The following is a 139287-nucleotide window of genomic DNA, read 5'->3' on the forward strand; positions in this document are numbered from 1 at the left end:
CCCAGGCCGGAGCCTTTGGGGGCCCTGGGACACCTCTTTCCACCTCCCCCATCTCCTTTGCCTCCCTTCCTTCTCCATTCAATCACATAATGGCCAGCGCTCTTCCCAGCCTGACAGCTCACCAAGTGCTAAGTGCCTCCCCATCCCCAAGTATTCTCCACCGAGGAAACGGTTGTGATCACCATTTAACAGGGAGGGAAACTGAGGTAGGGAGGCCAAGTTAAAGATGGGTTAAAGATGCAGCAAGAATAAAGCAAGGCTTGAACTCCTTTCTCTCTGACTCCATCCAGCACAGGCACTTTGATTTGCTAAGATATGTGACCAGAGAGGATGAATAATGATAACAAGGACCATGTATCAAGGGCTTGCATGTACTAGATACAATATTTCCTGCACTATTAACTCATTTCATCTACAAATCCCTAGAATGGGCACTATTATTACCATTTTACAGATGAACAAACTGAGGCCCAGAAAGAGGAAGTGACTGGCCAAGGTCACACAGGTGGTAAGTAGCCATGTGCCTACTTATAGCTTTCTGTAGAAGGAGAGAAGAATAACAGTGGATTTTGGAGTGTCCACTCGAAGGGACAATCTCCGCTACACTGACCAACACCCAGACCCTGCTTTCTTACAGTCTGGTGTGTTGTCAGGTGTTGGGTCTTTGAGAAGGACATTGATCTCCTCACAGTTCCTTCCTTTTGTAGTCTCAGAATCAGGAGGGGGGCCCAGAGGGAGGAGGAGAGGTATCCGAATGCCTCCCACCCTCTTTAATTTCATATTTGCAATCTGGCAAGTGTTCTAGAGCATAGCTCTGGATCAGACAATATGTCAGCTAGCTGTTGCCACAATAATGCTGCATAAGAAACCACCCCAAACTCAGTGTTTGAATACATGGCGCCTTTATTACCCATCAAGTCTGAGGTCAGGGACTTAGGCTGGGCTCAGCTGGACAGTTTTTCTGGTCTCAGTGGGGCTGATTCACGTGTTGGGATGTGGGGGGGAGCGGTGCTGACTATTGGCTGCTTTAGCCGGCCTTGGCTTTAGTGACAGGGGCCTTAGGCCCAGCCTACCCTGAGAGTGTTTTTCTCACAGTCACAAGCACAAACAAAAACATGCAAAGTCCTTTGAGTTTTAGGTTTAGAATTCAACAGCCCTTCCACTTAATTCTGTTGGTCAAAGCTAGTCATGTGCCCAAACCGGAAGTCAAGGTTGTGAGGGGACGCTCTTCCACTTTTCCCTCCCTACATGGAACTCTCCAGAGTTCTATGGCAAAGGATGTGGTTATAAGGATGAAGAATTGGGGCCATTTAATGCAAATGTAGTACCTGTGTTTGAACTCTGGCTACCCACTAGCTTTGCGACCTTGGACCTTAGTTTCCTCCTCTATAATGTCTTTTTTTTTTAATCCTTTAAAGTTTGGGGCACCTGGGTGGCTCAATCTGTTAAGCATCCGACTTTGGCTCAGGTCATGATCTCCTAGTTGGTGAGTTCAAGCCCCGCATCAGGGTCTGTGCTGACAGCTCACAGCCTGGAGCCTGCTTTAGATTCTGTGTCTCCTTCTCTCTCTGCCCCTCCCCTGCTTACACTCTGTCTGTCTCTCTCTCTCTCAAAAATAAATAAACATTATATTTTTTTAAAGTTTATTTATATTTTGAGGGACAGAGAGAGAATCCCAAGCAGGCTCTGCACTGACAGTTCGATGTGGGGCTCGGACTCATGAACTGTGAGATCATGACCTGAGCCAAAGTCAAGAGTTGGACACTTAACCGAATGAGCCACCCAGGTGCCCCAATGTCTTTTTTTTTTTAATGTTTACTTATTTATTTTGGAGAGAGAGTGTGCATACAAGCAGGGGAGGGGCAGAGAGAGAGGAAGAGAAAGAGAATCCCAAGCAGGCTCTGTGCTGACAGCACAGAGCCCGATGTGGGTCTTCTACAAACTGTGAGATCATGACCTGAGCCGAAGTCCAACACTTAACCGACTGAACCCCTCAAGAGCCCCTTCACTGCATTTTAGAGTTCTACTGATAAGTGTCATCCTTCTAACAATAATATAGGGACAATTTGCCCAGCCCGCGCCCTGCTCCAGGTGCTGAGCTGGGTGCTTTATCACACCCCTATGAAGTGGTCACAGTGAATATTATTGTCAGTAGTTATTAGGTCCACTTTAAAGACAGGGAAACTGAGGGCGAGGGAGTGGACAGGACTCACAGACAGAGGCTGTTAGAAGGGGGACCTCTGAGCTCCGGACCTGTGTCTAGCCTAACCTGCCTCTGCTCCTCCCCAGGCCTCACCTTCCCCGATGGCACAGGTACCAGGGGAAGTGGACAACATGGAGGGCCTGCCGGCCCCTAACAACAACAATCCTGCAGCCCGCTGGGAGAGTCCGGATCGGGGCTGGGAACGCGAGCAGCCGGCAGCCGCCACGGCAGCCGCCTCCCTCTTTGAGTGCTCCAGGATCAAGGCCTTGGCAGGTACCTGGAAGAGGGCTGGGGTGGGAGGAGGGAAGGAGGAACGGGAGGAGGTTGTTGGGGTGGTATCTGTGTACCTCAGAGCTTGAGAACCTTGATGGCCTGGAGGATGGGAAGAGAGTTACAGACCCTTTTCACTTGAATCTGTAGACCAACACTGTCCAATGGAACTTTCCACAGTGATGGGAAAATGTTCTTTATCTGTGATGTCCAACGTACTAACCACTAACCAGTAGTACTTTTGGCTGTAAGCACTTGAAATGTGGCCAGTGCTTCGTGAGGGACCAAATTTTTCATTGTATTCAGTTTTAATTAATTTACATTTAAGTAGCCATATGTGGCTTGTGGATACTGTATGGGGCAGTGCTGCCTTACAACCTTGAAAATGTATAGTCTCAGAAATGTGGGATTTTGGGGGCGCTGGGTGGCTCAGTTTGGTTGAGCTTCGGACTTCAGCTCAGGTCAAGATCTCACAGTTTGTGAGTTCAAGCCCCGCGTCGGGCTCTGTGCTGACAGCTCGGAGCCTGGAGTCTGCTTCGGATTCTGTGTCTCCGTCTCTCTCTGCCCCCCTTCTCATGCTCTCCCTCTCTCTATAAAAATAAACTTAAAAATTTTTTTAAATAAAAAAAGAAATGTGGGATTTTATAAGCGTACTTCTTTAGAATCTCAAGATGCTGAAATATTGGATTTTTGGACCTTGGAATGTCATACTCCAAGATTCTTTGAAGTTGCGGCCTCTAGAAATGAGACTCTTAGAACACAGAACTTTATAATCATAGACCTTAGAAATTTTTATCATTGACCTCCTTGGATCTTAGACCCTTAGAAACTTAAACTCTAATACACATAGATCCTTAGAGCTTTATAATCCTAAACCTTTAGAATTTCAGAATAGAAATGTGGATCCCGAGAATTTTGAGATAGAATGACTACATTTCCAGTTTTTAGCACTGAAACCCTCTGAAACCCTGGGGCCAACCAGGATGGTCGGTCACCCTACGTTGATGTTTTTGTTTTTGTTTTTTGTAAATTTTTAATGTCTATTTATTTTTGAGAGAGAGGGAGAGACAGAACATGAGTGGAGGAAGGGAAGAGAGAGAGGGAGACAGAATCCGAAGTAGGGCCCAAGCTCTGAGCTGTCAGCACAGAGGCCGACGTGGGGCTTGAACTCACAAACCTTGAGATCATGACCTGAACCATATAGTGATAGAATCTTAGAACCTAAGACCTTTGGAATTGTAGACCCTTGAGCCTTAGGACTTCATATTCAGAGAGGGCTTTAGAACCTCAGAAGTTATTTAATCATCAGCACTAAAACTAGGAGCAAGGGCTCCTGGGTAGCTCAGTCGGTTGAGTGTCTCACTCTTGATCCTCAGCTTAGGTCTCTATCTCAGGGTTGTGAGTTCGGGGGAGGCAGGGGAGCTGCATTGGGCCCCACACTGGGCATGGCACCTACTTCAAAAAACAAACAAACAAACAAACAAACAAACAGTGGTGCCTGGGTGGTTCAGTCTGTTGAGCATTTGACTCTCGATTTCAGCTCAGGTCATGATCTTGCCCTTCAGAGCACAGAGCCTGCTTGGGATTCTCTCTCCCTCTCTCTCTGCCCCTCCCCCGCTCATTCGCACATGACTGTGTGTACTCTCTCTAGCTCTCTCTCTCAAAATAAACCTAAACAAATAAACAAAGAAAAAAAGCTATGAGCAAAGACCCTGAGAACCTTCAGAGACATGTAACTTCATAACCATGAGCCCTAAGTCTTTAAAACATTAGACCCTTAGTACCTTTGACCCTTGGGACCTTCTTATCTCAGAAACGCGGAATGTTGTAAACATAAACTAAGACTGTAGTAATCATGAAATCTTAAAACCCTAAGGTCAGAATCCGTTCCCTCAGAATCTCAGAATTTTAGTAACTCAACATATCCATCATGGGATCTTTGATACTAAGATTGTTGAAACTTTATAATTATAAGATGTTGAAGAGTGGTGTCAAACCTAAGGGCCTCCCAGAAGGAGGTGACATAAATGAGAGAGTAGGCTGGGGGCCATGGTCAACTGGGGAACAATACCCTGGTCACCAGCTCCAGCCATGGGAACTGTGGGCCCAAATTTGCTAGCTCTGATTTTTTTTTAAATGTTATTTGTTTATTTATTTATTTATTTATTTTAAAAATTTTTAATGTTTATTTATTTTTGAGAGAGAGAGAGAGAGTGACAGAGCGTGAGCGGGGGAGGGGCAGAGAGAGAGGGAGACACAGAATCCAAAGCAGGTTCCAGGCTCTGACCTGTCAGCGCAGAGCCTGACGCAGGGCTTGAACCCATGAACTGTGAGATCATTCCCTGAGCCGAAGTCGGACGCTCAACCGACTGAACCACCCAGGCGCCCCTAAATGTTATTTATTTTTGATTGAGAGAGAGACACACACAGCGTGAGCAGGGCAGGGGCAGAGAGAGAGGGAGACACAGAATCTGAAGCAGGCTTAAGGTTCTGAGCTGTCAGAACAGAGCCCGACGCGGGGCTTGAACTCATGGATTGCAAGATCATGACCTAAGCCGAAGTCGGACATTCAACTGACTGAGACACCCAGGTGCCCCTAGCTCTGATGTTTTTGTACAGTTTCCCAATTAAAAAAAAATCTATAGTGCCACAAAAGTGTGAATGAGAATTAACTAATGGATGGCCAGCTTCCTCTGATTTAGAAACTAGAATGGGGTCGCCTGGGTGGCTCAGTCCGTTGAGCATCTGACTTTGGCTCAGGTCATGATCTCACAGTTCATGAGTTTGAGCCCCGAATCAGGCTCTGCACTGGCACTGACAGTGAGGAGACTGCTTGGGATTCTCTCTCTCTCTCTCTCTCTCTCTCTCTCTCTCTCGCTCTCCTCTCTTTCTGCCCCTCCCCCACTCATGCTTTTTTCTCTCTCTCTCAAAATAAATAAATAAACTTAAAAGAAAAAAAAAGAAACTAGAGGGGCGCCTGGGTGGCTCAGTCGGTTAAGCATTCCACTTCAGTTCAGGTCATGATCTCGCAGTTTGTGAGTTCGAGCCTTGTGTCGGGCTCTGTGCTGACAGCTCAGAGCCTGGAGCCTGCTTTGGATTCTGTTTTCCTCTCTCTCTGCCTCTCCCCCGCTTGTGCTCTGTCTTTCTCTGTCTCTCAAAAATGAATACATGTAAAAAAATAAAAAGAAAAAGAAACTAGAATGGTATAAAATATACTCGTGGAAACTTAAAATCATACTTTTAGACTCTTAGAACCTTAAAAACTTGGGATCACATCAACTTAGAATTCTAGATTATTTCATCCACAAAATATCCAGTGCCTCCCCTGTGCCTGACCTATGCTGGACAATCTGAGGGACATGTTGGTAACTGAGCCAGCCCAAAGAGCTCCCAGTCCCCTGGGAGAGTAGTGATGACCCTGAGTGGTCAGGGCCAGGATGGTGAGGCACAGGTAGGGGGCTGGGATGGGAAAGCCCAGGGACTATTGGAGCTCAGATGAGGTGCCTGATTCAGTCCAGAGAGGCAGAGTGCTTCTTGGAGGAGGAGATGCCTAAGCTGAGCCCGGAACGATGAATAAGAGTGAACCCTGGGGTGGAGAGCAGAAGAATATTCCAGGCAGAGGAAACAGCATATGCAACCCTTCCAAAAGTTGGGAGTGGGTAGAATGCGGTGGTGACTAATGCAATGCTAAAGGAAGCAGCTGGAGTCAGATCCTGAGGGGACTTCTAGGCCGCCGTGTAGGTTGTGAGGGCACTGGGGAGCTATGGTAAGATTTTAAGCAGGGGGGATGTGGTAACATGGGGATCAAGGACTCTTCACTGATTCACAGAACGTCAGTGCCGATACCACAAACAGACAAACACCTAGTCCAGAGAAGTGTAGGGATCCCCTGTAAGAAAAAAAAAAACCAATTCTCATACGTGCCCCATGTCTTCTTAAGTTATTACATCTATAATTTTCCTAAATGCAACAAACCCACAACTGTTTTCATCTCTCTTGTTCTATGTATTTATTTATTTTGAGAAGGAGAGAAAAAAGAGCGTGAGTGGGGGAGGGCAGAGAGAGAGCCAGAAAGGGAAGAGCGAGAATCCTAAGCAGGCTCCAAGCTGTCAGCATGGAGCCTGACGTGGGGCTTGAACCCACAAACTGTGAGATCATGACCTGAGCTGAAATCGAGAGTCAGACACTTAATGGACTGAGCCACCCAGGTGCCCTGTTCTGGTAGTTTTTTGTTTGTTGTTTGTTGATTTATTTATTTATTTATTTATTTATTTATTTATTTATTTATTTTGAGAGGGAGACAGAGAACACAAGTGGGGGGGGGGCAGAGAGAGAGAGAATCCCAAGCAGGCTCCACGCTCAGTGCGAGTCCAATGCAAGGCTCGACCCCACGACCCTGGGATCATGACCTGAACCGAAATCAAGAGTTGGTTGCTCAACTGACTGAGCCACCCAGGTACCCCTCCCATTCTGATATATACTTAAAAATTTTTTTAAGTTTATTTATTTATTTTGAGAGAGAGAGCATGCAGAAGGGGCAGAGAGAAAGGGAGAGAGAGGATCCCAAGCAGCCAATGCATTGTGAGTGTGGATCTGGATGTGGGACTTGAACTCATGAACAGTGAAATCATGACCTGGGCCAAAATCAAGAATTGGACTCTTAACCAACTGAGCCACCAGGCACCCTAGTTTTTTGTTTTGTTTTGTTTTGTTTTGTTTTGTTTTGTTTTGTTTTGTTTGGGAGAGAGAGACAGAGTGTGAGCAGGGGAGGGGCAGAGAGAGAGGGAGACACAGAATCCAAAGCAGGCTCCAGGCTCTGAGCTGTCAGCACAGAGCCTGACGCAGGGCTCGAACTCACAAACCGTGAGATCATGACCTGAGCTGAAGTTGGATGCTTAACTGACTAAGCCACCCAGACGCTCCCCATTCTGATAGTTTTAACGCAAATTCTTATCTTTGTGGGTCAATGATTTTAAAATGTGCATTGCTAATTAGTGGGCATGTATATCATACTTTAACTGTTTATTAAAGTATTATATGCACATAAAAATGCAGATAAATCGTGAGTCCCCAGCATTTCCACCAATGAGCAGCGCGTGGTAACCAGTCCCCAGATAAGGAAACGGAATGTAACGGCCCCAGAGAAGCCTGCCCCCCTAAGGCTACCTCTCTCACTACTTCCCTAGAGTAAACACTGGCCTAACTTCTAACAGCGTACATTTGTTTTCCTGCTATTTGAACTTCGTAAAAATAGAGTCCTGAAGGATGTACCCCTTTGTGTCTGGCTTCCTTCAGTCAACACTGTGCTTGTGAGACTCATCCCTGTCTACACGTACTTGTAGGGTGCTCCTTCTTGTTGCTGTATCGTATTCCACAGTGTGAATACGGCGAATTTTTCCCATTCACCTGTTGGTGAGCATTTGGGTTGCTTCTGGTTTAGGGCCAGCACAAGCTAGACTATTACAAACCAGTAATTACTAGTATTTCAAACTATTACAAACTATCACTGCTTTAAGCTTCCTCGTACCTGTTTTTGGTGGGCGTAAGCACTCATTTTTGGTGACTTACACCCACATCGAGCGAAAGAAAGTGTTGGGTCATAGGGTAGGTGTATATCTAACTTTAGTGGAAACTGCCGATTTGTAACATTTTACATTCCCACCAGCAGTGTACGAGGGATTCAGTTACTGTACATCCAGCCCCTAGTGTGGTCAATCTTTTTAATTTTAGCCATTCTGATGGGTGTGCATTCTATTGTGGTTTTAATTCACATTTTCCTGATGACTAATAACAACTAGTGAGGTAGAGCACCTTTTCATCTGCTTATTCACTATTTGGATAGCCTCCTGTGCCATGCCCATTCAAGTCCCTTGCCCGTTTGCATATCAATTTTCCTGCCCTTTTCTGATTGTTTTGTAGGAGTTCTTGCATATTCTGGGTCCAAGTCCTTTGTCAGATGTATGTGTTGTGAATATTTTCTCCCACTGTGTGGCTTGTCTTTTTACTCTTTTAATGTTGCCTCTTGATGAACGGTATTTCTTAATTTAAATGTAGCCTAATTTGATAATTGGTACATATTTCCTATGTGGCTCACATTTGTTGTCTTGTTGAAGAAATCTTGGCCGGGAGGTGACGAGGTGGCTCAGTCGGTTAGGTGTCCGACTTCGGTTCAGGTCATGATCTCCTGGTTGGTGAGTTCAAGCCCAGCATGGGGCTGTGCACTGACCATGCAGAGCCTGCTTGGGATTCTCTCTCTCTCCCTCCCTTGTGCCTTCTGTCTCTGTCAAAATAAATTAATAGACTTAAAAAAAAAAACAACAAACAAAAGAGGAAATGCTCTCTAGGAAAAAAGAATCTTCGCCTACTTCAAGGTCAGGGAGATGTTTTTTGGTATTTTCTTCTAAGAGTCTTATTTATTCCTTTCACATTTAGATTTAGAAGCCAAATGATATTTCTATTTCTGTGTATAGTGGGGGGTCAGGGGTTTTTTTTGTTTGTTTTTTGCCACTTTTGGGTAGCAGGTTGACTCAGCTCCATTTATGGAAAAGACTTTCTTTTCCCTACCGATCTGCAATTTCATTGTCATAAATCTGACAGCCCTATACAACCTCCAACCTGCCTCTGCCCCTTGCCCCCCAAATTGCATTGCATTGAACATCCTCATACATGCTCCTTATAAGCCAGTGTGGAAAAGTTTATGGGACATAAGCACTGCTGTGTTATGGGGGTGTGCTCGAATTTATTTAGACTCAGATTGCTGCCCAGAGGACTGCCCTAGTCTGTAACTCCTACCAGGAGACACGGAAGGTTAGGATGTCCCCACCTTTCCACCACTACTGGTATTTTCCGGCTTCTTAACTTTTCCCAGACCAGTAGCCAAACTGGTGACATACTAAGTCTCTCTATATCCTTTCTCCTTAACCAATAATGGACAAGAGAATAGTGGTTCCTCAGCTCCGTGAAAGTTTCAATGTATTAAAGAGATGAGTAAATTGAAGTCTTATTCTTTTTTAATTTTTTGTATATATTTATTGATGTTAAACATTTATCTTTGAGAGAGAAAGAGCACACGGAGTGCGGGGGGCGGGGGGCAGGAAGAAGGGGCAGAGCGAGGGAGACAGAGGCGCAAGATGACGAACCCTGAGGTGAAGTCGGACGCTTAGCCAACTGAGCCACCCAGGCGCCCCTGAAGTCTTATTCTGAGGAAATGTGTTTTGCTTGCGCTAGTGATTAGCACAGAGGAGAAGAATACCTAAATGGTAACTCCATATGAGCACAATGGCAGAGGTAGGACAGTTGTCACTTGGCTTGGGGTCTTGACAGCCCAGAGGTATGGGTGCCAGCTAGAGTCTCGGCAGGAAGCAGATGGCCCTCAAGGGGGTAAAATTGAGGGGAGCTTAACGAAGGGACTAATTGCAGAGGTGTGGCCAGGGCTACAGGCACTTACAAGGTCAGTGGACACTCAGGGATGGGGGCAGGGAGCAGTGAGGGGGACAGAGGCCTCACACGCCGGGGATTGTAGAAAGAGGAACCAGGCAATGCTGAAAGCTGGTCAGGCAGGGAGGGAATAAATTCCTCAGCCCTTCCTTTCTCCTCTTAGCCCAACCCAACTGGAAGTCTGAGGCCTTTGAGGGCCGGGGGAACCCTTTTGAGACAGTCAGCAGTGACAGTCTCCCTGGGCTCAGAGCACAGGCAGGACAGTAGAGGTGGCCTCAGGGTACACGGAAGACACTACGAGGTAACCGAAACACTCACCAACACAGTAAACATTCAGTGTCATCTTAGGTCGGAAGTGGCACTCTGGGACATATCTGGTTTCACCCCCATTGTAGTTTTTTTCTAAATGTTTATTTATTTACTTCTTGGCGGGGGGAGGGCAGAGAGAGAGAGAGAGAGAGAGAGAGAATCCTAAGCAGGCACCGAGATGTCAGTGTAGAGCCCAGTGCAGAACTTGAACTCACAAACCTCGAGATCATGACCTGAGCCAAAATCAAGAGTCAGAGGCTTAACTGACTGAGCCACCCAGACTTGCCCCTCCAGTGTGTTTTATACAGACATAAATCAGTTGCCAGCATTTAAAAGTAGGGAGATTTGGGGCGCCTGAGTGGCTCAATCGGTTAAGCATCTGACTCTTGATTTCAGCTCAGGGCATGATCTCACGGTTCATGAGTTCAAGCCCCGCATCAGGCTCTGCACTGACAGTACAGGGCTTGCTTTTGATTCTCTCTCTCCCCCTCTCTCTGCTCCTCCCCTCCTCATATTCGTTCTCTCTCAAAATAAATAAATAAACTTAAAAAATTTTTTAAAAATGAAAATAAGGAGATTTTATCTTTAAAAATGCAGGTTCGGGGCTCCTTGTGGAACATCAAATGACATGGCAACAGTGGGCTTTCATTGCTAGGAGGCTCCATGCACAGGTGCTGTGTGGCCACTGCCCCTTTTAAGAGGGCCTAGGTTTCTCCTTTTCAGAGCCTGCCAGACCTCTGCGGGCATTTCAGTTCTGGACCCCCAATCAGGCTAACAGGATTTGTTTTATTTCTATTTTTTAATGTTTATTTATTTTTGAGAGAGACAGAGAATGCAAGCAGGGGAGGGCAGAGAGAGAGAGAGAGAGAGAGAGAGAGAGAGAATTCAAAGCAGGTTCCAGGCTCTGAGATGTTGGCACAGAGCCCAACAGGAGACTTGAACTCACAAACCGCAAGATCATGACCTGAGCCGAGGTCGGACACTTAACCGACTGAGCCACCCAGGCGTCCCCATGCTAACAGGATTTGCAATCACAAAACCCAATATCTCACGGTATTGTGCTTTATGAGGTCACCATCCGGATGGGCCAGGATGTGTTTCTATTAATTTTCTTTTGGTACCAGCAAAATGAGATTACAAAATAAGACAATATTCTCGTGGATCCCTGTCTTCCAAGCACGAGTTCCCAAACACTCAGAGTCCCTCAGAGTCCATTGATCTAGTCCAAACCCTCATTTTGCAAATGGGGGAAATGGAGGCCCAAAGGAGAGAAATGGCCACTCGAAGTCAAACAGCATGTTATCAATGGAGGCAGGACTGAATGCAATTGTCCCCATTCTGGCACCATGCTGGGGATGCACAGAAGTTCCACTTTGGCTTCAGCATTCGCCCAAATCTGCCATTTGGCTCAGGCACCGGCCACTAGAAGGCAAAATAACCAAATATTCGAGTCAGCGTCTATTCCGTGATCCCTTCTTCGTGTGTGATCGATGGTCAGGTGCTCACACGGGTCCCCATCCTATCCACACAGCACAAAACCCACATTTAAACAAACAAGATCTTTCATGTGAATTTACTATTAGTTTCTGCATACTCACTTTCAAATTAGAGGTAAACTTTCAACATCTAGTTTAATGTAAAAAAAAAATATACAGGTCAGTCAGTGGATATTTTCCAGCATTGCATATTTTCTTTAAAAAAATTTTTTTTAATGTTTATTTTTTGAGAGGGAGAGACAGAGTGTGAGCAGGGGAAGGGCAGAGAGAGAGGGAGACACAGAATCCAAAACAGGCTCCGGGTTCCGAGCCGTCAGCACAGAGCCCGACGTGGGGCTCGAACCCACAAACCGTGAGATCATGACATGAGCCGAAGTCAGAAGCTTAACTAACTGAGCCACCCAGGTGCCCCTATTTATTTATTTATTTATTTATTTATTATTTATTTATTTATGTTTTATTCATTTATTTTGAGAGAGAGACAAGGTATGAGTGGGGGAAGGGCTGAGATAGAGGGAGAGAGAGGATCCCAAGCAGGCTTCTCACTGTCAGCGCAGAGCCCGACACGGGGCTCGAACTCACAAACCGTGAGACCATGACCTGAGCTGAAGTCGGAAGCTTAACCGACTGAGCCACCCAGGCGCTCTACAGTGCATATTTTCTACTGCCAGAGTCAAATGCGATATTTAATAATATTACGAAAGGGGCGCCCGGCTGGCTAAGTGGGTGGAGCATGCGACTCTTGATCTTGGGGTCGTGAGTTTGAGCCCCACATTGGGGGCAGAGTTTACTTAATTTAAAAAAATAGTATTACAAAAGGTAAATGTTATGGTAAAAGAAATTGAGAGCTGTCAATGGTTAAAAGGGGAAATAGACCGGCTATACAAATCTTGATTACTGCATGACTAGGGAACTTAGAAGTGCGACAATGAAGTTCTTTAATAATGAAATGCTAACCATACTGTGAAGGCTGAGCTGTTGCAAGAGACAGACCCCACAATGCAGTGACTTAAAGGAGATAGAAGCTCATTTCTCCCTCCTGGATAATCCTGAGATGGGCAGCCTGGTGGGCAGGGAGGCTCTGCTCCAAGCTATCAGCGTGGGTTCCAGGTCCTTCTATCCTGTGCCCTGTGGACCTTGTGCTCAAGCCTGTGGAAGCTGGGAGAAGAGAAGAAAGGCCAGGCAGTAGTTTCCTGTTTTGGTAACACTTTATTTTATTTTTTAATTTATTTTTTAGAGAGCCAGAGAGCGGGGAGGTGGGGAGAGGGGCAGGGGGAGGAGAGAGAGAGAGAGAGAGAGAGAGAGAGAGAGAGAGAGAATCTTAAGCAGGTTGCACGCTCAGTGAGGAGCCCAACACGGGGATCGATCCCATGACCCTAGGGTCACGACCTGGGCTGAAATCAAGAGTTGGTCGCCCAACAGACTGAGCTACCCGGGCACCGCCTGTTTTGATAACACTTTAAATTATGAAATAATAGATTTACACGTTGCAAAGAAACTACAGATGATAAAAAAGACTAACCCAACTGAGACGGGGAAGGGATTTGCATAGATGTTTCTCCAAAGAAGATACACACGTGGGCAATGAACACATGAAAAGATGCTCAACATCATTAGTCATCAGGGAAATGCAAATCAAAAGCACAGTGAGAGACCATTTTATACCACTAGAATGGCCGTGATCAAATGGAAAATAACAAGTGGTGGTGAGGATGTGGGGACACCGGAACCCTCGTACATTGGGGGAATGTAAAATGGCACAGCCACTTGAGAAAACAGTCTGGCAGTTCCTCAAAAGGTTAAATGTAAGGACACCTGGGTGGCTCAGTCGGCTGAACATCTGACTCTTGATTTCGGCTCAGGTCATGCATGATCTCACGGTCTGTGGGTTGAGGCTCACGTTGGGCTCTGCTCTGACAGCTTGGAGCCTGCTTAGGATTCTCTCTCTCCCTCTCTCTCTGCCCTTCTCCTGCTCAGGCTTGCTCACTGTCTCTCTCTCTCTCTCAAAAATAAATAAACTTAAAAAAAGTTTAAATGTAGAGTTACCATAGGACCCAACCATTTCACTCCTGCGTATATACTCAAGATAACTGAAAACATGTGTCCACACAAGGACTTGTATGTACTTGAATGTTCATAGTCGCGTTATTCATAATAGCCACAAAGTGGAAACAACCCCAATGTCCATCCGTTGATGAGTAGAGGAGTAAAATGCAGGAGAGCCACAGAATGGAATATTATTTAGCCATAAAGAAGAAATAAAGTACTGATATATGTGATGGCATGGATGTACCTTGAAAACATGACGCTAAGTGAAAGAAGCCAGACACCCGAAAGGTCATATTGTATGATTCTATTTATATGAGATGTCCAGCATAGGTAAATCCGGAGAGACAGAAAAGAGATTCCTAGTGTCCCAGGGCTGGGAGAAGGGGAAATGGGGAGTGACTGCTAAAGGGCGCAAGGTTTTTCCTTGGAGGGATGAAAATGTTCTGATATCAGATGGTGGTGTGGGTTGCACAACCCTGTGACTATACTAAAAGTCACCGAAGTTACGCTTTGAAAGGGTGAATTTGATAGTAGGTGAATTATAGCTCATTCTAAGCTGTTACTCAAAAAATAAAATGAAATAAAAACGTTGTAGGAGAGAGTTAGCAATGCCTTTGTAAGTAAGTGCAGCAGTAGTTGCCCACATTGTTCTGACACCTCGCCCCCACCCTGCACCCCTCCCCCCTCCCCCCTGCACCCTCCCTTGGATGGCAGGCACGTGGGCACTCTGCTCCCTAGGGATGTGGGAAATGCAGGTTGTAGCTGGCCGTTCGGCTACTGCTTGAGGGTGTCTGTGACTCAGTTCTTTTCCTCAGGGGCATTCATTCTAGCATATTCCTTCCCCTTCACCCCCCACAACCCGTCACACCCAAGTCTTATTATTATGATTATTTTTCATCTGTAACTATCCCTGGTGTGTCCCCTTCTCCCATTCCCAGCTTCTGCCCTGGTGCGGCTGGTCCGCTCTTTCCAGAGTCGCTTCCCAGTCTCCCTGCCCTGGGCTGTCATTCTTGCCCTCTCTGACCCACCCTCTCCACAGCAGCCAAGAGGTCTTCCTGAAACACAGCTCTCATTCCCTCCCGCCCTCCTTAACCTTCTCTAGCTCCCTAGTGTATTATCTGTGCCCCACTAAACTGAGCTCTGGGAGGGAAGGCCTCTGTCTGTACTCAGAGCCAAGAAGAGTGCGGAGGCACATAGTAGATGCCCCAGTATGTACGGAGCGAATGAATAGGGCCGGCTGGGGTGGGAATGAGGGAAGGCTTCTTGTGGAAGCAATGTCTCAGGAAAGCTTTAAAGGACACGTCTCCAGGCGGGCAGCGAAGGGTGGGCCTGGCGTCCCAGGTAGGAGGGGCCGCTTGTGCGAAGCCCTGATTGTTGCAGAGCTGGGCCGAAACAGGGTTTGGCCCAGAGTGAGGGGCTGCGGAGAAGCTGCAAGGGGAGAGGTGCTGGGGGCGCGGGGGCTCATCAGAGCCTGTCCTTCAGATGAGCGCGAGGCCGTGCAGAAGAAGACCTTCACCAAGTGGGTGAACTCGCATCTCGCCCGCGTCGGCTGCCACATCGGGGACCTGTATGCCGACCTCCGGGACGGCTTTGTGCTCACGCGGCTCCTGGAAGTGCTGTCCGGGGAGCAGCTGGTGAGGGGGCCTGCGGGCCTGGGGGAAGGGGGCGGCCCCGGGATTCCGGGCTGGGCTACAACAGGGCCTGGCTAACCGACGTGTGGTGTGTCCTGGAAGAGCCCGATGGGTGAGCGGCCTCTTTGCTCAGGTGGGTGGGGCTATGGCCGGAAGTGGGGGTTGGGCGTGAGCAGCGTGGGGGCGTGGCTGGGAACCGAACCTGGGTTCTGCGGTGAAGGCCGGGGATCCAGCGGACTCTGGGCTTGTGGTGGGGAGAAGCTCCGTGGGAAGGGTGGGGCAATTGGAGAAGGGAGGGGCTTTATTAGAAGCGACTGGCCTGGGGGTAGTGCGGTAGCAAGAGGCTTGGCCGTAAAATTGGGGCAGGACCCTGTTGCAGGGTCTGTGGATGAAGGTGCAGTTGTCATCGGAAGGGAGGCTTAGGTCGTGGAAATCTGGGTAACCAGACAGAACTCTGGAATGGGTCTGGCTTGTTTTTATATGAGTTGCTGTTGTATTTTTTTTTTAAGTTTATTTATTTTTGAGACACAGAGAGAGAGCATGAGCAGGGGAGAGGCAGAGAGAGAAAGGGAGAGAGGAGAATCCCAAGCAGGCTCTGCATTGTCAGAGCAGAGCCCGATGCGGGGCTTGAACCCACGAAGAACGAGATCATGACCTGAGCGGAAACCAGGAGTCCCACGCTTAACCCACTGAGCCACCCTGGCGCCCCGTGTTGCAATTGTGTATCTGGGCTTGGATGAGGCTTCACCACAAAGGGTGGGATTCTGAGGAGCTAGAGGTTCATTAAAGGACCAGAGCCTGGAGCTCTGAAGTCCTGCGGGCATGGCTATAGAACAGAAACATTGGAAGTAATAGTGCAGCAAACCCGCGGAGACCTAGGGGAATGGGCATGGCTCTAGGCCGAAGCCTGAAAGGGAGGCAGTGAGGGGCGTGGCCAGGGGCCAAACCTGGGGGGGCCTGGAACAGAGGTCAAAGGCAGGGGACAGGAGTGTGGTTACCGGTAGGTTGCTGAGGCTTCTGGATAAAAGGTGGCCATCAGGTTGGATGTGGAACTTCAGTAGAAAGAAAGGGTGGGGACAGGAACTAGAATAATCCAGGAAGGGAACAGGCTCTTGAAAGGGTCTGGCTGGAAGGGGCAAAGACGTCCTTGGTCTTTGAGAAGACTGAAGGGGCGTGGCCTGGGTTTGGACATCCAGGGGGCGTGGCTATGGGGGGCCGACCTCGTTGGTAGCAGGCCGAGGGCACAGGGCCCTTGGCCAGGCCCTCCACCTCCCAACGCCCCTGCCACTCTAGCCAAGACCCACGCGAGGTCGCATGAGGATCCACTCGCTGGAAAACGTGGACAAGGCGCTGCAGTTCCTGAAGGAGCAGCGCGTGCACCTGGAAAACGTGGGCTCGCATGACATTGTGGACGGGAACCACCGGCTGACCCTGGGGCTAGTCTGGACCATCATCCTGCGCTTCCAGGTGATCCCCAAGTGACCCCTGCCCAGCCCACCCTCCCAAGGTGTGGCCTTAGGAGGGCTTCCGCCACCCCACACCCTGCCCTTATTCATCTGCTTATCTTCATTCATTCATTCCAAAAATTTTCCTACTATGATCCAGGAACCCTATTCCAAGTGGTGGGGATGAAAATAATGATAAAAGTAATAATCATTATCACCACCACCACTGTGATCATTTATATATTTTTCACCCTGTTCCAGGCACTGTTCTAAGCACTTGGCATTTAATACACACAACCCCATAAGGTAGATACTGTTTATTATATTTACCAGGAAGGCAACTGAAGCCCAGAGAGGGGAAATATGCTCAAGGTCACACAGCTGGATAGTAGAGCTGGAATTCAAATCCAGTCAATTTTGTTTCAGTTCAGAACAAAATCGACACATTTTCTGCCTTATGGAGCTTACATTGTCGTGAGGGAGACAGACATAAACAAACCCGTAAATACATAGACAAGAGATGTATGAGAAGTGGATAACTCTAGGTAAGAGCTATGCAGAAAGAATAGGTTATTTTTAATATATTTTTTTAAGTTTATTTTTGAGAGAGCGAGGGGAGGGGCAGAGAGAGGGAGAGAGAGAATCCCAAGCAGGCTCTGCAATGTCAGTGAGGAACCTGATTTGGGGCTGGAGCTCACAAACCTGAGATAATGACCCGAGCCGAAATCAAGAGTCAGAACCTCAATGGATTGAGCCAGCCAGGCGCCCAAGAATAGATTATGATAAGGCAGTAAAAGAATGCAAAATACCAGGTTGACAGTGTTGAGATTTTAGACTTGGTGGTCAGAGAAGGACTCTCTGAGAAGCTGATGGCTGCATGACATAAGATGAAGGGAGAAAGCATTCCAAACAGGAGGCACAGCCAGGATGCAAAGGCCCTGAGGGAGGTGGGAAGGAGCTGAAATGTTGGAGGTCCAGAAAAACCAGTATGTCTAGAGAATAGGAGACAAGGGGGAGCCAGGGAGGAGATGAGGTCAGAGGAGTTGACAGGGCCTAGGTGATCTGTGATTAGCAGTTTTGATTTATTCTGTTTGAGATGGGAGAAATTAGAGATTTTTATCAAAAGGATAGACATCATCAGATTTATTTATTTATTTATTTTAAGTGTTTATTTAGTTTTGAGAGAGAGAGAGAGAGAGAGAGCATGAACAGGGGAGGGGTAGAGAGGAGGGAGACACAGAATCCAAAGCAGCTCCAGGCTCTGAGCTGTCAGCACAGAGCCCGGGGCTGGAACCCACAAACTATGAGATCACGACCTGAGCCAGAGTTGGTCTCTTAACTGACTGAACCACCCAGGCACCCCAACATCATCAGATTTAGACAGATCCCTCTGCTTTGGGGGTGATTGCCAAAATTGGGGGCTGGGAGCCCAGGGAAGAGACTGGAGCTGGACCAGGGTGGGGCCAGAGGGAAGTGCAGAGGGAGGCAGATAGGAAAGATGCCCTGTAATGGGAATGGGCAGGGGAAGGGAGAGAGGGAGGCGTCCAGGCCAACATTCAAGGCTCAGGACCGGGGGATAAAGTGGGGTCACCCAGGGACAGATTTGAAGGAGGAGCAGATTTGAGGGACAGTGTGGGATGTGATGGTGATGAGGAATCTGATATCTAAAACATCAGGGGGAGCATTTAGGAGTCCACCGGATCATGGGATAGAGCTCAAGGAAGGGGTGGGGGCTGGAGACAGATATGGGCGTTGCCAGTACAAAATCAAGGAATGAGACTGGGGGGGGGGGCGGGATCCCTGCTGGCAGCTGGAGCCGTGCACTAGGGGCTGGCACCTCTTTGGAACCTAGTTTTCTCCCTCGGAACCCAAATGCCAAACTCAGCTCTTGAGTCCAGGACCTAAGTCTCCAACACCCATCCGGGGCTCTTGAACCTGCTTTAGATTCTGGGTCACTGAGGACATCATTGAACACCTACTAAGTGTGATACCGCAGAATACAAAACAAACATGCTGTGGTCCCAGAGCTTTAAGTTAGTGAGTGCATTAGTCTGTTAGGGCTGCTGTAACAAAATACCACACTCGGAGTGGCTTAAACAACAGAAATTTATTTTCTCAAGTTCTACAAGCTGGAAGTTCAAGATCAAGCTCCTCCTGATCAGTTCCTCCTGAGGCCTCTCTCAGCTTGCAAGTAGCCATCTTCTCTCTGTGTCTGCACATGGCTTTTTCCCTGTGTGGCACGTCCCTAGGATCTCTTCCTTTTTTTTTTTTTTTTTTTTTTTATAAGGACACCAATCATTTGGGGACCTACCCTATGACCTCATTTAAACTTAATTACCTCCTGGGGCGCCTGGGTGGCGCAGTCGGTTAAGCGTCCGACTTCAGCCAGGTCACGATCTCGCGGTCCGTGAGTTCGAGCCCTGCGTCGGGCTCTGTGCTGACGGCTCGGAGCCTGGAGCCTGTTTCCCATTCTGTGTCTCCCTCTCTCTCTGCCCCTCCCCCATTCATGCTCTGTCTCTCTGTCCCAAAAAATAAACGTTGACAAAAAAAAAAAATTTTAAACTTAATTACTCCTAAAGGCCCTATCTCCAAATACAATCACAGTTGGGGATTAGAGCTTCAACTTATGAATTTTGGGGGAGACACAGTTCAGTCCACAATGGGGAGACAGTACACCAGATGAATAAATAACAGGTATGGTAGAAAAGGAGGATGTGAAATTTGAGTACACATACTGTGATTTAAAATCAAGTGGTTGGTGAAGGCCTCACAGAGGTGATATGTGAGAAAAGACCTGAAATTGGGGTGGAACCATGTGGGCCCCTGAGGGAAGGAACAAGCAGTGCAAAGGCCCTGAGGTGGGAAGGCGCTGGGATTTAGTGAAGAGGATAGCAGGTCTCTGGAGCAGAGTGGGCTGCTGAAGGGAGGTCAGAGGCATGACGAGGGGAAATTTACTTTTACCGTGAATGAGACGGACCCACGGAAAGTCCAGAGGATGGGAAACATGTGATCTGATCTGGGTGCTCACAGGGTCCCTCTCTGCCATGAGGAGAACAGACTGTGGGTCAGGAGCAGGGAGGCCAGCCTGGAGGTGATTGCACTAGCCCAGGGGGAAATGATGGTGGCTTGGATCAGAGAAGTGGCCCAGACGCCAAAGTATGGAGGCTTCCCTGGAAAATGAGACCCTAGTCTGCAGCCTCCTCCTCCCCCAGTTGTGGATGTCCCGGTCCACTCCAGATCCCACCCTCACGCTCCTGAACCCCCAACCCCAGCCCGAGCCGCCCTCCCATCCCCTTTGTCCCTGGTAGCGGAGTGCAGGCAGGTCCCAGGCACAAGCCCTCTGGGTCCCAGCATCCATGTTTTATATCCTCACAGATTCAAGTAATCAAAATTGAGACTGAGGACAACAGAGAGACACGCTCCGCCAAGGATGCATGCTCCTATGGTGTCAGATGAAGACAGTGGGTAAGTGCACCCCCAACCCTGCCCCCACTGGGCGGGTGGGGCCCTAGCCTGATCTTGAGGGTCCCTTCTGGGACAAGAGTTCAAGGGACCGCCCAAGTCCTCCGTGTCAGAATGTTACATTTGAAGTTAATGAACTGGTAAATAAAATACGTCCACTCTTCTGACCTTGACAAATAAACCCGTGTAAGAATCTGGAAGGCCTGGTTCAAATTTAGAACTTGGGCCTCAGAAAACAGTGCTGGTTAGTGGTGGACCGTCCCCAGCCTGCTCGGTCTCCTGTATCTCATCCTGTACCTCGAGAGGCCTTGGGGGCACCTGTGGAACACCCAGCCCTAGTCCTGAGTCCTGGCCACCTCCACCCCGAAAGCAGCCTAGGACGATCTATACGGGGCTCTGGCAGCTCCCATGAGAAGTTCAGGCTCCTGGGTACCTTTGGTGGGGCTGAGAAGGGGGCCACTCAGGCTCTGCTGGGAAGTCTCCTGGTCCCCCAACTCTCTGCCCTGCGGGAGGGGCATGGCCTGAAACTCAGGTGCCCTCTGCCCCTGGGAGGAAGCGGAGAGCAGGTATGGATGGAGACTGGGCTTTCTCTGATGCTCAGCCTTCTGGGGCTGGCCAGCTGTCTTGCAACACTCTCTCTTTCCATGTGTCTGTCTTTACCTCTATGCCTGCTTTTCCTTGTTCTGTCTCTCCTCCCCCTTCTCTCTCCCTTCTGTCTCCTCCCCTTCCTCCTTTCTTTCTCCATCTCTGTCTGTATCTTGCTTTCTCTCCGTCTCTCTTTTTCCGTCTCCTTGCCCCTATATTTCTTTCTTTCTTTCTCTTCTTTTCTTCTTTCTTTTTTTTCTTTCTTTCTTCTTTCTTTCTTTCTTTCTATCATATCATCTATCTACCCCCCCACCATCCATCAATGTCTCTCTCTCTCTCCCTTCTTCTCTCCTTCCCACCCTCTTCTCCCTGACTGTCTCCATTTCTGCCTCTGTCTCTCCCTTCCACGCTGCCAGTTACCCTGAGGTAAACATCCAGAATTTCACCACCAGCTGGCGGGACGGCTTGGCCTTCAACGCGCTCATTCACCGGCACAGGTACCGTGGCCTGGGGCAGCCTGGCCCTGCCCTTCCCCCTCCCCCATGTCCCTTGGGTACACACCTGTACACATATGCATGTAGATGGCACACAGAAACGCAAGGACCCATCCCTTCACATTACACGAGGCACACACCTGCACAGAACCCTGTCCGGGCCCCATAGTCTGTGTACACGTGGAAACACACGTCCCTCGTGCAGCTGCGTAGACACACGCATACTCATGCACATACACAGCCTGTGCCTGATTCTTCGATGCCTCCAGGGTGGAGAGCTCACCCCCCATGGATGGTCTTCTCTGGTGTGTGCATGGTGGTCCTTCCTCAAGGCAAGCCGCAGAGCCCCCCTTCCGGCTCCCTGTGCACCCACATTTCACACCCAGGGCCTGGCGCTGAATTGGCTGAAAGGTGGGCATCCAGACAAGTTGAAACCCACATCGTGACTGTCCATATGACAGATGAGGGAAACTGAGGCCCGGAGCCTGGGAGGGACTTGCTCTGGTGCGGTCAGAGTGGAACCCAGCCTTTTCTTGCTGTGGACACATGTTCGTTCACAAGCCCTGCCTGTCACATACACACCCGTACACTTAGGGACACCCGGTCCCCCCAACACAGTGAGAAACCCACCAGCTGTACCCATGTCATACTAACAACGGTAACATTTACTAAGTGCTTCTGTATACCCGGCATTGTTCTAAGAGCTTTCCAATAAGTCATTTAATAGTCAGTGAGCCTGTGAGGCAGATGCTATTATCATCCCCATTTTACAGATGAAAAAAATCGAGGCACAGAGAGACAAAATAGCTTACCCAGAGTGACAGCCAGCCAGGAAATGGCCGAGCTGCGGTTTGAGCTGCGTGGGCTCGCTGTAGACCTCACACTTCTAACTGCTACGTGATACTGTTTAGCAAAGCACCCAAGTAGATGTGTGCATTGCCAAGTCGGTCCACTCATTCGCACGCAGTACTCACAGCCACAGATAAGTGCACAGACGTGCACCAGCATACACAGCTTTCCCCTCGGGAGGCGGTGCCCCTCCTGCCCCTGGCTTTGGGTGGGGCTCAGGCCGGGAGGTCTTTCTGCCTGCTCACCCCTGGCTCTGGAGCCTGCCTGCTGCCTGCCCGCCTCTGTGCCCCTGCCTAGGCCCGATCTCGTGGACTTCAGCAAACTCACCAAGTCCAATGCCAACTACAACCTGCAGAGAGCCTTCCGCACGGCAGAGCAGCACCTGGGGCTGACACGTCTGCTGGACCCTGAGGGTGAGCCCCCCACAACCCCAGTGGACTTCCTCCTGGGGGGACCCCTGACCCCCAATGCCAGCCCAAACTCCTCTCCATCTTGCTGCAACACCGTCCCAAACCCGAGTCCTTCTAAGTCCTGGCTCCCACCCAGCCCCTCCCCTTCTTCACCTCTAATCCCCTTTGCCCCCATCTTCCAGTCCCCTTCCTTTCGCATCTCTGTCTCCAGCCCCAGACTCATCTCCATTCCTGCCTCCAAATTGACCCCATCCCCTTCCCAACCCAAGCCCAGTCAGCTCCCCCAAGCCCAACCCCCTCTCCCTCCCTAACTCTGGTCCCAGCTCCAGAGCCACCCCACCCCCAACATTATCCCCTGACTTCAGCCTCATTCCTAATCCCAGACCCATGCCAACACCGACCCACCAATCTCTAGAATAACAGCATGTTCCCTCTCTCTGAGAGTCTGCTCTGTGCCAAGCACCTGGCTGGGAATTTTAGCAAAACTTCCCCGCTTTTATCCTCACACTGACCTGGATGGATAGAACTTATCCATCCTGTTTTAATTTTTTAATATGTATTTATTTTTGAGAGAGACCCGAGCACGAATGTGGGTGGGGCCGAGAGAGAGGGAGACACAGAGCCTGACGAGGGGCTCAAACCCACAAAACCGCAAGATCATGACCTGAGCTGAAGTCGGACGCTTAACCGACTGAGCCACCCAGATGCCCCCTTATCCGTCCTGTTTTAAGTGATAGGAATGAAGTCTCAGAGATGTGAAGTCACTTGCCCAGTGTCAACACTGAAAACCAGTACGTGGGACTTCTTGGGGAGGGGGGGAGGGGCAGAGAGAGAGAATCCTAAGCAGGCTCCATGCTGTCAGCGCAGAACCCGACGCAGGGCTTGAACCCACGAACTGTGAGATCGTGACCTGAGCTGAAACCAAGGGTCTGACGCTTAACCAACTGGAGGCTACCCAGGCGCCCTACATGGGACTTCTGGTACCTATATTCTGTGTCTGGCACATGGTAGGTGTTTAGTGGATATCTGTTCCACCAACCATGAGTGGTGGAGTAAGAGCTAAGTGTAATATTGTGCATTCAGTGGGCACATCAAAACGATAATTGGAATTTACTGAGTTTCTCCTCTGTGCCAGACTATTCTTTCTAAAACTTACAGTGCTCCTTTTGGCAGGCACTGTGCTAATCCTCAGTCTTGCAATAGGGGAAACTGAGGCGAAGAGAAGTTAGGGTCTGTTTCCTAAGGACATGCAGTGAGTAAGTGGTTGAACAGGGATTTAAGCACACATTTCCTCCAAAGCCCACCACCCTTGACCTCTGCCCTCATAAATAAATACATACATAAAATAAATTTACTTACAAAATAAATAATAAATACACTTCGTAAATATTTATTGAGCTCCTACTGTGCGGCTGGGCATGACCAGAACAATGGGAAAAAAAGGCATAGCCTTTGTCATCATGGAACTCAAACTCAAGATAAGGACATGATTGCATAAATGAATATTTATTTTTATTTTTTTTTTCAACGTTTATTTATTTTTGGGACAGAGAGAGACAGAGCATGAACGGGGGAGGGGCAGAGAGAGAGGGGAGACACAGAATCGGAAACAGGCTCCAGGCTCTGAGCCATCAGCCCAGAGCCTGACGCGGGCTCGAACTCCCGGACGCGAGATCGTGACCTGGCTGAAGTCGGACGCTCAACCGACTGCGCCACCCAGGCGCCCCACATAAATGAATATTTAATTGCAGATGATAAGTTCCAGGAGGCAATGATAAGATGCCATGAGGAGTAACAGGGTGACCGACTCTACACAGGGCGAACAGGGAGGCTTATCTGAGGAAGTATAAGCTGAGTGGAGCCTGAAGGATGAGTGGGAGGTAGGCATACAGAAGAGGGAACATTGTTCTACCTAGCGAAAACAGCATGTGCAAAGGCCCTGAGGTGGAAGGTAGAATGGTGTGTTCAAGAAGTAATTATGGATAATTTCTCTGGGGTTTGTAGGTGTCAGGTACTGTTTAATCTCATGAGGTAGATCCCCATTTGGCAGATGCCAGAATTGAGGCGCAGAGGCTACTTGTCTTGCCCAAGGCCACACAGCTAGTAAGAGTGGGCTCTCCCTCCCTCCACCCTCACTGTCCTGCTCTCCCCTACTCTCCTTTACCCCAGATGTGAACATGGAGGCTCCAGATGAGAAGTCCATCATCACCTACGTGGTCTCTTTCTACCACTATTTCTCCAAGATGAAGGCTCTGGCCGTGGAGGGGAAGCGGATCGGGAAGGTTTGGGGATCCAAGGGATGGAGTGGGTGGGAGCTTGGGAACCACCTGGGGGCACATCCGGGACGAGTCTGACCCCACCTTCCTTTGCTGGGTCAGGTCCTGGACCAGGTGTTGGAGGTGGGGAAGATCATCGAGCGCTATGAGGAGCTGGCGGCCGAGCTCCTGGCCTGGATCCATCGCACCGTGGGCCTCATCAGCAATCAGAAGTTTGCCAACTCTTTGAGTGGGGTGCAACAGCAGCTTCAGGCTTTCACGGCCTATTGCACACTGGAGAAGCCAGTCAAGTGAGGCCCAGCTCAGGAGGGAGGGCGGCAAGTGGAGGTCTGGAGGTGGGGGTCCTGAGCCCGAGCCCCTTCAGGTTTCAGGAGAAGGGGAACCTGGAGGTGCTGCTCTTCAGCATCCAGAGCAAACTGCGTGCCTGTAATCGTCGCCTCTTTGTGCCTCGGGAGGCTGTGGCATCTGGGATATCGACAAGGTGAGGTCGAGCATGTGGAGGAGCGGCAGGGTTACTCCGTGGCGTCGTATAGGTTGTGCACTGCTCAAGGGAGCCATTTACACTGTAGACATCCTGGACTGGATATTCATTCTGACAGTTTTCCAGCAGGAAAGTGTCACGAAGGAGCAATATCTTTTACAGTTTACATAAAGGTGTATAAATGCTAGGAGCCACCTCAGACAGAGAAGCCAGGGCCATTGAATTGTGGGGCGTTGTTGGGGTCTGACTGGCCTCCTCCCATCTCCCCAGGCATGGGGCCAGCTGGAGAAGGCAGAGCACGAACGGGAGGCCGCCCTGCGAGCTGAGCTGATCCGGCAGGAGAAGCTGGAACTTTTGGCCCAGAGGTTCGACCACAAGGTGGCCATGAGGGAGAGCTGGCTGAATGAGAACCAGCGCCTGGTCTCCCAGGTACAGGGTGCAGGACTTGGCTCTGGGTGAAAGGTGGGGGTGGGGGCAGGGAGGCATGCTGGGCTGGTGGCCCTGGGACCAGAGAGGGAGACTCAGTCTCCTGAGTGACAGAGAAGTGTTGGATTAATCTCCTAGGTGGCAAATGAGGGTGGGAAGGGAGAACTGGTCTCCTAAGTGAGCGGTGGGGAGGGGGGGGGCCTGATCTCCAAGGTAACAGGAGAGTGAGGTTGGTCTCCCTGGGGAACTAGAGGACAAAATTAGGCTCATCAGAAATAGGGAGAGTATTTAATTAGACTCTTAAATGACAAAGGAGGTTGTAGCTGGTGTCCGGGGTAACTCAGGAGGATAGAATTGGTCTCCTAAGTAAGAGGGTAGGGTAGGCCTGGTCCCCCGTCTCTAGGGCAATGGGAGGATGGTGACTGTTTCCTGGGTGACAAGTTTAAGGCTAGATATGTAATGGAGCCGTGTGGAGCCGGTCTCCAGGGTAACAGAAGAAAGCGGGGCTGGTCTCCGGGCAACAGGAAAGGGGGGCTGGTCCCAGGGTTAGTGGGGATGGCGGAGCAGGGTCAAGGTAACAGGTGGGTAGCAAAGGAAACAGGTGAGCATCTGTGGCCTGCCCTGCCCCAGGACAACTTCGGGTATGAGCTGCCGGCGGTGGAGGCAGCCATGAAGAAACACGAGGCCATCGAGGCGGACATTGCAGCCTATGAAGAGCGGGTGCAGGGCGTGGCCGAGCTGGCCCAGGCCCTGGCGGCAGAAGGTTACTACGACGCCCGGCGCGTGGCGGCCCAGCGTGACAGCGTCCTGCGCCAGTGGGCCCTGCTGACCGGGCTGGTAGGTGCCCGGCGGACGGGCTCGAGCAGAACCTGGCCCTGCAGAAGATCTTCCAGGAGATGGTGTACATGGTGGACTGGATGGAGGAGTGCAGGTGGGGCCGGCCCTGGGGGTCAAGGGTGGGCATGGTGTGCGGGGAGGGCAGGGAGGGCTACAGACACCGAACGGGTTGTCAGGGAGCCGGAGAGGGACGGAGAGAGAGACAGGAGAGGAGAGAGAGAGAGACGAGAGAGAGAGAGACAGGAAGAGGTGAGAGAGAGAGAGAGACGGAGAGAGAGACAGGAAGAGGTGAGAGAGACAAAGAGAAAGAGACAGAGAGACAGAGAGACAGGAAGAGGAAGAGAACGAGAGACAAAGAGAAAGAGACAGAGAGACGCCGAGAGAGGCGAAAAAGGAAGATCAAGGAAGAGACAGAGGAGGGGCGCCTGAGTGGCTTGGTCGGTTGGGCGTCTGGCCGCGGCTCAGGTCGTGATCTCGCGCTCCGTGGGTTCGAGCCCTGCGTCGGGCCCTGCACTGAGCCTGGAGCCCGCTTCAGATTCTGTGTCCTCTCTCTCTGCCCTCCGCTGCTTGCACTCTGTCTCTCTCAAAAATAAAATTTAAAAAACATGTAAAAAAAAAAAAAAAAGAGAAGAAAGAAAAAAAGAAGCCACAGAGATAACAGAGCCAGAGGGAGCTAGGGACAGATAGAGACAGAGAGACTAAGCCAGAGGAAGATGGTGACAGTTTGAGAGAGAGAAGGGAAATCAGAGAGAGATCAAACTTGAGAAGCAGGCACGAGGGTGGCAATAGAAATCTAAGCGGCCACAGAGAGACACATAAGAGAAGGAATCCTTTTGGGAAAGAGAGAGACAGGCTGGAGATACAGGTGCAGGGAGAGATGGAGATAAGAAGGAAGGAAGGAGAGAGAGATGGAAACAGGAAAGACAGAGGCAGAGAGAGAGATGGAGGCAGAGAGCAGAGGGAGGGTGGCGCCCGTGACAGAGACAGAGCGCAGGAATGTGGGGACAGACACAGGGAGTCAGGGAGAGCCAGCACGAGATTGATGGAGACAAGGAGATTGAGATAGAGATCCGAGTTCAAGGGATGGGGTGGAGGAGCACAAGAGTGGGCCTGACAATGTGGGGTGGGGCCTGCCTGAGGCCAATGCCTAAAAGGTGCTCAGGGCTGCCCCGTCTAGGCTCAGCTGCTGTCCCGGGAATGTGGGCAGCACCTGGTGGAGGCAGAGGACCTGTTGCAGAAGCATGGACTGCTGGAGGGGGACATCGCGGCCCAGAGTGAGCGAGTGGAGGCGCTCAACGCTGCTGCCCTGCGTTTCTCTCAGCTGCAGGGTGAGTCTGGGGTCGGGGATTGGGGTGAAGACTTCCAGGGCTGATGCTAACGGAAGCAGAATGACCCCTAAGAGACAGAAGGAAGGAGTGAGCTCCTTGTCTTTGGAGGCATCCAAGCACAAAATAGGATCACCCTCCATCAGGGATTATCATGGGGGAATTATTGCCTTGGGTGGAGGTTAGACCACATGATTTCTTCCTGCTTTGAGATTCTGCAGTAATAGTTCACATTTATTGAGCACTTCTGGTTTTTTTTTTTTTTAATGTTATTTTATTTTTGAGAGAGAGAGAGACACAGAGACAGAGCACTAGCAGGGGAGGGATAGAGAGAGAGGGAGACACAGAATCTGAAGCAGGCTCCAGGTTCTGAGCTATCAGCACATAGCCCGACGTGGGGCTCAAACTCACGAACTGTGAGATCATGACCTGAGATGAAGAAAGACGTTAACAACTGAGCCACCAGGTGGCCCTATTGAGTACTTGTTTTATGCTAAGCCCCTCACAGCCAAATCTCAGTGAATACCATGAAAAACCGTTGAGGTAATGTAAGTCAGGGCCTGTTCGGCAGCAAATGATAGAACTCAACTCAGCTTAAGGATAAAAGGGGAGTATCTTGGCCAGTGTAACTAAAGTGTCCAGGAAAAGGCAAGGTTGGCTTCAGGTATGGCTGGATCCAGGGATTGTCTGATGATGCTTTTAAGACTCTATCTCTCTGACTGTGGTCTCTATGTTGTGTCACTACCGGGCAGTTCCTTCCCTTGTGGTGTAAATCTGGGGTCATTCAGCCCCATGTTTTCATCCTAGCAACTTAGCGGACTCAACAGAGACAAGCCCCTTTCTCCCAATATTTCTGACAAAAGATTCCAGGAAAGCTTTCTTTAGCCCACTGTGGGTTCCATGCCCTCTGCTTAGCCAAGCATTGTGACCCCAGGCTCTGCACTGAGCTAACTGGCCACATCTATGTGACATGCCCAACCCTGGCCAAGAGTAGGGTTGGCTCTTTCCAAAAACAGGAATGGAGGAAGAAGAGGGGTGGAAAGCCATTACCAGCATCGGGGGCATGGATGCTGATAGGAAAAACCAAGACTGGCTCTAATAAAGGTTCTCATTTTACTGATGTCAATACCTTCCAGCCACAGACCGCCAGGAATCCCCCTGTTGTCAAACCAAGCTGGGTCTGTTGGCTTTTTGCACACACGCTGGAGAACCATGGAGCTTCTCAGTAGGAGGTGTTAGGAAGGGGCTTGTGATAGGATGTAGGCTTGTGTTAGGTGATCTGGGGATGATTTATGCAGTGTCTTTTGCTGCAGATTGGATACTCTCTGGAGGTGGAGTAATTAGGTGATTGCCCATCTTAATCATTTTTATCCAGGTAGTGGGAGGAACAGGAGCTGGTAGCGGTCATTCAGCTCAGCTGGATGAAGGGCTGGATGATGGGTTCTGTGGCTTGCCCAGTGATCTCTTTTTTGTGTGTGCTCAGACATGATTATGGAATGGTCTTGTTTCCATCCCATTCCACCATGGTCGCAGAGTGACCTTGTCTGAAGTTGGCGTCCTGAGAAACTGTGTCTCTAGCTGTGAGTGCTGACAAGGCTGCTTTTTTGCTTTCTGCTGATGAGGAAACTAAGGCCCAGAACCGCAGAGCTCAGAGGGTTTAGGGCTGGCCTGTCTCACTCCTGTGTCTGGAGCCACAGCCCTTTGGAATCCGGAAGCATCAGTAGAAAAGGCAAGGCCTATCTGGCTTGCAAGATGGTGTGTGTGTTGGGGCAGGGGGAGGGGGGCGGTTCTCACCCTCATGGGCTGGGTCAAATGTTGAAGTCTCCTTCCAAGCCCCAGTGGGACATGCCCACCCTGGCTCAGCCCCTTGCCCACATCCAAACCCCAGGACAGGCTCATTGAGACCCTCTCCTTCTTGTGAAGGTTTGTCCCAGGAGGCTCCTTCTGTCTTCTCCTTGTGAGATCTTGGTGCCTGGTGGCGGCCAACGCACCACAAAAACAGCAAAGAGGCTAATGTGTGTTGTCATGGTGACAGGAGGGAGCAATGCCTGATAAGTGGTCCAGAGTGTGGCCTCCTGATCTGCCACTTCTTAGCTGATCCTGGGCAAGTGGCTTCCTTCCCTGAGCCTCAGTTTCTTCATCTGTAATGGGGCTCGTAAGGATACTGCCCCACGGTGGCGTTGTGCCAGAGTCAGGTCTGGATACACGGATGCCTATTGTTGTTGATTATTCAGGTGGATGCCTTGGTATTTGGGTCAATTTCAGTGAATGTCCAGAATTCCAGAAATGGTGTATCCCATCTAGGGCAGTGTCTCTTGCAGTGTTTTGACCCAGTAAGAATATGTTTACCTCCTGACCCACAGTACACACACACACACACACCACACACACACACACACACAATTGTATGAAACAATACTTCCCCTTACCCCGCAAGTTGCATCCTGATATTTTCTAGTCATTCTGTTCTATTCCATTAAAGCAACATTGGCAGCCAGCCATTAAGTTAATTTCACAGTTCTCTTGTCACAAACCAGAAGTCTAGGAGGAAGGTGAAGTATTTGAAGAAACATGGGAGTTCAGGTCATCATTGAAGTTAAGAGATAAGGCAACAGAGGATGAGAGAGGGAACCCAGAAAATGGCTTAAGGATAGAGACACATCTGGGTGCCTAGCTGGCTCAGTGGATAGGGCATGCGATTCTTGATCTCAGGGGTGTAAGTTTGAGCCCCAGGTTGGGTGTAGAGATTACTTAAAATAAAATTAAAAAAAATAGTGGGGCGCCTGGGTGGCTCAGTCGGTTAAGCGCCCGACTTTGTTCAGGTCATGATCTCGCAGTTCGTGAGTTTGAGCCCCAAGTCAGGCTCTGTGCTGACAGCTCGGACCCTGGAGTCTGCTTTGGATCTGTGACTCCCTCTCTCTCTCTGCCCTCCCCTGCTCACTCTCTCTCTCTCTCTCAAAAATAAATGAACATTAAAAAAAATTTTAATTAAAAAAAAATAGAGACGTTTCATTTGGTCCAGTTCTGAAGGAAACACAGTTTACAGATACTAGGATTCTCTGAATGTTAGTTTCTATACATCATTCAGTCAATAAGTCGCCGTTTTCATTAGGTTACTGCTCTGGGCTCCACCCCGTGCTAGGCAATGGTGACACAGTGTGACGGAGACAGCCCTAGACCCTGCCTTCATGGGCCTCTCAGCCCAGTGGGGGAGACAGAACAGGCAGTGACCTGCCAGAGGGGTCAGGGCAGGCAGGGATGGTGCCCATGGGGCACAGGCAGAGGTGCAGGGCTGGGATAAGAGAAGCCTGGGGGAGCCAGAGAAGGTTCCTGCTCCAGACAGCATGTCAGGGAAGGCTGCCTGGAGGAGGGGACGCACAACCTGGCACCTGATGATGCCTACCTAGCAAAGGACAGACAGGGCAGGTAGCCTGGACCTCCCTTCCTTGGGCGCCCCTGGCCCGTGCCCAACCCGGGATCCTCCCCTTCTCCTGGCCCAGGCTACCAGCCCTGCGATCCGCAGGTCATCTGCAACCGCGTGAACCACGTGCACGGCTGTCTGGCGGAGCTGCAGGAGCAGGCGGCGCGGCGGCGCGCGGAGCTGGAGGCCTCGCGGAGCCTGTGGGCGCTGCTGCAGGAGCTGGAGGAGGCGGAGAGCTGGGCCCGAGACAAGGAGCGCCTCCTAGAGGCGGCGGGCGGCGGCGGCGGCGGCGGCGGCGGCGCGGCGGGCGCGGCGGGCGCGGGGCGCGGCTGGCGGCGCGCACGACCTGTCCCACTGCGCGCCTCCTGGCGCAGCACAAGATCCTGCAGGGCGAGCTGGGGCGGCGGCGCTGCTGCAGCAGGCCCTGCGGCGCGGCGAGGAGCTGGCTGCGGCCGGCGGCGCCGTGGGCGCGGGCGCCGAGACGGTGCACCTGGCGGGCCTGGCGGAGCGCGCGGCGAGCGCGCGGCGGCGCTGGCAGCGGCTGGAAGAGGCGGCGGCGCGGCGCGAGCGGCGGCTGCAGGAGGCGCGGGCGCTGCACCAGTTCGGCGCCGACCTCGACGGCCTCCTCGACTGGCTTCGCGACGCGTACCGCCTAGCAGCCGCGGGCGACTTCGGCCACGACGAGGCGTCCAGCCGCCGCCTGGCCCGCCAGCACCGCGCGCTCACCGGGGAGGTGGACGCATCGCGGGCCCGTGGGCGGCCTGCGGCGTCAGTTGGCGACACTGGGGGGCGCCAGCGGCGCCGGGCCACTGGTGGTGGCCCTGCAGGTGCGCGTGGTGGAGGCGGAGCAGTTGTTCGCCGAGGTGACCGAGGTGGCTGCGCTGCGGCGCCAGTGGCTGCGAGACGCCCTGGCGGTCTACCGCATGTTTGGCGAAGTGCACGCGTGCGAGCTGTGGATCGGTGAGAAGGAGCAATGGCTGCTGGCCATGCGTGTGCCCGATTCGCTCGACGACGTCGAGGTGGTGCAGCACCGGTGAGCGCGCCCTCCTGGGACTTCCAGGTCCCCTTTCTCACGCACACAGCCTCGCCTTCGTGCATCAACAGTTCCCATTTTCTCTCAGCTGCGACCAGGGGTTCCAGTGAAATGGGAATGATAATAGTCCCCACCTCACAGGTGACGAGTAATGAGTAAATACTTAATAGAACACTGAGCAACTCAACAAATACAGGGAGCATTTCAGGGGCGTTTGCTATCATTATGGGACTTATACTTACTTGGCGGGAAATTAAAACTTCTCAAGACACCGCAACCTGGCCCCTCCCCTGGGACTGCCGCGGTTCCTGCACAAATGTCACCTCCCTAGTTAATGAAATGGCTCTGACCCTGTCACTTTCTCTTCCGTCACCCTGTTTTACATTTCTTCATAGCATTTACCCTCTGTGACACGTTACATACATCGGTCTGTTGGCTGACTTAGTAATGAATTGTGAAATTAGTGGATGAGCCCTTTTGTTCACCTACTCATTCATTCAGCTGGAACTTATTGAGCTCTTGCTCTGTTCTCGGTCTTGTGCTGGGCATAGCTGAGACCCAGGCCTGGTCCCTGCCCTTACTGTGCCCACAATTACCCAAGCCACAGCTTTGGGCATTTGTTTTAAAAAAGGGAGGACTGTGCCCAGCTTTAAAAAGATCTCCCTGGGGGCGCCTGGGTGGCGCAGTCGGTTAAGCGTCCGACTTCAGCCAGGTCATGATCTCGCGGTCCGGGAGTTCGAGCCCCGCGTCGGGCTCTGGGCTGATGGCTCAGAGCCTGGAGCCTGTTTCCGATTCTGTGTCTCCCTCTCTCTCTGCCCCCCCCCCGTTCATGCTCTGTCTCTCTCTGCCCAAAAAAAAAAAAAACTTTAAAAAAAAAAAAAAAAAAAAAGATCTCCCTGGCTGCCACGTAGAGGGTATGTTGGAGGGGTTGAGAATGGTGGCTGGGAACCCAGAGAGGCACAAAAACCATGCGAGCCGAAACCGAGAGTCAGACGCCCATCTGACTGAGCCACTCAGGTGCCCCTGAGAAATGTAACACTTAAGGGACCGGTAGAAGGAGGAGGAGCTGGCACAGGGTCCTAAGAGGATAAGAATTAGAAGGAAATCCAGGAGAAGGCCAAGACGTGGGCAGGTCCCCAGGGTCCAGGCCTGCTTGAGCACGACCCTCTTCCTTCTACAGATTTGAGAGCCTGGACCAGGAGATGAACAGTCTGATGGGCCGTGTCCTGGATGTGAACCACACGGTTCAGGAGCTGGTGGAAGGAGGCCATCCCAGTTCAGATGAGGTGCGCTCCTGCCAGGACCACACAACAGCAGGTAGGCGGGGCCTGGCGCCTCAGGCCAGTTCTTTTCCTTCATTCTTTTCCTCATTCACTCAACTGTTGCGAGTCGAGGATGTGCAATTTCGACACCCTGAGGTGATCGTGGCCACCTAGGAAGTCAGCAAAATCTTGGAGGAAAATGGTAATACCCAGTGCTAGTGAGGATATGGTAAAATGAGGATACGATATATTTTAGTGGATTATTAATTGGCTTGTACAGATATGATTTACCGAGGATCTACTATCTGCCAGGAATTTTTCTAAGCACTTTATATGCCTTGTTTTATCTTTTAATATCCCAGTTTCCATAGTAAAGTTTCCAGAATTCAGAACTCTTTAAAAATGGATACTCTGGTTTCTCTTCAGATCGTATAAATCTTCGCCTTTTACTAAAAATGGTAACAAATTAATATCTTTCCCCCTTGAACACTACCAGCTGTTTTTCCAATGTGGGTAGGGTTCATAGATGAAGACAGATTCGGGGAGGCGGAATCCTTAATATGATTGATTACCCGGTACAGTAAGTAGGAGGTCAAACCTAATGCTGTCTGAATCTGGATCTGGGGCTCTTGAGCATCTTTTATTAGTCTTTTCAGCAACCCTTTGGGGCATAAATTGCTCCATGTTAGAGAAGAGGAAACTGGGGCTCCATAGATGCGAAGACACCGGCCCAAAGTCACACAGCAAAGTAGGGAGGGTCAAGCCATGATTTCCACGTTGAGTTTGTCTGACTCAAGCTATACTCTTTTTTTTTCTTTTTATTTATTTTGAGAGAGAGAGAGAAGCGCACACACGGTAGGGGCAGGAGAGGAGAGAGGGAGAGAGAGAAAGAATCCCAAGCAGACCCCACACTGTCCTAGCACGGAGCCCGATGCAGGGCTGAGAAATGTACCATGAGATCATGACCTGAGCGGAAAACAAGAGTCGGTCGCTCACCCAACTGAGCCCCCTCAGGAGCCCCTCAAAGACGGTATTCTTAACTGCTGTGCTGTAAGATTCCAATAACCAGTGATTTTAAAGCCTCTGTAGCCTTGACACTCTCAAAGCATCAAGGTCTCAAATGACAACAACAAAGATTGACAGTGCTTAATAAGGTTATATGCCAAGTGCTTTAGCCACAAGATATCATTAGACGCTCAGTGAAATGGACATTATTATTCCCATTTTCCAGATGAGGAAGCTGGGGAGCAGCGGGAAATGATTTGCCCAAGGTCACATGATGAATCTGGCCAAAGCAGATCTTGAACTTGGGTCCTTCTGATTTCAGAGTCCTAATCTCTGCTCTGTGGCATGTCCATTCTAGAGGGGACAGAGAGACAGTGAACAAATAACAAATAAATGAACAAGATATTTAGAGAGTTCAAGTGACCTGGTAGAACACAACTGGGGGCTGGAGGTGATTTTAATTTTTTTTAATGTTTATTTATTTTTGAGAGAGAGAGGAGAAAGACAGAGTGTGAGTGGGGGAGGGGCAGAGAGAAGGGAGACACAGAATCTGAAGCAGGCTCCAGGCTCTGAGCTGTCAGCACAGGCCCAGTGAAGTGTCATCACTTGCTTGAGGGCCCAAAAAATCCGTATTTTTTCCCATTAATTTTTTGATATAGGACAGATTTGCCTGTACATCATTTGATCCTCAGCACTTGGCTTGTGGAATGTACCCGGTTTCTATTTGCTGGATGCAACATAGTATTCTTACACTTCTTACACTGTGGGATCAGAAACCCTTTGCTCTCCTAAAAACTGTTCGGGGCCCCAAAGAGCTTGTTTTCGTGAGTTATATCTATCAATGTTTACTGTGTTGGGAATTAATACTGGGAAATGTAAAGATATTAAGTTGTCTTAAAATAACAATAATAGGGCGCCTGGGGGCTCAGTCAGTTAAGCGTCCAACTCTTGATTTCACATCAGGTTATAATCTCGAAACTTGTGAGTTCAAGCCCCGCATTGGGCTCTGTGCTGACAGTGCGGAGCCTGCTGGAGATTCTCTCTCTCTCCCTCTCTCTCTGCCCCTCCTCCACTCACTCTCTCTCAAACTAAATAAACAAACTTAAAAAAATAAAATAATAATAAACCCATTATGTTAATGTAACCAGCATACTCATATATTTTATGAAAATAACTGCGTTTCATAACAAAAAATGTAGTGAGTGGCATTGTTTTGTGTTTTTGCAAGTCTTTTATGAAAAAAAAATTTTAAGTTTATTATTTTGAGAGAAAGAGAGCACAAAACTGGGGGAGGGGCAGAGGGAGAGGAGAGAGGAGGGAATCCCAAGCAGGCTCCGCACTGTCAGCATGGAGCCCCATGCTGGGCTTGAACTCACCAACCGGGAGATCGTGACCTGAGCCAAAATCAAGAGTTAGAGGCTTAACCAACTGAGCCACTCAGGCGCCCCACATCTCTTTGATGTCTGGCTGAAGAGAAGGCAGTCGAATTCTCGGATCTGCTTCTGCGTTCTGCCTTTTCTCACGCAGCCTCTGGAAAGTACCCTGGACACCAGGGAGAGAATAGGGAGAGGGCAAATAGCGTCTTAGTCTTAGCGTTATTACAAAGATACTTTTGACCTCGCTCAGCTTACATTTTGAGAACCGCTGCTCTAAGCAAGTGTGCCTTGTAGGGTTTTATTTTACACCAGCAGAAACTGGGGCCCAGCGAGATAAAGTGACTTTCCGAAGTCACACAGTGGCTGGGTTCTATCCCAGGTCGTTGGGCCCTCCAGGCCCAGGAGGAGTCCCTGTACACCTCAAGCCGCCCTCCTTCCCCCCACCAACCCCCCGCAGGTGGAACCGCATCGTGGAGCTGGTGGAACAGCGCAAAGAGGAGGTGAGCGCAGTGCTGCTGGTGGAGAACCACGTGCTGGAGGTGGCCGAAGTGCGCGCTCAGGTGCGCGAGAAGCGGAGGGCCGTGGAGAGCGCGCCCCGAGCGGGCGGCGCCCTGCAGTGGCGTCTCAGCGGCCTGGAGGCGGCTCTCCAAGCTCTGGAGCCCCGCCAGGCGGCCCTCCAGGAGGAGGCGGCCCTGCTGGCCGTGCGCTTCCCGGCTCAGGCTGCGCGGCTGCACCAGGGTGCGGAAGAACTGGGCGCCGAGTGGGGCGCGCTGGCCAGCGCAGCTCAGGCCTGTGGCGAGGCCGTGGCCGCGGCCGGGCGCCTGCAGCGCTTCCTGCACGACCTGGACGCTTTCTTGGACTGGCTGGTGCGCGCCCAGGAGGCGGCGGGCGGTGTCGAGGGCCCCCTGCCCGGCAGCCTGGAAGAGGCCGATGCGCTGCTGGCTCGCCACGCGGCGCTCAAGGAGGAGGTGGACCAGCGCGAGGAAGACTATGCCCGCATCGTGGCGGCCAGCGAGGCGCTGCTGGCGGCCGACGGCGCCGAGCTGGGCCCGGGCTTGGCACTGGACGAGTGGCTGCCGCACCTGGAACTCGGCTGGCACAAGCTGCTCGGCTTGTGGGAGGCGCGCAGGGAGGCCCTGGTGCAGGCACACGTCTACCAGCTCTTTCTGCGCGACCTACGCCAGGCTCGGGCGGTGCTGCGCAACCAGGTGGCCGCTTCGGGGTTCACGCGGTGGGGGATTGTGGCGATGGGGGAAAATGTATGGAGGGAGTTTTTGCAGGGACCGCTGCGTTCGTGGCTTGTCCGAGGTCAGTGGGAGCGGGGAGGGTGTCTGGGATCGCGGGTTTGTGGCTCATCCAGTGTGAACACGTGTGGGCAGGTGTGTAACAGGATTTGAGGATTAGTGTTTTATCTAAGGTGGCTAACAGTGTGTGCACTATCCCAGTCAGTAATGCACTTGGGTATACATTGCACTGGCTTCCTGCGTTTGTGGATTGTCTGGAAGGAAATAAGAAGGTGAGGTTAATTGATGATGGTTAATGGGGTTCAAAGATCTTGGGGTGGATGAGGGAGGATAAAGATTATGGAAACAGGTAATTCAGGCTGAGAGGTTATCCGGATCAGCAATTGATTGTGGATTATGTGGTTGTGGGTGCCCAAATTAGCAGATAATCTTCTTATTGGGATTGGCAACGTGCATTCCTTACGGAGAGGGTAACTGTTTATGGTTTGAGAGATGAAGTGCCATGGTTATCTGGGAAGAGCGCATCCATTGGGAGATCATTCTGGGATGGGAACCAAGTTTGAGCATTTGGACAAGACAGAACATCCTGTTTTCAGATTGCCCAAGAGTAGGTACCAAGCTTTGGAGATTTAGAAAGGGTGACCACCAGTGCTGGTCATCTAGTGAAAGCTGACCCAGTTTGAGGGTTAACTGGGGGGACAGACAGGGAGCCCCCGGAATTCTGAGGATACTGAATATGGGAGGTGAGGTGGCCTTAAGAGAACCTTTCTAACCCACCCATCTTACCAGTTAGAAAAATAATCCCAGAGAGGGAAAGAACTTCCTTGAAGTCACACAGCACCCAGTTCAGGCTTCATCAGTTAACCAAGTATTTACTGAGTGCCTCCTTTGTGCCAGGTACTATTCTGGGACTGAGCACACATTAGGAAACAAAACACAAAATCCCACCCTCGTGCAGCTGGTCTTCTAGTGTGTGTGGGGAGGGAGAAGATGATAAACAAGTAAATGCAAATATATATTTATGTGTATATATATATATATATATATATATATACACACACACACACACACATATATATATACACACACGATATATATAATATCATGTCAGGTAATGCTGTGAAAGATAATAAAGCAGGGTAAAGGGATATAACTGGGGTGCAGGGTGGTGTTTTTGGCAGATGGCCAGAGACCTAAAGAAAGTTAAGGAGCCCACTATGGGCATATCTGAAAGGAGGGACCAGCCAGGCAGAGGGACTAGCATGGGCAAAGGCCCTGAGGTGGGATCATGCCTGGCCTGTTGGATGCTAGAGCACAGTGAGCAAGGGGGAGGAGCGAGGTGGCAAGCCTCTCCCAGGTCCAGGACGGAATGGAGCAGGGCGGACCTGAGCACCACCCCTCCTCCTCATTCCCAGGAGGTGGCACTGTCGGGTCTGGAGCTCCCGGGCACGGTGGAGTCAGTGGAGGAGGCACTGAAAAGGCACCGGGATTTTCTCACCACGATGGAGCTGAACCAGCAAAAGATGCAGGTGGCGGTGCAGGCTGCCGAGGGCCTGTTGAGGCAGGGCAACGCCTACGGAGAGCAGGCCCAGGAGGCTGTGACCCGGCTGCTGGAGAAGTAGGTCCCTCGGACCCCAGAGGCACAGGGGGTGTGGTCTGGGCATAGGGGGTGTGGTTTGGGCATAGTGGGCGTGGTCCAGGCAGGGCGGGTGTTGTCTCAGTACAGGGGGTGTGGCCTCAGCACAGGGGGTGTGGTTTGGGCATAGCGGGTGTGGTCTCGGCACAGGGGAGGGATCAAGAGGTCAGGGCTCCTCTGCTTTACCTCATGATTTCTGCTTCTCTTCCCCTCTCGGATTTTTATTTAATTCCATACCGTTTTAAATTTGCTTTAAATTGATACTTTGCGGAAAGGTAACTCATGCTCAGAAACCCAAAAGATACACAAGGATATATAATGAAGTTGCTCTGCCAAGCCTGTCCTCAGCCTGAGGTAGCTGAACTGTTGTTAACGTGTTAACTTCTTTTCCTGGATGTCCTGCATCTGCCCTGCCCTTCTGGTGCCCCGATCTAGCAGCTAAAGACTAGAGCCGGGTTCTGTTCTAGCTCTCTAGATGGGACAGTGTCCCCTGCCATGCTGGTTGTCGGATATTGTGAGTGAGCACTTCCCTCTAGCCCCAACTGCCCAGTTTCCTAGGAAGCACACATGGTGTGTGTGTGTGTGTGTGTGTGTGTGTGTGTGTGTGTGTGTCTTTCCTGCTGCTGTTGCACATTATCAGTCTCTTCTATCACCATCTGTCTGTCACCACCGCCCGGTCTCTTGTCTGTCCTTGTACTAATTAAGCAAAGACATTTACTGATATCTACTGTGTGCCAGGCACTATTCTAGTCCCGGAACAAAACAGTACCCGCCCCCCAAATTGCAGCCCTCAAGTAGAGTCCTTTATAGGGGCTCCTCTAGGCTGACTTTATCATCATCACTGTTTCTGCCCCTTGTGGTGAGCCACAAGGGCCCCGCGCTGCTCCTTCTGTCTTTCCATCCTCTGATGGAAAGCATGCCTGGTCCCTCCACCACCATCCACAGCCCAGAGACCCCAGCCCTTCCTCTGTCTGGGGCTCAGGTGTCCTTTTCCTCTAAATTCATCTGGGACAATGCTGGAATTTTCTTTTTCTTTTTTTTTTTAAATTAAAAAATTTTTATTTTTGAGAGAGAGAGAAAGACAGAAACAGAGCGTGAGTGGGGGAGGGGCAGAGAGAGAGGGAGACACAGAATCAGAAGCAGACTGCAGGCTCCAGGCTCTGAGCTGTCAGCACAGAGCCCAACGTGGGGCTTGAACTCACCAACCGAGAGATGCTGACCTGAGCCAAAGTCAGATGCTTAACCGACTGAACCACCAAGGTGCCCCAAGGCTGGAATTTTGTCAAGGAAACTTTCATGGGGGTTCTGATCCTGAAGGTATAAACTCATGGTCTAGTGCTCCCAGCACCAGGCCTGGACCCACCCTTCCTTTACCCCACACTTCTTGAGTACCTGCTGTATGCCAGGCTCTGCAGAATGAAGAGGAGGACCTGGTGGACTGCTCATTCTCTGATTCCCTCTTCCTTCCTTTTCTGTCATTAATTGCTCCATTCATTCTATCATGTATTCAGCGGACTCAGGTACCGAGTCCATACTCTGTTTCAGGCCCTGTGTGGGGCAATGCTGGGCGTGCAGCCGTGACCAGGATAGCACATGACTCCTGCCCTCACAGAGCTCACATGCTTTCTTACAAGGATGGCCCAGAATGGTCAAGACTGGGATGGGAGAAATGCAGGGGGTTGTGGGAGCCCCAGGGTGATGTCTGCCCTAGGCTTGTGCTGGGTAAGGCTGGGAAACACAGCAGGAACTGAGACAGTTCTAATCCCTGCCTCCCTCACCCCTAGGTCACTGACAGTTGCCTAGGGACAGGTTTCCCACCCTGTGGAAGTTATTCTAAAACATCCATTTGCTAGGGTTTGGGGGGAGGGCTTTCCACACCCATACGGGGGACAGAACCAGTGCAGAGCTGTGAGCTGGGGCCCTGACGTCAGACGGGGTCAGATGCTAGCCCCTGCTTTACCCCTCAACCTGTGAGATTCAGGGTGAGTCGTTTAGTCCCTCCATGTGCCTCACATCACCTGGAACCTGGCCCAGTCCTGTGTGTGAAGTGTTCTCATGATCTGCACGTTGCACTTGAGAGGCTTGGTTAGGGGAATGGACTTGCCTAAGGTCACAGCCAGGATGTGACCCAGCCGGGATATGAAGGATGTGAACGCTGCTGTTTTCTCTCCCTCCCTCCCAGAAAGGAGGGATTTTCCTTGTTCCTAGAACTGATGCTAGGCAAGTTGGCTGGTGAAGGCCTGGAGGGATTATTTCAGTTCAATTTCAGAGGCATTTCCCATTTTCTGGCTTTTGAGCTGAGCCCCGGGCAGGAGGGAATCAGTACTTGGCTTGTTTGTCTCTGCCTTGTCTGGTTCCTCTGTCCAGCTCTACGCCGGGTTCCCTGTCGTTTTCTCTCACAAGCTTTGCCTCTTTGCCTCCATCTATCTGTATATCTCTGTGTCTGTTTCCTTCTGTGTCTCTCCCTGTTTTTCTCTACCTGCATCTGCATCTCTCTGACTCTTTATTCTCTTCTGCCTCCCTCTCTTTTTCATACACTTTACCTTTGTTTTTGTCATCTCTCTTTCTCTCTGCCTTCATTCATTCATTTATTCATTCATTCATTCAAGAAATATATATCAAGCACCTAAGGTGTGCCAGGCTCTTTTTCTAGGCATTGAGGATACATCTGTGACCAAAACAGACAAAAATTCCTGCTCTTGCGGAATGACATTCTAGTGGGGGAGATGTCATATGTATATGTAACATATACAGTGTATTAGATAGTGCTAAGTTGGAGAGAGAACATTAAAGAAGAAAGCCAGAAAGTGTTGGAGGGTGATCAGGAAGGGCCTTGCTAAGAAGGTGGTATTTAAGTAGATGTTGAGGGGAAGAGCGTTCTGGGCAGAGGGAACAGCCAATGCCAAGGCCCTGAGGTAGGAGCGGCTTGTTTAAGGCAAAGGAAAACGGGATGTCCCCAGTGCCCCTCCACCGGGACTCTTGGGCACTTTGTACTGTGGGCAGGAGGCCAGGCTGCCTGGGGCTTCGGTCCTGGCTGGCTCCGGGGTGGTGGGGCTTGGGTCCAGCCCTGCCAGTTCACTCAGGCCAAAAGTCTGGCCCTGCTTGCCAGTGTACCTGCCCACCCTCTCTTCCCATGCCCCACTCTCTTTCCTGTCTCCAACTCTGTTGCACCCTCCTTTCTGGCCAGCTGTGTCTTTTACTGCTATCGTCTTGCCACTTCTCTGCCTTTCCCGGTTGTCCCTGCCCCGACTCTCTCTGTCACTTTCACTCCCTTTGCCTCCTTCTCTCCCTCTCCTTGTCTACTGCTGTTGGTCTCTCTGCCTCTCTGGCACTTCCTTGCTGCATTTCTTTACTTGTCTTTCCTTATTTTTTTCTCTTCCTGGGTTACTTTGTCTTTATCTGTGGGTCTCTGTCAATCACTTCCTCTTAAGGTCTGTTTCTAGTCTTGTGTCTGTGTTTATCTCTCTCTGTAGGCCTCTGCACCTCTCTCTCTCTCTCCCTGAATCTGTGTTCCCCTCCTAATCTCTTGCTCTCTAGGTGTCTCTTGATCTCTAAGTTGCTATCTCTCTCTATCTCTTACTCTGCAGGTTTCTTCTCTCTCTCTCTCTCTCTCTCTCTCTCTCTGGGCTTGTGTCTGTCTCTCTGTCCCTCTTTCTTTATAAGTATCTGTATTTCTTTCCAGATGCCTGTCTGTCTCTGTCTCTCTCTCTCTCTCTCTCTCTCTCTCTCTTGCTCTCTCACTCTCCCTCTGCCCCTCTCCAGTTCGTCCCTGGTTCTGCCCTCATTGACGTTTCTTTGCCTCTCCCCCATCCCCGCCTTACTCTCTCCTCTTCCTCGATCTTACATATGCTCCGGGTTCCTAGCCCTGCCAAGCCTGATGCCCTCACAGCCCTACAGCCAGTGCCCCCCCCGCCTCCCCCCCCCAACCTAGGCATGCCCCAGCCCCTCTCTCCCCATCCCCAGGAGCCAAGAAAACCAACTACGGGCGCAGCAATGGATGCAGAAGCTACACGACCAACTTGGGCTGCAGCACTTCCTCCGAGACTGCCATGAGGTAGGAACTCCAGCTGTGCTGGGCACAGCGACTTCTTTCCTAGGGAGGGAAGTGCTCCTGGGCTTGAGGCGCCATGGGGGCGGGGACGCCCCGTCTAAGTGGGTCGCGGAGCGACGTTCACTTGGAGCCGCCAGGAGGCGCACGGATTCCAGCCTCAGTGCGCAAGCTCCGCGGCTCCCGCCTCCTTTCCCGTGGAGAAGGAGGGAGGGGCCCTGGGCGCCCCTGGCAACGGCGCGCGTTCGCGCCTACGGGTCCCGCGGGGACGCGCGGTGATCTCACCTTTCTCTCGGGAGATTTGTGAGAAGCGCCTTGCTGGGGAGAGTGGTGGAAGACGCAGGGTCAGGAGCAGGCTTGGGTAGACCAGAGGCCCAGAGCGCAACTTCAGTCAAAAACAAGCCTTAACCCCTTTAAGAGTGTCCAGCAATCAAGCTCTTTTCCTTTAGAGATGATCTACACATCTGTAAGGATCTCCCCAAATCAGAGATGGTTCAGGTCTCCTTCCCCATTAGAGACGGTTCAGGAGACATGCTATCTCCCCTTCCTTCCCCTGCGTTCCATAGAAACTGTTCTAGACCACATTAGAGATGGCCGGGTAAACATTTTCCTAACCCCAGAGATGATCCTGGTCTCAGCCATCTACTCAAGATCATTGCCCCCTGCTCCTTAATGATCCAGTACCCAAGTTCCTCCCAAACAAGGATGGTTCAGGAACTATTTCCCAAATCCTCCTATTAAAGATGGTTTGACACCCTCCGTGGTGAACCCCATGGGAGATTGTTGTCCCCTCATATGAAATGGACAAGGGCCTCCATACCTCCCACCCCCACATAACTCAAGCTCATTAGAGATGGGTCTGGGACACAAGCCCACTAGAGATGGGTCTAGGAACCCCTGTCCTCCTCCTTCCCAATGGAGATTATTCTGGCAATCTATCTTATAAGTCCTTCTGGCAGAACATCTTATAAGAGATGTTCCAGGACTCCTCCCATATCCTCTATCTGTATTTCTGAGATAGCCAGGAATCTGAGTGCTTTCTCATTCGAGATGGTTCAAGAGCCCACCCCACCCCCACCCCATACTTCACATGGCAGAGGTAGCCCAGGCCCCAGGTCCCCCCTCCAGCCATTCGATTAGGTCCAGGAACTCCTCCTCCCTCTTGTGAGATTGTTCTGGACCAAGTAGCTAGCAATAATCTGAGATGGCGCAGAACCCTCCCCTCACCCCCCAAGCTTTAGAGAGGTGGTGAATCCTCCTCCACCCCCCAACTGAGGCCCGGCAAGGAGGCGGGCACGGAGGCAGGCAGGGGGCGCGCGCGGGCGGGCGCGCTGCCGCGGCGCGGGGGCGGGAGCGGGGGCGCGCATCCGCTAGAGTCTCAGCCGTCACCACCGCTGCCACCGCCGTCGCAGTGGAGGGGCGAGAGCCCGCCCGCCGCAGGAACGCTCCTCCGCCAACGCCGCCGCCACTTCAGGTCCCCAGGGCGCCCAGGGGAGGGGGCTGACGCGCGTCCCCGCCGAGGCGTTCGGGGGAGGGGGCTTGGGCGCGTGCTCGCCCGCCGAGGCCTCGGGAGGGAGGGGCGCGGGCGGCGCGGGGGCGGGTCGGACCCGCGCAGGGACCCCAGCCCTGGGGAGGGGCAGGGATGCTGGGAGCTGTCCGCGGTGCTGGTGCGGGCGGGACTGAGGGGCCGGGTCCCCAGGGAGGGAAGCGAAAGAGGGGGGACTTCTAAGGCTACTCCGGAGGTAGTCTGGATTTGCTCTGGGGCTTAAGGAGGTCTCATCCTCTCTAGGGAGCTCTCCTCTGGGTAATGGGGGATTTGACGTTTGCCCTGAGGCTGGGGGTTCTCAGCCTTTTGAGAGGTTTCTTCCTTGGTTCTTGCGCGATCTGTATTAGCCTTAGATGATTGATGGGAGCAAATCACTTTTGCGAGGGTCGGCTTTGGACGATGAGGGTCTTGGATTTGTTCTGGGTTTGGGGGCTCTGATTTTGAGGGCCAATTCCTTGGTTGTTTGGGACTCTAGCTTTGCCCTAGGTGATGGGGGTCAATCACTTTCGGGGGACTTTACCTTGATGACGAAGTACCATCTCCTTTAGAGGCTTTGCCTTCCCTGGGAGCTGTGCCTGCCATTGGCAAACTCTTCCCTGTGTGTTGGAAACCTGTGAATTGAGTTGGGGGGTTCAGCATTTGACTTGGCTCTAGTGTGTGTGTATGACGGAGTCTGAAGCTGACCAGGACCCCTAGGGAGCACATGCTCAGGGGACACAGGGTGGGGTTTGGCCGGCTCAGGATTTGTCCTTGGCTATGACTGCAATTGTGCATTTGCCTCTCAGACCAGCTAGAGTCTGTTTTTTTTTTTTTTTTTTTTTTTTTTTTTTTTTCCAGGAGGGAAGAGGAGGATCTTGTGACTGGGGGAGGGGGGAGAAAAAGGGGGAGGAGCAAAATGTTCCAGGTGCCAGGTTTGGCCATGAGTGGGTAGGGAGATTCCGGCTTGGGGGATAAGTCTTATTTGGGGGGGGGGGTGTCGCTCAGAAAGCAGCCTTGTGATTGGTCCACCTGCTGAGGGGGTTCTATTCTGTGCTTGCATTTTAGATGACTGGTCTTGGTGGGGGGTGGGGAGTAGAACCGGCTTTAGTTTGGGAAGGGGGTTGGCTTAGGAAGCTTCTATCCGATCCTGTTGAGGAGTCTGGGACTATATTTTGGGGTAGGCTCATTCGTGGAGCCAGAGAAGGCAGCCCTGTTGCTTACTTTTGAGAGTTTGGCTTTGGCTAGGGGCTGCAACTAGTCATCCCAGGGCTGAATGTGGAAAGTCCTGTGGGCTTATTAGGGAAGCTGGAGCTGGGTTGTGGGGGATGGGTTTACCCCAGATTGGAGGGCTCTGGGGCGTTTGGGGAGAAGTAGACTTGGATCTAGCTGGGAAGATGTTTAAGGGTTCATCTGGCCATATTGGGAGGTTAGGGCTAGATACAGGCTTCATTTGATACCCTTGGGAATGGGTTGGGAATCTTCGAACTGGTCCTTATTGGAGGTGGCTAAGACTGAATCGAAGGGTCAAAGTGTGACTATTGGGAAGACGGTGGGGGAAGATGGGCTAAACGGGAAGTTAGCTAAATTAGGTGGAGGTCTAGTTTTGGAGGGTTGATTGGTCCTGGATGGGAGAAGGCTGACTGGCCCAGGAGCCATGCCTTTGGGGGCTTATGAGGAGTTGAGAAGGGCTGCTCTGAGGACAGGGCAGCTAAGACGTTGGGAATTCTGTGGGTGTCCGTCCATCCTCCACCCCTTAAGAAAGAGCTTGAGCTGTGCCCACCCTTCAACAAAGACCTCACCTGCAAAGGTTCTTCCATCCCTTCCTCCCTCCCTCCCCCTAAATCTAGCAGCCTGGGCTTTGAATCTGGAACCTTCTGGAGGGGATAGGGTGCCGTGCCAGGTTGGGGGAATCGGCTGAGCTCCTCCCCCTGTCCTGCACAGCTGGATGGCTGGATCCATGAGAAGATGCTAATGGCGCGCGATGGCACACGGGAAGATGGCCACAAGCTGCATAAGAGATGGCTCCGGCACCAGGCGTTCATGGCCGAGTTGGCTCAGAATAAGGAGTGGCTGGAGAAGATCGAGAGGGTGAGGACGTAGAAGGTGCCTCTGCACGTGCCAGGTGCTGGAGGCCTCCAGGGAACCCACATCTCGGTTCCTGCGCCCTCCACTGCTGCCCTGCCCACCCGCACATCTCTGAACCACTTCAGATCATTTCCACATCTGCTCCTAGCAATGTGGCCTTGCGGAATTCATGTAACCTCTTTGAGCTTCAGTTTTCCCATCTGTAAAATGGCTAGCATCTCTTCTGCGTGGTGCCCTTACTTTCCTGGTTGTTAAGTATTTTAACTCCCCCACCAGGTTTTCTCTCACTCCATTTGGAGCTCCTAAGATGGATGTTCAGGTACAAAGGCTACAGCAGTCCTGGGAAGCCCAAACATGAACTTTGGATTCCTACAACCCTGGGCTCTAATTGTGTCTACGCCTCTTACCAGCTATGCACCTTGGGGAATTGTGCTAACCTCTTTGAGCCTGTTTGCTCTGCTTGAAAATTAAGGAAATAATAAATTTTGCTACTTCCCTGGACTCTTGTGCATGTAAAGTCCTTAATACAAGGCCAGGCACCTAGGAGCTTAATTGCTACGGTATTGTTATTTTTCATATGTGATATAACATATGTAGCTCTAGGCCACCAAGGAGCTTGACTTCGGTCTTGGAGGAACCCAGCCTCAACCCTCAAACTGATCCCTACTCTTGCTGGTCCCCTAGACCTACAGCCCTCAATACCCCCTCTCCTGTGACTCAAAAGGAACACCCAAGTCAGCCTTGAATACTTAAATGGCCATTGATGCCCCACAACTGGTGGCACGGGGCAAAGCTACTCTTTGAGTTTAATGGAAGTCCATTCTCTCTGCTTCTTTTGCTCTTCCTCTATTTCTCTTCTGTCTCTATCTCTCTCACGTATCTGTCTTTCTTATGGCCCTCTTCCCGTGTTTCTGACTTTATGTGCATGTCTCTGTGTCCACCACTCTATGTCTGTCTGTCTCTCCCTGTCTTCCTCCCATGTCTTTGTTTGTGTCTCTCTGTCTGTCTCTTGCCTCATCTTCCTTCCCACATCTTGGTTCCTTCCATCTCTGGGCCTGTCTCTGTATCCACCCCTCATGTCTCTGTCTCTTTGTGTGTCCCCAACTCCTTGCCCCTGTCTCTCTCTCTCCACATCTCTCCCTGTGTCCCACTGCCCCCATATTTCTCTGTCCCTCCTCACCATCCTCTCCCTCCCTCTCACTTCTTGTCGCCTGCCTGTCTGGGACAGGAGGGCCAACAACTGATGCAGGAGAAGCCAGAGCTGGCGGCCTCAGTGCGGAAGAAGCTGGGTGAGATCCGGCAGTGCTGGGCCGAGCTGGAGAGCACCACCCAGGCCAAGGCAAGACAGCTCTTTGAGGCCAGCAAGGCCGACCAGTTGGTGCAGAGCTTCGTGGAGCTGGACAAGAAGCTCCTCCACATGGAAAGCCAGCTGCAAGACGTGGATCCTGGTGGGGACCTAGCCACCGTCAACAGCCAGCTCAAGAAGCTACAGGTATGGCCTGGCTGACCCAGACAGGGACTCCCTGTGCCACGGGGTGATGGGAATCAGGGTCAGACTCCACTCAAGGTGTTTTACACAGAGGGATTCAATACAGAGATTTATTTCAAATGTGTTAAGAGGGTTGGAAGAACAGAAGGAGAATACTGAGGAAATCCAGTCAATAGTAACTGTGGGAGGTAGCCACCACCTGGAGGGCCTGGGGTACAAAGGGGAGAAGAAGAATTCAGAACCAAGAAGCAGTAGTTAGATAGCCAGCGCACTGACGGTTTCACAGGACCCTGATGCCTGTTTCCTGGATAGAGAAACCAAGGCCCAGAGGTAGGGGAATGGCTTTGCACAGAGAAAGAATGACATTCATGGAGAGCCTCCTCTATCAGTCTCTGTGCCAAGCTCTCCCTCTTTCCAGCAACCCGTTACGATCCCCCATTTTACCAATGGGGAAAGTGAGGCACAGAAGGCAAGCACCTGGCCCGGGGACACACAGCTAGCCAGTGACTCCCTAGGACACAGAGAGGGCTCAGGGAACAGACACAGTGTCTGCCTTATCTCCGCTTCTAGCTGGCAGCTGGCCAGCGGTCAGTATCTGACCATTTGACATGAATGGCTGGTGGTGCGAATGTGGGCGTCGCTTTGCACCCTCTCAAGATGTGACAGCTCCTGCCTTTATGTGCCAGGAACTATGTCTGACCATGACCCATGGGAAACTGAGCCTCCAGGAGGTGAACTTACTGGCCCAGGGTAGCAAGTGAAGAGCCTGGATTCAAATCCAGGACACCCTTGATTTTTCACTGCTCCTTTAATATATCTTCTGCATAGTTATGCTCCTAAAGGGCTTGGCATAGGGTCTGGCAAAAAAACAAAAACCCAAAAAACAAAAAAACAAAAACAAAAAACCAAGCTGACTAATAATAAAAGCATGACACTAATTACCATCTATTCATTCATCTATGCAGCGAATCTTTATTGAGCACCAACCGTATGCCAGGTGCTCTTCTAGGTGCCAGAATACAGCAGTGGGCAAAACTGACCAAAAACCATGGCCTTCCTGGGGCTCTCGTTCTAGTGGGGAGACAGGCAAAGGAGCAGAGAGACAAACAGATCTGAATCTGATACCAGTGATGTCATTGCTGTATACACAGCAGCGGCTCTCAAATGGCTCGGTCTCCAGGACACCTTTACACTCTTAGAAATCATGGAGATCCCCCAAGAGCTTTTGTTCAGGTGCATTATGCCTATTGATATTTACTGTACTAAAAATTAAACCTGAGAAATACTTCCATTTTTGATTCACATACAAACAGCAATAAGAAATCAATCACATGTCAAGCCCAAAGGGTTCTTTTGTGAAGAATATATTTTCCAAGACAAAAAAACAAAAATGAAAAAAACACCGGAAGATTGGCACTGTTTTCAGTGCTGCAACTCTTTCCCATCTGGCTTGATAGAAGATTCTCACCTTTGCTTCTGCCAGCATTTGGTTACAATGGCACGGGTCATATGGTCCCTGCAGAACCACACTATATTCTTGGAAGGGAATGGGTGTGATAAAGGCAAAAAACACCTTAGCACTCTTATAAAATAGTTGTAACCTTGCACACCCCTTGAAAAGGTGTTGGGGATGTCGTGAGCTCTTAAGAAATGAGGATCTGTGACTGTCAGGGTCCCAGACAGAAGCAGAAAGCATGCCCCACGGAGGATAACTTGAGGAAATTCAATGCTCTGCTGTCGCTGTCTTGAAATTCTTCATAATAGTTGAACAAGGGGCCCTGTGTTTTCATTTTGCACTGGGCCCCACAAATTTTGTAGCTAGTCCTGAGCCCAGCCCATCTGGAAGCCTGAAGGCAGGGGGGCCCATTGAGGCCATCTGCACGGGTCAGGCCCTGGGGCACAGAGCAGGGTGGAGAAGCTTAGACTGGGGGTCAGGAGGGGCGAAAGAAGACAGCCAGTGCAGGGGAAACTATTACTAGTGTTGTTAACGGTCTTACTGCTATTGCTAATTCCTCCCTGGCAGCACATTGCGGTGGGTAAAGGCACAGACCCAGGAATCAGGCGGGTCTGGGTTTGAATGATAACACTGCGTCTTACCAGCCATACGATGTTAGGCAAGTGGCTTTGCCTCCAGCTCCACACCTCAGGTCCTGCTCTGTATGATGGGAAACACCATCATGCTAAGTCACTCGTTGGCAGCAGGACCGCGGGAGGCAGTGGGGCACCATGGGCGAGGTCATGGTTGTGGGAGCCTAGCTGCCTGGGGTCAAGCCCTGGCTCTCTCATTTGCGAACCGATTGACCTGGAAATTACTTCACTTTTTGTGTCTCAGTCTCTTCGTCAGTAAAATGGACACAATGATCATACTGACCTCACGTGGACGTAGCGAAGATTCAAAGACATAATTTATGGAGTTGTTTCAGTATTTGTTTACAGGTTTTTAAGTTTTTGTTTTATTGTCTTCAACCGGATGGAGCGTATTATCATGTGTTCAAAGTTAGTTGGTAGTTGTTTCCTGGCCTTTGGTGTCGTTGCTATTTATGCAAAACAGTTATTTCCTTTGTTTTCCGTTTGGGGTATCCCTCCCACTCATTTTGCATTTTATTTTATTTATTTGAAATGTTTATTTTTGAGAGAGAGGGAGACAGATCTAAAGCAGGCTCTGCACCCATAGCAGCGAGCTCAATGGGGGGCTAGAACTCACAAACTTCAAGATCATGACCTGAGCCGAAGTCAGACACTTAACCAACTGAGCCACCCAGGCGCCCCTCATTTTGCTTTATAAAAATGTGTTTTGGGTGGGGGGGTGCCTGGGTGGCTCAGTCAGTTAAGCGTCCGATTCTTGATTTCAGCTCAGGTCATGATCTCATGGTTCATGAGTTCAAGCCCTAATCGGGCTCTGCGCTGAAAGTGTGGAGCCTGCTTGGGATTCTCTCTCTCTCCCTCTCTCTCTCTCTGCCCCTCCCCTGCTCACATGCATGTGCTCACTCTCTCTCTTTCTCAAAATAAATAAACTTCTCTTACAAATGTGTTTTGGGGGACGCCTGGGTGGCTCAGTAGGTTGGGCGTCCGACTCGATCTCAGCTCAGGTCTTGATCTCAGGGTCATGGGGTCAAGCCCCGTGTTGGACTCTGTGCTGTGTGTGAAGCCTACTTTAAAAAAAGTGTATTTTGGGGGGTGACATATGAAACGTTAACATAGTGCCAAAGGTTAGAGCTATCTTCAGGTCACGTGATCTTGCCAAATAGCTTGCCTGAGGCGTGCTGCCAATTAATGCTCTCTCCCCAACAGTGAACGGGAGTTCCTGTTTCCTCCCATACTCGCCCACACCCGGTGTTGTCACTTTTTAGATTTTTCCCAGTCTGATGGTTGGGTGTTTGCATTTGTATTTTCTCCCGTGACTGGTGAGCTTGAACATCCGTGTCTTTCTTTTGGCCATTTAGGTTTTGGAGGGAGGATTTGGGGCCTCCTACTCTTCCCTCCCCAAGGAAGGAAACATTTGTTCAAGCATTTGTTCCAGGGAGAGGCTGAGGCCCGGCAGAGACAAGGGTCTGGCCAGGATCACACAGAGATGGGAGTCGGGGCAGGCCCCAGAACGGGACTTTCCCCAGCAGAGGGAGCCCGAGGCGGCGGGGAGTGACTCAGTAGGCCACGGCCCCCAGATGGAGCCCAGCTGGGCCTCTGGAGCTGCCGCTGGGGAGGGGAGGGGCTGCCCAAGGCTCCGCTGTCCCCTGGGGCCGCCTGAGAGCTCAGACACTGGGCACACGCAGGAGGGCGGGCGGCCGCCATCCAGCCGGCACATTTCCTGGCTGCCGCACCCCTCAGGCCCCGGGGCCAGGCAGGGCTGGAGCGGGCTGGCTCAGGCAGAGGGGGTGTGGATGTGTGAGTGGTCTGCCCTCTCGGCCTCTCTCTGGGCCTGTCTCTCGGCCCTGCTCTCCCAGTTCCTCTGTGTGGAAACTCTGGGAGTTTCTGTCTCCCATCGTCGTCGTGTCTCTCTTTATTTCCCTTACTCTCTCACCCTCTTCTCTTTTTCTTTCAGTTCTCCATCTCTCCCTTGATCTCTCCTGATCCCTGTGTCCTCCTGTGTCCTCCCCCCTCCCCCCTCCCCAGCTGCTGCCGCCGGCTTCCTGGGAGCCCACCTGAGGCCTAGGCCACGTGACCCAGAGTCCTCTCTCAGAGCCTCCTGCCCAACTGTGCTTCCAGGCCCAGGGACCAGATGGTGGAGTCCCAAGCCCCCACTTGCCAGGTCCTCAAGGGCCTGACCAGCTGGTCTGGCTCAGCCACGGGCTCCTGCCTGGGGAGGGGGGTGGCTGGTCTCCTGCCATCTGAGGGGGACGGGCCAGGGGAAAATGCACTGGAGGATTTGCAGCTGCTAGGCTGAGTCTCTGGGGACTCCTTACCACCCACCCCACCCCTGCACACACACACACACACACACACACACACACACACACACACACACACCCGCACCAAGTAAGGCTCTTTCTCTGGCCAAGGAAACACCCCTCCCCCCCAAGCATTCTTTATCACATTTCTTCATGAACTCAGCATGGCCTAGGGGGAGAGTCTGATACAGGAGCTGCACATCCAGGGTTTGAGGCCCCATTCCACTACTGTGTGACCCAGGGCAAGTGACCCCACCTTTCTGAGCCTCAATTATTTTTTTTTAATGTTTATTTATTTTTGAGAGAGAGAGAGAGAGACAGACAGACAGAATGTGAGAGGGGTAGGGGCAGAGAGAGAAGGAGGCACAGAATCCAAAGCAGGCCTGAGCCAGAGTCAGACGCTTAACCACTGAGCCACCCAGACACCCCTAATTTTTAAAATTCTTAATTTTTATTAAATTTTTTTAATGTTTAGTTTTTGAGAGAGAGAGAGCTCAAGCGGGGAAGGGCAGAGAGAGAGGGAGAGAGAATCCCAAGCAGGCCCCACACTGTCAGCACAGAGCCCGATGAGGAGCTTAAACCCATAAACTGTGAGATCGTGACCTGAGCTGAAATCAAGAGTCGGATGCTTAACCAACTGAGTCACCCAGGAGCCCCTAATTCTTAATTTTTCATACTGCCCAGCTAAGAGAAGCAGAACAGCTTAGTGACTAGTCCAACAAACAAAGTTAGCACACGTTTACAGAGACCTTACTCTGTGCCAGGCACAGGGCCAGGCACTGGGATCCAGCTGTGAATGAAGCAAACATCCCCGTCTTCCTGACCTCCTGTGCTGTGAAGATTACATAAATTAATCCTGGCCAAGCGCTTAGAGCAGCTGCTGTCAGGGGGCAGGCATCAGGATGTGTTACCTATGATTGCTGTGATGGTAAGAAGTATAATGTGAAAAGTAAAAAGGCTTCCTTCCCCGCCGCCTCCCCCCGTGCAGTCTCGCTCTCCAGGGACGAGACCCTTGACACAGAGATGGACCATACTGAAGCTTGCCCTTTTCACCTGACAAAACACCCTGGGTGTCCTCTCTTGTCAAAGAATATATGGATCTAGTGTTGGGTGGCTCCACCATCCATCTTTAACCAGCCCTCTGCTGAGAGACCTCTGGGCTGTTTCTAATCTTCTGCTAGTATGAATACCACTGCGAGAGACATCCCCGTCCATACGTATTGAGCCCACGTGCAAACATTTCTGTAGAAAAGAGTCCTCAAGGTCCAATTTCTGGGCCAAAAGGTGTAGGTGTTAAACTTTTTGAGAGAGATTTTGAAAAGGCAGTGGACACACCTCCATGAGACAGTATTCTTCTTCCCAAGTGGTCATCAAGCTTTCTCATCTCTGCTAATCTGAGAAGTAAAAGATACTCTTTTTTTTTAAGTTTATTTATTTATTTTGAGAGAGAGAGAGAGAGACAGAGAGAGAGCGAGTGAGCAGGTGCACATGCATGAGTGGGGGAGGGACAGAGAGAGAGGGAGAGAGAGAATCCCCAATGCAGGATCTCAGGAACTGTGAGATCGTGACCTGAGCCGAAATCGAGTCAGACCCTTAATCAACTGAGCCTCCCAGACGCCCCTGAAAGACGCTTATGGTTATTTTTTTTTAATGTTTATTTTTGCACACACACGAGAGAGACAGAGCATGAGTAGGGGAGGGGCAGAGAGAGAGGGAGAGCCAGAATCCTAAGCAGGCTCCAGGCTCTGAGCTGTCAGCAAAGAGCCTGACATGGGGCTCGAACCCATGAACCGTGAGATCATGACCCGAGCCGAAGTCGGACGTTTAACTGACTGAGCCACCCAGGCGCCTGTGCCTTAGGGTTATTTTAATTTGCATTTCCCTTAACATTGAAGGAGGCTAAACATCTTTCTGTGTGTTTAATGACCAACTGTCCTTCTGTAACCTTTGCTCACATTTACAGGGAAGGATTCACATTAAATGAGTGTTCAAAATATGTGGCATTCTTGCAGAAGTAGAAAAGTGTCCGTCCTGTAATTATCCCATCTCAGTTCACACAGCCGCTTGGTGGGCAGGTTATGGAGGGGTTTTGATCTAGTGGAGAACTAGAATTTGTAACCTTAACATTTCAGATTATATGTGTTTCCAGAATTCGAATGCATTTTGATTTTCTACACATTGCTGCAGTGATTTTCTTAGTGAAAAGGGTTTTAGAGTGACTATTTTACTTTGCTTTGATTTCTGCAGCATGTAATTATGCCTTTTGAAATTCCTTTTGGATGGTTTTGACTTGTTATAACGTTTGATTTTTATCCATTTTTATGGCTCCTACAGATTGTTAACTGTATCAGCTGGGACTCAAGGGTGCAGTTCATAGAACTTCAAACCACATTGACTTGGGCTAAAGGGGAGGTTCTTGGCTCACCTAGCTGAAAAATCCAGCGGGTATGCAGCTGTAGGCATGGCTGGATCAGTTACTCAAATTATGACCTGGGCAATCTGTCTCTTTTTCTGGGACCTGCTTTCTTCTGTGTTGGCCTCCTTGTCCGGGAGTCTGTTCCTTCCTGGTGGCAACTTGGCCCCCAGCACCCCGGGCATATGTTCTAACAGCTAAGGGACCCCATGGGAAAGAGAGCACCTGCCTGAGCTCACTCGCTTTTCCCGCAAAAGTGGGAAGAGTTTTCATTGGCTGATCTTAGGTCACATGCCATCTGTTACCCAATCCCTGTGGCCAGGATGGTTGGTTTCAGTGTTCTGATTGGCTAGGTTGGGTCATGTGGCCACCCTTGGAGCTCAAGGTTCTTTTAGTCCCTCAGGAAGCTCAGGTCTGAGAGCAGGATTTGAGGTGCTGCAGAGGAAAGGGTGAATGGTGGGCTGGCAAAATCAACAGCTCTGCATTACCGAACTTTGGAACAAAAAGTCTTCACTTGATTCTTGGGTCTTGAGTATTGAGTTGCAGTCATTTGCTCTAATCTGTTACCACTTAATTTCATTATTGTTTTGCTTTCTTTTATGGCTTTCCCCCATCTGTTTAGAGTCACACAAGTAATAAATTAATATATTCTTTTGGTAAAAGATCTTACTAACCTAGAAGTCTTCAGTAAGATGTAAAGTCTCCCTTAACCATGCCTCTCATTCCCGCACCCAAAGGAAACCTCAGTTATGATTTGGTGGGCATCCTCCTGGACCTCTTTCTGTGCACTCATTCACTACCTGCATGGATTTTTACTGTTTTTAATTTTTTAATGCTTAAATTTTTTAATAATTATATTTTATGGCTCAGACATCAAAAGCTGTACAAAAAATCCTATGCAACAAGTCTCTCCTTCACCCCTGCCCCATTCATGGAGTTCTTGTCTCCCCAATAGGTACCATCTGTGATTAATTTCTTGTTTATTCCAGGGAATCGTTATGCATGTGCAACCCGTGACAAATGTAATATATTCAAATGTGTGTTCTAAGTTGCTTTTTTCTGTTAACAGTAAATCTTGACCATTATTCCATACTGATGTGGATTTGTTTAACCATTTCATTCTTGATGGGCATCGTGTTTGTTTCTAATTTTTTCCCATTATAAACTCTGCTACGATGTGATCCTTGGACAAACAGTTACAATGAACATCCTGGGACAAACATCTTTCTGCACATGTGCCAGTATTTCTTTAGTTACATTCCTAGAAGGGCAAGTGCAAATGCTGGGTCAAAACGTATGCACATTTTTGTTTTTTTTGTTTTTTTTTTTTTTTTTTTTTACATTTTGATAGGACTTGCCAAATTGCCTTCCAAAAAGGCTCTACTAATTTGCACCACCACCGACCGACAGTGGCTGAGTGTGCCTGACCGTCCCTCTGCATCTTCGCCAATACTAGATATTATCCTCCCCTTACATGTTTGCCAATCTGGTGAATAGGGAAAGATACTTTGTTTTAAATTGTATTTTCCTGCTGATTAGTGAGACTGGGCATCTTTTCGGGTGCTTAGTCTGTCTTCTGTGTTTGCCTTTTCACTGGGAGAAGTGCCTGTTCACGTTGGGCCAGCCTTTGTCTTTGGCATTGAACAAATCACAACTGAAGACCTTCTACATGGCAGACACTGTTCTAGGTGCTCAGGAATACACAGGCCAATTGACACAAACCCTGCCCTCATGAAGCTCCCATTCTAGAAGCCGGAGACCGATAAAAAAAAAAAAAAAAAAAAAAAACCTCAAATAAAGACAGAATTATCTGATGGTGGTAAGTGGAGACAAAGGAAGCAGGGAGAAGGGGAATTCTCTGACTGTCAAAGAAACTAGCTCCTTGTTCTAATATGTGTTAAATATTTTTTTCAGGTGGTCACTTGCCTTCCAACTACATTTAGAAATTTTGGTTGATGCAAAAGTATTTTATGTGACCAAATTTATAAATCTTTCCCTTTATGATTTTTTTTTTTTTTTTTTGCTTGGAAAGATTTTCTCCATCCTAAGATTATAAAAGCATTTGCCCAGGTTTTCTTCTCTGCCTTATGGATTTACTTATTCCATTTAAGTCTTTAATCCATCTGGAATTGTTTTCAGCACAAAGAGCAAGGAAGGGATCCAGCTAAACTGGTTAGCCAGTTGGCCCATGACCACTCATTGAATAATCCATCTTTTCTTTGGAGATTTGAAATGGCATCTATAAAATGTATGAATTCTCCAGTGTATTTGGGTCTGCTTTTGCACTTTCTGTCTACCCCTATGGCATACCAGCCATTTAAATCACTATAATGTTGTATTTATGACGTTTGGAAAGGTTGGCTCTTTTGGACAAGTTACCTAACTTCTCTGGGCCTCAGTTTCCACCTCTGTAAAGTAGGGTGGAAATTTGAAGGGTTGTTCTGACAATTAACGGATTAGTGGGCCGCTTTAGTCCAGGGGGGCAGGTAAGCCTCTTTGAGAAAATAATGTTTGAACTGAAATCTGATTGACAAGGCAGAGCGTGCCTGGTAGGGGGAATAGCAAAGGCAAAGGCCCTGAGGCAGGAACTTGTTTAATGTGTGGCAGCATCGGCGAGGAGGGTAGCGCTTCTGGAGGGCAAGGGCCCAGTGAAATGGTGCCTCGTGGTGACGGGTTTGGCCGTCACCATGAAGGTCCTGGAGAGCCGCAGCAGGATGGGGAGGGAGGGTGGAGCCCGTTGTCTCTGCCCCTGTCCCCACAGTCGATGGAGTCGCAGGTGGAGGAGTGGTACCGCGAGGTGGGAGAGTTGCAGGCGCAGACCGCGGCGCTGCCCCTGGAGCCGGCCAGCAAGGAGCTGGTGGGCGAGCGGCAGAACGCGGTGGGCGAGCGCCTGGTGCGCCTGCTCGAGCCCTTGCAGGAGCGCCGCCGCCTGCTGCTCGCCTCCAAGGAGCTGCACCAGGTGGCGCACGACCTCGACGACGAGCTGGTGAGGACCGGCACGGGGACGGGGCGGGACCGGGGTAACCGGGAGGTGAGGGTTGCGCGGATGGGGCGGGTTAGGAGGCCACAGGCGAGCCGGCGAGCCAGCGGGGGAGTGGAGGTTGGGAGTGGGGGCGAGGCCGTGGGACCTTGGCGAGTTCAAGGGCGGAGCTGACTGGGAGACCTACCGACTGACACCGCGCTAGACCCAGTCACTCAATCCTTCCCTTACTCATTCACTCGTTCACTTATCCACGCATTTATTCATTCACCTTTTCCACCCTCACTTACTCTCATTCCTTGATTTATTCATGAAGCCATTTAGTTGTTCACTGACTCATCCTTTATTCCTTCCCTCGCTGATTTATTACTATCCATTTATTCGCTCGCCCCTCATTCATTCATTTTCGCACTTAGTCACTCACTTCCTCATTTGCTCATTCGTTCATTTACTCACGCATTTGCTCATTCACTTGATCGTTATGGGCCCAGCTCTGGGCTTGGATGATAATGCAGTCACGGGGGTGACCAAGACGGACCCCATTCCTGCCCATGGAGGGCTCAAGAGTCCAAGGGGGGTGGGGCGGGGAGACAGAGCTCTCTCCAGACAGTGACAATCCAGGGTGATTAGGGCTGTTATGAGGAAGTTAGGAGGCAGCTGGCCAAGGTCCAGAGTCAGGGAGGGTTTCCTAGAGGAGGGGATGTCTGAGTGGAGACAGGAAGGAAGAGTCCCAGTGAGCCCACTGAGGGAGCAGGAAGGGAATTCCAGGAAGCAAGACGTGCCTGTGCAGAGGACAGAGGTAAGCACGAACCTGGCTTGAGTGCATGCAGAGAGCAAAGCAGAGCATGTCAAGAGAAGGGGCCAAAGATGTGACCAAGACTCTTTGGTGAGGAAGGGCCTTAGATACTGTGCCGGTGGCTTCCAGTTGAATTGGGATGCAGGGGTCTTTGGGTGCATTCTCCCCTTGACCTTCTCCCTGTATCCTCCCCAGGCATGGGTCCAGGAGCGACTGCCACTGGCCATGCAGACCGAGCGAGGCAGTGGTTTGCAGGCTGTCCAACAGTACATCAAAAAGAACCAGGTGAGTAGAGCCAGGGTGAGGGTGTGGGTTAGGACACATCTGGATATGAGAGAAAACAGGTCCAAGTGGTTAAGGCCCCAAAAAGGAAATTCGCTGGCTCTTGTGATGGGGAAGACTGTGATGGACAGCAGGTATAGATGCATCCAGGTACTTCCGTGATGTCATGAATCTCTCAACGCGCTGTGAGTGTGGGTGTGTGGGTGTATGTTTCTGTGGTAGCTTTGTTCTCAGGGCCAGCTCTTCTCCCCTGGTAGCGAAAGACCTCCAACAGATTCAAGTGTACATCCCACCAGTAAAACTGAAGAGGACTTCTCTCTCTCAATATTTTCAGCAATAGTCCCAGGGATAAACTCTCCCTGGCCGAGCTTGAGTCCCATACCCATCCCCGAACTAATCATGGTGGCCAGGGATTTGTCTGCTCTGTTGGCCTGGTCTGGACTCAGGGCCCACTCTTGGAACCTGCAGGTGGAGTCAGCCTTAATCACCTGGGCTGAGATTGAGGCAAGGGGGTTCCTCAAAGGAAAGCCAGGGTCCCACGAGTAACAGTGAGAAGCATGGCTGTTGGGCAAGGACAAAGAAAAACAACAGTAGATGAGAACCCAAACCACCCACAGGGAGAAAGGACGAGCTAATCAGTGGGAGAGCGCCGACTCCCCAGCTGATCAAGGTGGGGGTGCTTTTGAGCCCCAAAGAGCTCTCTGGATCTCTGTTCACTTCTCCGGGCCTTAGTTCCACATCTAAATTTTCAAATCACTTAGCCGAAGGACTCTTCAGTCAAAGCAACTCAGTCAAAGCCTAGTGTAAGACACATAAAAGAGGAATACTACGACTACCGATAATAATTACACATGGATTAAAAGACTTACTGTGTGCCAAGTGCCGTCCTAGGGGGGTATGTTGGTTGTTTAATTTAATCCCCACAGTAACCCTACCAGCTATTCTCATTACCCCCTTTACCAAAGAATATGAGTTGGGAGAATGGGCACTGAGAGATGGAGGGGAGGTGGGTTTACAAATTATTCTCAAAAGTTTGTGACCACGCTGCACAGATGGAGGGTTTTTTTAGATTTTGTTCTTCTTCTTCTTTTTAAGTTTATTTATTTTGAGAGAGAGAGAGAGAGAGAGAGAGAGAGAGCAAGCTCATGAGCAGGGGAGGGGCAGGGAGAAGGGAGGGGAGAGACAATCCCAAGCAGGTTGCACTTAGCATGGAGCCTGACTCTGGGCTCAATCCCACAACCACGAGATCATGGCCCGAGCTGACATCAAGAGTTGGACACTTGGGGCGCCTGGGTGGCTCAGTCAGTTAAGCAGCCGACTTCGGTTCAGGTCATGATCTCACGGTGCGTGAGTTCAAGTCCCGTGTCGGGCTCTGTGCTGACAGCTCAGAGCCTGGAGCCTGTTTCAGATTCTGTGTCTCCCTCTCTCTGACCCTCCTCCATTCATGCTCTGTCTCTCTCTGTCTCAAAAAAAAATAAACGTTAAAAAAAAAAAAAAATATATATATATATATATATATATATATATATAAACTCTCTAAAAAAAAAAAAAAAGAGTTGGACGCTTAGCCAACTGAGCCACCCAGGCGCCCCAGCTTTCGTGTCTCTGTTTCGATGAACACACTCTTGGCCGTTGACAGTGTTGAGGACAAGCAGAACTGGCCTGTCCTTTTCACGGTTGAGGCAAGCAGTCAAGTGCACTTCGTGCTTAACGCTGGGGGAGCTCAGCTGTGCGTGCACAAGAGTGCTGGACACTCAGGAGCTGTTGGACGAGTGATAGCAGTTGGTACTGATTGAGCACCTACTGCATACCAGGCACAGTTCTGAGTGCGCCATAGTAACAACCCCACAAGGTGGATGTTAGGGCCACCACCAGCCATGTGCAGTTGGCAAGTTCCTCAACACCACCCGCCCCCCCCCCCCGCTGCCGTGCCTTGGCTTCCCCATCTGTAAAGTGAGATAGAATGAAGTCAGACTCCTGGGGCTGCCATGAGGACCAGATGAGCTGCTACATCGTGCAGAGCGCTTGCTTGGCAAAGTAGCAGGTAGCAGGTGCTCAGTGTCCACAAGTATTATCTCCGTTTGCAACTTGAGGAAACTGAGGCACAGAAGCCAAGGAGGGCACACGGCAAGTGCAGAGCTGCTTGAGGGGGAACCTTGGAGGGTGATGGAAGTGTTCCACATCCTGCCCTGGGTACACGGTGTACCCACGTGTAAAAAGATTTGCACACTTCACTGCCCGCGAGTTAGACAGCCACTGCCCCTAAGCAACCTGATTCGCAGCCTGTTTCAACCATTAGAGGGTATCTGACACCACCAGGCGGCTTGGTTGAGAGCACAGTCTCTGGGGCCAGCGTCCTGTGCTCAAGTCCTGTCACCCCCTTACTAATTGCTTGTTTTCCCACCTGCAACATGGGGGTGTGAGTGAGCGAGTTACAGCAAACTGCTTCCGTGGTACCTGGCGCAAGGTGGAGGGCTATCTGCGGGGCGGGGGTTCTGATGCCCTCCATGGGCTGTGCGCACGCGGTCCTGCCGGGCCTCGGAAAGCCCCTCTCCACCCACACCCCCACCTCCCGCCCCCAGGGCCTGCGACGGGAGATCCAGGCGCACGGGCCGCGGCTGGAGGAGGTGCTGGAGCGCGCGGGCACGCTGGCCTCGCTGCGTAGCCCGGAGGCGGAGGCCGTGCGCCGAGGTCAGGAGCAGCTGCAGGGCGCCTGGGCCGGCCTGCGGGAGGCGGCGGAGCGGCGGCAGCAGGTGCTGGACGCCGCCTTCCAGGTGGAGCAGTACTACTTCGACGTGGCGGAGGTGGAGGCGTGGCTGGGCGAGCAGGAGCTGCTCATGATGAGTGAGGACAAGGGCAAGGTGCGCCCGGGCTGGGGGGTGCGGGGGACCTGGGGGCTCTGGAGCCCGGGGCCGGCCGCTGCCGCCTCATCGCGGGCGCCGTGTGCCCCCAGGACGAACAGAGCACCCTGCAGCTGCTCAAGAAGCACCTGCAGCTGGAGCAGGGCGTGGAGAACTACGAGGAAAGCATCGCGCAGCTGTCGCGCCAGTGCCGGGCGCTATTGGAGATGGGGCACCCGGACAGGTGGGCGGACGGGGGCGGGGGGGGGGTGGGATTGGGGTCAGGCGGGGGCGGAGCCAGTTCTTAAGGAATGGCCCAGCAGAGTCTGAAGCTTCGCTGGTGGAAATTGGGACACGGTCCCAAATTGGACATTGGGGTGGGAGGGGCCCTCACTGCCCCGAGCTGGAGCCCTCGGATTTCAGCACGTGGTTGGGGCCCCGGATGGAGGGGCAGTGCCCAGGGATGGTTGAGAGGGTGGGGCCAGGGGTACTGGAATTTGAGTGTAGGGATGCGAGGTGATGCCTCAGACTGAGGAGAGAAGGAAGAGCTCAAGACAGGGAAGGGCCTTCTTTCCACCCAGTGTCTGGGAAGTGTCCAGAAGGACAGAAAACCCTGGAGTGCTGTGATTGGGTGTAGCCTGAGACCTCCTGGGTGGCCAGGTGTATGGCCTCCCTAAGGTCAGGAGTAGGGGCCATCTCTGGGAGGCCTGGACGAGGGTTGGGACCTGAGAGGGGGCCCAGGGTTAGACCTCTGCCCTCCTGAGCCAGGAGATGGACTGGAGGTGAGGTGCCTTGGCTGGGGACCCAAGTAGGGAGTCGGGAGCCCCGCCCAGGTCGCTGGAGGGGCAGGGGGTGGGACCACAGAGAAGATGGGGGGGGGGGAGGGGCAGTGAGCTTGTCAAGCTCAGGGAAGCGGTTTCCCCTGAGCGCTGAGATGCAAGTATTGGGTTCGCTGAATCCGAGTCTTGCAGAAAACAGAAGCCCCTGCGAAGGAGTCCGAGCAGGTGCTACTGTGGCCGAAGGTTCAGAGGAAACACAGCCCTGCCCTGAGAGGGGGGTGGCAGGGGGTCACAGCTCTGTCCTGAAGTCTCGGGGGGCTCCATCCCTGCCCCTCCGTGTCCCCCATCAGCGAGCAGATCAGCCGTCGGCAGTCTCAGGTGGACCGCCTGTATGTGGCACTCAAGGAGCTGGGCGAAGAGCGCAGGGTGAGCCTGGAGCAGCAGTACTGGCTGTACCAGCTCAGCCGCCAGGTGGACGAGCTCGAGCACTGGATCGCGGAGAAGGAAGTGGTGGCCGGTTCCCCTGAGCTTGGCCAGGACTTTGAGCACGTCACGGTGAGCACCACCAGTCATAACATTAATACCCGCGGCGACCGCGTATGCTCCTAAGGTTCTCTGGGCCTCAGCTTCCCCAGCTCGAATCCGAGGATGATCATAGCACCCACCTTTTGGCTCTTTGGTGAGCCCCAAGAATTTACCAGAATGTAAGGCACTTAGGACAATACCCAGCACACACGGTGCCCAAGATGGCGTCAGCTACTGTCATCGGATTATTTTTCTTGCTGCTGTTATTGCTACAGAGCAAGTGCTCGATGAGCATTTGATCTTGCTTTTTCTCGTGACCGTCATCATCATCGTTACTATTATTACTCTTACACGGTGCAAGGGGTGGAGGGGGCTTGTGTGTAAAGGGCCTTGGCCCATGCTGTGTTCCTGGTGGCAGGTGCTGCAGGAGAAATTCTCCGAGTTCGCCAGTGAGACGGGCACGGCAGGGCGGGAGCGGCTGGCGGCCGTGAACCAGATGGTGGATGAGCTGATTGAGTGCGGCCACACGGCGGCGGCCACCATGGCTGAGTGGAAGGACGGGCTGAACGAGGCCTGGGCCGAGCTGCTGGAGCTTATGGGCACAAGGGCTCAGCTGCTGGCCGCCTCTCGGGAGCTGCATAAGTTCTTCAGCGATGCCCGAGAGCTTCAGGGTCAGATCGAGGAGAAGCGGAGGCGACTGCCCCGTCTGACCGCCCCACCTGAGCCGAGACCCAGCGCCAGCTCCATGCAGCGGACCCTGCGGGCCTTTGAGCATGACCTGCAGCTCCTTGTGTCCCAGGTGGGGTGCCGGTGGCCAAGAGGGGAGGTGGGAGGGCCTGGACAGCGTGGCCAAGGCATGTTGGGCTGCAGAGCAGGCGGAAGTCAGGCTGTAGAACAGATCGACATTAGACAGTAGAACAGATGAAAACAGACCACAGAACAGGGAGAAGCCAGATGATGGGGCAGGCAGAAAACCGCCTGATTGCTTGGTGCGTAGAACTTAGGCAGTGTGGGAGGAAAGGTGGTACAGAATGTCTGATAGAAATCAGACAGTTTCTCCAATGGCAGGGGTTCTCCTAGAAACGGTGAAGGGAATCTTTTCCAAATCCACATGGAGAGCCTAAAGGAAATTTCAGAGGGTTAAGAGAAATTTGGCTCTGGGGCAGATAGAAATTTGATAGGTCTCGGATGGTATCCTATGATTTTCCTGCAAGAACTTTGATGGGAGTGGGTTTCATGGAAATGACAATGGAGCTGTTAGACTGTCAGACTGTTAGAAATCAAGCAGAGAGACTGATAGTGATTAGGCAGTGGATCTGATAGAAATATGGTGGTCACTCCAAAAGAAGTCAGGCGGCTGAACCAATAGGGAGTGAGTGGCTGGTCTGGTAGAACTCACATGGCAGAGCCGATAGAAATTGAGTAGGAGACCCAATAGTAACTGAATAACCATTCTGAAGGAACTTGGGCAGTAGGTAGTGAGTCTGAAAAAAAAAAAAAAAAAAAACTGAGTGAAGAAAAAAATGGACAGTATGTCTACTCAACATCAGGGTGGAAAGAGGTTTCCTGAAGGAAATCAGATCGGTCTGTACTGAGGTAGAGGCAGACCCAGTGGAAGTAGGGCTCTCAGACCAAAAGAAATCAGGCAGCGGACTGAAAGAAACCTGGTCATAGGTCCAAAAGCAGTCAGAACGCAGGTGAGTCAATGACAAACAGGCAGCAGACGTGAGTGAAACATGGTATGGGTCTAAAAAGCAATCAGAAAGTGGGCAACCCAAACAGAAATCAGGCAGCGGATAAGGGGGGGAGACCCAGTTGTGGGATCACAAGGGTGGCGGCTCATTACACCTGGCCAGCCGAGGCGGGGCGGGGCCCGGATCCGGGGGGCGGGGCCTGGCTCCCGAGGAGGGCCAGCGCTGGACCTGGCATGCCCCGCAGGTACGGCAGCTGCAGGAGGGGGCAGCCCAGCTGCGGACGGTGTACGCGGGTGAGCACGCAGAGGCCATCGCCAGCCGGGAGCAGGAGGTGCTGCAGGGCTGGAAGGAGCTGCTGGCAGCCTGTGAAGACGCCCGCCTGCACGTCAGCTCCACGGCCGACGCGCTGCGATTCCACAGCCAGGCCCGTGACCTGCTCTCCTGGATGGACGGCATCGCCGGCCAGATTGGGGCAGCTGACAAGCCCAGGTGCCCCTCATCCCACCTCGGGCTTCCTACCTGCCTCTGGGCACCACCCCCCTCCCCGCCGCAGCCCATCGGCAGTCCCCTTCCCTGAAGAAATCTCAATACCCAACTGCCAGGCACTGGACGAAATGCTTCATGTGTGCTATGATCCCTTGTCAGGCCCGGCCTTGGCAGCTCAGGGCATCCTCTTGCCTTCTGGCCTTCCCAGTTGCCCACTGCTGCCCTCTCTGTGTCACATCATGGAGTGGGCTGCAGCCAGGATAGGGAAAGCAAGGTGTGGGACTGCATTTGTGGCTTAACCTAGTGGGTGGAGGGCACTGATTTATTGCTGACCTGACGCTTCAAAGAGAGCGGCCAACAGAAACCCATCCCACGGTGATGGGGACCCAAGGGCTTTCCATCACTTGGCCCCAGAAGTTACAGTCGCTGAAGAGGAGAGAAAGATCACATGGGAGGTTTCAGGGACTAAACCTGCACTCCCATCTGTCAGCCCAGGAGCCCTAACCTGTCTGCGGGGGAGGCTGGGAAATGTAGTTCGGCAGCGTGTCCAGGAAGACAGGGATTTGGAGAGTGGTGACTCTGACTGTGAGGCCTTGCCTACTTTCATTTACTCAGCAAATATTTCTTGAATGCCTACTGTGCGTGGATGGTTAGCAAGACCAAGCTGCTTCCCTGATGCTGCTTACATTCTGAGCATAGAAGCAGGCAACAAATAAATGAAAAAGCACCTAATATTATTTCAGGTAGTAATAAGCGCTCGGAAGACAAAGCAAGGTAAGGGGATGAGGTGCTAGCTGGCAAAGCCTCTCTGAGGATGTGATGTTTGAATGGAGGCCTAAAGGAAGTGATGGTGAGTCAGGTAAAGTTTGGGGGAAGTGATGGTGAGTTGGGTAAAGTTTTTTTTTTGGGGGGGGGGGGAAGAGTTTTCCAGGTGGAAGGATCAGCAAGTGCAAAGACCCCGAGGTAGGTTGTATTTTGAGGAGGAGCTAGACAATCATTACGGTTGGATGGAGTGAGTGGGGGTGGGGGAGAGTAGAGAGTGGTAGCAAGTGAGCTGGGAGGGGCAATAGGGCATGGTGAGGAGTTTGCCTTTTTCCCTGAGTTGGGAGCCGTGGGAGACTTCACCGCAGGGGAGTGATGTGCTATGAGGTGCATTTGAGAAAGATTACTCCAGATGCCTTGTGGGAAAAGGAGTACAGAGAACAGGGGTAGAAACAGGTGCACCAGCCAGGAGGCTGCTGCTATAATCCAGGTGAGAGATGATGGGGGCTTGGTTCAGTGTGATGGTTGTAGAGATGGGGAGAAGTTATTCATTTTAGGAATTAAAAAAAAATGTTTATTAGGAAAAATTTCAAATGTACACAGAAGTCGTGATAACAGTACAGTAAACCCCCACGCAGAGAATGAACACCCATCAACATTTGGCCCACCTTGTTTCATCTGTGTGCTCCCCAACTCCCCCTCCACCCCTTGCTGAGTTCTTTTAATACAAAATCTCAGAGGTGTCACAGCATTTCACAGTGTGTGTTTTAAAGTTATAGATGTCCGGTCTGACTGATGAATTAGCTTCAGGGGCTGAGAGAAAAAGAGGAGTCAATGGATGAATGGGTGAATTTACTGAGATGGAGAACTTCAGAGGAGGGCACTTTTGGGAAATAGATCATTCCAGACGTACTAAGTCTTAGGCGGGAATCATTATAATTCAGGATCTTCAGAAGTAAGTTTGGCTGTATTAAGTCTTACAAAGCTATGCTTGCTGACTGGGGGAACCTTCAGAGATTTGGGGTTTGTTTCGGCATAGGATAGCTGAGAACAGCACTGTCCAGTAGATACATAATGCAAGCCACAGATGTGAGCCACATATATAATTTAAGCTTTTCTTGTAAACACATCAGAAAAGTACAGGGGTGTCTGGCTGTCTCAGGCAGTAGAGCACACAACCCTTGATCTCAAGGTTGTAAGTCTGAGCCCCAGGTTGGGTGTGGAGATTACTTTAAAAAAATTTTTTTAACTCAATAAAAAAGTACAAAGAGGCAAGTGAAAGTTAATTTTAGTGATTCATTTTACTAACCCAAATATATATCATTTCAACATGTAGTCAGTATTAAAATTATTGAGGAGCACCTGGCTGGCTCAGTCGGTAGAGCATGTGACTCTTGATCTCAGGATCATGAGTTCGAGCCCCATGTTGGGGGGTAGAGCTTATTTTTAAAAAATTAAGAATATATTTTAATGTTTATTTATATTAGAGAGAGAGAGAGAGAGAGTGAGCGGGGGAGGGGCAGAGAGAGGGAGACACAGAATCCGAAGCAGGCTCCAGGCTCTGAGCTGTCAGCACAGAGCCCAATGTAGGACTTGAACTCACAAATTGTGAGATCATGATCTGAGCCAAAGTCAGGCGCTTAACCGAAATTGAGTTGCCCAGGCGCCCCCAAAATATATTTTTTTTAATAAATAAAATCAGGGGCGCCTGGGTGGCGCAGTCGGTTAAGCGTCCGACTTCAGCCAGGTCACGATCTCGCGGTCCGGGAGTTCGAGCCCCGCGTCAGGCTCTGGGCTGATGGCTCAGAGCCTGGAGCCTGTTTCCGATTCTGTGTCTCCCTCTCTCTCTGACCCTCCCCCGTTCATGCTCTGTCTCTCTCTGTCCCAAAAATAAATAAACGTCGAAAAAAAAAATTAAAAAAAAAAATAAAATAAATAAAATCATTGGGCTATTTTACAGTCTTCAGAATAGGATGTGTACTTTACACTTCAACACATCTCAATTCAGACCAGCCACATTTCAAGGGCTCACTTGCTACCCAGGTCTAGCGGCTGCCTACCGTTTGGATAGCCCAGACTTGGAAAGTTCAGATCATTGGCCAGTGGAGTCTTCAGAAGCTTAGCTTTAAAAAGTTAGAAAAATTAGATCTTGACGCCTGAGGTTAGAATCACCAGAATGTGCCGTTTGAGCACCTTGGAAAAAGTTGGAGTCACTGAGTCAGTGAAGAGCTTGGCCCCTCAGCACCTGGCCTGACAAGGTGGGTGTCCTGAGATGCTACCAAACAGCTGGCTCAGGGATCTGGGTTCATCCGGGACTTGCATCTGCCATGGGGGCCTGGAGAGGCTATCTGAGGCTCAGATTCCCACCCCCGGCCACTGTAGGGACGTGTCGTCAGTGGAGGTGCTCATGAACTACCACCAGGGCCTGAAGACTGAGCTGGAGGCACGGGTGCCTGAGCTGACAGCCTGCCAGGAGCTGGGGCGCTCTCTGCTGCTCAACAAGAGTGCCATGGCTGACGAGGTGGGAAGGGGCGCGGGGGTGCCCCTCTGCCATCTGTGCCCGTTGGGGCAGGAACCTCCCTTGACGCCTCTCCTACCCACCCACCACTCCCAGATCCAGGCACAGCTGGACAAGCTGGGAACCAGGAAGGAGGAGGTGTCAGAGAAGTGGGACCGCCATTGGGAATGGCTGCAGCAGAGTGAGTGGGGGCCCACATGCATGGGGTTCAAGGGCACAGAGATTGGCATGTTTGGAAAGGCCCAGAGGGTGACCCAGCATGCTTTGTACACCACTCATGGGTGCCCAGCAGCAAACACGATGGCCTGGGGGGCGGCGGTGGACAAGAGGACTGTCTTGCCATTGAATCTCTGGTGGTGGACACCTAGGGGAGAAGCTGGTGCCCTCAGAAATACCCCCAGCCCCTCTCATTCCTGCAGAGCCCAGAGTGGTCAGGGCTGGGATACAGGAAGCGGGAGGGTGTGGAGGGGGCGGGGTGGAGGGCCAGAGAAAACAGCCAGTGCCCTGTGAAGGGCCCACAGGTGCACCCTTCACCCTCACCCCCAATGTCTCCCCTCAGTGCTGGAAGTGCACCAATTTGCCCAGGAGGCAGTGGTGGCCGATGCCTGGCTGACAGCCCAAGAGCCGCTCCTGCAGAGCCGGGAGCTGGGCAGCAGCGTGGATGAGGTGGAACAGCTTATCCGGCGACACGAGGCCTTCCGCAAAGCGGCTGCAGCCTGGGAAGAAAGGTTCAGCTCTCTGCGGCGCCTGACCACGGTCAGCACCCAAGATCCTGCCCACCCCCCATCCCCATCCATCTATATGAGACAGACATACCGGGACTGAAACTTGGTACTCAGTGCTGGGTTGAGTGAGGGCTGAGACAGACCCTCACTGGGCTCCCAGTCTGGTGGGGGAGAGGAAGGGGACAGACCTGTCACCAGACAGTGACAGCCCAGGGCTGGGATGGGGGAAACACAAGGTGCTGTGGGAGCCCAGAGCACTTGTCCTGGCATAGGGGGAGGACTATCTGAGTGAGACTTGAAGAATGAGGAGAGACCCTTGTTTCAATGCCCTGGGTTAGGGGACATTCAGGAAGGAGGCAGTGAGGGTCAGAAAGTCACCTAGAGAAAGTGATTATTTAGCCGACTCTTAACACTAGATGTTTGCCAAGGAAGAAAGGAATTAAGTTCCTGGCAGGGAGAAAACATGGACGCAGGCCTGCACAGCCTTGCCTTGTCAGTAATAGAAAATATTAAACTGCATGGTGTGGGAGACAACCCAGAGGCGTCTTCCCAGACCGCCCACCCCCACCCCCCTTTACCTGACCTTGGCCCCTCCGTTCCCAGATAGAGAAACTCAAGGCGGAACAGAGCAAGCAGCCCCCGACGCCCCTGCTGGGGCGCAAGTTCTTTGGAGACCCCACGGAACTGGCGGCCAAGGCAGCGCCCCTACTGCGGCCAGGGGGCTACGAGAGGGGCTTGGAGCCCCTGGCTCGTCGGGCCTCGGACACACTGTCCGCAGAGGTGCGGACCCGGGTGGGGTACGTGCGCCAGGAGCTCAAGCCCGAGCGCCTCCAGCCGCGCATCGACCGGCTGCCGGAGATCCCGGGGAGGGTGGAGACTCCAGCCCCGCCGGCCGCACCCGAGGATGCGGCGGAGACCCCCGGGGCCCTCGCGGCGGCGGAGCAGGTCCGGCCGCGCCCAGAGCGCCAGGAGTCAGCTGATCGCGCCGAGGAGCTGCCCAGGAGGCGGCGACCGGAGCGTCAAGAATCAGCCGATCAACCCGAGGAGGCTGCGCGGAGGCGACGGCCAGAGCGGCAGGAGTCCGCGGACCACGAGGCGGCACACAGCCTCACCCTGGGCCGCTATGAGCAGATGGAGCGGCGGCGCGAGCGGCGCGAGCGTCGGTTGGAGAGACAGGAGTCCAGCGAACAGGAGATGCCTACCAGAGGAGAGCTGGCCAAGGGGTGAGGCCCTCAGGTGCCCAGGGAATGAGGGATCGGGGACACGGAGAGCTCCTGGAGCCACGCGGGCCCGTGGGGAGGGCTGCTGGGGCTCAGAACTGCTTACTGCCCTGGTACCCATTTTGCAGAGGTGCAAACAGGCTGAAGGAGAGGAGGAGAGGTGCCCATGGTCCCACAGTGGCAGTTCTGTTGGAGGAAAGGACTTAGCTACTGAGTTCTGGCCCCTGCCTAGGTGGCCCAGGCAGGGATTTTGTCCTCCCTGCACCTCAGTTTCTCTACTGGGCTAATGGTGAAACCATCTTCTAATGCTTCATCACATCACAGTCTTTCTCCGCCATTTAAACTGGGGGCTACTGTCATGTCCATTTTATGGATGGGGCAACTGAGGCTCAGAGAGGGCAAGTCGATCAGTTTGGATGAAGCAGGACTGGAACCCAGGCCTTTCAGAGTCCAGTGTTAACCAGAGCATGATGGGCAGATTGATTTTATCAGCTGTATCCCCACTAAGAGACCATTGGTCAAATATGTTTTGGAGACAATGACTTCTTGACTCCTTTTTAATTTTGCATATCATGAACGTTTGCTGAGTTCCCATTCTGTATGTGGTATGTGCTAGAGAGAGCAGTGGCCATACCAGCCTCAGCCCTGTTTGGGTGGAGATCCCAGTCCAGCGGGGGAAACAGTGGATAGTGATGACCCAAAATGACCAAAGAAGTCTGAGGGGCTTGGGATCTCAGGGGGTGGGTGGGGAAAAAAGGCAGCATAATGTCCAAAGGCTTGAAGGCACCAGTTTGGATTTTTCTCTGGCTAAAACTCAAAGGAGAGGTTCTGTCCTCCAGCAGACATGTTCCAAGTACCTATGGTGTACAAGGCAAGCATCTGAGAAAGGTAGCTGAAGAAGTGAACAGGGGCCTGGCATCTCAGGCTAAGAGGTGGAGGCTCCTCCAGCCAAAACCAAGATGGTCCCTGGGAGAGGGCGTCCCCAGTTCCATTGGGTCTTTCGGCCTCCCCCTCCCAGGAAGGCCACCCTGGCTGACATTGTGGAGCAGCTGCAGGAGAAAGAAGCAGGCCCAGGGCTCCCTGTTGGGGTAAGTTGAGCCTCAGGATGGGTGGGGGTATGGGGAACCCTCTCCTCCCAGCAGGAGTCAGAAACACCAATGCCTAGCCCTGCTTCCCGCCTCCCCCTCCCCATCTGAACCCTGCAGAGATTCTCAGGGGGTGATGGAAAGGGCCCCCAGATGCCTCCCACAAACTGAAAATCTCTCCTTAAGAAAGATAAGGCCACCAACCTAAGGAGACTCCTACTCCCCTCTACACACAGACAGACTCCACACTCTTCCCACATTTGTCCTAGACTTTCTCTAGCCCGGTGGGGGGTTCACATATCCTCACAGACAGCTACACACACACAGAGGTCCCAGATTCCTCCTACAGACAGCCGGGACATCAACGTGCCTGCACACCCACCTCCAAAGGGCTAGCGCTTTCCTCCCTAAGATCGAGAGCGATTACAAACCCAGGAGTCCTGACAGTCTCACTCCCGACACCGATGGGGCCCCTAAAAGTTGGGTCTCCAGCCCTGAGGCCCTCCCATACTCGCGTCCAAGACAGATGGGGACCCCCCCCAGACTCGTGAGTCCCCCAGGCAGATGGCTCCAACACCCCCCCTATGGACAGCACCCCTCTTCCCCCTCCCTCCACACAGCCGTCGCTGCCTCAGCCTCGTGAGCTTCCCCCAGGCCGCCTGCCCAACGGGCTTGAGCCGCCCGAGCGGACACCTCGGCCGGACCGGCCGCGGGCACGGGACCGGCCCAAGCCGCGACGGCGGCCGCGGCCCAGAGAGGGTGGTGAGGGCGGGGGAAGCCGGCGCTCGCGCTCCGCCCCGGCCCAGGGCGGCTCCGCCCCCGCGCCTCCGCCACCGCCCACTCACACAGTGCAGCACGAGGGCTTCCTGCTGCGCAAGCGCGAGCTCGACGCTAACCGCAAGTCGTCCAACCGGTGAGCGTGTGGGCGGGGTTTTGGAAGGCGGGTCCCAAGCTCAGAGTGTCCAATAAATGAATAGATGGGCCTGGGGGTGGTACTAAACTTCCTGGAGTCCTACGGGTGGCGGGGGTAGGCGGGGCCTGAAGAGGGGCGGGGCTCCAAGGACTCGAATCTTTGAATTGGAGGAACGGGACTTAGTGTTTAGTTCGGTGGCCAAGGGGGTGGAGCTTAGGTGGGGAGCTGGACCGTAAAGGAAGAAAATATTCCAAATGTAAATAAATTGCCACCCAAACTCATAGCAACCAACTCAGGAGCTAACTATAGAGCTAATGGCAAATTGGATTTGGGGTCTAGTCTACAGGGTTCCAATGGTTTGTAAGGTGAAGCTTGGAGAGGTCATCCAACCTCTCAATGAATGGGGTGGATCCATCCTCGAAGTTTCAAATTGTTGCTGGGGTGGATGGAGAGGTCTGAAAAGGGACAGAGCCCAAGCTCTGAGGTCTGAGGTAGGGGGCACATGCAGATGTCTAAATAGCGACTTACTCTTGGAGTTCAGCTCATGTTTGTCCAACCCTTTTTTTGTCCAACCGTGAGGCAGAATCTGGGGAGAGGTGGCCAGCGAGCAGAGTGAGGCCTAGACCCAAGATGTGAAAAGGGCAAAACAGGTTGAGGTTTTGCCTTGAGGCAGTCTTTTTTCCTCGTAGTGAGGCCAAGGTGGGAATAAAGGGGCACCTTCTGTGTATTTCACTCAAGAGACTTCCTTCTCCTTTGAGGCTTTGGCCGAATAGGAGATAGGCATTTCTCATACCAGACACAAGACGCAGAGATCTCCTTTCAGGGGATTCCATGGTGGGTGAAGGAGTCGGCAAGGAACACGCCCAAGCAAAGGCTTATGAAGAAGACAGCTTAAGTCTTGCCTTCAGGAAATTCAGTATGGGAGGGGATATGGAAGGGCAGGCCCAGCAGGGGTCAGCATAAGGCTTGGAACTGAGAGTCTTAGAGTCTCCCCTCAGCTCAGGAACATCCATAAGGAAGAGCACCCCAGACACATGGCCCAGCTAAGGCAAAGGCCCAAGAAGAAGGAAGGCTCAGGTGTTTTCAGCCATGAAAGGTATTAATGAAGAGTTCCCAGGCAGAGTGCTGTGACTCTGCCTTGAGCCCCATATCGTCACCCCAGGTCTTGGGTGAGCCTGTACTGCGTTCTCAGCAAGGGGGAGCTGGGCTTCTACAAGGACGCCAAGGGTCCGGCGTCTGGGGGCACACACGGCGGGGAGCCACTGCTCAGCCTGCACAAGGCCACCAGCGAGGTGGCTAGTGACTACAAGAAAAAGAAGCACGTCTTCAAGCTCCAGTGAGCCCCCCAATGGGCAAGGGGGAGGGATCCAAGGCCCGACTCCCCTCCTCCCCCCAGCAATACCCTGCTTCCCTGGAGGATAGTTGGTGGATGGGTGGGCCGGGCCCCTGCCCCAGATTCCCCAAGTTCTGTGTCCCCTTCCTACAGGACCCAGGATGGCAGCGAGTTTTTGCTCCAGGCTAAAGATGAGGTGAGATCTGGTCCTTTCTCTCCCCTCTCTGGACCTCAGGAGCAACCTGGCTGGCTGGTTTCTGGCCCAGAGTGATGCAACTGTGAGCCAGAAACACAAGCCAGAGTCACCAGGCTATGATGGGAAAGCCTATTGACAGGGAGAGCCCAGAGGAAGTTCCTAACCTAAGGAGGGGGGGAGGGGAGGCAGGGACCTGGAGGGCTGCCTGGAAGCCCCAGGACAAAGTCCAACCTCCTTGCCTTGGCCCCTGAAGCACCACTGGAAAGATAAAAGATGGGAGTTAGTGAAAAAATGGGATGATACAGGCAGAGAAGAACCAGAGGTGCAGAAATACAAAGCATTAACTGAGCTGGTGGAGGGTTCAAGGAGGAAGGATCCCAGAAAGGTTCCCAGGGGTTGGATCTCACAGAGCATTGTGGGCCATTTGGAGGGGGTTGGAGTTTGTCCTAAGGGCGTTGGGAAGCCATGGCAGAGTTTGAGCAAGATTGGGGGGGTAGAGGTTACAGTGATGTCTAAGAAAGATCCTTTGGCAACAATGTGCAGGGTAGACTGGGGAGAGGGAGAGAGGAGGTGTGGAGCCCAGGAGGCAACCAGGACAGGCACCCACATGTGAGGGCACAAGGCTGGCCCCCAGCCGGCCTGTGGGGAGGGGAGGAGGGAGTGGAAGAGAGTGAACAATGGGACTGAGGCTAAGGGGAGAGGTCAGGGGAGGAGCAGGCATGGAGGTGGTTTAAAGAGATGTTGAAAATAATGCTCATCATCTCATTCATTCTTACCAGAGGCTCTGGGGTAGGCCTGTATTCTCTCCCTGCCAATTTACTTTTAACATGGAGATGAAAACAGTTTTCCATTCTAGGGTTCTTATGAGAACTAAGTTGATACATACAGAGTACTTACATGGCCTGGTAAAGGTCAGTGCTCTCTAAATGTCGCTGATGTTATCATTGTTTGTGTTGTTGTTTATCTCTATAGTGGGTGTTAGATATAATCCTATTGCATAGGATTAAGTGAATTAATCCACAGAAGCACTTACAACAGAGCCTGGCACATCTTGAAGTGCTATGCGACGGTTTGCATTATCGTTATCACCCCCATTTAAAAGACTGGAAAACGGAAGTTCAGAGGGCAGTCCGATTCCAGGCTCATCTATTACTCAGTCTGCCTTCTTCCAAATCCGGACTCTGTGCCCTGTCTCTCTCCCCCAGGAGGAGATGAACGGCTGGCTGGAGGCTGTGGCCGCTTCAGTGGGAGAACACGCCGAGATCGCCCGCTGGGGGCAGACGCTACCTACCACGTCCTCCACGGATGAGGGCAACCCCAAGCGGGAGGCAGGGGAGCGCAGGGCCAGCGGGCGCCGGAAGTGACTTCCCACCCCCTGGGCCTGACCCATCCCCGCCCCTTCTCTCCGCACTGTGGGCACAAAGACACTTTCTCTTCCGCAGGGGCGGGAGCCCCTAGTTCCACCAACACTGCGGACGCGCCAAGATGGGCACTGGAAAGGAGGGGACTTCTGCACTCCAGGAAGTGGTGGGGGGATTGCTGCCCCTATAGCCATATCTCGGCCCCTTCCTGCTCGCCACCCCACCCCAGGTGCTGGGGCTCCATTATTTTTATGCAATAACTGAGTTGGGAGGGGCGGGTAAGGGGCCAGTTGAGCCAAGCCCCCTGCCCCGATCCCCAGATCCTGCCCCAAGAAGCTGGGGTGGTAGGGGCGATAATTCCTGCCCCCCTCTCCGCCCTAGGGATGGGCATGGGGCCGCTGGTGAGGTCCCCTGGACCATCCAGGGTGCTAGGGGGTGGGGAGGGGACGTCTCCTCCCCGCCTTTACCTCACTTCCAATGCTGCCTTGATCTCTGTCTGGGAAGGAGGAGTGAAGGGGCCTTAGCCCCTGCACTCCGCCGTCTCAGAGCCATGCGGTTAATTCCTGACTTAGTTTATTTTTGCAAAACGTCGACCTCCTCCTCCCCCGCCCCGCATCCGCGAAGGCTTTCAATGGGAGGGGCGTCAAAGCTCAAAACTGTCTTCCTCTCTCCTCCCCCCTCCAGCTGTAAATGCCGCTACGTGAGGGGAGGGGCGAGGGGAAGCCCTCCCCCCTGCATGCTTCTGGCAGAAGCACCTCCCTAGGGAGTGGGGGGAACCGGGTTGTGGGCAGCCCCCATAGCCACCTGGAGGAGCCGCTGGGGCCCAGGGGTGTGGGGCGGTGTGGCAGGCGCACACTGTATGTACCTATAATAAATACTTTGGCTTTGACGGTCTATGCTGGTTTGTTCGCGTTTCATGGGCTGCGCCTGAGAGGGGGTGCGGTGGGAGGGGAATGGAGGGTGGCGCGGGGAGAGACTGTGGCTGCAGAGAACATTTAGATGTCCCCTTGATGTGAACTAACTTTGGGGTCTAAACACACGCCCCCGACGAAGCACCTAGATTCCATTCTTAAAATGAGAACCATTCCTAGAGGAATGTTTTGCTAGCCCTTGTAACTAAACTTCCCCAAAACAGCCTTGCGGTGCGCCCCGTCCAGCACAGGAAAGGCGGGTCCCTTTAAGGAGGCGGAGAATTTAACTGCGACGGGTGAGCACTGTGTCCAATCGCCCGTAGCTCTGGGAGTCTCCAGGCCAATGAGCAGGCAGTGGGGGGCGGGACCCGAGTGTAGACCCGGAAGCGGGTGCTGGCCGGCCGGCTCGCCCGGGGGCCATGGCAGCCGCGGCACCTGCAGCAGAAGGGGTCCCGAGTCGGGGGCCTCCGGGGGAGGTGATTCATCTGAACGTGGGAGGCAAGAGGTGAGTGTAGGAGATTCCTCAGGCCCCCACCTCGGGGACCGGGAACGGGGTGGGAGTACCGCCTCTCTCTGGGGGAATCCCTGTCCATCAAGGATTGCTCCGCCCCCTGCTGAAAGCGCGAGTGCTCGGACTGGCGCCCGGGATGGCGGTGGGGTAAGGAGCTACATTCCTTCCCTCCTTCCATCCTTCCATCCCTTACTGTGCGCTCACTTTCCCCGCTTAGGTTCAGTACCTCTCGCCAGACTCTCACCTGGATCCCAGACTCCTTCTTCTCCAGGTGATCGGGAGAGAGGGTTTGGGTCGGGTGGTGGGGGGCAGGACGAGAGAGTATGGGAAAACCTAATGCCCCACTCACCCTCCCCACCCTCCACCCCCTTCACACACACACCCTTGCCCTTTACACCTACTCTGCATCCCCTCCCTACAGTCTTCTCAGCGGACGCATCTCTACACTGAAAGATGAGACTGGAGCTGTGAGTAGGGCAAGAGCTGAAACGGGGCAGCGGGTAGGAGGAGGGACAGGAGCCCCACTCAGCCCGGTGTTTTGTCCCATCCATCCTCTGCCCCCCTTCCCGCAGATCTTCATCGACAGGGACCCCACCGTCTTCGCCCCCATCCTCAACTTCCTGCGCACCAAAGAGTTGGACCCCAGGTTTGCATGGGGATAAAGGGACCCCACTGTCTTCAACTTCTTCCCTTCAGAATGTTCACCTAAGCTCCTTGATCATATTTAAATCGTGTCCTTAGAATTTACCCCAAACACCACACACGGACATTTTCACTGCCCATATATAACATCACTCCTTAGAGTCTTGATCCAGTCAAAATTTGCTACTTCTTGGGATTCTTTGTACAGTTTTGAAAACTTCCTCCTTAGAATTCTCCACTCACTCCCATTTCCCAGACTCTGACCCCTAGTCAATTCTACTACCCAGGGGTGTCCACGGTTCCAGCCTCCTCCACGAAGCCCAGTTCTATGGGCTCACTCCTCTGGGTAAGTGGGGCCCCATGAGCATCCTCATTGCATAGAAAACAAGCCCCAGCTCTCAAGATGCTCCCTCTTCCCCTCTCTTGAAAGAAGTTTGGGTTAGAGCCAAGAGCACTGGATTTGGTCCTGGATCTGGGGGATGGGGGTGAAGAATGAGATTGGTGAGGGGGTTAGAATCTGCCTCAGTACCCCCCAAGTCCCAGCATGGAGTTATTCTGCTTCAGTTCGACGCCTGCAGCTGCGGGAGGAGTTGGACCGATCTTCCTGTGGAAACGTTCTCTTCAACGGTTACCTGCCTCCACCAGGTGGGCACAGCTAAGGGATGGAGGGGAGGGAGGGTGGACTAAAGACTACATTTTCCATAAGGTCACAGCCCTTGCTGTGAGCCCTGTGCTTACCTGTGCTGTGAGCCCTGAGACATGATGGGAGTGTTAGCCTTATATCAGAGGCTAGACTGATGCTTGGAAAGGAAGTAGGAACTCACTTCCAATGAGGCAGTGGGCCAGCTAGTCCCCTGAGGCTAGGATGTATGTTCTGGAGCCTGATGGGGGTTGCAGTCCACGTTTGATTTCCCTGTGAGGAAGCTTAGAAGAAATAAAATAAAACATTTTGCATGGAGGTAGAAATATTAAGGGGAATTATTGACCATAATCTCCATGGGACCTTAGATCAGCAACCCCACTGGCCATGGAAGATATGCCTCAGTGGTTACTGGAAACCCAGCATGGGGCTCAAACTCACAACCCCGAGATCAAGAGTCACATACTCAGGGCACTTGGGTGGCTCAGTCGGTGAAGCATCCGACTCTTGATTTTGACTCAAGTCATGATCTCATGGTTTGTGAGTTCAAGCCCCACATCAGGCTGGCTGCTGTCAGCATGGAGCCTGCTTTGGATCCTCTGTACCCCTCTCTGTCTGCCCCTCCTCTCCTTGCTCTCTCTCTCTCTCTCAAAAATAATTAAAATAAACATATATAAAATAAGAGTTGCATACCCTTCCGACTGAACTAGCCAGGCACCCCATAAAGAAGTCATTTTAAGTAGAAGCTTTAGGGGCACCTGGGTGGCTCAGTCAGTTGAGTGTCCGACTTTGGCTTATGTCATGATCTTGCGGTTTGTGAGTTCGAACCCCGCGTTGGGCTCTGTGCTGACAGTGTAGAGCCTGCTTGGGATTCTTTCTCTCTCCCTCTCTCTGTTCCTCCCCCACTTGTGCTCTCTCTCTCTCTCAAAAAATAAATAAGTAAACTTAAAAAAATAAATGGAAGCTTTCTATCACTGCCTTCATACCATAAATAAGTAAATGTGAAAACGAAACCCTGAAATAACAGTTATGATGCTACTGCCTGCCAAAGAAATTGGCTTCCATTTCTTTCTTTTCTTTTTTTAATGTTTTATTTATTTTAGAGAGAGAGAGCGAGAGAGCGCAAGTGGGAGCCAGGGAGGGACAGAGGGGGTGAGCACCGAAGATCCCAAGCGGGCTCTGCTCTGACAGACTGTGAGATCATGACCTGAGTCACCCAGGCGCCCCTAGGCTTCCATTTCTTTTCTTTCCTTTTTTTTTTTTTTTTTTTAACATTTATTTATTTTTGAGACAGAGAGAGACAGAGCATGAACGGGGGAGGGTCAGAGAGAGGGAGACACAGAATCCGAAACAGGCTCCAGGCTCTGAGCTGTCAGCACAGAGCCCGACGCGGGGCTCGAACTCACGGACCGCGAGATCATGACCTGAGGTGAAGTCGGTCGCTTAACCGACTGAGCCACCCAGGCGCCCCTAGGCTTCCATTTCTTAAAACAGAAGATTAGCAAATACTGAAAAGAGAGCACTGTTATGGTAGCGCCAAACTGATTCGGCCCTTGTGATGTGCTCAAAGGAACAGAAAAGGCAGTAACTTGCTGGGTGATTCCGCGTCCTTTCGTGCCACGTCCCCACACCACTGAGAATCTTTTCGCCGGGACACTATGCCCCCACGTGTGGGGAAGTTGGCTTCTGGCGCATTTGAAGCGCTTGCTACGTGGCAATTATTACAGCTATTGTCACTCTGCTCCTTCTCCCCGCCACAGTGTTCCCAGTGAAGCGGCGGAACCGGCATAGCCTGGTGGGGCCCCAGCAGTCAGGGGGACGCCCAGCCCCCGTTCGACGGAGCAACACGATGCCCCCCAACCTGGGCAATGCAGGGCTGCTGGGCCGAGTGCTGGATGAGAGGGCCCCTCCCTCCCCATCGGGTATGTTTCTGTCTCCTGGGAGACCGGGGCAGCCAGTGGGGTCCCTGCCACCCTGCCCTGATCCCTGCTCTTCCCCCCCAAGGGCCACCAGAGGAGCCGGGGATCGTGCGCCTGGTGTGTGGACACCACAACTGGATCGCTGTGGCCTATACCCAGTTTCTTGTCTGCTATAGGTGCTCCGGGAGGGTGGTGGCCGGAGGCTCAAGCCCTGTTGATGGGGAGGGCTTGCGGTGAGGGTTGATGATATCCCCTAATCCTCCAGGCTAAAAGAAGCCTCTGGCTGGCAGCTGGTGTTTTCCAGTCCCCGCCTGGACTGGCCCATCGAGCGACTGGCACTCACAGCCCGGGTGCTCGGTGGGGCTTTGGGTGAACATGATAAGATGGTGGCAGCGGCTACAGGCAGCGAGATCCTGCTGTGGGCTCTGCAGGCAGAAGGCGGGGGCTCCGAGATAGGTATGGCACCGGGACTTTTCCAGAACCTTCTGCCCTTTAGAATTACGCTTCACCCTGTGGTCTGTTAGGATTCTCTTCCACCCCGTTGGAATTCTCTGGCCTGTTAACCCACTCTGTAAGTTCTTAACACCCATAGGGATTCTTTGCATTATTAAGATGCTCCAGCCCTTTAGAATTCTGTATCCTGTTCGAATTTCTTGGCTTGTAGAAAAATCCACCCACGTCCAGAATTCCCTGCCCTGTTAGACCTTCATGCCAGGGGAATCCCAGAGCCGGCTAGAGTCTATGTTCCCATTAGACATCTCTGTTTGCTTTATTATTTTTGTTAATGTTTTATTTATTTTTGAGAGAGAGAGAGAGAGTGTGTGTGTGTGAGTGGGGGAGGGGCAGAGAGAGAGGGAGACAGAATCCGAAGCAGGCTCCAGGATCTGAGCGGTCAGCATAGAGCCCAATGCAGGCCTCGAACTCACAATGTGAGATCATGACCTGAGCCCGTCGGTTTGCCTTATTGAAAACTGCAACCAGGGGCGCCTGGGTGGCGCAGTCGGTTAAGCGTCCGACTTCAGCCAGGTCACGATCTCGCGGTCTGTGAGTTCGAGCCCCGCGTCGGGCTCTGTGCTGACAGCTCGGAGCCTGGAGCCTGTTTCCCATTCTGTGTCTCCCTCTCTCTCTGCCCCTCCCCCGTTCATGCTCTGTCTCTCTCTGTCCCAAAAATAAATAAACGTTAAAAAAAAAAAAAAAAAAAAAAAAGAAAACTGCAACCATGTTAGAATCCCACACCCTGTCAGGAATCTGGCCTGTGTAATCCTCTGTAATTCCTGCTGGAATCCTCTAGCCTATAAAGATTCTGTGGCCCCACCGAATCCGCTGGCCCTTGGAGTTCTTCCTGGCCCACTGAGCGACTGGCTTCTCCCCCAGTCCTCCTCCTTCTCCCCCAGGAAGCGGGGTCCTGGCTGAGTGCTCCTTGCCTTCTGCAGGAGTCTTCCATCTGGGGGTGCCCGTGGAGGCCTTATTCTTCGTTGGGAACCAGCTCATCGCCACGAGCCACACGGGGCGCATCGGGGTTTGGAACGCCGTCACCAAGCACTGGCAGGTCAGAGGGGTGGCCGGCCTGGATGCCTCTTTCCCAGGTGTCCAGTCTGCACGGACCCGGGGAGGGGTTCCTTCCTGCCCCAGCCCAACTGGAGACAGCCGGAGAACCCAGCAGCGGGCCAGATCCTGGTGGGGTGCCGGGGTGATAAAGGCCTAAGGAGGAGGAGTCAGGGAGGCCTTTCTGGAAGAGGGGCCGCTGAGCTGACAGGGAAGATGATGGGTTTGCAAAGGAGGAGAGCGGGTTCTACAGGCACTGGATGGGGGAGCAGGTGAGTGAAGATGCCGTAGGAGACAGACGTGCACACGTCTGTCGTTCCCTCCCAAGCCATGTGCAAAACATAAAGAAAAATATACCTACGGTATTGCTTTCTCCTGTAAAGTATGTTTGGGAGAGAGAGACAGAAAAGCAGAGAAAGGAGAGAGAGAAAGAGGGTGGGAGACAGACAAAAAGCAATAGAGGAAGTCAGAAAGAGGTGATGGAGAGAGGAAAGGGTGGGCAGAGTGAAGCCGGGACTGGAACGCAGTGGTGCTGAAGGGATGTAGAGAGACAGACGGAAATAAATAGTAAAAACCAGCAATATGGGGTCAAAGAGAGGCCAAGAGGCAGAAGCGCTGACCCAGAGACTTCCAGAGACAGAGAGACGCAGATGGAGATAGAACTAGAGCCGGTGAGGCTGGAGAGAAGTGGGCCTAGAAACCCCGGATAGGTTCTGGAAGCGGGGGGGGGGGGGGGGGGGGGGGGGGGCGCCCTGAGGTGTGCCGTGGAGGCGGAGGCAGGGAGGACCTCCCAGCCACAGCCGGTCCTGCCTGCCCCCAGGTCCAGGAGGTGCAGCCCATCACCAGCTACGACGCGGCGGGCTCCTTCCTCCTCCTGGGCTGTGACAACGGCTCTATCTACTACGTGGGTGAGCAGCAGCTGGTACCCCGCGTGCCCGAGAACCTCCCCGGGAAGGCAGGGGGCGGGGCTGAGCACCTTGAACGAGCCCACGCTGCTCTCCCCGCCCGCCCTAGATGTGCAGAAGTTTCCCCTGCGCATGAAGGACAACGACCTCCTTGTCAGTGAGCTCTACCGGGACCCGGCAGAGGACGGAGTCACGGCCCTCAGCGTCTACCTCACCCCCAAGACCAGTAAGCTATGACCGGCCCCCCCCATCTCCCCCCCCCCCCCACCCCGCTGCCAGCAACCCCAGCCCACAGCCGCCTCCCCACCACTGTGTAGCATGACCCCGTGAGATTTACTGGGAGGAGAAAAGATTCAATTCTCACTTAGTCATTCAACAAACACCGGGCACCGCTTGTATGTAAGCTGTGGCAGGTCTCTCCAACCAGGAGCAGACTTGGCCACGAGCAGTTCTTTGTGTTTCTTTTCCACCTCTGCAATGAGGACATGATGCTTCCACGCTCATAAAACAAAGAGGGTGTGTGTTTTACGGCGGACGAAACCGAGTTCTCTCACTTGGGAACAGTTTTTTTGATTTGGTTTCTTGGCTTTAAATGCAGAAAATTAGGCTAGTTGTTTTTTTTTTTTTTTTAATTATCGTTTACTTAGAAAATTATTTATTAGAGAAAGAGCGCACGCAGTCAAGCAGGAGAGGGGCACAGGGAGAGAGAGAAAAAAAATTTTTTTTAATATTTATTTATTTCTGGGGAGGAGCAGAGAGAGGGAGGCACAGAATCTGAAGCAGGCTGCAGGCTCCAGGCTCTGAGCTGTCAGTGCAGAGCCAGACGCGGGGCTCGATCGCAGGACGGTGAGATCATGACCTGAGCCAAAGTCAGATGCTTAACCAGCTGAGCCAGCCAGGCGCCCCTCTATTTTTCTGTCTGTCCCCTCTCTTATTAGCTCCGTCTCTCTCTGCCTTACTTTCTGTCCCTGCTCCTCTCTTTCTCTGATCTCTCCCTCTGTCTCTCCCTTTCTGACATCTCACTGCCTTATTATCTCTGTCTGCCCCTCTCTCCTTGCTTTCTGACTCTATCTCTGTCCTTCTCTTTCTCTCTGCCGTGATTTCTGTCTCCCTGTGACCCAGTCGCTGTCTTCATCCTCGGCCCCTCACCAGGTGACAGCGGGAACTGGATCGAGATTGCCTATGGCACCAGCTCAGGGGGTGTGCGGGTCATTGTGCAGCACCCCGAGACTGTGGGCTCCGGGCCTCAGCTCTTCCAGACCTTCACCGTGCACCGCAGCCCCGTCACCAAGATCATGCTCTCGGAGAAGCACCTCATCTCAGGTGGGCCTCACCGGGCTGCCCCAACTGCCCATCTCCTCGCAAGAGGATGGCCCGGAGGGGAGCATGAAACCAGGGGGTGAGACCTCCAGGGGGGAGGGAATTTTAACCTGGAACAGTAATTGCAGAAGTGAGAGAATAGTGTAAGGGGACCCATCTAAGCAAGAGTGAGAAATTCATCAATTCAGCAAACATTGGTTGAGCACCTACTGTGTGCCAGGCCCAGGGGATACAGTGATGGACAAGACGGGCCAAGTGCCCGCCCTTAGGGAGCTGATGTTCTGCGGGAAGGCAGATGACAAATAAATAAATCAGAATATAAGTCACCAACAGGCAACGATGAAGACCATGAGTAAAAACAAAAGTTGTGTGAGTGGCTTGAGAGTGTTGGGGTCACTGAGGAAGGAGCTTTGAGCGAAACCAAGGAAATAAGCAGTGCAGCTCGGTGGGGACAAACATTCTAGCAGAGGGAACAGGCATTGCAAGGGCTCTGAGCCAGGAGGATGATAGATGTGTCTGAGGAAGCAGAGTGGGCAAGGGAGACAGTAGGACCTTGTAAGCCATGAAGATGACTTTGTCCTTGCCCTTGACTGGGTAGGTATCATGGGAAAGAGGGTTGTGAGCAGAGGAGGGCCATGATCTGACACAGTTATTCACAGGGACTCTCTGGCTATGCGTTGGGGCAGGACAGGAGCAGGAGTCCCGGGAGGAGGCTGCTGCCATGGACAGGACCAGGGTGGGGACAGTGACAGGGTTAGATGAGATCAGGCTCTGGAACAATTTTAGAGGAAGAACCAAGAGGATTTTTGACCATTTGGGAGTTCTGGGGAAGAGCGAATTCTCTGAAAGGAAAGAATCCAGAGGGGCCCAAATCCTGACACCTTTGAAAAGGGTCATCCTGGGGCTCGGGAAGGTTGGGCCGTGGTGATGACAGCTGGCCTGACCGGCCGTTGCCCCTGTGCTCCTCAGTCTGTGCCGACAACAACCACGTGCGCACGTGGTCCGTGACTCGCTTCCGGGGCATGATTTCCACCCAGCCCGGCTCCACCCCACTCGCTTCCTTCAAGATCCTGGCACTGGAGTCGGCCGACGGGCATGGTGGCTGCAGCGCTGGCAATGACATTGGTGCCTACCAGCCCCTGGTCCCCCATCCCATGCACCCTGCCTGACCTCCATTGGCCTCCACTGGCTTCTTCCCTGACCCCCTGTAGACCTCTCCTGACCCACCCAGCTGACCTGGCTGCCACCTGACCCCTGTCAATCTCCATTTACTCCCAGCTACCCCCGTTGAATTCTGTTACCCCGTTGATTCCTGCTGACCGCCACCTGACCTGGGACCCCCACCCCACAGCCCTGAGCTCCACTGACTGACCCTCAGCCCTCTCTGACCCCGCCCAATTCCAGAAAGCTGGGGATGGGGACAAGGGGGCAGAGCCTTAGGGTCTGGAGTCCCAGGGAGCCCTGACTGGCCCTGACTCCCCCCACCATCCTGGCCCAGGCCCCTACGGCGAGCGGGACGACCAGCAAGTGTTCATTCAGAAGGTGGTGCCAACCGCCAGCCAGCTCTTTGTGCGTCTTTCATCCACTGGCCAGCGGTGAGGACCATCCCATCGAACGGGGAGGGTGGTCAGGGGAGAGGGCAGGACACCAGCTGGGTCACGGAGGCCAAAAGGGGGTCCTAGCCAAGGAACGCCTGAAGGAGCAAAGGCTGGGAGGGGGCACGAGGCCTGGTCCTGGGTTTGGGGGCTGGAGGAATTCAAGGTGTGACATGTGTGGGTAGCGGTGAGGCTGGGGAAGCCCCAGGTGCCTGTGCCGGACCTCATGCAGGTCACTCGGTGTGGTCAGAGCCCGGGATCGGGGCAGGAGGCACAGGTGGGGGGTGCTGGGGACAGGGGGAGGGGCACAGGCAGCTGTAGGAGCCCAGAGGAGGTGCTTGCTCCAGTCTGGGGAGGGGGCCTGTGAGGGTTTTCGTGAGGACCTTGGAGATAAACAGCAATGAGCAGAAGAAAGGAGGGGCAGGGGTGCGCCAGGTGAAGGAACAGCGTGGGTGAAGGCTGGGAATGGACAGCCAGTGAGGTGCACGTGGTCTGGGGGCCGGACCTCCGTACAGGCTGCTGAGGGGCACGGAGGAGCTGAGATTGGCCTGGGCTGCTGGGGAGCCGTGACCACCATGGGGGTTGGACTGGAGGTGGGACAGGAGTCCGAGAGTCCAGGGAAGAGTCTGGGACAGGTGGGGACAGGAGCCGGCAGGGCTTGACCAGGGCCAGACAGGAGGGGAGGAGGGGGCCCTGGAGGCTGAAGGGATGGGGCAGGGGGTTGGAAGCTGGTGATAGGAGGGGAGGGAGGCCCCCAGGATGACAAGCCTTCTCTGAGTCAGGAACCACCAGGGAGAGCAGCAGATTTGGGGGAGAATCCCCATGGGGACGTGGGGTGATGCTGGACAGGAGCCATCCCAGAGGCCTCTGCACCCCGAGAGTACATGGGGGAAGGGGAAAGAAGCCTGGGGTGGTGGTTGGAGAGGCAGCGACTAAAGCCATAATGGTGGGGACTGTGGCCTGGGAAGGGGTGTACAGGTGAGAAGAGGGACCGGGGCCAGGGTGACCCCCTCTCCCTTCCATCTCAGGGTGTGCTCGGTGCGCTCGGTGGACGGCTCCCCCACCACCGCCTTCACGGTGCTCGAGTGTGAGGGCTCGCGGCGGCTCGGCTCTCGGCCCCGGCGCTACCTGCTCACCGGCCAGGCCAATGGCAGCCTGGCCATGTGGGACCTGACCACCGCCATGGACGGCCTCGGCCAGGCCCCTGGTACTCCCTATACCTGGCCTCCATGCCGGCCCCTGTCCACAACCTCCTTTGCCAGTCTCCCTCCCAGGCTCTTGCCCTCTGACCCCTTTCCTCTGCCTTTGAACCCCAGCTTGCCCTCACTTTTCCACCCTCTCGTAGCTTCTGACCCCTAGCCTTTGACCTCTGCGTTTTTCCTCCTATCCTGACCTCAAGCCTTGCGTGTGACCTTTGTCCCTTGCCCAGTGGCCCCTGCCTTGCCCCCCCAGCAGGTGGGCTGACCGAGGAAGAGCTGATGGAGCAGCTGGAGCAATGTGAGCTGGCGCCACTGGCTTCCTCTCGGAGCTCTCTCCCCAGCCCCTCCCCTCGCACGTCTCTCACCAGGTAGACTGAACTCCACTTTCCCTTCTGTGCAATGGGGGGGGGGGGGGGCGGGGGAGGTGGGGGGAGCTGCCTCCCTGCCCATGATGACCCTCACTGACCCTCATCACCGCCCCCCAGTCTCCACTCAGCCTCCCTGTCTGGCCGTCTTGGGAGCCTGAGCCCCCCCCAGGCTGAGGCCCGGCGCCGCGGGGGAGGCAGCTTCGTGGAACGCTGCCAGGAGCTGGTGCGGAGTGGGCCAGAGTCCCGACGGCCCCCGACACCAGCGCCTCGGCCCTCCACGGGTCTCGGGGCTCCCCTTGCACCCCCCAAGGTGAAGCTCAATGAAACTTCCTTCTGAACACAGCTGCCATGGTGCCTTTGGATACCCAGGTCCTGGGCGGGGGACGGGGTGGGGTGGGGTGGCAGGGCTCAGGTGCTTCCCTGCTTCCTGTCAGAGCCCTGGGTTCAGGGCCAGAGCTTCCTTGGAATGGTCGTTGTTACTAGGCCCCCACTGCCCCCCCTTTTCTGGAGCCAAAGTCGCCCTCCCCTAATAAAGTTGTCACTGCCAACACCTTGCTGAAATTCTTAGAGGGTTTGGGGACCCCCAGGGAAAGGGTGGGAGAGATGTGAGGACCAGCCAGATGTCTGGCTGTAGATTTAGGAACATCTGTCTCTCTTGGTTTAAGCAAAGAAGGGGAATGTAATGGTTTACATCTGGCTTCAGGCATAGTTGGATCCAGGGATTCAGATACTCGTCCAGAACGTCTTTCCATCTATTTGGTTTTGCTCTCCTCTGGGATGCATGATACTCAGGTTTTCCCCTCTCGGTGCCAAGATGACTCCAGGTACCTCCTTAGCAACTTGTTTTTTTTCTAGCAACAGCAACAAATCACACGACTGATTCTTATTGACTTGAATTTAGTCAGACGGCCATCCCTGAACCAGCCACTATGGCCAGTGTGATGGAGGCCTTCCACGGTTCCAGGGGTCATGTGCCCTCACAGGCCAGGAGGTTGACAGATTGGAGGAGGAGTTCCTGAAAGGTGAATCAGGGTACTGTTACCACAAGCAAGGACGACTGGCCACAGGTCAACAGAAACACAGATGTCAGCTATGTGATTGCCACATCCTAAACATTTGTACCCTAAGCATCGCCATCACAAACACCTTTCCCACATCCCTTTCCTGCCCATGCCAGAGAGGTTATGAGGGACAGGTTCAGCTCACTCTAGCTTAATATCCTTGAGATTTTCCCCCCAAATAATACCTGTTTCCCATGGCAACTTCTCAGGAAAGATTTGTGCATCTTTTCCTTGAGCCAACGAAGAGGAAAGAAAGTGGGGCAGACTGGGAACAAGGATTTTAGAATATGCTGATTTCCCTTGAAAAGGGAAATTAGTTCTGGAATGCCAGAGTTTCTGTAACATAGTGGAGAAGGGTCCAGAGTGTTAGGGAATCTAGAACACAGGGATATTCTAGAGTGCTAGCAGATGAACAGTATTGGGATCCCCCCGCCCTGCATTTCAGAGAATCCACACAACAGAAGTTTGTTTGACCAAAGGACCTGGAAGTCAATGGTTCTAGAACAGGGGAGTGTTGTAGAATGCCTATGATTCTACACTTGCATGCCAGAGATTTGGAGATGCTGAGAATTACAGGAAACAGCAATGTGGAGTACTAGAAAATCTAGACCATAGGGTATTCTGGAATGTCAGCTCTTCTGGATCGCTAGAGGGTTTGTTTGCATTCCAAGAAACCCATAATGGTAAGGGCCTCTGGATTGTCAGGGGATCTAGAACATGAACAGAGATGAATGATTCAAAAACATGAGTGTTTTGGAATACCTGTGAACCTCAAACTTTAGAAATATTTTTACATGCCAAGGCATTCAGAACCCTAGGGAATGTTTGAATGTTAGAAAGTCTAGAACATAGGAGGAGGGGTTGTGAATTCAGGGAATCTAGAATGTGGGATGTTTTATAATGCTCACAGATCTAGAATACTGAGATAGTTTTTCCTTGCCAGGGAATCTGGAACACGTTGTGTTTCTGGATTGCTGGTGATTCTAGAACTGAGAGAGAAAATGTAAGAAAATCTGGAACACTAAAGAGATTTGTCTGTCTGTTAATACCAGGGATAAAACCCAGCGTGTGAGCACACGATGGGAGGAAGCTTCTGGAATGCCACAGTACCAGAACTCAGGGATTCAGAAGGGTTGAGATCAGATCAGGATCCAAGGGATGACATAGAAACGACCCCGGGAGATAGTGGCACTGATGGGGAAGGATTGGGAGCTGGGGACTCCAAATTCAGGGGGGATGGGAAGCCAACGCCATCCCCGGAAGTTGTAGTGGTGAGCCAGAGGCTGTTGCCTAGCAACGAGCATTGAAGATGCCCCGGATCCCAGGCAGAAGGGAGAAATTTCAGCAGCGCCCCCAGCAAATGCTCCAGCCACAGGGTAGGAGGTGAGGAGGAGGGCAACGGAGGGGGGCATGGGGGGCCAGGACATGCTGTCCTGCAGGGCCATGTTAACAGGGATTGTGGGGGCTTCCCCAAAACAAGGCCACGGAACACATTCAGTGGGCAGTCAGGCACTCCCTCATCATGCTAAGACAGCCCACGAATGTCCCTGAGTGTCATCGTTACTGCTCTAAGGGGCTGCGTGCCCCTGGATGGTGGGTGGGCCTGGATTTCTGGGTGTCCGTGTGGGATGGAGGTGTGGATTGCTGTAGGTGGCAGTAACAGTGTGAGCGGGGCTATGTGAGTTACCCGGTGCTCACTGTACAGGGGAGGGTTGAAAGGGTCGCCCCTCCACGGAAGGAGCAGGAATGGGGGATGAGGACAAAGCTGGATCGGTTATGTTCTCAGCCTAGGGTGGGCCCTCTGATCAGGGAAGGTGGCCTAGTATCCTGTGTGGGTGGAGCCTGTGATCCACTGGGGGCGGAGCTAGCGATCCAGAACTGGAAACTAAAAGGCTCAAAAACCGCCTGGAGGGATGGGGCCTGGAACCTCGGAGGCGGGGCAAATATGAAAGGGGTGGGGCTTGGGATCCTAAGCATGGGGCTGCACCAGAATTCGCTATGGGAAGGGCAGTGGCCTTAAATTCAGACGGGAAGGGGGCAAGTAGGGAGCTGGGGTCGGAAACTCAGGGGGCGGTGCCTTTGGAAGAAGAGAGGCGGGGCAAATTTCGAGGGGGGAAAAGGGTGGGGCCTTGAGTTTAAAATGAAGTAAAGGGGCTGGGCTTGTGACCTACGGAGATGGGAAACCATAAGCAAAGCTTGGAGCCTGGACCTCCCTAAAGAGAGAGCAGATAGGGCCTAAGGCCCTCTGAGGCTTGGGGTCCCCAGAAAGGGAGGGGACTAGAATTCTCTAAAGAGAGAGTCTGTAATTCTGGCAGTGGGAGGGGTGCTGTTGGGAATCTTTAAAGGTTCAGGATAGGGAAGGGGAGTCTGGTACCCCCTAGGGGCAGCTGCGGAGAGGGGTGTAAGGAGGAGAACAGTTCTCTAGGAGCCCCTTGGAAGCCAAGTCTGTGGGTCAGGGGCAGAGACTCGGTCCTGTGATGGACAGAGGCTACAACCTTCCGAGGAACAAGATTCTGCTTGTTGGACCCGGAACCCCAGCAGCACAGGGCCTTGAGAAGGGGAAACCCTTTGGGAAGGTGCAGGGTGGGCCTGGGGCCACAGAGCGGTCGGACCTGGGGCCTACTGCAGGATTAGCACTACCCCCCACCCAGAATCCTGAGCCTCTAGTGTGAGTAGTGGACACCTATGGGGGTTTCCAGCGTTTACACCAGTCAGGGAGCAAATTCTGATCAAATTCTCCTACTACTGTGAGCGAAGGATGAGGCCTGAGTCTAATTTAAGGGACTGCCCACTGCCTATGCGTCCCTCCCAACCGTGGTGGGGGGGGGGGGGTCCCAGCACCTCCGCTCTTGGGCTCTCCTTCACAAGTTGGTACCCGCCTCCCGATTTCGCCTCCAGCACTGAGAACTCCAGGCCCCAGCGCCCCCCGCCCGGCACCTGTCCCGCTAGCCCCTCCCCTGCCGCCTTCCGATTGGCCGCGCGGACAGCGCCCCCTTGCGGCACCGGGCTCTGATTGGCGGGAAAGTTCGCAGCCGCGGCTAAGACTGTGGAGAAAATGAGTCGGCCTCGGGCGGGGGCGGGGGGCGGGGCCGCGCCAAGCCGGACCCGCTGGACAGACGGCCCGCCTGGAGCGGGACTCCACGCCGGACACGATGCGGCGGCCTGGCCCCAGCGGCCGCCGCCCCCTCCTGCTGGTGCTGCTGCTGCCACTCTTCGCAGCCGCCGCCTCCGCCACCAGCCCCAGCCCCAGCGAGGCCGTCGAGGTTGCGGGGATCCCGGGCCGCCAGGCCGGGTAAGCCCCGCTGCGGCCCCTTCTTCCTTGTGCCCCCTCCATCCAATAAGTCTGGTGGTCCGTGAGGACCAGGACTTGCGGATTTAGGGGAATACGAACCCAGTGCTTCAGGGTAGGGATGAAAGAGCCAGAGCTCTTGGATTTGTTAGGGCCCTCTACTTTGCAGGGGTTAGAATCCGGGGAGTACTGAGATTTTGAGGCGAGGGAGTCCCCGCCGGTGTGATAGATGATTGTAGCCCCAGGGAATTCCAGGGTTGTTTTTTTGTGGGTTTTGTTTTTTTTTTTTTTTTTTTTTTTTTTTTTTTCCGGAGAAGGGTCCCAGTTTATATGGGAATAGGGCTTTGAGTTTCCTAAGATGATAGATGGGTGGGGCCCCCCAGCTAGGATGGGGTTCCCCAAGCTTCTTGGGCGCTTAAGGAGGAGTATGGGAGGTTGTGAAGGGATTCTATGGTGGAGTTGAGATGTCCTGATTTTCTGGGGTTTGGGAACGACTGGATTAATTAAAGGGACCCTTGGGTTTTCCTAGTGACTTAGGAAGACGTGGACTTCGAGCCTGATGGCGGAGGGGCTTGCAAGGGGTTGTGCGGAGGGGGGTTCCTCAGATCTCCTGAGGGTTGGGGATGCTCTTGTTTCCTAGAAAGAGGATCCCGGGCTTGAATGAGGGTACCAGTGATTCGCGGCAAAAGATCCAAAACTTCCTATAGATGCGGGGGTTATAGCCACCCTTCCTGTCTACGGGTGACGAGATCGAAGGAAGCAGTCTGCCCAGTACCCCCACCCCCCGCCCTGCGGCCCAGCGCTCCGTTACAAAGGCCCCGGGCTCTGCTCCCGCCTCGGTCTCTGCGAATGCGTTTAGTAACCCGAGCCGCGCCGGGGGCGGGGCCGGGAAGGGGTTAACGCAGAGAAAAGGCGGGAGGGATAACAGCAAGATCTGGGGTCCCGGAGGCTCCCATTCGGGCGGCCTCCTTCCCCACTGAGCCCCACCCGTCTGGAAAGAGTCATTGAGCCCGACGTCCCCTTCACAGCATCTCCCCACTGCCCTTCTCTCGGGGCCAGAGCGCGCGTCCTCGTCCCTCGTCCCCCTTAGCCTGGGGATAATGGATTTGTCTGGGGGGCCCCTTGGTTGCGACGCACTTGCGCTGGAGCTGAGGACTCCGCTACTCAGAATCTGAGACCCACTGAGCGGGGGATTTCTCAAAGAACTCCTTCCTCCTGGTCAGGCGGGAAACTGAGGCCCAAAGACAAGGAGATGCTGGCTCCAGGACACAGCGCGTGGAAGCGCAGGAACGGTCTAGAACTCGGACCTTGGGATTCCCAGTTCTGGGCTGTGGCTCCTTCTGTATCCCCCTCCTCCTCCTCCTCAGCACCCCGCTGGACCCACAGTCAAAAAGAGGACCTCCCTCCCCAGCCGCTGAGGCCTGTGGAAGTGGCGCCACCTGCTGGCCATGCTCGGGATGATGGCTGAGTCAAGGACAGAGATGTGCGGGAGGGCGGGGTTCTAGATTCCCAGGCAGTACGGGCTTGGCAGTGAACTTAAAGATCCGCTTTGCGTCATTTAAAAAAAAATTAAAAAAATAAGGCTTTAAAATGTCCTTACCAATAAGACTTTACCACTAAACACTTGAGAAAACAAATTAAAGTAGGGTTGCTGCGACTTTCATGCGCGGAGAATCTAAGCCATTTTGCCTCCCACTGTGCAGATGGGAAGCAGGCATCCGCGCAGTGCCACAAATTAATTAAACATCGATTTCGAGTTGCTCTCAAGCCTTCTCTTGACTTTCCCTCCCCTACCCACCGTTGCCCTCTTTGGGCAGTTTGAGAGGGTTAGGGGTCTGAGTGACTTCCACCCCTGTTTACAGCGTGGCTGCCTTGTCGGTGCTGCCCAGGCCAGTCGCCCAAGAGAAGTCGCTGCGTCAGAGGTGGGTTCTTCTAGGTGGGGTATAGGCAGGGAGTGAAAGGGGGTAAGAGCAGAGGTGTCAGCCGCTCCCTTCCCCACCTCTCATCCCAGCCGAATGCTGGATGCACTTGGTGGAAAGACTTGGTCCCTTCCTTCTCCACTAAGTCCCTGGCTGTCTCCAAAGCCTCCTGCAGGGTCCAGAGCTGCCCGCCTGAAAAGTGTGCAGGCCCTCAGCAGTGCCTGACCCCAGTGCCCCAGGTGCTGCCGAGCCCAGCCCCAGCGGCGAGGAAGAGAACAGGTGTCCCTCAACTGGCAGCCACTGACGTGAGTGTGCAATCCCTCCCCTACCAGATTGCTCAGGAGCTCCCGGCTTCCCCGCCACCAGCCACCATTCCCGGCACACGTTTCTTTCTGCTCCCTGCATCTCTTTTCCTTTGGTCTCTCTCTGCCTCTCCCTGGCGACTTGGATCTCTGCTTCTATTTCTCCTTTTCGTGCCTATCGAAGTCTCTGGTTTTCAGTCTCCATCTCTCTGCCCCTGTCCCCACGTCCCTCTCTCTGTATTTGCTCTTTCCATCTCTGTCTCTTTCTGTTTCTCTCATTACCTGTTCCTTGCCCTCTCTGTCTCTCTGCGACTCTCTCTTTCTGCCTCTGTCTCTGTCTTCTTTGCTCTCTTTCTCTCCCTTCCTCATCTCTGTTTCTCCCCAAGCCTGTGAAGAACGTACAAGGTCTGGTCCCCGGAAAGGGATAGGGGTGGGGGGGGGGCAGAGCTGTTACTGGGAGATCTCGCGGCTCGAAAGGCCCGTTCCAGCTAGGGTTGGGTCGTGGGGAAAGGGGGTGTCAGTCTAACCGTGTTGACAGCGCCTCTGCCCTTCTTCTATCCAGGCTTCAGGAGGCCCGAGCTCTGTTGAGACGAAGGCGGCCCCGTGGGCCAGGGGGCCGGGCACTGCTGAGAAGGAGGCCCCCACAGCGCGCCCCTGCCGGCCAGACCCGGGGTAAGAACATCCGCCCTTCCTCTGCCGGGGGGCAGGGGGGTGGGTTCCGGGCCAGATAAAGCCGTCTGGTTCCCACGGTCCAGCCGCCGCCTAGCTGCCCCCCCGTTGTAGTCTCAGCCCCCCAGGACACGGACCTCTAGGGACCCTGGCGTCCGCCGTGCGAGGTGAGCCCGGGACAGGACCAGACGCCGGCCAGAGGCGCTGACCCGCGGGGGTGGGGCCGGGAAGCCAGGCGTCCGGCTCCTGCGGCCGAAGAGGGGGGCGCTGTCCCAGCAGAGAGCGCAGCCCAACTAGCCCAGACAACAAAAGCGATTGTGCGGGTTGGCGCCTGCCCGGTCACCGAATGCCCAAAATTGCGGGGCGGCTGGGAGCCAAAGGCCTCCCCCTACTTCCACGACCCTCCCCCTGCCCTCCTCCCACTCCAGCTCTCGGCCCCTGGGCTAGCACAACCACCCTCTAAAGTCCCCCTCCTGTTGTGGCCTTCAGCCCAGATGTGTCCCCTTCTCCCTAAAGTCTTCCAGATGTGGGCATCCAGCCAGATGTGAGGACCCCCGCCCACAGCCTCAATCCACCGTTTGCTCTTTCTTATCCATTCTGACTTCTCCTACCAGGTGTGGGGTGCTGGCCAGATGTGGCTGCATCCCCAAACGTGCCCCCCAGCGTCCTGCCCACCATCCAGACCCTCAATTCTTTCATGTGCCCAGGTGCACCGACCCTTCTCCTCTCCCCCAGATGTGCCACCTGGCTGCCCAGATGTGCCATGACAGCCCCCTATCCAGATGAAGCCTCTCTCTCTGGGTCTAGGGCGGAGAATCAGCCTGTACCGGCCTCCCCAAATGTGGCCCCCACTCCTCTTTCCTCTTTATGGATTCGGCCCTGTCTAGGGGGAAACCGGGCCCGCCTCCACCTGTTCCCTTCCCCGCCGCTCCCCCGCGGGCCCATCACTTGTTGGTGCGAGGCGGGGGCAGACGGGGCGCCCCCTCCCCCCTGCGAGTCTAGCGCCCAGCCTGCGCGCCTCTGGCTACGCGCCCAGCCCCACGCGCCCCGCGCGGCCGCCGGGGAGGGAGTGGTGGGGAGGGGGGGGCCTGAGCGGGGGCGCGGCCGCCCTCCCCCGCAGGCGGGCGGGCGCGGCCGGGCCCCTCGGGCGGGCTGGGGCGGCGGCGCGGCGGAGCGCGGCGCTGCAGCCATGGCGGGCGGCGCGCGGGTGTCGCTATTGGTGCTGCTGGCGCTGCTCTGGCCGCAGCCCGTGCCGGGCCGGCCCCGAGAGCGCCTCCGCGTGCGCTTCACCCCCGCCGTGTGCGGCCTGCGCTGCGTCCATGGGCCCACCGGCTCCCGCTGTACCCCCGACCTGCGCGCCCCCGCAACACCACCAGCGTGGACAGCGGCGCGCCCGGCGGGGCGGCCCCGGGGGGACCCGGCTTCCGCGCCTGTGAGTGCGGGGTGGTGGTCCCGAGGGAGGGGTTCCCAGGGGGAGGAGGATCCCCGGGGACGGGAGAGACAGTTCCCCCAGGAGAGGGAGCCCAGATTCTGTGTACGGTAGTGTTGGGGAATCCCTGGGGTATTAAGGAAGGGAGACTTAAATTCCTGGCTTTTGGGGTTGAGTCCTGAGGGTCCCGATTTTGCAAAGCAATGAGGGTTCGCAGGGACCTGTGGCGTCCCACGTGAGGGGACTGGGGCAGGCTTTCATGCCTTTGAGTCAAAGTGGGGGATACCAGAATTGAGGAGCCTGGGAGCTTTGGGGAAGGGGGCCCCAATGCTGAGATTGTAAGGAGTCCTTGGAGACTAAGGGAGAGTTTCAGGGCCCCGAGGGGTGTCCCAGTTTCTTTATCTTTGGTTGGGAGGGGTTAGGAAAGGATGCGAATGCCTGTGAGGAGGGGGGTTGGGGTGAGGAAAGTTGATCGGCAGAGCTGAGGGGGACAGGGTCCCTAGAAGGAGGGTCTCTGCGGGACTCTGAGTTGCAAGGGTCGCACGTGGGAGAGAAACCCAGATAGGAGGCCTAGGGGAAGGGGCGCCCCCTGGGGGCAGAGGGGACAGGAGGGCGCGCACCAGGCACCCCTACAGATAGGGAGCCCCCCGCCGGGTTCAGGTGAGGTGGGGAGGGCGGGTCACCTGTTGGCCCCAGGGTGCAGGGATGGGCTGGCTCTCTGGGTCGAGGCCTACCTGCCCCCAACCCCAGAGGCCCTCTGGAGTGGGGAGTGGGGGCCCCTGGCTCTGAGAACTCGCCCAGCCTGGCCCCTAGCCAATCCAGCCCTGGCCGGCGTGAGCTCATCTCCCGCCTGAGCCCCCGCCCGCTGCCACTCCCTCCCTCCTCCCCTTCCTCCCTCCTGCCTACACTCCCTCCCGGCCCAGCCCCAACGCGCCCGTGCCAGGCGCCGTGCCCAGGCGGGTGCCAAGCCCCTGGAGGCACAAGAGGGGCATGTGAAGGGGGGCTGACCTCGGCAGGACCCCAGTGTCCTCAGCTCCTTATTCCTCCAGAGGCGTGGGGCATGGAGTTGGCCGTGCCCATGTAGCAACACGTCCTGGGTGTGGGAGCGCCCCAAGGGAGCTGGGTGGGGGGCCAGCATTCAGACCAAGAGAAGGCGGAGAAATGCCCGAGGAGGCTGGGAAATGCCCTGAGACCTAGCTGGATTACCATGCCTGCCAGCAGAGACCCTTGCTATTTTGGAATCTTGATTCCTAGTGAAGCCTCTCCGGCTACTCAATTAAGGACCCTTATTAGGACACTCTGGAGTCCTGCCTGGCCTGACTCTCCTAACTAGGGGAGCCCAGAGTCTCAGCCTTCAGACCCTAAGCCTCCTCCCCACCCCTATCAACAGACTCCAGAGACCAGCCCCTCCAGTAAGTTCCCTCCCATTCTTCTGATGTAATCCCCCAAACTGTGCCCCTCACCAGACAACTCTGTAGTATTGTCCCTCAGCTATTCCTCCCTGCTTCCCACAGAAACCCTAGACTACAGACCCTATGTAGTGATAACTCCACTCCCCGGTTGAATTCTCTTTCCACAAAAGACTTCCATTCTCTTATATTTCCAACTAAGTGCCATCGGATTCCCGATTCCTGTCTTTCCAAGCCTCGCTTTTCCAGCTGACCGCCCTCCCCAGGAACTTCTCATCCATCTATCTTCAGAGAACCCCAGAGGGTCTTGCTCAGCTGATTCTCACAAGAAGACTCTCCACAGACACTGTGACTGCCCCCCTAGGCAGCCATTCATCCAAAGACTTGGGCACCTAATCCCTTAGTTGAGAGGGGATGTGAGATCCACAGTATCTCAGAATCTTCTCAGACAATTGAGGCTCTTGTGTGCTGGGGACTCCCAGGGAATCCCATTTCTCCATGTAAATCCTTTTCTCAGCACCCTCAAACTAGCTGTCCCCTAGAAGGCACTAGAGTCCTGTTTTCTGGGCAACTTCCCCAAAGGATTTAACGGACTTCTTCTGTTGAAAGGGAGCTTCGGTTTCTTCTGAGCTAGGCTCTCTTTCCATTCTAGAAACCTTAAGCCATCTTTGAATCCCAGAGTACTGCACTCTATCTGATCTCCTTCCAGGAGTCCAGTCTCTTTACCCTTCTAAATTGAAGGGGCTCCCTCTACGCTTTCCCTGTCTCCAGTGTGTGGCTCAGAATCCCACACACGCCTTCCTGGACGGCCCCAGCCGCCTGCCCCCTTCCTCCCCTCCGCACAGCTGTCTCCAGCTGTTCTCTGCAGCCCCGGGGGAGAAAGGGAGGGGGTGCCCTCGCAGGATACGTCCGGCCTTCTTTGGCTCAGCGGGCTCGGGGCTCCCCAAGGGTCCGGAATGCGGAGCCGCCGCCCTACCCCCGCCGCACCCCTCTCTTTGTTTACCCCGCCGCACAGCTGGCAGAGCCCCGCCCAGAGGTGGCCTGGGGCCCAGCGAGGGCGCGCAGAGGGGAGAGGAGGCGCGTTCCCGTCGCGGCCCCGCCCCCGGGCGACAGGAGGCGGGAAGGCAGAGCTAGAACTCTGGAGCGGGAGCCGGAGGGGAGGTGGGCGGAGACAAAGCGCGGTGGGTGGGGCTAGGACGCCCAGATAGCCGAGGAGGTGGGGCGGGAGGAGCGTGAGCCCGAGAGCCCGGGGAAATCCGCGTGAGGAAAGGAAGGTGGGCGGGGCTAAAGGCAGCAGGTTAAACACCTAGATAGGCGAGCTTTAGAATCTCGGGGGTAGAAGGTAATGTGGGCAAGGCTCTTAGAAGGCGAGGCAGAGCCAGTGGGCGGAGATTGAGTGTCGTGGACCTGGCCAGACGGAATGTGCGCGTGCCTAGAATGCTAAAGAGACAAAGTTGGGAAAGGGGAGTGGTGTTAGGGGGTGGCCAAAACGTTGATTTAGGCAATGGAAGAGACCAGCGCCGGGTCTGCGTAGCTAGAACAGCAAAAAATCCAGCCTGGTGAAAAGATGGGCGGGGCTAAGTGCTAAGGAAAAAACTTGAGTGGTCGCGGCTGAGCCAATGGGCGGGGACAGCGCTGCCTGGGTGGGGCTGGAACACGGTGGACTCGACCTCAAAGTGGGACTCGAGAGGAAGGGCGGAGTGACCTGAAAGTGAAGAGCGGGAGGGCGTGGTGAACTGACCCAGTGGGAGGAGCTATACCAGAGGGCTGTAAGACCGGACCCAGCCAATGCAGGTGGTCTGGGTGGGTGGGGGTGACACAGGACAGCTCAAGGCGGAGCGGCTTACAACCACTAGGTGACAACGTTAGGGACTGAGTTAGCCTCTCTCCTCCCCCTCCCCCCCCCCAGTCCTGTGTCCCTTGATCTGTCACAACGGCGGTGTGTGCGTGAAGCCTGACCGCTGCCTCTGTCCCCCGGACTTCGCTGGCAAATTCTGCCAGCTGCATTCCTCAGGCGCCCGGCCACCGGCCCCAGCCATGCCAGGTCTCACCCGCTCGGTGTACACCATGCCACTGGCCAACCACCGCGACGACGAGCACGGTGAGGAGGGCGCGGCCAGGGTCCCCTCTGATCCCTCTGTCCACTACCTCGCCGTTTCTCTGACCCCCATCTTTCCTGCCTTCCCCTAAGCACCCGTCTCCAGTGCGCCCTTCCGCCCATTCCTAGTCCCAGTCCGTAAGAACTGGGGTGTAGACACCCCTTTGCCCCGCCGTGCCTCCCTCCAGGCGTGGCGTCCATGGTGAGCGTCCACGTGGAGCACCCGCAGGAGGCGTCCGTGGTGGTGCACCAGGTGGAGCGTGTGTCCGGCTCTTGGGAGGAGGCGGACGCCGAGGCAGTGGCACGGGCGGAGGCGGCGGCGCGGGCGGAGGCGGCGGCGCCCTACACGGTGCTGGCACAGAGTGCGCCGCGCGAGGACAGCTATTCGGATGCCTCGGGCTTCGGTTACTGCTTTCGAGAGCTGCGCGGAGGCGAAGTGAGCAGAGGCGGGTGGGGAGGGGCCCGGAGCGTGCCACCACGCGGGGGCGCGCTCACCCAACACTTTTCCCACAGTGTGCGTCCCCGCTGCCCGGGCTCCGGACGCAGGAGGTGTGCTGCAGAGGGGCCGGCTTGGCCTGGGGCGTTCACGACTGTCAGGCATGCTCGGAGCACCTGGGTAAGTCCCAGGACGTCCCCGAGGTGCTTGGAGCTGGGGAGAGGTGATAACCCCGTGGCTCCTGGTACCCTGCCCATAGACAAACCCTGTTCACAAATTCTAACCACACGTACCCTGTTGTGGGGATCATTTCCAGTCTAGATCTATCCATACCGCTCTGGTACCGCCCACTCCACTTTCTGACTTTGTTTACTCTGTTCTCACCCCACATTTATACCATGGCCCCACTCATAAATTTCTGGAACCTCCCACGTTGCCTTCTGCCAGACGGCTTATCTCAGGCTCACCTTGCACTCAAGCCACACTCATCTTTTAATCTCTCCCATCCCTCTTTTGTCCCCGCCCATCTATTTTGGCTCCGCCCGCCCCTGGCCTACCCCTCTCTTCTCTCCACAGGCATTTCCGACCGAGTGGGCACCCCAGATGGACCGTGTCCAACCGGCTTTGAAAGGGTTAATGGGTCCTGCCAAGGTGAGCGGGGGCAGGAGTGGGAAGGGCTTGGCTCTACGAGCCGGGCTGGCAGGGAGCTCCCATCCCTGATGCCCCTGAGCCCACGGCATTCCTCCTAGATGTGGATGAGTGCGCGACCGGCGGGCGCTGCCAGCACGGGGAGTGTGCAAACACGCACGGTGGGTACACGTGCGTGTGTCCGGACGGCTTCCTGCACGACTCGTCCCGCAGCAGCTGCATCTGTGAGCCACGGGAGAGGGTTGAGGCTGGATTGCCCGCCTGTCCGCCAGGCCCTCAGACCCCATACCAGAGCACCCCCGGGGTCTTTAATTCCCTTAGACTCCCACGATCCCCCCAGACTCCCGGGTCCCCCCACTCTTATTAGACACCCCCCCCCCCCCAGAACGTCTCGGATTCTTACATACTCTCAGACTCCTTGGACCTTCTTCAGCCCCTCTAAGAACCCCTCAAACTTTTAGATCCATATCCCTTCCGATCTTCAGACTTCCTTTAGCTTTTCTCAGGCCCCCAAATCCCTTCCTCTCCCTCGACCACCAGACCTTCTGCAGACCTTGAGATCCTTCTCAGATTCTCCCATTGCCCCCTCAGGCCCTAAACCTTTCTCACACCTCCAGACCCCTCACCTCTCCTGAATGGCCTTTACAGACTTCTTCTGAATGGGCTTTACACCCACCAACCCCTCCCGGGGACCATCCTCCTGTCTCCCAGATCCCTTCGCCCCCACCGTTCCCTATAGTCGAAAGCCCGCCCTGAAGAATTTCCTCCCCCACCCCCAGCCCAGCACGTGATCTCAGAGGCCAAAGGGCCCTGCTTCCGCGTCCTCCGCGACGGTGGCTGCTCCCTGCCCATTCTGCGCAATATCACCAAGCAGATCTGCTGCTGCAGCCGCGTGGGCAAAGCCTGGGGTCGAGGCTGCCAGCTCTGCCCACCGTTTGGCTCAGGTGAGCAGCCTCCTGCCCGGCCTATTTCTAGACTTGACTAAACGCGGTGCCCACCCTAGGTGCCCCAGGCCCTCAGATCCCCAGAGTAGACTCCACCAGGGTTCCACCTCACCTTTGGCCACCCCCACCCACCCCTGAGACAAACCCCTTCGCATCAACCCCAGCCTTGACTACCCCTAGCCCTTGAGGTATGCTGCCTGCCCAACCCTGTCCCCAAGCTTTGGCCAAGTCTGGAGTTCCAGAGATCCTGCCTTCAGTCTAAGCTCCGTCCCCACCCCAGATATGCCCTTCCCAGAGACAGTCCCCTGGCAGTGTAGCTTCTACCTAAAAACCAGACCCTTCAACAAACCAAAGCAGATCCCACCTTCAACCCCCGTCCCTGTCCCTCTCCCAAATAGGAAAAAACATCCTTGGTCCCACTCATACCCTCAGGGACGTCCCATTCTTTGGCCAGTGTACCACCCCAAACCAACATCCAACCCAAACCCCTGACACACACCCAGGCCAAGCCTTGCCCCCAGTCAAGGTCAGATTCTAGATTCCTCTTCTGTCTCATTCCTTCCTGCTTTCATGCCCTCTCTCTGCCCCTCTCCCTCCCTTTCTTGTTCCTAGAGGGTTTTCGGGAGATCTGTCCAGCTGGCCCTGGCTACCACTACTCGGCCTCTGACCTCCGCTACAACACCAGACCCCTGGGCCAGGAGCCACCCCGAGTGTCCCTCAGCCACCGGGCTCCACCCTCCACCTCTCGGCCACCCACAGGTGAGCTGGCTTCTGGAGGAAGAGGTGTCATCTCTGGGGGGCTGCCCTAGCCTCATAAGGAGGGGGACACCCAAATCCAGCTCTCCATTCATTGATATTCCTTTGTTTTTTGTTTGTTTTTTTTTAAACCAGGCTTTCTGCCCACACACCGTCCAGAACCCCGACTTGAGCCAAGGCCGGGCCCTGAGCTTCCCCTGCCCAGCATTCCTGCCTGGTCTGGTCCTGAGATCCCCGAATCAGGTGCAGTAGAGGGGATCGAGGGCATCAGTGGGGGTATCACAGGTGGGGGTTCTAGCCGGGAGCTCCAAGGTGAAGATTCCAGGTTAGGGATGTTACAGCCAGAGGACTTAAGGAATGTGTGGGAAGAGAGAAAGATTTGGAGAGCTGAGTGTTGGGTAACATTAGGAGCTGGTGTCAGACAGGCCTGGGTTCAAGTTCTCACTTGATTGCACAAGTCATTTAACGTCTCTGAGCCTCAGTGTCCTTATCTGTAAAATGAGGATCATTGTGAGGATTCACTGAACTATCCCTGAAGAGTCTGCCACATAGTAAGTGCTAAGTTAATGTTGGACAATTGTTTTTCACACAGAAGGCACTAAGAACGTATCTCGGTCAGAGGACCGGAAAGCAAATATTCAGAAATGGAGACTTTGGGGGTGGCAATAAGGGGAATTCAGGCAGAGGATCTGATGAGAAGTCCCATAATAAAGGAGCGGAGGATCAGAGGTGGAAGAGGGGTGGGGAGGGACAGACATGAGGGTGTCTTAGGCAGAGCGTCTGAAGGAATTGTACGGGGGTGAAAGGGACAGAGGATTCAGAGATGGGGGAACCCTGGCTGACTGGACTCCCCAGGTCCCTCTGCGGGCGTGTGTCAGCGCAATCCCCAGGTCTGCGGCCCAGGACGCTGCATCCCCCGGCCCAGTGGCTACACCTGCGCGTGCGATTCGGGTTTCCGGCTCAGCCCGCAGGGCACACACTGCGTCGGTGAGCCCGACAGAGAGGGTGGACGGAGGCGGGGCGGGGAATCTCTGCCAACCTCCTCCTGACCAGCCCCTTCCTGGCCCTCAGACGTGGACGAATGCCGCCGCGTGCCCCCGCCCTGTGCCCCCGGGCGCTGTGAAAACACGCCAGGCAGCTTCCATTGCGTGTGCGGCCCGGGCTTCCGAGCCGGCCCGCGGGCTACGGAGTGCTTGGGTGAGAAATCCGCCCTGCCCAGCTCCAGGCTCCACCCCTGCCCGGGTCTCCCTCCGGCAGTTCCCGCCCTCCCACGCTTCCCCACGCTCCCGGTCCCGCCCCCAGACCCGCTCCAGCTCTCCCTTCGGCCCCACCACTGCTTCTTCCCCGCCCAGCCGGCTTTTCCCGACGGGGCGGGTCCCTGCTGTACAACCAGCAGACTTCTCTCCCCAACCCTGTCCCGCTGCGCTCCTCCCTTGGCCCCGCCCCCACCATATTCCCAACTAGCTCCCGCCCTCCCTCAGGCCCCGCCCCTGTTCTACAACCGCGGCAACCTAGCACCTGACTCCTGATTCCTAACCTGCCGCACTAGGCCCGGTACTCTAAACGCCCCTTGCCTCGCTTCTGCCCTCCCTTGGTTCGGTCCCCATAGCCGCCCTTCCCTCCATTGCCCTGCCTAGATCCTGCCTTTCCCAAATTGCCCCCCCCCTCACGGTTCCCCTCTCCGCCTCTGCCCTGCCCGGCTCCCCAGTCCTCATCTTGCCCTTCCTTCTCACCTGCCCCGCCCCCCCCCCCCCCCCCCGTCCGCCTACGCCTCAATCCTACCCATTCCTTGCTCTCCTTACTGTCTCTGGCTCGCTCCCCAGTTGGGCCCAGGCCCAAGTCTGGCTCCGCCCCTCCCCTCCCCTCCTTCCATCCTCCCAGAGCCCTCGGAGGGCGGGCGTGGGGGCCGTGAGGGGGAGTGTCTTCCCCAGTCTGAACCTCGGGGTTTGTGACTACAGACGTGGACGAGTGCCACCGCGTGCCGCCGCCGTGTGACCGCGGGCGCTGCGAGAACACTCCAGGCAGCTTCTTGTGCGTGTGCCCCGCTGGGTACCAGGCTGCTCCCCACGGAGCCGGCTGCCAGGGTGAGGAACTGACAGGGACAGAGGGGAAGGGGTTGTGCGGGGAAGGGGAGAGTGGCAGTGATGAGGGATGGAGAAACTGAGCAAGAGGCAGGGGGAGGCTGATTGCTGCGAGACGGGGCGGGGGAAGGGGGCAAGTTCTGAGAACCAGACACGTAGCCTGATGGCTGTAGAGACACAGTGACACGGGGACGGAGAGGCCAAGTGATCGAAAACAGAAAAGCTGAGTCATTGAGGATGGAGAGGCTGGAGGATGGAGAGAGATGTCAGTTCTGGGGGAAGGGTGTAGAGTTATGGAGAACAGGACAGAAAGAAGCCGACTGATGCTGACTAGAGTTCTAGGAGGCGGACAGGAAGCTTGGGGATTGATCAGGTAGAGGGATGTAGGGTGGAGAATTTGAATAATGGGGAATGGGGGGCAGAACGAGACAGACAAGGAGGCAGACTGATGGAGGTCAGGGAGGCAGAGGGGAGCACGGGGTGGGGGACATAAAGGTGTGACTCTGGGCCCCTTGCCCCGGGCAGATGTGGACGAGTGCACGCAGAGCCCAGGCCTTTGTGGCAGAGGGGTCTGTGAGAACCTGTCTGGCTCTTTCCGCTGTGTTTGCCCGGCTGGCTTCCGGGGCTCGGCGTGTGAAGAAGATGTGGATGAGTGTGCCCAAGAGCCACCGCCCTGCGGGCCAGGCCGCTGTGACAACACAGCTGGCTCCTTCCACTGTGCCTGCCCTGCTGGCTTCCGCTCCCAAGGACCGGGGGCCCCGTGCCAAGGTGAGGGTGCCGAATGCAAGCCCACTCCACCCCCATTTGCTGTGGGGACTGGAAAGAGACATGGTTGGGGTCAGAGAGGCAGAGTAATGGGGCTTGGTGATGGAGGACAGGGGCAGAGGAGTACTGAGAGGGTGGGGAGGGTCTGATTCAAGTCTTCTCCCCTTTCTGCAAATATGAGGGTGCTCCCCCTTCCGCCTCCCTTTTGGAATGATACTTTTGTGCTTGTGGGAACCCTAGGGAGGGGACAACTGACATGGGGAGGGCAACATGCAGGAAGTGGTGCCCTAGCTTCACCCTGGCAGCTGGAGAGACCATTAATGGGGAAACAGGGAAGGAATCTGTCCTCCTGGGAGATGGGATGAGCCTGGGCAAAGTCCAAGAGACTGCCTCCAGACTGCAGTGTTGGGGTAGGTGGTGATGGCAATGGAGATGTTTGGGTCCAGGCCCCTTTCTCAGCCCCACTGGTCCCCTCTGCCCCAGATGTGGACGAGTGTGCCCGTAGCCCCCCGCCCTGTGCCTATGGCCGGTGTGAGAACACAGAAGGTGGCTTCCAGTGTGTCTGTCCCACCGGCTTCCAACCCAACGCTGCCGGCTCTGAGTGCGAGGGTGAGGCCGGGGAGGGAGGGAGGCATGTGGATGGGGGAGGGGGGCTTTGGGCTGCTCCTTCAAGGCCACCTTCTCCCCTGCCCCCCAGATGTGGATGAGTGTGAGAATCATCTGGCATGTCCTGGACAGGAGTGTGTGAACTCACCTGGCTCCTTCCAGTGCAGAGCCTGTCCTGCTGGCCACCACCTACACCATGGCCGATGCACTGGTGAGACCAAGCCCTGGCTATGACCTTAGACCTGCACCGTGACCCCTGACCTGGCCCATTATCTCCTGACCTGGACCTCAATCCTCTGGACCCTGACCCTCAGAGTCTGATTGTGACTCTTGACCTAGATTATGGGCCTCTGACCCATATTGCAAGTCCTGGCCTGGACCACCACCCTTGACTCTGAATGTGACTTCTGATTCTGTGGCCCCTGAACCCTCAACCTGTCTGTGACATTTGAACCTAACCATAACCCCTACTGATAAACTCTCCCTACAACCCTGATAGCAATTGTAACCCTTCTGATCCTGACTGTCCCTTGACCCTGAATGTGACCTGTGACTCCTAAACTTGACCATGACATTTGACCTAACCATAACTCCTGACCATAACCCTTGACTCTCTGTGACCTTTGATCTTGTCTCTTTCATTGACCCTGCCCATTCTCAGAATACCTTCCCTGGCGTATTGGGTTCATGATCCCTGACCCTGACCCCTGACTAGAGGCAGAATTCTGGACTCTGTTACCCCTGACCTGAATTGGTCTCAGATTCCAGTCACTGACTGTAACCCCTGATTTAACAGAATGCCATCCCATCATCTTGGTTTATAATACCTGACCTCTTACCCTAATTAATTTCTGACCCCAGTCCTCGTCCAGAGTCCCTTCACTGACTCCAGGATCCTGGCACAGGGAGTTGCCAGAAAACCCGACCTACAAGACCCCCAATTATGGTCGCCAGAATCAGGGAATCTTGGTCTCTCCAACCTGCTCCTGCTATGGATCTTTCAGCTCATATCCAACTCAAGACACTACCCACCAACTTCTCTAGAGCCCTCTGCCACAAGAGGATCCATCCAGCGTCCCTAAACCAGACCCCTCCCCCCCCTTTTTTTTGAGACAGTGAGAGACAGAGCATGAGCAGGGGAGGGGCAGAGAGAGAGAGAGGGAGACACAGAATCTGAAGCAGGCTCCAGGCTCTGAGCTGTCAGCACAGAGCCCTACGAGGGGCTTGAACTCACGGACTGTGAGATCATGACCTGAACTGAAGTCGGATGCTTAACCGACTGAACCACCCAGGCGCCCCAAACCAGACCCTTTCTGAAACCCCTGTTCCCACAGATGTGGACGAGTGCAGTTCGGGTGCCTCCTGCGGCCCCCATGGCCACTGCACTAACACCGATGGCTCCTTCCGCTGCAGCTGCGCGCCGGGCTACCGGGCGCCGTCGGGTCGGCCTGGGCCCTGCGCAGGTGGGCAGGGTGGGGAGAGGGCGGCGAGAGGACCGGAGAACCTGGGGGTGGGGTCCGGGCTCCTGGACAAAGCCTGATGGGGAGGTAGAAGCTGGACTAAAAGGATGTGGGTGGGGCTTAGAAACCCGCCCTCTGGGGTGTGGCTAGGGGCGGAGTTGATGCTTCTTGAGCCAGGACCCCGCAGCCCTATTTCTCCCCTACCCTAGATGTGAACGAGTGCTTAGAGGGAGACTTTTGTTTTCCCCACGGCGAGTGCCTCAACACCGACGGCTCCTTTGCCTGCACTTGTGCCCCCGGCTACCGGCCCGGACCCCGCGGAGCCTCTTGCCTCGGTCCGTACCCAGGCTGGGCCTGGACCGGGAAAGGGTGGGCTTTCACCCAGAAAACCGGGACGGGGAGAGGGCGGAGGCGGCGCCTGACGTTTTGGACTGAGGTCTCAAAGCGTCAAAGCGGGGCTTGTGGAGCCTCTTGGCGTCGGCCAGGGAGGGGAGGGGTTTGGAGGGGGAAAGGCGGAGTCGGGATAAACTGCTCCGTGATTGGAAAGGACGGGGCCTGAACGCGTCGGAGGGGTGGGGCTTTCAGGGAAAGGAGGAGCCTAAGGCAGGCTGGGGGCGGAGGGGGGTGGGAAGAAGGGGAGACCTCAGCCAGAGAGGCGGGGCAAGGGCGGTGGAGGGGCTTGCCCGAGAATGGTAAGCCGAGGAGGTGGTCCGCGGTTTCGGACACTGTCCTGCAGACGTGGACGAGTGCAGCGAGGAGGACCTCTGCCAGAGCGGCATCTGTACCAACACCGACGGCTCCTTCGAGTGCGTGTGTCCTCCCGGTCATCGCGCCGGCCCAGACCTCGCCTCCTGCCTGGGTGAGAGGCGCCTGCCCGGCCTGATCCCTGCCCCTCTGCCTCTCCTGCTCTGCCATTTGCCTCCCCTCCACTGCTTCCTCCCTTCCCCGCTTCTGACTCTCCTCTCCCTTCCTTAACTCCCCCACCTGTTCTTATTTGCCTCCCAGCCTCCCCTGTTTCCCGCATCTGACTGCTCTGCCTCCTTTCTCAGACATAGACGAATGTCGAGAGCGGGGCCCGGCCCTGTGCGGGTCCCAGCGTTGTGAGAATTCCCCTGGCTCCTACCGCTGTGTCCGAGACTGCGACCCTGGCTACCACGCGGGACCTGAGGGCACCTGTGACGGTGAGACTACTCTCCTTCCCCGCTCCTGTCTCTAGAACTAGTTGCTGGAATGAGCTCCCTTGGGGACGGAGGAGGCGCACCCTGCCTTCCGGACTTGAGGGGAGGGAAGGAGCCGTCAACCAATGCACTTAACTGTGTCCCCCATCTCTGTGGTGGAAATAAGCCACCGGGGTGCCCTTGCATTTTCCCCTGGAGGTGAGGTGGGAAATGGGGGTGGAGGGGAGGGGAGACACTCCTACCAGATACCAGGCCAAGCCTCACTTCCAGAAGCAGCCCTCTCTGCTCCTCTAGCTCAGTGCACATTTTAGGCTAGACCCCAGCAAGACATCTCCTCCAGGAAGAACTGTTAGCGCCTCCACAGCTTCCAGTGGGTTTCTTTCTGTCTGGGTCCCTTGAAGCCTGCCTTCTTTCACCTTCCACCACTCCCTCTACTTCCAGCTGCCCTCCCGGTCACCGAGAGGGGCCCAACCCGGGCTGTCCTGGGCCCATCCTTTCCCAGTTCAAAATTCCCCAGGTTCCACTGTGCTGGGCCTTGCCCGTTTAAACACCGCCTCCCAAGTTCTATTCCAAGTCTCTCCGGATTCTGTGCTTTCCCCCATTCTTCAGACTTCTCCAGCGCCCCTGCCCCGCCCCAAACGTGTAGGCCCACCGTTCCAGTCCCAGCCCTTGCCTGCCCTTCTCATTCCTTATGCCTTCCCCCACACCCTCCTCCCTCCCTTCCCAACCCCTCTGCCCTGTTTCCCCACCAGGCTCCAGTGGGGTACTGATGAGACAGGAGGTTGGGGCTAATGGAAAGATTTGTTTTTGCATAGTGTGTGGGTCAACATTTTGGGGAGCAGATGAAATGACTGTGGGCTATCTTTGGCTCTCTGGCTGCCAGACCTCTGATCCGCGGAAGCCTAGTTTCAGGGGACTTCGTTCGCTCATTCTGCAGGAATTCATTAAGCACCTACTGTGTGCCAGACAGTGGCAATGAGCCAAACAAAATCGATGCCCTCACGGAGCTGACGGTGGGGGAGTAGGAGTGGGGGGAGGGAGAGACAGACAGTATGTAAATAAATTCAAGCTTCATTCAGCAAACAGTTTGGGGGCACACACTGTGTGTCAGGCACAGTTCTATACCCTGGGGTTACAGGGGGGAACAAGACAGACACAAGTCCCTACATTATGGAGGTTATAGTCTAGGGAGGTGACAGTTGGCATGTTAAAAAATACATGGATATTTTTGACATATTAATATAATGTCAACTTTAAGAAGGGAAATAGGTGTCTGGGTGGCTCAGCTGGTTAAGCAGCTATTTTATTTTTTACATTTATTCATTTTGAGAGAGAGAGACAGAGCATGAGCGGGGAAGGGGCAGAGAGAGAGGGAGACACAGAATTTGAAGCAGGCTCCAGGCTCCGAGCTGTCAGCACAGAGCCTGATGTGGGGCTCGAACCCACAAACTGTGAGATCATGACCTGAGCCAAAGTCGGACACTTAACCGACTGAGCCACCCAGGCACCCCTAAGCAACTAACTCTTGATCTCAGCTCAGGTCTTGATCTCAGGGTCGTGAGTTCAAGCCCCATGTTGGGCTCCACGCTGGGTATGAAGCCTACTTTAAAAAAAAAAAAAAAAAGGAAAATAAAACATGATAAATGGACACAGATGATAGGGCAGTGGGGGAAGGGGTACTAGGAGAGCTTGACCTAGACACTTGAGTGAAGTTAAAGAGGGAGCCATGCAGATAGCTGAGGGAAGAGTGTTCCTGACAGAGGAAACAGCAAGTGCAAAGGCCCTGAGGTGGGCCCATGTTTGGACTACCGTGAGAAATGGCGATGAGACCTTAAAAGAGTCTCAACACTTCAGAAGCTCAGATTCCTAGAACACCGGATTTATAGGGACTTCTCAATCATGGGAACCGGAAGCGGCATCAGGAACTTGTGAATCCAGGCCTGTGACTCCCCTCCCCTCCCCCCACCCTACTCTTTTCCAGACGTGGATGAATGCCAAGAATATGGCTCAGCGATTTGCGGAGCCCAGCGCTGTGAGAACACCCCCGGCTCCTACCGCTGCACACCAGCCTGTGACCCTGGCTATCAGCCCACGCCAGGGGGCGGATGCCAGGGTGGGTGTCCATCAGGCACTGGGTGAGATGTGGAGGGCATGGAAAGCCCAGCAATGGCCTGACTGTCTGGTGGTTGCAGATGTGGACGAATGCCGGAATCGGTCCTTCTGCGGGGCCCACGCCGTGTGCCAGAACCTGCCAGGCTCTTTCCAGTGCCTCTGTGACCAGGGATACGAGGGGGCCAGGGACGGGCGTCACTGCGTGGGTACGGGGCTCGGGGGGTTGGGGGGGGCAGAGGGTGGGGAAGAGGTGGGTCAGGCCCTGCTCCTCTCTGTAGACCTGAACAAATGTGAGTTCACACTTGGTGTGTGAACAGATATGAACTGACACATTCGGGTTGTAGAATTTAGACTCTGGAATATACAGCATTTCCCTGGTCAGTCAGGACTCTTCTGGTTGCAAGCAACAGAAACCCTGTTCGTTCAGATCTTGTTTTGGGAGGGCTTAAAAAAATATGTGCATAAAGTCTGTAAAATGCACACTAATCTTTTTTTTTAATGGACACTAATCTTAAGTACACAGAAATATTTTCTTTTTTCCCAACATTTTGTGAGGAAAATTTCTTTTTTTTAACATTAAAAAAATTTTTTTAAATAGCTATTTATTTTTGAGAGAGAGACAGAGTATGAGTGGGGGAGGAGGAGAGAGAGAGGGAGACAGAATCTGAAACAGGCTCCAGGCTCTGAGCTGTCTGCACAGAGCCTGACGCGGGACTCAAACTCACAAACCATTGAGATCATGACCTGAGCCGAAGTCGGGCGCTCAACCGACTGAGCCACCCAGGCGCCCCCCAAATTTTTTTTAATGTTTGTTTATTTTTGAGAAAAAGAGAGAACACACACAAGTAGGGGAGGGGCAGAGAAGAGGGAGGCACAGAATCCAAAGCAGGCTCCAGGCTCCAAGCTGTCAGTACAGAGCCTGACGTGGGGCTCGAACTCATGAACTGTGAGATCATGACGTGAGCTGAAGTCAGACACCCAACCAACTGAGCCCCCCAGGTGCCCCTGAGGAAAATCTCTAAACATGCAGAAAATTGAAAAACCTGTAGAATGAATTTCTGCACACCACGTATATTCCATTATCATTATTTTATTATCCTTATTTCCTCAACTATCTGTCTGTAATCCATCTTATTTCTGGGATAAGTTTAAAGGTAAATTGCAGCCATCAATGCACGTCTCCCTAAGTTCTTCAGTATGCATAGCACTAACCAGATTTCAGTAGGCATTTACAGATTTTTTTTTAATGTTTATTTTTGAGAGAGAGAGACAGAGAGAGAGAGAGGCAGGGGAGGGGCAAAGAGAGAAGGAGACACAGAATGCAAAGCAGGTTCTAGGCTCTGAGCTGTCAGCACAGAGCCCAATGTGGGGCTTGAACCCATGAACTGTGAGATCATGACCTAAGCTCAAGTCAGATACTTAAAAAAAATTTTTTTAAATGTTTCTTTTTAAATTTTATTTTTGAGAGAGAGAGACAGAGTATGAGTGGGAGAGGGGCAGAGAGAGAGAGAGACACAGAATCTGAGGCAGGCTCCAGGCTCTGAGCTGTCAGCACAGAGCCTGCTGCGGGGTTCGAACTCACAGACCGTGAGATCATGACTTAAGTTGAAGTCAGACGCTTAACTGACTGAGCCACCCAGGTGCCCCTCAAGTCACATACTTAACAGACTGAGCCACCCAGGTGCCCCTACAGATATTTTTTATCTGAGGTTCAATTTATATACAGTGAACTGCATGAATCTTAATGATATATTCTTTACATTTGACAAGCACACAAGCTTGGTTTCTTTGAAAAAAATTAAAATGGTGAAGTACTGGAATATGTTTGAACTTTGGGCATAGTTGGATCCAGGAATTCTAACAAGGCTAGCTGTCTCTCCCTCTCACCTCTGCTTTCCCCTGTTGTATTTCTGCTCAGGCAGACTCTTTTCAGAGTGACAAAGAAGGCCCTGGCATCTCTGGGCTCATATCCTCATATCCTCAGCTTGGCAACCCTAGGGCTAACGAGGGAGGCTCTTTCTTGGTAGTTCTACCAAAAGTCCCAGAACTAGCTTTGATTGGCCCAGTTTAGTCACCGCCTATCTCTCTGAACCAGAGAAATGCAGTAATCTGGTTGGCCAAGCCTGGAACTTGTGCCCACCCCTCAGAGTAGATTTAACCCTACTCATAAATACGTGAGTTGAAAATGGAGGGACAGAGGGCTCCCAAGGAAAATTCAGGGTCTGTCACCAGAAGATAAGTGGATGATGGGGTCTGGGTCATGAAGAATACCCTTCTATTTGAAAGCTCAGACTTTTAGAGCCTTGGAATCACAGACACCTACAACCATTGACTCTCCTTCCCCTCTGTCTCTTGCTCACAGATGTGAATGAATGTGAAACACTACAGGGTGTGTGTGGAGCTGCCCTCTGCGAGAATGTTGAAGGCTCCTTCCTGTGTGTCTGTCCCACCAGCCCTGAGGAGTTTGACCCTATGACTGGACGTTGTGTTCCCCCACGAACTTCTGCTGGTAAGACTGATATGTCTGTTTAACTGATGGTTTCAGGGCTCACAGAAAAATGACGTGGTCTAACCATTCCCGGCATGGGCAGGCTGCCATCAGTTAAATGTTGTTTTAAAGAACAATAAAAAATTCAGAACACGTGGGTTAATATGGGCGGTGGGACCGGGATCAGCCCTGTCCCTGACTCTACCAGATTCCTTCTTTCAACAAATGTTCACAGGGCATCCACTGTGTTTAGGCCTTATTCTAGGTACCAGAGACATGGTAGTGATCAGGAGAGACCACTCTTTCCTTAAGGAGCTCACAGTCCAGTGGGAGAAGGCAGAGATATCACCAGAGAGTGACAACCAGAGAAATCAGGGCTGGAAGGAGGAAGCTCAGGCCAGAAGGAACAAGGCTGTGATGGGGAAAGGCTGGGGGATTATGGGAATCCAGAGGAGGAGCCTACCCCAGCTGGAGAGGGAAGTGAGAGCTTCCTATAGGAGGGGAGGTCTGAACTGAGAGCAGGAGGAAGAGTAGAAATAAGCCAGGTGATGTGGGTGAGGGAGGGCATTCTGGGCAGAGGACACAGCGAGCGCAAAGGCCTGGCAAGGCAAGAGAGGACCTGCCATGTTTGAGGAACAAAAATAAGTTCGGGGTGGCATGCTGGACACAGCATGGGAAGGGGTGGGGAGAAGTGAGGCCGCAGAAGGATGCAGTGCTAGATCACACTGATTTACCCTCTCAGGGGGCTGGCCTTTCCTGAGGGCACTGTGGCACCGTGGGACGGTTTTGAGTGGGAGAGGGGGATAATCAGAATCTGGCTGCCATGTGCAGGTGGGCTGGAGGGGGTGACACTAGGGGCTGGGAGCCTAGGGAGCATCCAGGGCAGGGACCTGGGCAGGAGAGGAGAAGACTGGACCAAGGCAGGGGCCATGAGAGGGGAGGGGAGGGTGGTGGCAGGAGGCGAGAGGCCAAGTGGAGAGGCTGTGGGCTGCCTGGGGGGGGGGGGGGGGAGGTGTCCAGGTCCAAGCCTAGGTTTGGGGACAAAGACTCTGAGGCCAGCTGGGGACACATTGGATGTGAGGACCCAGAAGGTAGCCAGGAGGCCAGAGGAATCCCCCCACCCCATCCCAAACTGCAACTGGGATGATGGGGCAGACACCTGGGAGGGTGTGAGGTGCCAAAATGACAGGAGGTGAGAATGGGAGAAACGAGGACAGATGGTGAGAGGTGTGGCGTCTGGTTCAGCCTCGGTTTGGGGGCCTCAGTTTCCTCATCTGTAACATGGGGGTGGGAGGCTCAGCCCATGCTGGCTGGGCTAAAGCCCCTTGTTTCTCCAGGCACATTCCCGGGCTCACAGCCCCAGGCACCTGCCAGCCCAGGTCTGCCTGCCAGGCCGCCTCCGCCTTCCCCACCCCGTCGGCCCAGCCCTCCTAGGCAGGGCCCCGCGGGCAGCGGGCGCCGCGAGTGCTACTTTGACACAGCAGCTCCCGATGCATGTGACAACATCCTGGCACGGAATGTGACATGGCAGGAGTGCTGCTGTACCGTGGGTGAGGGCTGGGGCAGCGGCTGCCGCATCCAGCAGTGCCCCAGCACGGAGACAGGTGGGCATGGGCTCCTGGGCGGACATAGGGCTGAGGGTTTGGGTAGAAATAGGCAGGCATGCGACTGGGACAGAGGACACATTTGGACATGGGCTGGGGCACTGGTACCGTACGGGCAAGAGTAAGCTGCCAGCCAGGCGGGCGTGAGGCTGAGAGGTGGGCACAAACAGGCACGGGGTCTGAAAACTTGGGTGAGCAGGGGGCAGGAGTAAGCCCTGAGATAGATGGGCGGGAGCAAGCCCAGGGTGCAGGGCAGGGGCCCGGGCCAGGGTGTCTGGGCTCAGCTTTGTCTCTCTGTGCAGCTGAGTATCAGTCATTGTGCCCCCACGGCCGGGGCTACCTGGCACCCAGTGGAGACCTGAGCCTCAGGAGGGGTAAGCTGAGACTTCAAGCCCCACTCACCCTCAGCCCCCAGGCCCAGCTCCATCTCACCCTGTTTTCTTCACCTCTATCTCCCAACCTTTTTCTGTCTCTACCCCGCCCCCTCGCCTATCTCCACCTTTCCCGATCTCTACCTCTGGGTCTCTGTCGCCACCTTTCGGTCTCTCTCTTTCCCCGGTCAAGCCTCAGAATCACACATTCCCCCCATCCAGCCGCCCCACACCCCGGCCCCATCTCTCTTGGTGTGGGGCGCACCTCTGACCCTCCTTCCCGCAGACGTGGACGAGTGCCAGCTCTTCCGAGACCAGGTGTGCAAGAGCGGCGTGTGCGTGAACACGGCCCCAGGCTACTCATGTTACTGCAGCAACGGCTACTACTACCATGCCCAGCGACTGGAGTGCGTCGGTACGAGCTTCGCCTGCCCCCCCCCCCAGTTCCACCCCCACCCCCTCCCAACCCTCTACCAAGCCAGCGCCTCTCTGGAATGTCGCCACCGCCAGCAGAAGTCCTTCCCGAAGTCTAGACTCCATCTATCAGGCTGTCAACGCGCTGGGGAAGTGGGAAAGGGTAGAGGGCTACTTCCTGACCACTCCCTCCATGCCTCCCTAGATAATGACGAGTGCGCAGACGAGGAGCCGGCGTGTGAAGGCGGCAGCTGCGTCAACACCGTGGGCTCTTATCACTGCACCTGCGAGCCCCCACTGGTGCTGGACGGCTCCCGGCGCCGCTGCGTCTCTAACGAGAGCCAGAGCCTCGGTAGCCCCGCCCCGCCCCCGGGCCCGCCCCGCCCCGCCCCTCGCTCTCCGGGCTCAGCCCCACGCCCAGGCCACGCCCCCCGCGCACGTGCTCGGCCACGCCCCCCCACGCCCTATTGACTCTCGGTGTCTGACTCTGCCACCACGGCCGGGCTGGCTGGGCTGGTGTCGGGGATTTGCTCTAAAGCCAAGGTTCCGGAGGAGCCTGGCACTTGCTGGCCGTGTGTACCTGCACGTTGCTTATCGCCTCTTGGCCGCAGCTTCCTTCTGGCACCTTGGGTGGACTACCTTACAGGGTGGCTGTGAGGAATTTGATTTTCAGGACAGTTATGGGACCTGATCTTACAAAGTGCCAAAGCCGTGCTTCCTCTTATTATTTCCCTGTGTGTCTCTGTCTCCTTCTACCTCTCTGGGGTCTCTGTCTTTAGGTTTTTCTCTGAATTTCTGCCACTCTCTGGGTCTGTCTTTGTTTCTAGAGGTCTGTTCCTTTTCGTCTCTCTCTCCATCTTTACTTTCCTGTTCTTGGATTCTCTGACTCTTTCGATGTGTTTGTCTCTATCTCTTTGGGTCCTTTCTTTTTGCCCAATGACCCAAACTCTCTTCTCCTTCCACTTCCTGTGTCTACATCCCCCCTCCCCACAACCCCCCTCTCTCCTCCTATGTGACTGCCTCATGCCAGACCAAGCACATACTCCCCTGGAGCTATCTCAGAGGCCTTCTGGGAGTCAGATCACAGCTGAGGAGGAGCGTCTGGTGTTAGGCACTGGGTAGCTGGGCTGCTCCAGCACAGGAGATGGCCAAGAATTTGGGAGGGTCCTATCCTGCTGTCCCACCCTGATGCATGCTGTCTCTGCCCTCAGATGACAATCTGGGAGTGTGCTGGCAGGAAGTGGGGGCTGACCTCGTGTGCAGTCGCCCTCGGCTGGACCGCCAGGCCACCTACACAGAGTGCTGCTGCCTCTATGGCGAGGCCTGGGGCATGGACTGTGCCCTCTGCCCCGCCCAGGACTCAGGTACTACGACCTGTCTGGGTCATACTCAGAGGCCAAGACATCCCATGAGACACCCACCCCCCACCCCCCCAAATCCTGGACCTTTAGACCTCAAATACCAGTTGTTCAGACCCACCGTCCTGGCCCACAAACTACCTGGTCAGAGCTCACAGACCTCCGAGTCTGAATGTATTGGACACTCACTTCCAGGTGCCTAAGACCCCAACCCACAACCCCAGAGATCCCCCAAATCTTGGCTCTTGGTCCTCAGTCCACCCCCAAAACCCTGATCCTTGGTCCTCAGACCTCCAGGTCCCATGGCTCAGATCCCCTCCTATGCATCCTGGCCCCTGAGCACCCCAGTAACAGTCCTGGGACTCCCCAGTTCTGGTTCCTAAAACACCCCCATCCAATTTCTCTAGGCCTCTAGTCCAATATCCCATGGGTCCTCCCTATTCCAGCACTTGGACCCTGATTCCTAGCCCCAGTACTTAGTACTCTCGATCCCAGCACCATGGAATCCCAGTCACAACCCTCAGCCCTAATCCTGCCTCCAGAAACCCTATCGGGCCCTGCAATCCCAGTCCCCTCATTTGAAGTCCGTCCCATGCCTCAGCCCAAGGCCCTCCTCCTCTCCTCGCCTCTCCTCTGGGCTCCTCTTTCCAGCCAGGGAACATGAATGGTGGGTTCTGAGGGCTAACCACGAGGCTTGGCTCCTATTCACAGATGACTTTGAGGCCCTGTGCAATGTGCTGCGCCCCCCTGCATATGGCCCCCCGCGGCCAGGTGGCTTTGGACTCCCTTACGAATATGGCCCTGACCTAGGTCCACCCTACCAGGGCCTTCCCTACGGCCCCGAGCTGTACCCGCCACCCGTGCTACCCTACGACCCCTACCCACCACCTCCTGGGCCTTTCGCCCGCCGAGAGGCCCCCTACGGAGCACCACCCTATGACATGCCCGACTTTGAGGACGACGGTGGCCCATATGGTGAATCTGAGGCTGCGGCACCACCCGGCCCGGGAACCCGCTGGCGCTATCGGTCCCGCGACACGCGTGGCTCCTTCCCAGAGCCTGAGGAGTCACCTGAAGGTGGAAGCTATGCTGGTGAGCACTGCGGGCGAGGGATGGAGACCAAGACGAAGAGTCAGGTGTGCAGAGAGATGGAAACAGGGAAGACGGAGGGAGATAGATCCAGAAACAAAGAGAAGCTGGGGTCGGGGGTTGGCTCAGAGAGATGGGAGAACACAGATACAGTAGGAGAAGTAGGAGAGAGCGTCAGAGAGCAGCGATGACGAGGGACAGAAACATACCTGCAGACCAAGGAGCTGAGGACAGGAGGAAAGTGATGGGGAGCAGCGCTAGGGAAACCTGGCCCCACGGCGCCCCCCACAGCCCGCGAACAGGACTCACGGTTTAGAAGAGGATATCCGGCCAGGGACGCGCACCGCCCCCCTCCCCGTTGGGGGTTTAAGATATAGAAGGCAGAGACCCCCAACCAAGGAGCCCCGCATTCTCCGCAGGCGCGCTGTCTGGGCCCTACGAGGGACTGGAGGCGGAGGAGTGCGGGATCTTGGATGGCTGCGCCCACGGCCGCTGCGTGCGCGTCCCCGAGGGCTTCACCTGCGACTGCTTCAGTGGCTACCGCCTGGACACGACCCGCATGACCTGCGTCGGTGAGAGGCGGCCAGGGCCAGCCTGTGCGGGGCTAGGGTGGAAGCCCTGACCGGAGGTTGGGGGCGCGGGAGGTGTCAGGGACGTCAAGGGGTCAGGCCGGACCAGGGGAAGCAGGAAGTGCATCCCGCGCAGGGATGGGATGTGCCTGAAGAAGGCGAGGTCAGGCTGCGAGAAAAGCAGAGCTTGACCTCCGGGCCGGGGGCTGGGCTGGAAGCAGGATTGAAGAATCCTGCAGAATCCCGCAGGTGTGATTGCTAGGGAGTCTCAGTGCTACCGTGGGCAACTTGACCGCTTTGGAGAGCTCCCGTCTTATATGAATCATGTTTGCCTAGTTCAGGCAGTAGTAAAGCAAAGTGGTTACCATCAAGGACTCTGGGGGAGTCGGACAGACCTCAGGCTCAGTCCAGCAACTTGCTGTGTGACCCTGGGACAGGTCACCGTCCCTTTTTTTAGTTTTTCTCATCTGAAAAATGAGCATAAGTTGTAGAATCCATGTCATAGAGTTGTGAACATCATTAATACTGAAATACAATGAGACTGAGGCCTGTGTGTAAACCAAGGTTCAAAAAAGAGAAGTGAGTCCGCCAAGGACTCACAGCCAAAAAATAGCAGGGGACTGGGCACTCTGAGAACTGGGCAGAATGTGGGCTTGTTGTGTGATACTGAGCTTCCCCAGGCTGCGTCTCAGTTTGCCCATATGAAAACAGAATCACTACCTACCTCAGGGTTATTAGCTGGATAAATACACATTATGTGCTTTAAACAATGCCTGGCATCGAGTAAGCATTAATTGTTGTGATATCATTATCAGTATTATTTTCCTAACAAAATCCTAGTGACATAGGCCCTACCATACCCATCTTATAGAACACAAAGCTGAGTCTCAGAGATGTTAAGCCACTTGCCCATGCTCACACAGCCGGCAGGTGGTAGTGATTGGATTCAACTTCAAGCAGGAGGCTCAGCACCCCTTGAACCCCTGGACCCCCAGGGGCCAGATAAGCCGGCTCCAGGGTCCCCGGCCCTGAGCAGCGATCCTTGCACCTCCTTCTGCAGACATCAACGAGTGTGACGAGGCCGAGGCGGCCTCCCCGCTCTGCGTCAACGCACGCTGCGTCAACACCGATGGCTCCTTCCGCTGCATCTGCCGCCCAGGGTTCGCGCCCACGCACCAGCCGCACCACTGCGCGCCCGCCCGGCCGCGGGCCTGAGCTCCGGCGGTCCCAGGCTGTTTGCTCCGCGCCTGCGCACGCGGCTCCCTGCCGCGCACTCTCCCGCCCGCTTGCGCGCATGAGCACGGGGAGCCCGAGTGGTCGGAGAGGAAGGACGCACGAACCAATGGAAGGAGGGATGCCCTTCGCTGCTCCTGCCACTCTCAGCAACTCCTACCGACGCTGCGGGGGCCCGGGACTAGCCCTTCACGTTCCCTCTACTTTTTATGAAAAGTTTCAATTAAAAAAACACCTATTTTGTACCTTCTGCCTCTGCCAGTCTATGTTTCCGAAAGTCTGGCTCCAGAGTTTGTTCTCTGAGCCACTAAATTACGTCCTCTTCCCATCCTTGACTCCGTGTCTGGCTCTTAATTTCCGTGCCTCTGTCGCTTAGTCTTTCTCCTATGTCCGTTTCTCTCTTTATCTCTGTTTCCTATCGCTTGTCTATTTCATTTTCTCTGCCCGACGCTCTATGACACGGGGACCTAGCCTCTGTTTCTCTTTCTCTTTTCCTACCTCTCTGTTTTATTATCTCTCTAATCTCGAGAGAGATCTTTTCCCCATGTGGGACCCCGGAAGGGGATGGGAAGGGTGGCCTCAGACCCTGCTCAGGGCGCTGCCTCTTTCCTCAGCTAGAGGGGACCCCAGATTTCCATACTGCCCAAAGAATTCAAAAGCTGTTCTGGGACAAGTGGGACATGGGAGACATGGGGGGCAGGAGTCCCTGGAGGGATGAACAGAGACCTGGGCCTCCAGTTAAGTTTGTGCTGTGGCAGGACAGGGAGTGGCAGTCCTGGTGGGTGGCCTGTGCAGGCCCATATGGGAGTGAGAATGAGCTGTGTGTGTGTGATGGTAAAGTGTCCCGTAAAGACCAGACCGCCCTACCCTAGTGGCCCCTGCCTATTTCCTGATCATAGTGGGGGGGGGGGCTGTGGGGGCAGGGGGAGTGTCCAAAATCCTCCTCCCCCCAAAAAAAGAACAAAAACGGCCTGGAAAGGCACAAGCTCAGGGTACGGGGAAAGGTTGGGAGTGGATGGGAGTGGAAGGACTCATTGGCACTAAAACAAAACAAAACAAAAGCCTGTATCTGAGTCATTCTTCACCCACCTATTAGTGTTACAGTCTCAAAGTCAAATGCTTCAGGCAAATGATGTTAGGGGAGCAGGTGCAGGATAAGAAAATCAAAGTACAGGGGCGCCTGGGTGGCGCAGTCGGTTGAGCGTCCGACTTCAGCCAGGTCACGATCTCGCGGCTCGTGAGTTCGAGCCCGGCGTCAGGCTCTGGGCTGATGGCTCAGAGCCTGGAGCCTGTTTCCGATTCTGTGTCTCCCTCTCTCTCTGCCCCTCCCCCGTTCATGCTCTGTCTCTCTCTGTCCCACAAATAAATAAACGTTGAAAAAAAAAATTTTAAAAAGAAAATCAAAGTACAAAGGTGAGGATACATAATCAGGGATATTCTATTTAAGGGCCGGGATGGGTGGGTGGAAGAGAGAAGGAAACTTCCCTGTTTTAAATAATATATTTTTGAAAACCACCCTGTGGCTCTTATCTAGCCCACGAGCCACCAGCTGTACCACACCAAGTACATTTCAAGCAGTGTAAATGGGGTACAGGGGCTCCTTCTTGACCTGAACACCTGCTCACGTCTGGAGCTTCAGGAAGGGTCGAATTCCCAAGAGCCCCTGGTGCCACACGGAGGATCATACTAATAGTGCCTACTCTTCAGGCGTGTTGGTGGCAGGTAAATGAATCGTTCTGTATGTCAAGCACTTAGAACCGCACCTGGCACGTAGCAAATCCTCCATGATATTTGCATAACCATGGGCCTCTGGGTTAAATGCTGAGCCCTGTGGTTGCTCAGATGGCAAGGGCAGATGGCCAGATCTCGTTCTTTACCTGATCTCCCTCCCAGGGTGAGGGAGGAGGGCAGACTATATCCCCTTCAACAGGACAGTGAGAAATACCTAGCAGAGCACCTGACGGGAGGGGTTTCAGGCTAGAAGGGGCTCAAAGCTCCACCAAAGGGGTGATGGCTGCACGAGACTGTACTAAAACCACTTTAATGGGTGAGCTGTATGGTACATGAGTTATAACTCAATAAAGCCATCAAAAAGGGGGAAAAAAACTCTACAAAAGAGGTCTAGAAGTGACGCTCCAGCTGATACTGGAGCCCAAACACTGCCCAAACACTTACCTTTCATTCATTCAGTCATTCAACAAATATTTTCTATATAGTATCTGCTTTGTAGTAAATTGGGGACACAAGCAAACTTTAACCCGGCCTTAGAGGGTGGGAACTAGCAAGGGTTCCTGGGGGAGGAGAGATGTCCAAGTGATGTGAGATGAACCAGATAAAGCAGTGGAGGGGGTGTTCCAGGTGGAAGGAACAACATCTGCAAAGGTCTAGATTAAGGAAGGCAGATATCTTTAAAAAAAAATTAATGTTTATTTGTTTTCGAGAGAGACAGAACATGAACAGGGGAGGAGCAGAGAGAGAGGGGGAGATGCAGAATCCGAAGCAGGCTCCAGGCTCTGAGCTGTCAGCACAGAGCCCAACATGTTGCCAGAACTTATGAACTGCAAGATCATGACCTGAGCAGAAGTCAGACGCATAAATGACTGAGCTACCCAGGTACCCCAGAAGATATCTTTCAAATGCCTTTTTTTTTTTTCAGTCTGTCAGTCCCTGCGTTGAACAATGTGATGGTGACATTTTTGGTGCCTTAAGAAATCCCTGGTCCCTGCCTTCATGGAGCTGCAGTGAGGGACATAGACACATTTCCAGACGTGACAATCTATTCTGGGACAGGGAAGGCAAAGGTAGAGGGGTCAGGGCCCAGAGGGGAAGATCTGAGGCCGTTGGTACCCAGAGGAGGCACTTCATGAGTCTGAGAGAACATCAGGGAAGGCTTCCTGGAGGAAGAGATAGAGTTCTAAACAGTCTGTGTTTGGGGTTCTAGGTCCCTTTGAGAATCTGTTGAAGCTCTGGACATTCACAGCAGAAAAACACAAACAAACGTAGGCAATTCCCTTATTCTCATTCCCTCCAGCACCCCTGCCGGGAAGCCCATGGGCATCCCATTTCCTCCCATGACCACCTTCCTGTATAAATGTCCCAGGAATGGGGACAGGGGTGACCAACAGTGCTGGAAAACTTTGAGGTCGAATTTCAGCATCCTGGGAGTGGGGTGGGGTGGGTTTGAGAACCCCAACTATCGCTCCCCCCCCCCCCCCACCGCGTCCCCCTGGGGCCTGCAACGTGCGTCAAGGATCTAGCCTTTACCCTGCCTACATCCCCTGTACTAATCCTCAGCCTCGGTGCTGTGAGGCCCTTGGCCCAAATCGGGGACCAATGCATTCTCGTCTGGAATGTCCAGAGGGAAACAGTCCAGGTGGTCACCGCGCTCACGGGAGGAGAGCAGCAGCGGCCCCTGACGGTCACTGAGCGCCGGCACATCCCAAGTCGCCCTTGCCCCCTAGTGGCCGATGCTCACACAGTCACCAGTGAACACACCTTCGGTCCGCACACGGGGCTCATGATCCAAGCAGTGTCTGGTATACTGATTAAACTCTTTTCGAAAAAAAGTTTATTTTGGGGGCGCCTGGGTGGCGCAGTCGGTTAAGCGTCCGACTTCAGCCAGGTCACGATCTCGCGGTCCGTGAGTTCGAGCCCCGCGTCAGGCTCTGGGCTGATGGCTCAGAGCCTGGAGCCTGTTTCCGATTCTGTGTCTCCCTCTCTCTCTGCCCCTCCTCCGTTCATGCTCTCTCTCTGTCCCAAAAATAAATAAATAAACGTTGAAAAAAAATTAAAAAAAAAGTTTATTTTGAAAGAGAGCGAGAAGGGGCAAAGAGAGGGAGAGAGAATCCCAAGGGCACTCCACACTGTCAGCACGAAGCCCCACGCAGGGCTTGAACCCACAAACTGTTGATATCACGACCTGAGCAGAAACTCAAAGTCAGGCAATTAACTTACTGAGCCACCTAGGCGCCCCAACGATTAAACTCTCAATTGAACGTCAGACCTGATTTTAAAAAGTGTGCATGGTAGGGGCGCCTGGGGGGCTCAGTCGGTTGAGTGTCCTACTTGGGCTCAGGTCATGATTTCTCCGTTTGTGAGTTCGAGCCCTGCGTCGGGCTCTGTGCTGACAGCTCAGAGCCCGGAGCCTGCTTCAGAATCTGCGTCTCCCTCTCTCTCTGCCCCTCCCCTGCTAATGGTCTGTCTCTCTCTGTCTCTCAGTAATAAGTAAATGTTCAAAAAAATTTTTTAAAAAGGGTGCATGGGATTACTACTAAAAAAAAAGGATTACTACTAAAAAAAAATACAAATGATGCATAGATTGCAAACTAGTGGAGAGAAAAGGGAGAGAAAGACAACATAAGACAAAACCAAACCAAATATGCAACCACTTTAAAGAAGCCTAAATGAGAGGGGGTGGAACTCATTGCAAAAATGAGGACAACAGAATCACAAAATAAGGTGGTAGACGTCAATAAAATATATCCCTAATCACATGCACAAGAATGTATTCTGAGTTTAAACACTTCTGGCTGCCTCCACTGCTTCTACCCCCCTGGCTCCGTTCCCCCTCCTCCTCCTCCCTGGGCTTCCTCTCCCGCCCCTGTCCCTGGGCTCTCTTCCCTCACACAGTTAGAGGGATTCTGAGTACCCAAGGCAGATCAAGTCCCTCCCCTGCTCAGAACGTTCCCTTGGCTCTATTTCACCCAGAGTAAAAGCCAGACTCAACACCGTGGCCCATAAGTCTCTTCACCATCTGCTTCTTTTTCCCTGTCTGACCTCATCTCCCCCCCACCCCCACCCCTTGCTTGCTCCTCTCTAGTCACAGGGATCTCCTTGTTGTTCTTCTAAAATACCAGACGTGTTCTCACCTCAGGACCTTTGCACCGACTTTTCTGTCTGCCTGGAGGACTCTTACCACTTGGCTCACTCCCTCATTACCAACGGAGAATGGATAAATAAACTGGGCATAGTCACACAACGGAATTTGCAGTGAGAACACCCTATAACTACCCGTGCTAAGGAGACTGAATTTCACAGTGTCGAGTGGAAAAAGCCAGGCACTAATGAGAATGTATTTTCTGACTCCATTTACATAAAATTCAAGGCAGGAAAAAAACCCATCGATGCAGTGGATGCAGTGATGCAGTCAGAAGTCAGAATGATGGTGACCTTGAGGGGAGGGGGCATGGCCTGAAAAGAGGAGCTTCAGGGGGGGCCTGGAAATGTTTCTTGGTCTGGGAGCTGGTGGCACGGGTGTGTTCAACTGGTGAAAATTCATCCCGCTGTATACTTACGGGTTTGTACTGTTTTGCACGTGCGTCTGCTTCAATAAACAGTTAAAAAAAAAAAAAAAAGAAAAAAAAAGAACCCCGCCTTCCCACCACTCAGCTTAGGAAACAGGCCACTTCCAGCCCTCACGCCCTTCTTTCCCACGACAGGTGCGTTTATATCCGCACACCCTGCCCGCCGCCTCAGTTCCTCCCCTTGGCTCGCTAAGCTCACATCCCCGCGCAGTTCAAGGCCGCCCTCCTCGAAGGACACAGGCTGCGGGTGGGGGCTGGGCCAAGTTGGGTGCTGGGGGTGGGGAGGGGAGGGATGGAGCTTCACGAGGCAGCCAAGGCCTGAGAGGTAACGTTTCTGCTATGCCCTTGCTCTAAATCCTGGGGTGGGGGGTGGGGGCGCGCCCCCCAGTGCTCAGAGCCCAGTGTCTGGAAGGTGGGACTCAGAGCTGAACCTTCCCCTTAAAGTAGCCATTTGAAATGCAACCTGCTTATTCGCATGCACGCTCTCTTGTCTCTGTTTCTCTGTTTCTGTGTCTCTCTCCCTCCCTGTCTCCCTTCCTCCCTCCCAATCTCTCTCTCAAGAAGGGGGGGGGGGGGGAACCAAAAAAAAAACAACCTCTCACAATTATTTACATAAAGCTTTATTACATCAGACTATAACCAAAGGACCCAAGTTCAGACTCTGAATCTTGGAATAAACTTTGAATAAACAGTAGTGCTTTTCTTTCTCTTTTGTACTGTAATGTTTATTTTTAAACTCATTTTTACTGGCAAGGTTTTATATATATGAGGCTCCAGAAAAGAAAATGTTCACGCTGCATTTTCTTTTTCGTCTGGCCATTAATATTGCTCGCTTCATTTTCTGTTTATTACTGGAAATGATTTTGCCATATAGGGCATGAGGGCACTTGGCAGGCCTCTGTGATATCCTGTGGGATACGGAAGGGTGTGGCGTGATTTAGGAAGCTGGGGGTGGGGGTGTGGAGAGGGGGAGTGGGTTCCAGGGGAAACAAGGGAAGGTCGAAGGCCAGGCAGGGACCCAGGTGGGACCGGCCCTGGGGTCTCGGCGCTGGGGAACTGGATCAATTCCAGTCGCAGTGAAGGTAGAAACCACAGAACGTTGTGTCTGATTGGCTTTGGGGAGAGAGAGGGGAGGAGCCAAGCAGTGCAGGCTGATCTGCGCAGGCCTGGTGCCTGGACCAGATGACTCGGTCTAGGGGGCTGTAAATAAAGAAGGAAGGGCCGATCAGCCCAACCCCTGCTGTCGCTGAGAGCTTCCTGACCACCTTCCTAGTTCACTGGGCCCTCATAGCACCCACCTTACAGATGAGGAAACAGGCTCGGAGAGGGGAAGGCCCCAAGCTGCCGAGAGCAGGACTGGAGCCCCAGGTCTCCTACCTAACCCCGTACTTGGAAATTTTAAGTAAGCTCACGGCTCCGGTTGTCGCTTTCGCTCCCATTAGGAAAAAAAAAAAAAACAAAAACGAACCCCCAAACCGGAAACCCCAAAACCAAAAGCGCTTGACTGCAAAGCCCAGGGGCATTTTTGGAGTGGTGGTATTGCCAGGAATCCTAGTTGTGATGGTCCTTAACATGACTCTGCATTTGTCAAAACTCCTGGAACTGTACACACCTGCATACACGCGGGCGCGCACGTGCACACGACGTTCACTGTTTGTAAATAAGAATGTGAAAAAAAAAACAAAAGCAGGGGTGCCTGGCTGGCTCATTGGGTAGAGCATGCGACTCTTGATCTTGGGGTCCTGAGTTCAGGCCCCACATTGGGAGTAGAGCTTCTTTAAAACACCACCAACAACACAACCAAGAACAAATACAATAAATGTAGCCAGAATCAGGACTGGCTATTAGGGGCGCCTGGGTGCCTCAGTCGGTTGAGCGTCGGACCTCCGCTCAGGTCATGACCTCGCAGTTCGTGAGTTTGAGCCCCGCGTCAGGCTCTGTGCTGACAGCTCAGAGCCTGGAGCCTGCTTCGGATTCTGCGTCTCCCTCTCTCACTACCCCTCCCCCACTCTCTCTCTCTTTCAAAAATAAATAAACATTAAAAAATTAAAAAAGAAAGAAGGAAAGAAATGTGTTGAGGGGGGGCATCTGAGTGGCTCAGTAAGTTGTCTGACTTCAGCTCAGGTCATGATCTCACAGTTTGTGAGTTCAAGCCCTGCATGGGGCTCTCTGCTGTCAGCACAGAGCTGGCTTCAGATCCTCTGTTCCCCTCTCTGCCCCTCCACAATCTCTCTCTCTCAAAAATAAAATCATGAAAGAAAGAAGAAAGAAAGAAAAAGAAATGTGTTGGGGTGCCTGGCTGGCTCAGTCAGAAGAGAGAAGAGCATGCAACTCTTGATCACGTCATGAGTTCGAGCCCCACATTGGGGGTAGGGATTACTAAAGTAAATTAACTTTAAAGAAAGTGTTAGTTTCATTAGATGTGATTAGGCAATGTAGTTATGTAAGGAAATACACTCCTCCCCTTTAAAAAAATTTACTTATTTCTGAGAGACAGAGAGACAGAGCACAAGTGGGGAGGGGCAGAGAGAGGAGACAGAATCCCAAGCAGACTCCAGGCTCTGAGCTGTCAGCACAGAGCCCAACGTAGTGCTCAAACTCTCGGAACTGTGAGATCATGACCTAAGCCGAAGTCAGACTCTCAACCAACTGAGCCACCCTGGTGCCCCATCCTCCCCCTTTTTAGATGCTCAGTGTGTTTAAATTTTTTTTTTCAACATTTACTTATTTTTGGGACAGAGAGAGACAGAGCATGAACGGGGGAGGGGCAGAGAGAGAGGGAGACACAGAATCGGAAACAGGCTCCAGGCTCTGAGCCATCAGCCCAGAGCCTGACGCGGGGCTCGAACTCACAGACCGCGAGATCGTGACCTGGCTGAAGTCGGACGCTTAACCGACTGCGCCACCCAGGCGCCCCTCAGTGTGTTTAAATGGATGTGATATCTGTCACTTGTTTTTTTTTTTTTTTTTTTTTAAGTATTCAAAGCAGTGGGAGGAGAAAGAGGATGAAATGGCAAAATATTGATGGTTCTTGAAGCTGGGTAATGGGCCCCATGTGGGTTTACTGTCGCTCTGTTATCTGGAAATGTTCATAATCTAAGTTGAAATTTTTGAAAATAAAAAGAGTTTGGAGGCACCCGGCTGGCTCAGTCCATGGTGCGCATGCCTCCTGATCTTGGGGTTGTAATTTGGAACCCCCACGTTGAATGCAGAGATTCCTTAAAAATAAAATCTTTAAGGGGCGGCTGGGTGGCTCAGTTGGTTAAGCGTCCGACTTCGGCTCAGGTCATGATCTCACGGCTGGTGAGTTCGAGCCCCGCATCAGGCTCTGTGCTGACAGCTCAGAGCCTGGAGCCTGCTTCAGATTCTGCGTCTCCCTCTCTCTCTCTGACCCTCCCCCGTTCATGCTCTGTCTCTCTCTGTCTCAAAAGTAAATAAACGTTAAAAAAAATTTTTTTTAAATAAAAAAAATCTTTAACAAAATTTAACATTTCTAAGGAAACAAATAAATGAATAAATCTTTTGTCTGTTAAGCACAACTTGGAAAATACAGGAAACTAGAGAGACAAAGATACCTTTGCCTGAAAATCCCACATCACTACTGTAGTTAACATTTTGATGTATTTCCATTCAGTCTTTTCTGTTTTATTCAGACTATAAGAAAGTGTGTGTGTGTGTGTGTGCGCGCGCGCGCGCGCGTATTTTACATAACTGTGTGAGCAAATTGTTTATACAGCCCTACTTTTTCCCTTCTTAAAACGTAAGCTGGTCCCCTGTTAAAACATCTTTGTGTAAACACAATTTCTAATGTTTGCACGATGTTTATTCAACGAGGCAGCGTTGCCAGACATTGAAGCTGTTTCCAATTTCCTCCCATTATAAATAATGCCGCGATCCACATCCTTGTATGTCCCAGAAGCAGGATTCCTGGGCCAAAGGGTGTGGACTCTGGCAGCTCAGTCAAAATCTCCGTAGGGTTTCTGCCTGACCCAAAGCTGAAATGACCTCCTATGGTTAAAGCCAGATCTCACTGCTATTTGTTATTTCCTAAAGGTTTGATTCATGACTCAGGTTCATGAAAGGATGTCTTTTTTTCCAGTTGCAGGAAACAGAAATCCATTCACACTAGCTTATGTCAAAAGGCGGTTGTATCAGTCAGCAAGTAAAGTAGAACATTCAGCTCGGATAAACTATCTTGCCATGTCGATTGCTGAGATACTAAAATATTTCTGGGTTGGCTGGTAAAATCATGCTTCCCTGAGGCCCACAAAGCATCCCTCACCATGACCACTCCAACTGCCCCGGTCCCTCCCCTGGGACTTCCCAGCCCTCCCCACAATGCAGCAAGGAAGGTATTGTTGTCCGGCCCGGCAACGAACCACGCTGATCGCTTAGTGCCCAAAGTACTGGTTGTTAAATATGTTTTATTAGTCTCATGCAAGTAACAGAAAAGCTGACTCCAATGGCTTTTGCTGTAAAGGGAATTTGTGACTGGAAAATCCACCCTTGGCTGGCTTCAGCTAAAGTTGATACAACAGTTCAGCAACGTCACCAAGAACCCGATTTCTTTCCATCCCTCTGCCCCATCTTTTCCAGTGCCCCGTCTTTTCCCAAGATGGCTGCCAGCAGCCTTCCCACCTCTGGGAACCTCATTCTCAACCCGAAGTTAAAGGAGGGTACCTTTGGCTCAGCTTTCCCTGCCAAAGTAATGAGGCTGGCTCTGATTGGCGGGCCGAGGTCACGCGATCATGCCAGATCTAGTCACATGCCCATCGCAGGGCCAATCCCTGTGGCTGAACGCCCAGATTGGCGGAGCCAAGTCACATGTACCTCATTGGTAAGGTGAGTGGTAAACACCAGCTGCTGAAGCTACAACCGGGGTGCGGATTGTTTTTAGCCATTTTCTGCTGTCTTTTCTGCCCAGTTTCCCATTTGTAAAAAGGAGGTAACAATGACGCCCTCCTCCTAGGGTTGCTGTGCAGATTAAATTAGTTGGCTAGGGGTACCTGGGTGGCTCAGTCGGTTAAACATCCGACTTCAGCTCAGGTCATGATCTCACTGCTGGTGAGTTCGACCCCCACATCCGGCTCTGACAGCTCAGAGTCTGGGGGCCTGCCTCGGATTCTGTGCCTCCCTCTCTCTCTGCCCCCCCCCCCCCCCCCGCTGTCTCTCAAAGATAAATAAACGTTAAAAAAAATTAGTTGGTTAATGCCAAGCACTTAAAACGGTGCTCGGACACAGAAAGCACTTAATGCTATCTGCCCTTGTTGTTGTCACTATGTGATCTTTCTCAGCTCTGAAGGCTGCAATTCTCTGCAAGCTACTTATGTTCTGCACTCACCCTCTTTCTAGTTACTATTGCTGGGTAACAAATCTCTCCAAAACATAGTGGCTTAAAGCAACAGTCAGGCTATTATCTCTCACCAGGCCTGCGGTCAGATTGGGGGGCAGGATCCCCCCGGGGCAGTTCTGGCTTCGGATCTCAGATGGTTGCAATCAGCTAGTGGCTGGCTGAAGCAGGGACAGAAGCAGCTGGGGACGGGCGGGCGGGCAGCTCTCTCTCCCCATGTTGTTTTAGGGCTTTTCCACGTGGTCTCTCCACGTGGATCAGTTTGGGCTTCCTCACAGGCTAGTGGCCTCAGGGCGGTTGGCATTCTCACAGGGTGGCTCAGGCCCCAGGTGTGTTTCACAGAAGAGGCGGAAGCCGCCTCCAGAGAGAGGCCACACAAGCCTCGCTCCTCGACGAGAGGGGTGTCAAGGTTCAGGGAAAACATATGGAATGGGAAACGTTGTTACAGACATCTTCGGAAATTACAGTTGGGCTCGTGTTGGTACTAACGCAAGACCCACCCCTGTACAACCAGCGTCCAATACCATCCACCTGGGTCACGGCCTCCACGTCCCAATTCTAAGTGGAAATGGTTTATTGAGAAGTCTCAATTCCATGGGATCAAAACAGGATAGTTTCCTTTTGTTTTTCAGTTACTGCTCCTACCTGCTCTCTACGTTAATTCCTTCCCTCCCCTCCCCTCCCCTCCCCTCCCCTCTCCTCCCCTCTCCTCTCCTTTTCCTTTCCTTTCCTGTCCCCCTTTTCCCTGCTGGATAAAGGCCGTAGGGAACCTTGATGACAATTTCACCAGATCCTCAGATTTCTCTCATTTTCATTCATTTTGTTTTTACTAATTTTTTTTTTTCTTATTTGAGTATAGTTGACACACAATGTGCCTTTAGTTTCAGGTGTACAACATAGTGATTCAACATCTGTATACAGACCATCTGTCACCATACAACCTTATTACAATATCACTGACTATTCCTTATGCTGTATCTTTTTCTTTTTCCTTTTTTTTTTTTAAGTAGGCTCCACGCCCAGCGCAGATCCCAATGTGGGGCTTGAACTCAAAACCATGAGCTCAAGACCTGAGCTGAGGGGCGCCTGGGTGCTGACAGCTCAGAGCCTGGAGCCTGCTTCCCATTCTGTGTCTCCCTCTCTCTCTGCCCCTCCCCTGCTTGCATGTTACCTCTTTCTCTCTCAAAAGTAAAATAAAACATTAAAAAAAAATAATAAACTACATGATGAGGGCAAAATACAGGCTGGCACCCCCCACCCCCCAGGGAGGATCTGTGTGATATTCCTCGGACACTCCTGGCTCCCCGAGAACACAGTGCTTCAGTGCTTGCCACGGTGATGTGGGAAACTAAGGCGAATGAAAAATGAGCTTCCTTTACTGCCCACAGCCCATTGACAAGTCCTTGAAACTGGCTGAGTGACCTCTAGGAGCTCAGCTGCCCCATGCTGACACTTTGCCAGGGGCGAAAGGGAATCTTGGCTTCAGGGTATCCTGACCCCCCAGGCTCCTCTAAGTTCCTTTAACATAGAAAAATTCCTTTGGAGACTTCCTTTATCTCCACTCCCCCAAGATACATGCTGGCAATGATACTCCAAGCTTATGGCCCCCACATATACATCTGAAGGGTCCCATACTATTTAGTTTTACTAAATAGTAATATGGCATTTCCATAGCAACAGCTAGCCCTTCAAGGTCCCGGCAACCTTGCTCCCCAAATACCTTCGAGACTAACTCTATCCCTGATCCCCTCCCAACCTGAAGGTATGTAATCAGTTACCCGTCACGACCCCAGTGCAGCTCTTCCTGCCCACGGGTCCTGTCCCCGTGCTTTAATAAAATCACCATTGATTTTACTGACCATTGATTTTGAAGATCAAAGACGTCTTCAAGAATTCTTTCTTGGCTGTTGGCCCCGGGCCACCCCACCTCACCCCAAAACTTCATCATACAGACCGTCCCCAACTTACGATTCTTTGACTTTTCGACTGTGCATTCAGTAGAAACTGTTCTTCGGATTTTGAATTTTGATTTTTTCCCCCCTGGATTCATTTATATGGGGTACAGTACCCCCAGGCTGGGCAGTGGCAGCGAGCTGTAGCTCCCAGTCAGCCCCAGGATCACAGGGGTAAAAAACCTACTCACTTTCAACCATTCTGTACCCATATAACCATCTGCTTTTCCCTTTCAGTACAGTATACAATAAATTACATGAGATATTCAACATTTTATTATAAAAGAGGTCATGTTCCCGATCAAATGTTTACTTCTCAGAGACGTGCTGAGAACGATTGAACACCCTGTCTAACATCACACCGCATAGGGGCACCTGGGTGGCTCAGTCAGTTGAGTGTCCGGCTCCTGATTTCAGCTCAGGTCACAATCCCAGGCTTGTGGGATCTCGTATCGGGCTTTGCACTGAGTGTGGAGCCTGCTTGAGATTCTGTCCCTCCCCCATGCCCTCTCTCTCAAAATAAACAAATAAACATTAAAAAAAAATAAAACCACACCGCATCACTTTCTTTCCCTTCCTTGGGCTTATTTCCCTTCATAACATGACACAGCACTCAACCAGCCATTGTATCACACATTTCCTTGTTTATTTCCTTATTTTTTATCCTCTCATTAAAATATCAACTACAGCTTAGCAGGATTTTTTCATCCCCCTTCCCCACCACGCTCTATCCCTAGGTCCTCGGCACATCGAAGGCATTCAATAAACATCTATATATATTTTTGAATGAATGAATGAGTGGACATATTTTCCCATTAGCCATTGCCCCAACCAGACTTTGACTTCCCTGAAGGGCAGAGCCTGCGTATGTCATAGTGTATCCTCAGCACTTAATATCTGATGGAAGCAAGTAGTCAACAAATGCAGGTAAAATGAGAAAAGAATACAGACCTGGCAGAAAGTAGATCTTGTGCAAATGGGCACAAGAAATCTTTTCAGGGTGATGGAAGTGTTCTAGAATTGGATTGTGGTGATGGCTGTACTACTCTGTAAAAGCAACCCCAAATCACCAAAACACTTAAAACGGGGGACTTTTATGACCTCCTTTGTATACAACTATTAAAACAAAGCAAAATGTGTGTTGAGGGAGTAAATGAATGTTCCCTAAGAGGTGCTGGTCGTCTGAGCCTTACTCTGTGCCCCGACTGTGCGGGCACAGTGGTGACCAAGACAGCCTTTGTCCCTGCCTTCACAGGCCTACAGTGACAGCCCAGGGGCGTGGGGACCATGATGGGGAAGCAAGGGCAGGGTGGTCAGGGATGGGATTCCTCCAGGAAGCACAGGAGACTGCTGATCCGGATGGGAAGACTCAGGGAGCACTTACTAAAGAAGCCTACGGCTGAACCAGAGCCTGAAGAATGTTGTTGATGGCTAAGACGCCAATTTTTAAATTTTTTTAAAATATACTCTTTCTGCCTTAGCATCGGGTCAGGCAGGTCTGTCTTTCCGAGCCACGGCTCCGGCTTTCCGCGAGTTCCCGAGGACACGGCCACAAGGGGGCGCTGCTCTCCCGCGCTCGTGCTCATCCACGTGGCTAAGCTAGAGCCTGGAGGTCCGGCGGGGGCAGTGGAGGGCGGGGGCTGTTTCGGGGAGGGGGGAACCTTTCCAAAGAGACTCCGGCACCAAAGCCAGTGAGAGCCGGGGGCGGGGGGGGGGGTGTGGAAGAGCAGCAGAGCGCCGGCGCGGTGGGGTGTGTTCCCCGGGAGACCGCCGGCCGGGCGGGCGGGAGCGGGGGGTGGGGGGGGGGGGGGGGGGGGGGGGGGGGGGCCGCCCCTAGGCTGGAACGCAGGGCGGAGCTTTCCAAAGAGCGTGGGGCAGGGGGCGGGGCGCTAGGCACTGCCTCGCGTGGAAGGTTCTAAAATAGCCCTAGCTGCTCGGCTAGCGCTTGGAGTGGAGGCACCTCGAGGGGCGGGGCTCCAGCAGGGGGCGGAACCCTCCTGAGAGCACTGGGAGCGGGGCACGTGGGCTATTTCCCCAGGGACGGGGCGCGGGGGAGCCGCTGTGGGGGTGGTCAGGGCTTTCCAAACGGAACTGGAAAGGGGGCGCTGAAGTAGCCTGAGCTGGATGCCCCAGAAAAATGACCTTGATGGCAGTAGGATGGGGCGGGAGTAGGGATGCAGCACTGTGGGGTTAGGTGGGACGAGGTTACCAGATAGGGCGGGGGTGTTAATTCGGCATCTCCAGGGTTCTGAGAGCCCAAGGCTGGGGGAAGTGGAGGGTGGCAGGTTAACCCCAGATCTATGGTCTCTGTGGAGAGACAAGCACCATGAAGAGCCAGTCTCCATCATGTGTGGGAAGATGGGGAAATTGGCTAAGGGGAGCTTGTGGGAGGTCCTCGGGATATAACGGGCCTGTGGGGCTCCTGGGACCAGAACATCTGCATCTACAGGGACTATTGGGGCAGGGGCGGCTGAGAAAGATGACTCTGGACACAGGAAGAATAGTTTTGGGTAAAGATCAGCCAGTGACAGGGAAGAGGGTTTTGCCTCTGTCCCTGATTTTGTGTGCGCAGCGTGGCCTCGGTTTCCCCATTAGTCCGAAAGTCTGAACCATCTCTGTCCAAGTCCCAGGCCCTTTCTGCCCTTCTCCCTTGCCAGCGCAGCGGTCTGCCTTGTTGAACTGCTGAGCTTGCCTCTTCAGTGCCTGGCCCTGTGCCGGGACACCAAAGTGACTGAGACACACCCAGACTCACCCCTCGCTCACAGTCCAGTGGGGGACCAGATAGCGACTGCCCAGAATGGGTCAGGGCTAGGACTGAATTAGGGCCTGGAGGGGGAAGCCCCGGGGCCCAAGTGGGGAGGGGCGCTCCTGACTCAACCTGAAGGGTCAAACTTTGGATGGGAGGGGGCGGGGCAACGGAAGAGGCTCCCTAAGAAGAGGTGATACTTTAACTGAGGCCTGAAGAATGAGTGGCATTCTCTGGGCAAAGGTGCTGTGTCAGGAAAGGTGTTGTAGGCAGAGGGAAGGGCATCTGCAAAGCTTGGAGATGAGAAAGTGTGGCTTATTTCTGCTAGAGTCCTGTGCTCCCTCCCTGGGGATCCCTGGGCACCCTGGTAGAGCTGTCTGGCACAGGTCCCCTAGTCCAGGGTCCACATCTGGCTTATGGGCTGTAAACTCCAGAGGGCAGACTCTAAGCTTATTCCCTTGCAGCCTGGTGGTTTAATGATTGGCCTTGAGGTTGGCTAGGAGCTGGGTTTGAATCCCAGCTCCCCCACAAATCAGATGTGTGGCCTTGGGCAAGTGACTGAATTTCCCAATCCATCAGCTGGGGATATAATCTTGGGTTTCACAAAATCAATCACCTCATTTTCAAGAGCTATAAATAATTAAGCATATAATTTATACATTGCATATTTTAAAGTATGTAACTTGTAGATTGTATCAAGGGACCCAAGAAACAATGTAGAGACTTAAAAACAACATGTTGCCATGTCAGATGACACTTTGGCCTAAGTTATGGAAAATGCAATCGACCAAACAAGAATTTTCCAGCTTAAAGATACAGGATTCCAAACCTGGTTATTTAAAATTTCAATACTGAACTTATTCCCAGCCAAATACAATGTTTTAAATTCCTTGGTTCAAAATCTGTAAGAGTTAGAAATTGGGGTGATTAATTTTGGGTCCCCTTTAATACTCACCTCTCACGTGCCGGGTCATCATTCCCTGCGACCATGTTATGGCTCCGAGGTTACTGTGCAGGGACACCCCCCCCCCCCCTTTTTTCTTGCTTTTGAGATGACTCAGGAGGAAAGGCTCTGTCACCACACCATCCCCCCTGGACACACCCTGCTGTCCGAGGGGCACCATTATAGTCTTCCTTTATTGGCTGTCCTTGTATAATACAAATCTGTGAGTTTAGATACAAAAAAATCTGGAAATAAAAGATAGAAAAGTACCCGCCAGGCACCCCCCCTTCTTCCCGGGCCCTTCCCCAGCGGGCACTGACGTGAGGTAACTGAGCATCTCCTTCCTCTTCCCCCCACCCCAACTCCTGGGCCCCCAACTTGGCCCCTGCCCCCACGAGACCTTGGCCCAAGGAAGATGTGGGCCCCCGAGTGGGGGAGAGGGATGATAGGGGTGAGCACAGCATTGGCAGTGAACGCAGCAGGTGGGCAGAGGGAAGCCCTTTGCTTGTGCTGTGTCTGGAAGGGGACGGCCAGACTTGGGGTGGGCACTCCTGTGGGGTCCAGAAGAGCCCCTAAGTGGGCCTCCCTTTTCCATCCCACCCAACACTGAAAGGTCGAAGGTCAACAACAGAAACTGGGAGATGTAGCTTGAACCGAGGGCACTCAGTGGGACGGTGGCCATCCCGCTGTGTCTGGGGTTTGGGGGAAGGGGGGGAAGGGCACCACCAGCCTAAGTCTGGCAGTGAAATGGGTCCCTTAGCCAGGCTGGTCCGTCCCCGAATCCCATCCTGTCACAACCTGGGCGTTACAATGTCGGTTCTGTAGTGGTTGTGGGGGGTGGTTCCGGGGGGGGGCGGTTAGAAGGGGTGTTGGGGGGTGGGGCGTAGCCCCAGGGAGCGGGACTAGGGAGAGGTTGGGCCTCCATTCCCAGGTGTGGGCACCTGGAGATGCTGGGGTGGGCAGGGCAGCTCGGGCTACAGTTCAATCTCGAAAGTCTTCTGCAGGTCGCCCGAGAAGGGGTTGGAAGGCTTCTCTACAGCAGGTTTGCCTTCTAACGCTGCCCACTGAGCCTCAAAGGGGTCCAATTCAGGGGCCGGGGCAGGTGCTGGCTCTGGGGGCCAGGGTGCCCCATTGGGGCGTGGGCGGACCTGGCCCCCCGGGGCAGTGGGCATGGCCGGGGGTGGGAAGGCCCCGGCTTTCCCGAGCAGGGTGGCTGGCTGGGGCTGGAGCTGGGCGGCTGAGCAGAAGGCATTGGCCACCATCTGTGAGGGTGTGATGCCCACCACGGGCACCCGGGGCATGGGTGGGTAGCCCAGGCCCGGGTAGGCGGGCACAAAAGGGGGCTGCATGTGTGGGGGTGGCAGGAACACGGCCACCTGTGCAGGTGTAGCGTCGAAGGGCCCCACGGGGGCGGGAAAGGGCTGCAGGGCAGGGGCCACAGGGGGCACTGAGGCCGCTTGCTGCTGCTGCTGCTGCTGCTGCTGCGCTTTGGCCACCTGGGACACCTCCTCTAGCCACCTCTCGGCCTCCGAAGGGGTTCGCTTGTGCCCGGGCTGGAAGGCCGCTGCAGGGGGCACGGAGGACTCACCCCAGGCAGAAGTCCCTAGAGGGAGGAGAGGGGCAGTTAAGGGGCATGGGCGGCAGCCAAGAGAACCCGAGCCTGGGGGTCAGAGTCTGCAGCCAGACTGCGTGCCTTGAATCGAGTTCTGCTCCTCACTAGCTGTGCTGACTTTGGGGCAATTGGCTTAACCATCCTGGACCAGGGCACGGTTCTGAAGTGCTAAGAAAGTACAGTGCTGAGATTCTAAGGCCCTAAGATGGGAAAGCACAGGCAAGACTGACAGGCACCAGCCCAGCTTCCCTTCTGATTGGTCAGTGCCGAACCTATTATTAAATATTTTTAATACCACCGTTCATTCTGGTACTTTGACAATGTATTGTTTTAGGAGGCTAAGATTTAAAGACTGCACGGATCGTTCTCAAAGTGTACAGGTCTCACCTAGTGAGTGAGGTTCAATGGTTTTAAGCTTGTGTTTTCTAAGATTCTAGAGATCTAAATTGATAGTGCAGTTCCAAGTGCTTCTATGGTTCTAGAACAAGCTCATGGCTCTAAGGTGGTTCCAAGGTTTCATGGTTCCAGAACTGGACATTCTAATATCCTGTGATTCTGAGGCTGTAGGTTTCTCAATTTTATGGTTCTAGGACAGGAAAGTTTAAAATTGATCCCGTGGTTTGAAGTGGCCCCCCATGATTCTAATGTTATCTCATGGTTCTAGGATGAGCCCATGGCTCTGAGAAGACCCTGTGATTCTAAGATGATCCAAGGCTCTAAACTGATGCCACGGTGCCAGGACGGTCCCATAGCCTTTAGATGATCCGTGGTTCTAAGACCGTGGGATTCCAAGGTTCCTGGAGTGTCTGAGGTACCCCCTGAGTGGAGCAGGGGGCTGTAGGGGGGCACTGCAGGGAGGGGCAGAGTTTACCTGCTGAGGCTGGTGGTGGCCCGGGTGCGGGTGCTCCAGCACTGGCGAAAGACGAGCTGATCTGTGTGCACAGAGCATTGATGCCGTCGCTGTCACTGGCTCCAGGGGGCTCCATCTCAGGCACTGGGAAGTCAGGGAAGGGTGGAGGTCAGAGAAGAGGCCCAGGCCCTACCCTTGACCCCGTGCCCTTAGGTGGCCCTCTCTCACCACCTGGGGTCCTTTCCCTCACAAGGTGTGTAGGTCGTGGGTCTACTCTGCAGTAACCAACGGCCGGGGCCATGAAAATGCTAACTCCGTGCTTGTGTGTGCGTGACATCCGAGTGGTACGACAGCCAAGTGGTACGTGACATTTTGGTGGCTGGGGTCCCAAACCAGGGAGGACATCATGATCTGCGTATAGTGGGGCACCTGGGTGGTTCAGTCCGTTGAGCATCCGACCTCGGCTCAGTTCACGATCTTGTTGTGGTTCATGAGTTTGAGCCCAGTGTGGGGCTCTCTGCTGTCAGCACAGAGCAGGCTTTGGATCATCTGTCCCCCTCTCTCTCTGCCCCCTCCCCCACTCGTGTGCGTGCACGTGCTCTCTCTCTCTCTCTCTCTCTCTCTCTCAAAAATAAACATTAAAAAAAAATCCGTGTGTAGCTACAAATCAGGAGAAATATTTTAAATGTTCGACAATATATATTAATTAAAAGATATATCCGACCACATACATGGCAAGAGCTCTGATGAGTCAGGATGAACGTTGGCCACACTGTTGTGCGGTGGCTGGGGATCATTCGTCCTCCTTTGGGTGGAGAAGGGGGGGGCCCTGTCCACCACACCTGGCCTGGCCTATTACACACATCATGAAGCTAGAGATGCACCTGTGCCAGCAAGACAGGGGACACTGAACAGGTGCGGTGGCCTCATGAGAGCTTGGGATGAAAAAAAGTGCCATCCAAATAGACAAGAGAAACGCCAGTGTGGTGGGACAAGAGCCTGTGACATCTCAGCAAGCGGTCGTCTCCAAGGGAGCACATGCGATGCCCCACTGAGCATCAGAAAGAAATGGGCTGGAGGACTTAGCAGGTGTGACAGGGGCGTGCCCAGGTGGGAGGGTGCATGCTTTCTAGGTCAAGTCTATGATGACTGTAGTCCAAATAGGTGTGCAGCTTCTGAGGGCCTGGCATCTAAGTGTGACCGAGATCCAGGCGCGTGGCGTCCTGTGATTCCCAAGCGTGAGCCACTCCAGGCAGCCGCGTGTGACGTATAAATGTGTTTGCAAG

At 53.6% G+C, this 139287-nt stretch overlaps 4 protein-coding genes across 5 annotated transcripts in view; 3 read left to right on the forward strand and 1 right to left on the reverse strand.

Moving 5' to 3' along the window:
• The first annotated feature begins 2294 nt into the window (after nt 1-2294).
• Nucleotides 2295-76286, forward strand: SPTBN4 (spectrin beta, non-erythrocytic 4). Its single transcript, XM_032591494.1, is given in 43 exon segments — nt 2295-2476; nt 15247-15398; nt 16689-16862; nt 20216-20273; nt 20276-20309; nt 21304-21384; nt 22528-22643; nt 24810-24922; nt 25019-25206; nt 25281-25366; nt 25369-25397; nt 25668-25826; nt 26454-26676; nt 26679-26748; nt 27513-27525; nt 27844-27988; nt 31486-31694; nt 31696-31757; nt 31759-31814; nt 31817-32144; nt 32146-32439; nt 33620-33760; nt 36540-37290; nt 38742-38944; nt 42926-43016; nt 46477-46623; nt 47849-48112; nt 57669-57893; nt 58879-58968; nt 61548-61826; nt 61919-62049; nt 62935-63139; nt 63528-63908; nt 65048-65292; nt 68434-68572; nt 68666-68750; nt 69129-69325; nt 69898-70517; nt 71533-71602; nt 72220-72512; nt 73675-73848; nt 73999-74041; nt 75247-76286. Coding segments are annotated over 43 exon segments (7695 nt in total). The 5' UTR covers nt 2295-2304; the 3' UTR covers nt 75406-76286.
• A 408-nt stretch (nt 76287-76694) lies between these two features.
• On the forward strand, nt 76695-87505 carry SHKBP1 (SH3KBP1 binding protein 1). Of its 2 annotated transcripts, none has more exons than XM_030297254.1 (18): nt 76695-76818; nt 77042-77095; nt 77246-77291; nt 77397-77470; nt 77754-77812; nt 78031-78111; nt 79867-80028; nt 80111-80201; nt 80291-80481; nt 81459-81574; nt 82391-82478; nt 82585-82701; nt 83628-83798; nt 84765-84920; nt 85294-85390; nt 86419-86597; nt 86843-86957; nt 87075-87505. In XM_030297254.1, exons 1-18 carry the CDS (start codon nt 76733-76735, stop codon nt 87292-87294), a joined length of 2103 nt encoding a protein of 700 aa, XP_030153114.1. In that variant the 5' UTR covers nt 76695-76732; the 3' UTR covers nt 87295-87505. The 2 variants fall into 2 exon arrangements, with proteins under 2 accessions (XP_030153114.1, XP_030153115.1); XM_030297255.1 differs by having other exon boundaries at nt 86846-86957.
• Nucleotides 87506-95386: 7881 nt separating this feature from the next.
• Nucleotides 95387-119495, forward strand: LTBP4 (latent transforming growth factor beta binding protein 4). The gene is given in 31 exon segments (XM_030297249.1): nt 95387-95545; nt 95548-95629; nt 98945-99136; nt 99322-99569; nt 99647-99749; nt 100146-100220; nt 100319-100441; nt 100997-101161; nt 101774-101920; nt 102053-102160; nt 102773-102904; nt 102989-103114; nt 103876-104001; nt 104524-104766; nt 105247-105372; nt 105461-105580; nt 106704-106832; nt 107039-107164; nt 107566-107688; nt 107879-108010; nt 109989-110120; nt 110200-110325; nt 112482-112628; nt 113945-114211; nt 114514-114585; nt 114869-114997; nt 115202-115348; nt 116208-116360; nt 117066-117446; nt 117863-118015; nt 119073-119495. Coding segments are annotated over 31 exon segments (4647 nt in total). The 3' UTR covers nt 119228-119495.
• A 16219-nt stretch (nt 119496-135714) lies between these two features.
• NUMBL (NUMB like endocytic adaptor protein) overlaps nt 135715-139287 on the reverse strand; it is a 22978-nt gene continuing 19405 nt past the window's right edge. The window contains exons 8-9 of the mRNA XM_032591517.1: nt 138023-138145; nt 135715-137142 (exon numbers count right to left, since the gene is read on the reverse strand). Coding sequence (XP_032447408.1) covers nt 136514-137142; nt 138023-138145 — 752 coding nt within the window. The 3' untranslated portion in view covers nt 135715-136513. The remainder of the gene's footprint in view (nt 137143-138022; nt 138146-139287) is intronic.

Source organism: Lynx canadensis, chromosome E2, assembly GCF_007474595.2.
Source record: "Lynx canadensis isolate LIC74 chromosome E2, mLynCan4.pri.v2, whole genome shotgun sequence".
NCBI lineage: Eukaryota > Metazoa > Chordata > Mammalia > Carnivora > Felidae > Lynx > Lynx canadensis.

Bases quoted from the DNA above. Each gene is read 5' to 3' on its own strand.
- SHKBP1 (XM_030297254.1), top strand. From the start codon at position 76,733: ATGGCAGCCGCGGCACCTGCAGCAGAAGGGGTCCCGAGTCGGGGGCCT. The intron at 85,391-86,418 runs GTGAGGACCATC...CTTCCATCTCAG, and splicing joins CTTTCATCCACTGGCCAGCG to GGTGTGCTCGGTGCGCTCGG. The intron at 86,958-87,074 runs GTAGACTGAACT...ACCGCCCCCCAG, and splicing joins CCTCGCACGTCTCTCACCAG to TCTCCACTCAGCCTCCCTGT.